Source organism: Schistocerca nitens, chromosome 6, assembly GCF_023898315.1.
Source record: "Schistocerca nitens isolate TAMUIC-IGC-003100 chromosome 6, iqSchNite1.1, whole genome shotgun sequence".
Lineage (NCBI taxonomy): Eukaryota > Metazoa > Arthropoda > Insecta > Orthoptera > Acrididae > Schistocerca > Schistocerca nitens.
Genome location: NC_064619.1, coordinates 74449 through 218627, shown reverse-complemented (window position 1 = coordinate 218627; position 144179 = coordinate 74449). Strand labels below are relative to the sequence as shown.

The 144179-nt window shown below is 42.8% G+C and overlaps 1 protein-coding gene and 1 pseudogene across 1 annotated transcript; both read left to right on the top strand.

Annotated features, from left to right (window-relative positions):
- Positions 1 to 29506: 29506 nt before the first annotated feature.
- LOC126262636 (uncharacterized) lies at positions 29507 to 118580 on the top strand. Its single transcript, XM_049959397.1, has 3 exons — positions 29507 to 29622; positions 58544 to 58757; positions 117700 to 118580. Exons 1-3 carry the CDS (start codon positions 29507 to 29509, stop codon positions 117892 to 117894), a joined length of 525 nt encoding a protein of 174 aa, XP_049815354.1. The 3' UTR covers positions 117895 to 118580.
- A 7879-nt stretch (positions 118581 to 126459) lies between these two features.
- On the top strand, positions 126460 to 127182 carry LOC126263745 (protein DEK-like; annotated as a pseudogene).
- Positions 127183 to 144179: the final 16997 nt, after the last annotated feature.

Sequence of the window (144179 nt, the reverse complement as noted above, 5' to 3'; positions counted from 1 at the left end):
TTACCGGCCCAAATTAAGTAAATCATACCAGCTAAGGCAAAGTGAATTTAAGACATAAGCAAACGGTAGAGCTGGATCACAAGGCGGTGCGCCCAGAACAACAGGTGTGGGCATGAATGAGTCACATACGAGAGATTATGTTGCACGTGACAGCATGTGAACTAAGCTACAGCGTGCATTGAACAAGGTGGAGCAATCAGCTGTCCATCTTGCGGCTGCAGTAGCGGCAATAGGAAGAGATGACGTCGTAAGGGAATTCAGTGGACCTGTTTCGGTGGGAATTATCACCGAAATCAAAAAGGAATCGGACACGTTATTAAGTAAAAGCGAAAAGACAGATAATTTGTTTGAAAAGAAGTCTTCAGGGATCGCAGAATGGCGTGACGATTTGTTTCCCACTACAAGTGGCCAGAGAATTAATAAAAGGGGGAAGCGAAAGGACAAACGTTGAAAAGAGGGCGTTATCCGAAAATGAAAAGGAGATGAAAGTAGCTAGTGCTGCGCAAGGTGCGCGAGCAGCGATTTCAGAGGAAGTGGTGCTAAGGGAGAGAAAGGCGCCGCTCAAAGCATGCGAGCTGCCTATGTTAGAGAAATTGGTGCTAGAAACAGAAAAACTGTCAGTATAAATAGGAATCTGGAGGAGGATGAAATACTCGATAGTGTGGATGAGGCGATCCTGGCTGACGAAAGACTCATACAATTAAATATTGTTGATGGTCATGAGAATGTAGATTCAGATGAATATATGCGAACCACTGAAATACAAGACGATTATACTAAATATGAAGTTAAAGTTGACATCACCAAAAGTAATATTGAAGAAACGCCGGTGACTGAAGATGAAATAGAAATTTTCGGAAAAAATCGAAATTTTGAAAATACGAAAACTGATGAAAGGTCAAAAAAGGAGTGTGCTCGTTGTCTAAGAGTAACGTTCATGTTAGAATCAGACAGTGAACATGAAATAAATGATAGTTCCGATGAATAATATGTAGAAATAGAGGAAAGGGAACAAAGTATAATGGAACATGTATCTGAAAAGCAAAATGAATTTTTGTCCAAGAAAAATCCGGCAGTAAATACCGAACCAAGAAAGAAAGAACCACCAGATGATACGATACAGTGGCAAGAGTTGACAAGACTTGTGAAAGACGCAGAAATTGGGAAACCAAAGAAGCCACCAGACATAGGTGATTGGCAGTAAACAACATATCTGGGAGCCCTATATGCGTGAACTAGGTAGATTGTGTCGAACTTACTGCCACCACAGTAATAAGGCATGGGGCAGGTTTATTGCAGACTTTGAAATGTAATGAATACCCTCCACCATGAAAGTACAGGATTTACACCCAAGGAAATTCTACTTAATCATAAGAGCAAAAGTACAGTTGAAGAAACCTAACAATTTCCACCCTATGTAAAGCTAGACCTGAGGGGAAAAAAGACTTAGTAAGAAAAAGAATGAAAGAAAAAGCGGAAGCCAGATCTAAAAGTTACAATAAGGGCCTTAAAGTAGCCAAATTCAAAATTGGTGATTTTGTTCTAGTAAACAATCACGAAAAGCTAGTGACAGAAACCAGGAAATTTCTAAGTTCAAATATATTTATAAGTGTTCCTTTGAAGTGCAAAGAACTGTGCACAATAACGCCTATTATTTTGTTTATCCTAAGCCAACGAAGCCATTAGGTGTTTATAATATTGTAGATTTAAAACCTTACATCTATAGAAATGAGTAATATGAGGTAAAATGTAAAAGTGTATATGGAATTAATCAAATAGTATTTTACTCTGTGTGTTCTACTGTTATGAAGTGTCATTACAGTGACTCCAACAATGGCCTTCTTGAAAGCTACCTGGTAATCCCTATCTTAGTTACATATTTCGGTGTAAATATGGAGAACTGTATCCTAGCACACAACTTTGAAATTAATTTCTGAATTCATGAGAATTGTATTCTCATGCTGTCAGATGGGTGTAATACAACCAAATATATAATTTTTTACAAGCTGGACTCATGTGTAGAATAGTATAAATATATTGTAACACCCCACCCGTCACTTATCTGGTTTTGGCGTGTGTTCACCCCAGCTAATTGACTAACAGATCAACAGAGAGTGCAAAACTGCCGCAATATCGGACAACACAAAGCAAGTAATAAAGCCCTGTGACCCCTGATTGAACTGTGGTGGCAGTGTTGACATTAATTGATTCAGAATTATCACTTTTAATTAAAAAGGGGTGCACATTGATGTTATATGCAGCTATTGAACACCAAACGCAAATGTTGAACATAAAATTAATTAAGAAAGTGACTTGGGATTTCAACTACTTGATTGAAAACAGATGCAGTCGATTATCACAAATTTATTTTAACTCACGACCTTCAATCATCACATTACATGACTCTCCTACCAGGCAGTGGTAATAAATTGCGTTTGCGTGGAGTAAAGCTCGATAACTCAAAAGTAATTCCTATCGACTGACCCAGGAGTAACGCGAAGTGTGAGAAGAATTCTACAGTACACGGCCCATGAAACCCTCGTGGAAACTTTGCCAACGTGATCCAACAAATTAATCAGTGGCCGGAGCGGGCGCAATATCGCCGAATACAGCGTGGCGGAGCGGCGTCGTTGTGTGGACGTTGGCTGACATCGTGGTGCTGCAAGGCTGCGCTCGTCTATTCACTCCTAGCTATCTTCCTCGGTACATAGCTGAACCAAAACTTTCTATCTCCAAGCTCAATCGTTCCATTTGCTAAGTCCTAAACTGCAGAGATGCTCACTCTTTCTCAGGCAAGCTGAGTAAAGAACGCCACGTCAGCACTCTACGCAAGCTGGGAACGGAAGACATCTACTGAGACTTCTGCCAGTCCGCTCTTTGCCTCGGTTTCCCCTCCAGCAAAATCTCTTACGCCAATTGCAGTGCAAGTCACGTTAATTATGCGTCGCTTCCCAGCACCGACCAATGCATGCTCTGGGAAGTGAACAGATTCCCACAAAATTTCCCTTCCTCTCAACTTCTTCTATTTAGCTCCCCCCAGGCCACCCATCAAGGTTAGCGTCTGCACAAACACCAAGTTTTCCGGAATTCTGACTCCCAGGAGAGTACTTCAAATTCCTTGGTCCTACGTTCCCATCGGAGGCTGGCGTATTTCAAGCTGTCGCTCTTCACCTGATTTACTTCAGGCTCTGCAGACCGTGAATTCAGCGTGAAGTTGCTATAGTCACCAACACGCATATTTTGACCTCTGTTGACCGCTCCTCCGTAGCTTTGCGCGGCTTTCTCGCATGTTTCACAGAAAACGAGACGACGGACATTTATCAACAGTCATACAAGTTCTCTGTCTGTTTCCTGGTATACCAGCATGGAGTCGGGATCAAGCACCCACTCACTGTCACTCATCTTAAGGCAGCTAGAGGCCGCGTACCGTTACTGCTTTCTCAGAGCTTGAGCCACGCTAAGCTGCCTATTGTCGCTTCCCTTAGCCACTCCCCCGGCTGGCCACGCTCAACTCTAAATGCTTCCCTGGGGTCAACTAGCGTCCAGTAAATCGACTCGTTGCCACAAAGTTTTCATGTCATGTGACTTACTTTAAAACCAGTCACTTTGTTCAGCCCTACTGCTCACCCAACATGAGTTAGGTGATCTTTAATGACTTCATGTAAGGGGCATAGTTCTTGCCGTCTTACAATATATATATATATATATATATATATATATATATATATATATATATATATATAAGATGAGTGACAGTGAGTGGGTGCTTGATCCCAACTCCATGCTGGTATACCAGGAAACAGACAGAGAACTTGTATGACTGTTGATAAATGTCCGTCGTCCCGTTTTCTGTGAAACATGCGAGAAAGCCGCGCAAAGCTACGGAGGAGCGGTCAACAGAGGTCAAAATATGCGTGTTGGTGACTATAGTATTAAACAGAAAAAAAATCATGAATTACTGTTGCATTCAGAATATATATATATATATATATATATATATATATATATATATATATATATATATATATATATATATATATATATTCTGAATGCAACAGTAATTCATGATTTTTTTTCTTTTTAATACTTGATGAAACAGTTTTTACATAAACAGTTGTGTGAAATGTTTGTTGTGTAATGTATTTGCAAAAAAATTTTTTTTCACGCCACACTATTTTGAACTGTTCTGGATATTTCATTGATGAATCTCTGTTGGGAAACCTCAATGAGACATGAGGCATCTGTAACACTTATACCAATCAACTGTGTATCTGCAATTATGGAGTGTGTGTTTTGTGTTAGTTAAAGTCAATGATTTTGCGACAGGAAATTTAGAGTTTTGTAATGTATATATGAAAAAAGCTAAATAATTTGTTAAAATAATAAATTTTTATAATATGTGTATGTTTATAGGAAAGACAATGTTTATTGGAAGCTGGTTCACGCTTAGGGCACTTGTATTTGTAACATATATAAAAGGCATAGGGAAGTCCCTCTGCAACAGAAGCATGGCGCGATGTAGAAGGTGGCTTTGGCCGTCGAACTGGACGGATCCATGGTGTGAAAGGTACGCAGTATGTGGCTATCCATAGCACGGTACACTTTGATGGTGTTAATAGAGGTAATTGGAAGCTGCTTTGCAAAGGATTTTTGCCTTGGATGTGGATCTGACTATTATTTGATATTCTTGGCAAAAAAGAAATGCCTCTAATATGTTGAAAATCAGATACCAAGAATAAATTTTATAGAACATTCGAACATCAGGAGTCGTGAGTACAGTTATCTGCCATGTCGCTTGCCACCAAAACTTTGCCACTGCTTTACTAACTTAATACATGCAGCTATGTCTATGGGCATGTTATAAATCTGTGACCGGAACTATTTCTTCTATACTGATCACGAACCTATGCAGGGTCCTCTCCTAAGTGCTACTAAAACTGAGCATCCTGTTTGTGAAGAATTCTTGCATTCAAGTGTTTCAAAGTTTTTTTTGTCAAATGTAAAAGGAGTAGCGAAAGTTGAAGTTAAACCCATGAAAGTGAAGTTAGATAGAATTTTGCTAAAGTACTCTTAGTTTGTTGCAAAGTATAATTTTGCAGGAATATAGTGCCAGATTGTGTAAATGTTACTGTCGAAAATACCTGCTTTACAGGTGGAAAAAAGACGAGTATGTTAAGCTCATTTTAAAAATAGTATTGTTTTGATTTCTGTCATGATTGGTTCCTTTTTCGAAGTTAATTGAGCTCAGTATTGAATTTTTTGTCTTGCAAAGTAAATTTTGAACTACTCCAAGTGAAGTGAAGGATTGGCTTTTCTTGAATTAGTCCTTTCTATTGAAATAATCATACAGCATTACTAGTGACACTATACTAGTTTATGGGTCCCCAGCATGTTCTCCACATAATAGAAAGATAATTGGACTTATATTGCTGCTAAGGAAAACTGATTATGTACTGGATTATAGACAGAGTATTTATGATATTATTTATCTTTATTTGTGTTTTTTGTGTTAGCTAAGATAGAAGCCCCTCATGCCCAAATTTAGTTCTACACTTCATGCAGTAACATCTCAGTATTGGTTTAAGTAATGATCTTAAGTGTAGTTGTTATTAGTATGAGCTTGGCGCAAATTTGCTTTCGGTAATTACTGGTGTGTGCGCTATTGATAACTACTGCTACACATAGCTCAGAGTGGCCTGTGTCAGTTTGTATCCTGTACGATTCTCAAAGGGAAATAGCAACGAAAGTAACTTTAATACCAGTGTTCAATTTCTTAAACATATATTTCCAAATTAATGTGCCTAATCGCGCTGGCGACCATTCATTTTTTTCATTCACGTATGATTTTTACCACTTTCATTAACTCCCAGGGTTAAAGTCCATTTAGTTTTTCTGTTAATTTCACCATATTCAAAATTATAGTCTGATACCTTTGTCCATTAGACACATGGGTGGTCAAAAATACAAATCCTCTCACAGAATAACATTAGCTTGTTTCACGGTACACTTGTGCAACATACGTAGCAAGTTAGTGTTATACGTGGCTTTTCCCGTGACAGGACTAAAGGTTAGATTCTTAGGGCAGAGTGATGTATAACAAGATGCTAGTGTCATAAGGAGTTAACAACCTAAAGCCAATACATTTTCTGCATATTTATGACACTTTCATTGTGTAGCTCCATAGAAAGGCCAGATTAATGAATTTTTTGCAGAATCCCAGCTTCTTTGTAAGAACATCCAGCTTAACATAGAAATAGAAATTTATGTTTTTTTTCCATTGCTGGACGTTGTGCTTAGACCAAAGAATGCTGATTGCTGGGTCATTCTGTTTATCGTAAGCCCACTCACATGGTTTTGTATTTACGATCTTCAAGTTTTTCTCACCTGCCGCAATCTATTCGTGTACTTATGACATTTGTACTTAGAGTATACAGTGTTCCCGACTCTGAGAACTCGCCCAAGGAAGTCTTTCATCTAACAGCAATGTTCAAGAAAAATGGTTAGCCTATGTCACACGCAGATTATCGAAGTGCTGTCAATTAACACAAAAAATATGTTTTGTGAAGATGATGCCCCACAGCTCGTGTATTTATAAAATGTTTTACGTGATTGCCAAGAGCTGATAGTAAATACTTCTTTATTACAACCAGATTGAGGCCTCAAACCAGCATCAGATATCTTGAGACATTTATAACAGCTTACATGGCTGTATAAAGGCAATGGCTTCAATTGGCATAAAATCTATCAGAATCCAGTGGTGACAAGTAGTAAAATATATTGCACTATTAGTAATAAAATGTACCAAACACTATTAAACTTGAGGGTGACAAAATTTAACCTCCTTTGACATAAATTTTATTTGTTTTATGGATTTGCAGCTCTCGAATTTTTCCATATTTGCAGTTAAAATTATTAGTATTCCTCTACTTAGATCAGTTACAAGCTAAAATATGTTTACTTTTTACTGTTTTTCAATAAACAAAACCAACTTGTGATGGAACAGAGGAGCCGAAACATGTTTGAGTAACAAGATAAAATAGTGTTTTTCACAAAACAGCGGAATGTATATCCAATGTATTTGCTTTATTCTCGGCTATCCAGCCAAGTGCAGTCGTCCATGAAAGACCATATATCGAGAGCTTACAATGCCGCCATCGTCAAGTAATATCTACAGAATCAGCGTTTTTCCCACATCATGATGTAATTAATTTTGATAGTCATTCATATACACTCCTGGAAATTGAAATAAGAACACCGTGAATTCATTGTCCCAGGAAGGGGAAACTTTATTGACACATTCCTGGGGTCAGATACATCACATGATCACACTGACAGAACCACAGGCACATAGACACAGGCAACAGAGCATGCACAATGTCGGCACTAGTACAGTGTATATCCACCTTTCGCAGCAATGCAGGCTGCTATTCTCCCATGGAGACGATCGTAGAGATGCTGGATGTAGTCCTGTGGAACGGCTTGCCATGCCATTTCCACCTGGCGCCTCAGTTGGACCAGCGTTCGTGCTGGACGTGCAGACCGCGTGAGACGACGCTTCATCCAGTCCCAAACATGCTCAATGGGCGACAGATCCGGAGATCTTGCTGGCCAGGGTAGTTGACTTACACCTTCTAGAGCACGTTGGGTGGCACGGGATACATGCGGACGTGCATTGTCCTGTTGGAACAGCAAGTTCCCTTGCCGGTCTAGGAATGGTAGAACGATGGGTTCGATGACGGTTTGGATGTACCGTGCACTATTCAGTGTCCCCTCGACGATCACCAGTGGTGTACGGCCAGTGTAGGAGATCGCTCCACACATCATGATGCCGGGTGTTGGCCCTGTGTGCCTCGGTCATATGCAGTCCTGATTGTGGCGCTCACCTGCACGGCGCCAAACACGCATACGACCATCATTGGCACCAAGGCAGAAGCGACTCTCATCGCTGAAGACGACACGTTTCCATTCGCCCCTCCATTCACGCCTGTCGCGACACCACTGGAGGCGGGCTGCACGATGTTGGGGCGTGAGCGGAAGACGGCCTAACGGTGTGCGGGACCGTAGCCCAGCTTCATGGAGACGGTTGCGAATGGTCCTCGCCGATACCCCAGGAGCAACAGTGTCCCTAATTTGCTGGGAAGTGGCGGTGCGGTCCCCTACGGCACTGCGTAGGATCCTACGGTCTTGGCGTGCATCCGTGCGTCGCTGCGGTCCGGTCCCAGGTCGACGGGCACGTGCACCTTCCGCCGACCACTGGCGACAACATCGATGTACTGTGGAGACCTCACGCACCACGTGTTGAGCAATTCGGCGGTACGTCCACCCGGCCTCCCGCATGCCCACTATACGCCCTCGCTCAAAGTCCGTCAACTGCACATACGGTTCACGTCCACGCTGTCGCGGCATGCTACCAGTGTTAAAGACTGCGATGGAGCTCCGTATGCCACGGCAAACTGGCTGACACTGACGGCGGCGGTGCACAAATGCTGCGCAGCTAGCGCCATTCGACGGCCAACACCGCGGTTCCTGGTGTGTCAATGTGTTCTTTTTTCCATTTCCAGGAGTGTATTTCATTACATAATTTTACAAGCGTACAGCGCTGGTATATTTTGACATAAAATTTTTTGTCCAAAATTATCAAATGTGTTGCAGTACAGTTGAAGGTTACAAAGATGGATGCTTTCGTATATTTTGCGTAGCAGAAGAAGAGGCAGTTAGTAGTAGTAGAATGGGGTTAAGTTCGCTATAATTACAGAAAAAGTTTTAGCTTGATTGCTTTTAAACTTCGCCAGCTACAATTTTTAGAATGGAATCAACAGTGGAACATGACCTCTGGACCATATATTTAAGAGACCTTACATTGATTGTTATTTATATTAAATTCTAGGAACTTGCTGTATCTACAGTATTTAATGCATGTAATCAAGTGCTAGTTGGCATATAAACTTGTACTACTGTAGTAGGCATGGGCTTTGTGTCTATCTTGGCCACAATAATGCGTTCACTATGCTGTTTGTAGTAGCTAACCCGCACTCCTATTTTTTTATTCATTATTAAACCTACTCCTGCATTACCCCTATTTGATTTTGTATTTATAACCCTGTATTCACCTGACCAAAAGTCTTGTTCCTCCTGCCACCGAACTTCACTAATTCCCACTATATCTAACTTTAACCTATCCATTTCCCTTTTTAAATTTTCTAACCTACCTGCCCGATTAAGGGATCTGACATTCCACGCTCAGATCCGTAGAATGCCAGTTTTCTTTCTCCTGATAACGACGTCCTCTTGAGTAGTCCCCGCCCGGAGATCCGAATGGGGGACTATTTTACCTCCGGAATATTTTACCCAAGAGGACGCCATCATCATTTAATCATACAGTAAAGCTGCATGTCCTCGGGAAAAAGAAATTATTCAGGTAGTGAAGGGAGACGAAAATTTAATAGTCATGGGTGACTGGAATTCGTCAGTAGGAAAAGGGAGAGAAGGAAACATAGTAGGTGAATATGGAGTGGGGGGAAGAAATGAAAGAGGAAGCCGCCTTGTAGAATTTTGCACAGAGCATAACTTAATCATAGCTAACACTTGGTTCAAGAATCATAAAAGAAGGTTGTACACCTGGAAGAATCCTGGAGAGGTATCAGATAGATTATATAATGGTAAGACAGAGATTTAGGAACCAGGTTTTAAATTGTAAGACATTTCCAGGGGCAGATGTGGATTCTGACCACAATCTATTGGTTATGAACTGCAGATTGAAACTGAAGAAACTGCAAAAAGGTGGGAATTTAAGGAGATGGGACCTGGATAAACTGAAAGAACCAGAGGTTGTAGAGAGTTTCAGGGAGAGCATAAGGGAACAATTGACAGGAATGGGGGAAAGAAATACAGTAGAAGAAGAATGGGTAGCTCTGAGGGATGAAGTAGTGAAGGCAGCAGAGGATCAAGTAGGTAAAAAGACGAGGGCTAATAGAAATCCTTGGGTAACAGAAGAAATATTGAATTTAATTGATGAAAGGAGAAAATATAAAAATGCAGTTAATGAAGCAGGCAAAAGGGAATACAAACTTCTCAAAAATGAGATCGACAGGAAGTGCAAAATGGCTAAGCAGGGATGGCTAGAGGACAAATGTAAGGATGTAGAGGCTTGTCTCACTAGGGGTAAGATAGATACTGCCTACAGGAAAATTAAAGAGACCTTTGGAGAGAAGAGAACCATTTGTATGAATATCAAGAGCTCAGATGGCAACCCAGTTCTAAGCAAAGAAGGGAAGGCAGAAAGGTGGAAGGAGTATATAGAGGGTTTATACAAGGGCGATGTACTTGAGGACAGTATTATGGAAATGGAAGAGGATGTAGATGAAGATGAAATGGGAGATAAGATACTGCGTGAAGAGTTTGACAGAGCACTGAAAGACCTGAGTCGAAACAAGGCCCCAGGAGTAGACAACATTCCATTAGAACTACTGATGGCCTTGGGAGAGCCAGTCATGACAAAACTCTACCATCTGGTGAGCAAGATGTATGAGACAGGCGAAATACCCACAGACTTCAAGAAGAATATAATAATTCCAATACCAAAGAAAGCAGGTGTTGACAGATGTGAAAATTACCGAACTATCAGTTTAATAAGTCACAGCTGCAAAATACTAACGCGAATTCTTTACAGACGAATGGAAAAACTGGTAGAAGCGGACCTCGGGGAAGATCAGTTTGGATTCCGTAGAAATGTTGGAACACGTGAGGCAATACTAACCTTACGACTTATCTTAGAAGAAAGATTAAGAAAAGGCAAACCTACGTTTCTAGCATTTGTAGACTTAGAGAAAGCTTTTGACAACGTTAACTGGAATACTCTCTTTCAAATTCTGAAGGTGGCAGGGGTAAAATACAGGGAGCGAAAGGCTATTTACAATTTGTACAGAAACCAGATGGCAGTTATAAGAGTCGAGGGGCATGAAAGGAAAGCAGTGGTTGGGAAAGGAGTGAGACAGGGTTGTAGCCTCTCCCCGATGTTATTCAATCTGTATATTGAGCAAGCAGTAAAGGAAACAAAAGAAAAATTCGGAGTAGGTATTAAAATTCATGGAAAGGAAGTAAAAACTTTGAGGTTCACCGATGACATTGTAATTCTGTCAGAGACAGCAAAGGACTTGGAAGAGCAGTTGAACGGAATGGACAGTGTCTTGAAAGGAGGATATAAGATGAACATCAACAAAAGCAAAACGAGGATAATGGAATGTAGTCAGATTAAATCGGGTGATGCTGAGGGGATTAGATTAGGAAATGAGACACTTAAAGTAGTAAAGGAGTTTTGCTACTTAGGGAGTAAAATAACTGATGATGGTCGAAGTAGAGAGGATATAAAATGTAGACTGGCAATGGCAAGGAAAGCGTTTCTGAAGAAGAGAAATTTGTTAACATCGAGTATAGATTTAAGTGTCATTAAGTCGTTTCTGAAAGTATTTGTATGGAGTGTAGCCATGTATGGAAGTGAAACATGTACGATAACCAGTTTGGACAAGAAGAGAATAGAAGCTTTCGAAATGTGGTGCTACAGAAGAATGCTGAAGATAAGGTGGGTAGATCACGTAACTAATGAGGAGGTATTGAATAGGATTGGGGAGAAGAGAAGTTTGTGGCACAACTTGACTAGAAGAAGGGATCGGTTGGTAGGACATGTTTTGAGGCATCAAGGGATCACAAATTTAGCATTGGAGGGCAGCGTGGAGGGTAAAAATCGTAGAGGGAGACCAAGAGATCAATACACTAAGCAGATTCAGAAGGATGTAGGTTGCAGTAGGTACTGGGAGATGAAGAAGCTTGCACAGGATAGAGTAGCATGGAGAGCTGCATCAAACCAGACTGAAGACTACAACAACAACAACAATATAATTAGAATAATCAGAGCACAAACAGAAAGATTTACACGTTTGTTGTTCCTGTGAGTTTTTTAACAATGGAAAGTTAGAGAAATAGCTTGAAGGTGGTTCGATGAAACCTCCGACAGGCACATAATTGTAAACTGCAGAGTAATCATATAGATGTAGCTGTAACTGCTTTGTAATTTAACAATACACACACTGCCAGCTGATGTCAGGACCACAGCAATGAGGTTTGGTTTCCATTTGTGTGTCATAAGTTCCAACTGCTAACCTGAGTCAGCATCCCTCTGTAACGAGAAGATGTAGAGCTGAGAAAGAGAAAATGGTGTTTGTGTTAGATATCAGCAAAGCTTTGAGTGCAGGGTTTTTCAGAAAAGAAAACTAAAAACTCCTCCCGAACAGCCCATGAAGGCCCAACCACCGACCGGCCGCCACGTCATCCTCACCCCACAGGCGTCACTGGATGTGGATACGAAGGAGCATGTGGTCAGCACATTGCTTTTCTGGCTGTATGTCAATTTACAAGACCTGAGCTGCTACTTCTCAATCAAGTAGCTCCTCAGTTTACCTCACTAGGGCTGAGTGCACCCCGCTTGCCAACAGCGCTTGGCAGCTCAGATGGTCACCCATCCAAGTGCTAGCCCAGCCTGACATCTCTTAACGTCGGTGATCTGACAGGAAATGGTGTTACCACTGTGGCAAGGCTGTTGGCTTCAGAAAAGAAAGAAAGAAAGGAGGAAAACAGTGTGAAATTGTTATGTAAAATTATATATGCTTTACGAGGGTTGCCGAGAAAGTAAGTTCTGATCAGTCACGAAATGGACACCACAGTGAAAACTCGATGAAGCTTTGCACAGATGTGTTGGGTAGTATCTTTAGTATGACCGGAGGTCGCATCAAGACGCTCTTTTCAGTTGTGAGCCCACTGTGAGCGAGTGAAGGTGTCTAGAACAACGATGTCTTCCGCCAAGTTGGAGGGCCCACTGGGAGGCTTCGCCTTAATGAATGCAGCCCGCCTAACACAACTGCTACACACTTCCTTCTTCATGGCAATTCTCAGCCGCTCTCTGCAGGGACAGTGAAGATTTTCCTGCAGCCTTTTCAGTGGGACGTGTTGGATCACCCACAACACAGCCCTAATTGTCTCGTCCTATCATCTCTGTTCACATGAAACACTGTATACAAAGACAACACTGCGGCGCAGGCTGCGCGCTATAGACCAGTGTAGAGAATTATCGGAAAGCACAGGCGGCTGCCTTCTATGAAGATAGTGTCGGAAATTTGGTATAACACTTCGACAAATGTATAAGTCGGAGCGGCGACTATGTAGAAAAGTATCTGGAAAGTGTGGCTAACTCCTGCAAATAAAATGTTTCTGATTTTCACTGTGGTTTCCGTTTAGCGACCGATCGGAACTTATTTTATGGACAACCGTCGTATTATGGTTATGTTTATTTGTATGTGTTACATGTTTTACCAAACCACTAGTCTGTATTATCTAAGTAATCCTTGAATGTGTAGAATATAAATGGCTGAGCGTCACTAAGATCGTTGGCGGAAAACCTGAGAGAAATTCAAACAAAAACATTTTATAATATTTATGGAATATCCCATCAGTTCTTCATGGAATACAGACATATTAAACACTTAAGTACACGGTGTTAATGTTCCACAATAATATTTATTTAATAGTTCGTTATGGAGTGGCTTTCGGCCCTTAGACCTAAGAAGCTGAATGCCGATTCATAACGAACTATTAAAAATATATTATTGTGGAATATCAATACAGCCTATTTAGGTTTTTAATAAGAAATATTTTTATATTATTATATAAACTCTGAATTGTTATAGTCCATTAAATTTCGGGCATGCAGCTGCGCAAATAAAATTTCCTCCACTGATATTTCGGCCGCGTATCGTCCGGCCATCTTCAGAGTGAGTCACAAGGCTGACGACAAGATGCCAAGCGTGGCCTTATATGCTCCACCGCGGCGGTACTGCGCATGCGTGTCACAGATGCTGGTCGGCGGCAAAGAAATAAGCTTACACATGAGCCGCCTGTGGCGAAGGCGTACAGACATTCGATTCACTTATCGATGTATGATCGTCGGTGGTGACACCATGCCGACTTCTATGCTGTTTAATTACCCCAAGAGCCGGATTCCATGCTTTGTCCAAATTGAAACCATTGTCTCTATTTATTAAACTATTAGCTAATCTAATTTCTACTGCTTCCTTGAAGACAGATTTCCAAAAGGAAGAGGTGGATGTTAAAATCTTCTCATGACTGTTTTTCGCGGAATGCCCTGTATCAATACAATGTTCGGCCACAGCTGACTTATCTGGCTGTAATAAGCGAGTGTATCTTCGATTCTCCACATATCTCTAATTAACGGTGCGTATTGTTTGACGTATGTACGACTTCTCAAAATTTCCGCAAGGAATCTGATACACATCCGCTTTACGAAGCTGTAAATCGTCCTTCACAGAACCGAATAAAGCTGCAATCTTCGTAGGGGAGGAGGGGGGGGGGGGGGCGGAAGATAACCTTAACACAGTGTTTCTCAAGAATACGGCCTATCTTCGAACTATTGTATTTATAAATAAATAAGATTACTTTAGACCAAAAAAACTACCATTTTTTGTAATATTTTTCTAAATTATTAACATAGAGAAGTAGGGTGAAGGACAACGAATGAGCCGAGTGATGCAAAAGATACAGGGACGGGTCCTTTATGACAGAAGCAGGCAGGAGTTTGCCAGACACGGAGGCTCACCGCTGTGTGTGGGAGAGATACGGGACTTCAGTAACAGCCAGTAGGGCAGTCTTGAAAGCGGGTCGGTGCAGTAGGCCAATGCATTTTATGCTTTTTTGGAGACCTCATCCACAATTACGAGCTAATTCAGCTCGTGGCACGTAGACTGCATGGATTACATTGGTACTCTTCTCTAGACGAAAGACTGCCATTTTCTGCGCGACGTCAAGGAAGGAAAAGCCGTCATTTTGCAAAACTAGCCCCGTAGCTTTGAAGACATACTGGAGAGACAACTTGTTAACTGATTTTAAAGTAGTAGCGATGATTCAGAATAACTGTAGTCAAATAAGGTACCATATTTGCAGCAAATAGATCGTTCTCAAAAGCCATTTGAACTAGTGATTAATTATTTATTATGTGTTTGATATACTGATTGCCCCCACTGCAAACCTTCTTCCAGAATATTTAGCGGGGAATGATATCAAAGCATGTAGGGACCTATCTGGCATCATCTCGCCGAAATCACTGCTGTAAAGACATCATAAGTAAGTGAAATTTCCGACTGCGTATGACAACGACCAGTACAGTTATAAACAATAAACTTAACTGTCTCAACTACCTTTATTTGTCACCGTTGTAGCTTGCTGCTGGGATGTTAATTCTCAGTTTCATTTAGTACTATCTCATTACCAGAATTATACTAAATTTTATTTTTCATCCCATTCATATATATGTGAACTCGCCTTTTCCCACGAAGTCGAGAGTTGCATTTTAGCATTGTTGGCCAAAGCACTGCGTTCAGTTCTCAGTTTAGTGTGACGTGGTGGCACGATCGTGTCAAGCTTTACTCCCCAACGAGTCCGTTTCATCCGCTATGACCGAATGTGAGGGAGAGCGGAGAGCGCTGTAGACAGCGAAAATGTTGGTGGTTGCCACTCGCCCTGTATCCAGGGACAGATAATAATAATTGCTGGAGCTCATCCGAGATCATCCTGCAGACACTTATTTAAAGAGCTAGAGATCTTCACTGTAGCCTCACAATATATATATTCACTTATGAAATTTGTTATTAACAATCCGAACGAATTCAGAAGTAATAGCAGTGTACATGGCTACAACACTAGGAGAAAGGATGATCTTCACTACTCAAGGTTAAATCTAACTTTGGCTCAGAAGGGGGTAAATTATGCTGCCACAAAAGTCTTTGGTCACTTACCTAATAGCATCAAAAGTCTGACAGATAGCCATATAGCATTTAAAAGGAAAATCAAGTAATTTCTTAATGGCAACTCCTTCTACCCATTAGATGAATTTTTGGGTATAGTAAGTGGGTAATTTCCCCAACCCCACCAAAAATTAAATTAAAAATATTAAGTGTCATGTAATATTTTGTGTATTGTAATATCTTGTATAGACAACTTTTATTAACCTCACACGTCCCACATCATTACGAAGTGTCGTATTCATGATCTATGGAACAAGTACTAATCTAATCTAATCTAATGTAATCTAATCTAAATGCTTTTTATCCCGTTTACGATCTCGATAAAGCGGGAACAGAGAGAGCCAGGTCTACAGAAAATGAGTATTTCTGCCGTCAGTCACTTTTGCCTTGACCATGCAGATGTCGTAATATTGCATTTCACTCAATACCATAACTAAAAAGAAGTGCTATTGCCGAAAAATTATTGCAGCCTGAAGGAACCTGCAGTTTTTGAACTAGCACTTGGTGCGGACAGGGTTGTAATTTAAATATCTCAAGTGTTAGCGGACATTACAGATTGAACGGTTTTTGCAGATTAACATAATAAAAAACATGTATCACAATTTACAATCTAAATGTTGTATATTAACTGCTGTCAAGTTAAATAGCATTCCAAGAATACTTCTTCTGATGAACCAATATTATGTGCACATGAATCGCCTTTGTGACTAACAAAGCGAAAAATAAAAATGGCACAAAGAAATATTTAGAATATGACTGACACGGGATTGGTCCATGTTGGCGAACACACAGAAGATGCAAATCACCCCGCTGACCTCGATGCAGTACTGTGTTTATCGAATTGCGGAACACGCACCGCATATCTGCCTGAGGGGTAGCAACAGTACCGTTTCCAGAGTTGTGCTGTAGCTATTCCAATGTGTGAGAATTGAATTTATCTGACCCTTCAATTTACCCTACAGCTAAAAACCACTGGAAGAGAAATCAAGTGGTCGAAGTAGACAAAAGACTGCAACTGCCTCCGCTGATTGCCGTTTCCTCACAGAACCTCATGCACTCGTGACAAGGTTGTCAGGGCAGTGAGAGCAGCTGCTCCGTCTTGCTGAAAATATCTCTACAGTCATTCTTTCCCTGTGGTTTGATCCACATATGGATTAAACAGTTCCTAGACGTTAGCAGTAAAAGTCATCTTCAGATGCTGCGAATACTGCTGTTACGTGTACTCACTGCATGCACTCCAACAATCTGCTTGGAGTCCAGGCAGCGAGTACACATAACTACAGAACTGTTTGGTTCAATACAAGGCAGCCAGTACACAAAACAGCAAAACTGTCTGGTTGAAGTCGAGGCAGCGACTACACATAACAGCAAAACTCGCAGCACCTGAAGAAGAAGGCAGGGTCGGTGGTCGAAATATTGTGCATAAACGGTAACAACAACTCGGCAGAATAGCCGGGAGGAAACCATTCATCAGTCGTGCCGAGAAAACCTGAGAGATCAAAAAAGGTATTGAGGTTTCGTCGGAATTTTTTCCAGGGTTTCCTCCGCTCGAGCAGTGTTTTCTGGCGTTTGAACTATTTCTGATTTTTGCTACAGACCCGTTTTGTGCTATTATATACTAAATTTTGCATCATAGATTTTGCGGGAACTTTTAATAAAACACTACCAATTTTATCTTTTTAATTTACTGACATTGTGCCCATATCAGCACTGAAAATATGATTCTGCAGCTTGTTTTGGCAATGTACAATATACATTAGTTTAAGTTGTACCCTAGCACAGCGTTACTTAGGCTTAACAACAAATTCCGACATAAAGCAAACGTTACATCCACAGTACACTAAAACGAGTAAAGTTACGTTGTGCAAGACGCGACAGTTGGCTGCGACTGCGACGCTGCCCCCTCCTCTTTTCCCAGCCTGGCAGACGGCGACAAGGCCGCAACACGACAGGAGTCGTCGCTGTTTCCCAAGCTCCGGTCGGCGGCGGCGGATTCAAATACATAAGAAAAATAAGAATTCCGATTTTCCTGCTGTCAAAAATACTGTATGTTAATGCAACAAATTTACATTGGCTCCCAGAGTTAGTTTTTCGATACAGATTCTCCTTTTACTTTAAAAAATTGAAAAGTATCTCTTCCGATTTTGTGTGTTTTTTTCTCTGTATATTACTTCTCTATCGATTGTGAGGAAAGTAAAAGGCACAAAAAATTGATGTTTGCGTATCTTACAGTTTCACATCACAGCTTGATAATGAGGTGTCTATTTTTCCGATATTCGTCACAGTTATTCCGATACTTAATTTACAAGTAACCTACTACATAAAATTTAAATTGTGTACAGTGAAAAATGTGGTCGCTGGCTACTTTGCGTATGGTTCACGTTAGGTCATACATCGTTGCCGATGAAAAGAAGCTAACATATCGAAATTATTTTTAAAGTTGAGATCAGAATGATATCGATCTCCGAGATTTGCGCTCATGTATCTCCGGGAGCGTCGCGACTAGCCGCCAGTTCTGTCGACGCGCAACGAGAATCGTGTGGTTATCATACGATTGAGAATGCATTTGTTTTGTTTCGCTGACACATTTGGACTTAATGAAACCATTTTATGTCATATATTTCTCCGGTATGAGTTATTAATATTTCTCCATATGCTCTTGACAATTTCATTTAAAATGCCACGAAATGTAGGTTTCTTAAAGCCAAGTGATCAAGCAGAACCCATTTTCTTGGTTTTGCTGAGGCATCTGAACCTGTTCCAAGCTTTCTTTCTCGTTTATTTCTCTGATACGAGTCCCGAATATTCCTCCATCTGTTTTTGCTCATTTCACCTAAAATTCTAATGAAAGATAAGTTTATTAACAATAAGCGCACGCTAGCGTCATTGCATTGTTTCAAGGTCTTGACAACAAGATAGGGTTACACCTTAAACATCTCTAGAATTTTCATTCTGAACGTCTACAGTATACACTGGCAGAAATGTGGAAGAAATAATGTCTGTGCTTGTTCACAAAATTTCCCCAAATTATACTTGTCAGTTTCTCCCATGCAGAAACATTTGGAACAAGCTAAGGCAACTTTCATAGCCGACTGACTCTTTATTCCCATCCAAATGAACTTCCATATTCTTACATTCTGACAGCATACATCGTTATGGATGACATGAACATTTAATCTTACCAAGCTGCACTCAAAAGATGACTCCAGGATTTACAAAAGACGAATTTCAATTGTGAACTGCGTCAGACCAGAAGGGCCTCGTAAAATAGTTGTGCACTTTTGGCACAAGTTTTTTGAACACCATCTTCTACTAATGAATTGAAGTGAATGTGACAAATTACTTATTGCAGCATACTGTTTGCGCAATCTGTTGAGAAACGCCTTCCTCAAAAACGAATATCTATTGATTACAGAAAGCTGTACAACAATCTGGTGGTGGTTTTTCACAACTAGAAGGTATAATCAAGACACGAATCTACCGTTTACTTTCAAAGTGAAGGTATTGTAAAACGTAACTTTCTCGTTGTTCATTTTATAATGTACTTGCCGTTTTCAATTTTTATCGTCACAAAAAAGAGTAATGCGAATATTGACCTGCAAGTTCATTTCCATCATTCTAATTCTACATCTGCATGGATTATACTGATTTTCATAACAGGCCTGAAAAATTTGCATTAATGGGAAAATATTATATATTTCAGTCACCTGCCAGTTTCAACTGTGCACCAATTTCTTCCTAAATTCTGTCTCTGAACATAGTGTCTCTATATTTAGGGTTCTTCAAATCGTAAAGGCAAGGATGTTGCGAGACCAGCTCACAGAGCATCACATCCTGTGAGTGGCTCATTTCAGTTTTCCTTGACTGACTCGACATCTTTCTGGCCGCCGTACGTCTTTGTGTCGTCCGACTTCCGTCGCAACACTGCTCACTAGTGCAGTGCTGCGGCAGCTGCCGCAACAGTCGCGCGTCGCATCCCAAACTCGAACTGCGCATGCGCCAGCAGGCAACTTCTGACGTCACGTGGCGACCCGTCGCAGTCGCTAGTGTGCGTCGCGTCTTGGACAACGTACCTTAAACAAGGCGAAAATGTAGTTCTAGTTTTAAACTCTTGCGCTAACAGATTCGCACATGTTTTCCACGAATTGTGCTTCACATAACACTCGACAATGAACCAGCCATGGTAGGCGAGAGCCCTATCGCGCTGCTTCCTGGACTCGGGCAGGCGCGCCGGTCCCGGATCGAATCCGCCCGGCGGATTAACGAGGAGCGCCGATGTGCCAGCCAGCCTGGATGTGGTTTTTAGGCGGTTTTCCACATCCCGTTAGGTGAATACCGGGCTGATCCCCATGTTCCGCCTCAGTTACACGGCTCGCAGACATCTGAACACTTTCGCACTATTCCATGGATTACACTCGACGCAGACATTTGGGGTACACTAATTCCGTCCCAGGGGGTACGGGGTGGCGGCAGGAAGGGCACCCGGCCACCCCTTTAAACATTAACATGCCAAATCCGATTAGCGATGGCTGACCCTGCGTAACTGTGGGACAAGGCTCAAGCGATAGATACATACATAACACTCGACAATGAACATGCACTGTTCTATCGTGAGCACTTACCCAGCCAAGTGCATCTACATCATAGTTTCCAGACTTTTCTGTGACAGGCAGTTCTCCTGTTCCTTATGCTCCTCTTTCTGGCCCCAGACGGGCCAATCGAACCCGACCAGTCACCGTGTCATCCTCTGCCGATGCGGTGTGGAGGGTCACATGGTCATCACACCGCTCTCCCGGTCGTTGTCGATTTTCTTGACCTTGGAAGAGCTTCTACTCGGTCAAGTAACTGCTCATTTGCCCTCAAGAGGAGTGTAACGCCGGAAATGCATATCCTCCTATTTCCATCTATTGTTGCCGCGCTTTCGGGGTTTGGCAGCATGTAATTGCCCTCGACTTGCAATGATAGTTTCTGACACGGTGTCGCGGACGGGAAGCATTAGCTGGCGCACATCAAGAGCCCGTTTCACCTGGTGACCGTGTCGAGAAGAAGGCGCGCCAACATCCAGCTTCTGCAACAGCGACGGCCGACAATGAGTGACTGTCGCCGTCTCCCCGATCGACGACTGCAAACCTTCAATCAACCAACAAGGAAGACTGGAAGCACGTAAAGTTTTAGAACTGTAAGGCAGACCTCAGCTTTTCAAACTGTTGCATCACAAAAATACAGCAACTTAGCATGAACCTTTGTTGCTCATTGTCCCAATTGCATTACCAAGCAGGATCCCTTCCTTTTCTGGAATGAACCCAAGTGTCGTTGAAATTCAAACTCCAGCATTAAAGTAATATCATTCCATTTCACTGCTTTAATTTCAAAGTTCAGTTAAAGTATTCATAGCCGGCTACAATATTTAGATTACACAAGCAGAAATTAAGAGTGCGAGTTTTGTTACCATATTTTAGCTTACCTGTCACTGCAGCTCAGCTTGGTACATACTAAATTTTACTATTGTTTATTGTCCAGAATCATTTAATTCAAGTTCAAAGTTAAATCTCTTATATCTAAATTGCGTAAATTCAAGTAGCTTTTGGAATGATTGTTGAGGTAGCCCAAGACTAACCTTATTTTATTGAATTTCGTAGTGCTTCAGAAACAAACTTCACTATTAACTTCAGTCACTAAATTTTAACTTTCCATTTTCCAGTTTTATTAATTCTTTTGCTAAATTAAGTCAGAGTGTACAGAAATTTATTACTTCTGACAAACATTCAGTTTTCACACAGCATGTGTCATCCTTCAGTTGCCACGCTTTTAGTGCTAATTATATGTGCATTAATCTTTCATTTTCAGTTATTATAGTAGTTGTCCATAGGACTGGCGACCGTAATTTTCCCCAAATCTCAAATATCTAATTAACGCCAATTAATTGTTAACGTAACGACCGCACATTCACTTTCTTTATTAATTTTACCCTTTACTCAAAATTAATTTCCACCAATTTCATTTGCATTTTTCCTTTCATTAAGATGTAACCCTTTCCTCCCTCTTTACCGACAAATTAACTTCGGTGACGATTGCTTTTCCCAAATTTCCATTAGGTGCACGCGGTTTAATTTTTCACTGTCATTTAGGTCGATAAGTGAGGGGGAGGTTACAGCATGAGTGTATCTCGTTCCAGTCCTCCTACCACGGAAAAAGTCCCTGATAGTACCGGTAATCGAACGTAGCTCTCCTGCATGGCATTCAGGTATGCTGAACACACAGTGGACACCTGCTCTTTCCAAGTATGATGTCCACGTCAGTCTTATACTTTCCAATTTGATTTTGTTTAACCTGGGTATGGATAGAGCCATTGTACGAAAAATTGTCAAGCTAGTTTCTACAGTTTGCATATTTATTCATTCGTTCCTGCCTTGTATGAGCTCAGATCATTCACTTTTCTGCGAACTTCTAACACTTTTAGTGGATCATAACAACTGAAACATGACATTACACTCTATAGGCACTCCTCACGTTCACCGGAACCATAATACTACAGTTAAACATCCAAGTCATTATATAGCCACGCCGCCGATATGGCATCCTATTGAAAAGCGTGAACCAGAAAGAGATTCACATGGAAGGTAAGAACGTGGTTTCTTCACACCAAAATTGTACTCCCCATTATTCTGCTTTTTACGTACACATTCACAAATAACAGACATTAAAATAAGCACGCCTGCTACTGGGAGACAGTAGTGAGAGGGAGCAAGTAACTGAAAACGCTGCGGGAATGGCCTCTTTACTAACTCAAATTTATCGAAAATCTCTTGTGCTCTCCTTCGAGGCTAGGAAACAGCACAGATCACTCCTATTTAGAAAACGGGTCAAAGTAAGCTTGCACATAATTACGTACTATCTTCGCTGAAGTCTGTCTACTGCAGAATCCCAGCGCATATTAAAAGCTCGAACGCTATGACATTCCCGGAGGAAAAGAATTCATCTTAAAGAATCAGCATGATTTCAAGATCAGCCACTTGTATGAAGAGCAGTTCCTTTTATTCACACATGATATCTTGCAAATAGTTCCCTCGTACCGAAATTTGAATAGGTTCAACACTGTATCACATTCTCGACTGATAACCAGGAAACGACCTTACTGAGTATCCTGAAAAATACGTGATTATGATGAAAATTTATTTTACTAATAGAACATAGTAAGTTATATTAAACGCTGAAAGTTGAACAGTAACAAAGGTGACATCCAATGTTTCCTAAAGAAAGGAAAAGAAATTACTGAAGTTCTGAAGTGAAAAATATATTCGTTGGATAACTATAAGAAAAAGCAGGACGCATTGCACAATATTCTCCTTTGGTATAATGAAAGACAACTCTCCCTAATTATGGGTAAATGCAGGTAAATGTCTTTGAGGAAAATAACGCGCTATTATGCGATTACAGTGTTAGGGTAAACTTCTGTAGACAAAGACATCGTTTCAACATTTAAGAGTTACACTACGAAACGATTTGAAATCGGATGTACAGTTAAAATCAGTAGTAAGAAATGCGAAGGCAGAGACTTGTATTTGTGAGACGGATTCTGGCAAAGTCACACGCCACACGCTATGAAGCCACACGCAACACGCTACTGCTGGCAGTTCTAGAGGACAGCTTCAGCGTTTGTAGTCCTCATCGAGTAGGCACGACAATGGGCTAAATCACGGGCATGTGTTAGGACCCCGAGAGGTCGATATAGCAAAAACCAAACAGTCACAGTGACAGTTCTGCCATCCTGTTCCTCACGAAGAGATCGTCAGAATAAGACGAGAGATTGGGTCGCACAAGAGGTAGACAGACAATCCATTTTTATTTTCCTTTGCTCCGTAGTTGAAATGAATAGGACAGAAATACTCATACGAAGAATCATCTACCATAAGCAATATCAAATAGTTCTTCAGTGTTTTTTAGTCATTTATCTGCTACGATATCTGCATTTAACAGTGGTTTCTTATCTGCACTTCTTAGCTGACACTTCTTTATAAATTTGATCGTCCCTTTTCGGTGCTTAACTGGCAGCAGCTATTTTTCACCTTTTTGACGGCGCAGTGGCAACCATATAATAGATTTTTTTTAAAATCTGGAACAGTGGAAACAAAGTAAACTGAGTAACTAAAAAATTGAAACACGATATAATTTTTATAAACTTCAGAAACTCTTTCTCATTAAATAACGAGCTTGACGATGTTTGTGTGGAGCATGATTACGGATGTGTCAAAAATTTGAATGTGGATGTTGCGACTCATGATAGTGGTGGCAGTGGTAGTGTTTTGTGGTGGTTGTGGCCGTCTACAAGTTGTTTGTGCAGACGGCCTTGCTGAAAATCAAGTACTGAAGGTTGCGGATAGATGAAATAGGGACAAAAGATGGTATGTTGGTATTGAGGTTTAGGAGAAAGCTCCGCGTCGCCGTGTTGTGTGGACAGGAGGTGTTATAGGCTGCCTTGATGGTTACAATATCGGTGAGTGAGATGAGTGTGGGATGATATGGATGTGAGTGTGTGAATTTTATTAACAGCTGCGGGATAAGATTTTGAACGGTGATATCGCCAAGGACATAGACTTCTACCTGTTTTTCCATTCTTCTCTAAACTGTTCATGTCAGTATTTTGCAGTCGTGACTGATAAAACTGATATTTTGGTAATACATCTGCCAGCACCTGCCCTCTTTCTTCTTCTTCTTTAACTTTTCCTGGCCATATCCCGTATCTTCATGGGATCAATGAGTTAATCTGGTTTTGACAATGTTAGTGGTATAGGGTGGCCGGATGGACTTCCTGTAGCCACTCCCTCCTCCTCTCGTCCCCCCTTCCACCCATGACCGATGCACGCCGTCTGACTATGTCTACGTTATATGCCATGTGCAACTGTCAGAACGTGTTCGAACAACATCTGACATGGGACTTGGGTACCAGCCCGGTATTCACCTATTGGGATGTGGGAAACCCACTGAAAACCACATCCAGGCTGGCCAACATACTGGCCCTCGTCACCAGTCTGGCGGGCGGATTCGAACCGGGACCAGAGAGTGTAACAACAACAACTGTACATATAATAATTTTTTTCTTCTGATTTTCGTTAAATTAGTGTAATCTATGTTCTGATTTCATTTCTTTTTCTTTTCATGCCATGATGTTAAAGGAACTGTAACCAATTTTCGATGTGAATATTAATGTTTATGTCAAATTGCAAGCAATATTATAACAAAATGGAAATGTAAGGAATGTTGAAACCGTTGTAAGATGTTAAGTTGTATTTATGCGCCTGGTCCATACGTAGGCAATGTATTAGGATATGTGGAATGCAAAACCTTTGGTGAATACCCTGTCTGTAGGGCAGCGGTAAAAGGTGGATGGCAGGCGAGCGCGGGAAAATGCACACGGGCGCGGCACGGCATAACGGGCTCAGCAGTAGTAGTCGGAGTTGGGCATCGGTCTGAGAAACACGCTCTGGATCGAAGAGGCTCTCCTGGAAAACGTGATTTCATTGAGCCTCGGATGTGCCGTTTCCGACGACTATACAGCATGGCTATATTCCATAGGCACTAAAGGGAAAAGTATTGCGACGCTAAGAAGAAGCAAAGTGCCGATACATCAAGAGCCATAGCTGTGATTGTATGTGTGCTTTGCGCCTCGCCATCTCGCCGCCCGCCAACCGCCGCATCGACACGAACAGGTTGAAAAACTTTTAGTACTGTATTCGTGTGGACCAGTGTTACTTTTGTTCCTGACTGTTCAATAGCAACTTAACTTTTACCAGAACTGTCCTATCATTTAATTATCCTCATCACTAACCTAGACAGGGTCCTTTCCACATGTTGTGCAATCCGAGTGTCCCGAAATGAATATTTAAAGTTTATGTTAATAATACCTACCTGCAGACCTATCTATGTTAGAATGATGCTTAAAGAACTTTGTTGTTAATGAATATATAGGTCTGGCAAAGTTGGAAGATAATGTTGAAATTGGTTTAGTAATGAAGTTTAATTAATTTGAGACAAAAATAATGGTAGTTAAATAAGCAAGAAATAAGACAAAAAGAGTAGTAACTCATGTATTGGAAATCTTGAGTGCTTAACGATTTCGATAAACTAAAATCTCAGTACAGTGATCATAACAGTTTCAGCCCTCCCCCCCCCCCCCCCCCCCGCTTTTTCTTTTCTATTCATTTAAATTCTGAAGTGTACTGAACTGATTTGACTAGCAAAGTAAAAGTCAATATAAAACCAAAATTTATTAGTGTTTTACCTTTTTCAAAATTGACATTGTATGTATGTTTCGAAAAACCTATGCCCGATTTTAATCAGATCAATAGACAGTACGAAGTTTGTAGTAAACATTATAGTGCATTGTTGTGTATTTATGGCTTATTCACATTAGTACAGAAAGTGAAATCATTAGTTCAGTAGATTTTCTGGTTCTAAAATTTACCACATTATGCAGTGCTATTAGGTGTTGTTTTGTATGAACATACATCAACTTGTACTGGGAAGAAACTCAGTTAATGCCTAATTAGGCTGGCGACCGTATTATTAACAATTTGGTAGCATCTGCTGTGTCGTTTCTTGTCTGTCCTAACGTGTAGTTGCACTTCAGACTTGCTTGACGTATCATTGTTGTTACTGAGTGGGTGAAAGTCTAATTTTGCCTCCATTCGGGTACACGCGGTCAATATCTACCCCAAAATCATTTCTTATAAGGTGAAGCCCGTCAACTTACCATAGTACAGGCTTTAATAAGTATCGTGCACAGTAGCGTAGTGTTACAAGAGCCTCCCCAAATAACCGTAGCTGCATACTAACGAGAGTGGCTATCCAGGCGTTTGGCACCTGCCTTCTTTGGAGTTGGCATTATTACAACCTTAGTTATGAATTTTCGCCACAAAATTCTTTCCTGCTGTTTTCTTTGGTGTTGAAGCTCTGTTGCGTTCTCTTTTTATGACACTTACATACCTTTTATCAGGAATTCCCCGCTCTCTCTGCGTCCCCCCTCCATCGGTGCTAATTTATGTCTGTTTCTGCTGTTTTTCCGTTACTTAAGTAGATCTTGCCATGTGCAGTGCATAAGGGTTGTGCTTAAAAAAATTCAAATAGGTATTGAAATGTAAAGACTCAATGTCGAATAACTTGGAAAATGGTTGCACTTCAACTTTGCATTCATCAGCAGAAATTAAAAGATATGAACATATCCATATCATTGGACATTTTTATTAACATATAGGTAAAATCTGTAAATAAATATCAGGTATACGAAGTTAATTCTTTATAGAAAACTTCAGTCAAAACTATTTCCTTAAAAAATTCACATTGATGTTAAAAATGAAAACGGGAAAAGAGTAATGTGATTCTTTCATGAAAATATGCATTTACGAGATATTGAAACAATATCTTAATAGACAAACAATGCGAGTTATGAAATTTACAAACCAAAACTGAAAAATGTTCCCTAAACGCGACAACTCACGAATGCAATTTTAACACACGCAGATATCTGGTTGGAAATTACCTTATTTACCGAATTCCAACTATTTCAACAGCATTTCGAAATTCGGCCTTCACACAAGTGAATATCTGCTTTCTACCACACATGGTACCCGAGCCTCTCTCTCACCCGGACAGATTACTTCACAACAATGTAAACTGTGGAATCCAGAGAGTCTCCTTTGTACACATACTCAGGAAAAGTTTTTATCGAGGCAGATACAACAATGTAAACTGTGGAATCCAGAGAGTCTCCTTTGTACACATACTCAGGAAAAGTTTTTATCGAGGCAGATACAACAATGTAAACTGTGGAATCCAGAGAGTCTCCTTTATACACGTACTCAGGATAAGTGTTTATCGTGGAAGATATCACAAACAAACTGTCAGCCCTCACAGTGCGACAACTTCTCGACTTTTGCCCACATTTTCACATGCCATACATTTTGACACTTGTTTGCTTTTATCTGATCATTTGTTTACCATCATCTTTTCCGTATCAGTCTGCGTAGCGATCTCCAGTCCTGATACAGATGGTATTCGACTGTTGCTCTGGCCAGCACATTCTTCAGGTCTAACACACACCGACAGCATGTATCTGGTCGCCGGTTGTTGAGAGACTGGTATATCACCACTTGCCAGCCACTACGATTGGTTTACTCTAGCACAAAGCTGAAGCGCATGGAGTGGCGTAACCGTATTTGTCAGACCAAGCTCAGTTCGAATCGATGGCTAGTTGGGTTAGAAGGGCTGTTGGTGCCAAAGATGGCAGCTAAACTTTGCTCCATGCATAACCCCTAATTACATGAAGTATTCTTCACAGTATACTGTGTATGTACAATAAGTAGCCCGCCGGGGTGGCCGAGCGGTTCTAGGCGCTACAGTCTGGAACCGCCCGACCGCTACGGTCGCAGGTTCGAAAACCTGCGTCGGGCATGGATGTGTGTGATGTCCTTAGGTTACTTAGGTTTAAGTATTTCTAAAAAATGGTTCAAATGGCTCTGAGCACTATGGGACTCAACTGCTGAGGTCATTAGTCCCCTAGAACTTAGAACTAGTTAAACCTAACTAACCTAAGGACATCACACACATCCAGGCCCGAGGCAGGATTCGAACCTGCGACCGTAGCGGTCTCGCGGTTCCAGACTGCAGCGCCAGAACCGCGCGGCCACTTCGGCCGGCTAAGTATTTCTAAGTTCTAGGGGACTGATGACTTCAGAAGTTAAGTCCCATAGTGCTCAGAGCCATTTGAACCATTTGACTCTGAGCTAGAGGCTGTGCTAACTACGACTGCAACTCCCATTTGACTGCGACTGGTGACTTTACACTCACTAGATGACTGACTGGGCCCAGTGGGTCGCAGCGGCGATCTAAATACTTCTAAATACTTGTGGCCGAGAGGGCGTTGGGGCACGTTTCTTGCGAGTCTGTCTTTGGCCTCTCTGCTGATTGGCTCACTTGCTCTGGTGTCTATTATCGATCTTCTCACAACCTCTTTGCCGCCTGGAGTTCCGGCATCAGCTTACACCAGCATACCTGCAGCAGTCATTTACATTTTACTTTATTACGGACCAACCAGGTGCGGTCTGCAGGCATCACCTGCCAACTGACTGGAGTGAGTTTGTAGCTGATGGTTGCAGATAAAGCATCGCTGTTACAGTATTCTACGAAAACCAGGTGGCAGATGTTGGCCGCTAATGGTATCGTATATACGATCGGATTTCACCCCCTCAGCATCAGGTAAGGCGTGAGGATGGTGCACTGAGTCATGTGAATTGGTCGCCATATGATAAAATTACATCTAATGACTGCTGCAGTCATTAACTTAAATAAGTTAAATGACGTTACTTGATTTGGTTCCTGGTGCTGCAGTATTAATGGCAAGAGGTTTAGTTCGCAGAAAAGCAAATAAAGTATTTTAGATCCAGAAAACAAGTGTTGGCCGGCAGTGTATACACAGGGAGATTCGCGGTGATAGCGCGAGCTGTTGCCGCCAAAGCGGCGAGGTGCCGTGCTGTGCTGTGTGGTGTGGTGTGGAGATTACGCAAGCAGGAAGCCGTACGCCACATTCGGCAGTCGGCAGTCGGCAGTCGGCAGGCGGAGACCGGCGCGTCGCCAGTCGTCGCGCTATGTTGTCCGGGGGCGGCGGCGGCGGCGTCCTCAGCGCGGGCGGAGCTTTCGGCTGGCCATTGCCAGAGCTGCGCGATGACGTCACGCTGCCCTCGCGGGACCGACGCCTGCACAAGTAGGCGCCCCCGAGCTCCGTGCTTGCCGACTCTCGTGATCTTGTTTGACAAACTTCTCTCAACGAAGCAGCACAGATTCATAAAAAAAAAAAACACTCGTGTGAAACACAGCTTGCTACATCCATACAAGGCACCTTCCAGGCAATACACCTTGGTGACAGGAGTCATGGGATAGCGACATGCACGTATACAGATGACAGTAGCATCGCGTACACTAGGTATAAAAGGGCAGTGCAACAGCAGAGCAGATATATGTACTCAGGTGATTCACGTGAAAAGGTTTCCGATGCGATTATGGCGGCACGAAGGGGATCAACAGACTTTCAACGCGAAATTGTAATTGGAGCTACCCGCATGTGACGTTCCATTTCGGAAATCATTAGGGAATTCGATATTCCGAGATCCACGGTGTCAATAAAGTGTCGAGAATATCAAATTTCGGGCATTTCCTATTACCAGGGATAATTCACTTAACGACCGAGAGCAGCGGCGTTTGCGTAAAGATGTCTGGTTGCAAGAACATTATGGACAATTCGAGCGAATGATTTGGCTATCCAGATCGCTCAACAGGAATCCCATCGATCATTTATGAGACTTAATCGAGAGGTTAGTTCGCGCACAAAATCCTGCACCGGCGACGCTTTCGAAATTATGGACGAGTATAGAAGCGCCAGCGCTCAGTACTTCAGCAGGGGACTTGCAACGACGCGTTCAGTCCTTGCCACATCGAACTGTTGCAGCACACCGCGCAAAAGGTGGTCCGACACGATATTACGAGGATTCCATGACTTTTGTCACCTCCGTGCGTAGGCTGGTGTACATGTACATTCTGCCTTCCTAGTCTGAGAAAGGCTTTCGAGTCTGTACCATATCGTCGACTAATAACGAAGATACCATCAGACGGAGTATCTTCACTAATATGTGATTCACTGAAGGATTATTTGATTAATACGACCTAGTACGTTATAGTGGACAGCGAATGCTCCTCAGAAACTAAAGTAACATCGAGAGTGAAGCAGGCTTAACTGGACTCGTCATATTTTGAATATACATAATCCTTTAATAGCATTAGGAGCACCCTAAAATAGTTCACTTACAATGCTGTTGTTGCAGGAAAATATAGTCGTCGGACGACCGTAAGAAAACGTTGAAAGGCTTCCATGTAGTGTAATGAATGGCAGCTTTCTTTAAATCTGGATGAATACAATGAAGTAACCCGATAGTATCTGATTATAGAGTCAGTTGTGAGTATCTTCAGTACGTCGCATTTGAGGTGATACTTAGAAGCGATATCGCTAGTGACGATCACGTAAAATTAGTGTCAGAGATACTTAGATTTGTTAGTTAGTTAGTTATTTTCATGTCCATGGGTTATTTATGTGACTAATCGTAATGATGTGGAACGAGTCTCATTACATGCATGTGCAAAGATGGCTACATCCAGAACATTTACAAGTTTTTGTCGCATAACCAAATTAGTAAGTAATACTCACAACTTTTTATATACTACATAAATATAAACTCTTTCGCGGAATAGCATTTGTCAAGCAGAACTTCTTCAGTTTGTTTCCAAATTAAATTTTGCCTTCATTGTGTAGGTGATCCAAAGTTGACTGATAAAGTGTGCACCCCTATTTGGCCTAAAGTCAATCATAACGTAAAATAATGAATGTTATCTTTTTCATCTACTACTGTAATTATATATATCATTGCTTAAAGGGTTCTGGGAAAATGAAATGCATCTGTAATGGACATTACATACACGACGCCAGTGCGAGTATCTTAGAGTATTGATCTCCTGTTTGGAGTCCTTCTCAAGCACGCTTGTCAGCAGACGTCGAAAGAATTCAGAGGTGTAAAGCTAGGATCTGAACAGCTAGGTATAGTCGATACGAAAGTATAACAGCAGTGTTTGGGCAATGCAAAAGTCAATATTTGGAAAAAAGAAGATATAGCTCTCGCGAAAGCCGTTTGGGTAAATTGGGAGAAGCTGTAATCGATAACTGTGTGGTCATTATGCTGCCATCTACTTACATCTCGCCTAGGAATAATGAGAGCAGGTAACAGGGATTACGGTGCGTACAGAGACATAGAGCCAGTCAATTTCCCTCGCTCAGAACTCGAAATAAATAAGAAAGAAAATCTATAACACTAATCCGATGTACACTCCCCCATGCACTGTACAATACCTTGCGAAACACCTATGTACTAATTGTACCTTTGAGAAGGACGCGCCGGCCGAAGTGGCCGTGCGGTTAAAGGCGCTGCAGTCTGGAACCACAAGACCGCTACGGTCGCAGGTTCGAATCCTGCCTCGGGCATGGATGTTTGTGATGTCCTTAGGTTAGTTAGGTTTAACTAGTTCTAAGTTCTAGGGGACTAATGACCACAGCAGTTGAGTCCCATAGTGCTCAGAGCCATTTGAACCATTTTGAGAAGGACGCGTAATGAGACATATGGAACATTTCTACTGCCTAGCTATTTGTTCGAAACTTTGTTTCTGTGTCCAGTTTTCCAGTTGTTAGTACGATACGCTGGCCTATTATATTTGTAAGTAGCCTGCTTATGTGAAACTTCCTGACAGATTAAAACTGTGTGCCGGACCGAGACTCGAACTCGGGACCTTTGCGTTTCGCGGGCGACTTCTCTACCAGAGAGCAGAAGAGCTTCTGTGAAGTTTGGAAGGTAGGAGACGAGGTACTGGCAGAACTGAAGCTGTGAGCACGGGTCGTCAGTCGTGTTTGGGTAGCTCAGATGGTAGAGCACTTGCCTGCGAAAGGCAATGGTCCCGACTTCGAGCCCCGGTCCGGCACATAGTTTTAATCTGTCAGGAAGTTTTATATCAGCGCACACTCCGCTGCAGAGTGAAAATCTCATTCCAGCCTGCTTATGTGTTTGTATGTTGGTGGCGCTGTAGACTGCATTAATATCACTGACAGTGCTGTGCGACCTCTGTAAGAGACTCTGTGGCTAGATGGACTTTCAGTTACAAGATAATGGTTAGCTGTCCTAGCGCTGAGGAGTATTAGCGCGAGCGGACGGTTTCGACGTTTATCCTTCATGGAGATTTAGTGTTGGTTGGAAATGTATTCTAAAATGATGACTGATGTATCTTCTAATGTTTGGGAATGGGATTTATTGACGATTATATAATTTTTGGAACTGGGTGTCACATGATTAAGGTAAAATCTGCTAAATACATTGTTTGCTTTTCAACAAAATCTTTCTTTCGCTAACCATATGCCTATTAGTAGTTAGAGACTTTAGTAGTTAGAATATATTTATTTAGCTGGCTGTAGTTGCTGATTGCTGTATTTGGTGTAGCTCGTGTCATGAAGATTTTCTGTGACTTACGAAATGTATAGGTAATTGTTAGGATTTCTCCTCATTAAGGGCCATTCTTTTGTGTTAATCATTTCTGTAGTTCAGTAGTTCTGTGAAATGAAAAAAATAAGCAAAGATACAGAAGGTTCAGTCTCTCCCAGCAGTTTCAGTAGGTTCTGTTGCATTCAGCAGTTTAAGTAAATACGTAGAAGTTTCACCTGTCGCCCTTAGCCGAGGATACTTCCCTGGAATCTTCTGCTTTTCTTGTAGTTTGAATATTAGTACACAATTAGAAATTAGTTATCGTCTACTGCTAGCGCGTAATTGTATATAGGGAATTCCCTTTGTAGTTGTAGTTTGTCATTGTTGTACTGTATTGTAATGAGCAAAGCAGTTGTGGCATGCGTGTGGATTTGCACTAAGTATTTCGCAGTAGCGTTTGCAACTAATCAGATATTGATTATTTTCAGTGCTATTTTAGTGTGTCTTCCTATGTTTGCTTTTCAAATTGTGTTTTTGGGTGTTATCCTAAGAAAAACTGTGATAATCTTGGCGTGTGAAAAGCGTAACACTAGGCTGCAAAGCAAAATGAGAAATGACAGTGAAGACGAGCGTAGAATGTTAGAATCACCTAGTACCGACATGACAAATATTCAAGACAATAATTTGATAACTGTGCACAGGGACATGGTCCAGGCAGTAAATAACGGGGCAAAAATGGAAACATCAGTGAAGAGGGAACTATTGTCGATGGATCGGTCGGTAACAGTTCGCCTCAGGAATGCGAAATAACAGAACAAAGTCTTGCAGATACCGTAGATTCAGGTTTTGCGTCATTACACTTTTCTCAATTACGTCAAGACACATTTTCAGCTTTCCAAAATACGAATATTGCCGGTGCAAACGCACGGCTGAAGAGCACAGAGGAACATGTTCAGCCACTAATGCATTGTTATTGCAATTAATTCAAAATGAGAAACAATTGGAACAAAATCAGAAACAAACACTGCAACAAATGGAACAAAATCAGAAACAAACCAGTAACAGCTTCAAACGTTAGACATAATTGACGAAATTAGAGAACACTCTAACAAACACGTGAAGATTTAACTGCTAAGCTACTTAAAATCGAATCGAAGTATCAAAAGATCCATGAAGATGTAAAAACACAAATTTGAGATCATTTTCAGCCTATTTCTTCGTGACATGAAAACGCATTACAGAATCATGCAACAGCCATAAAAGAACTGCAGATCAATGATCACGAAATTCACAATACCTTGCAGGCTGAAATTGACTCAATTGCATCTACCGATACGGTCACGAAACTTGTAAAAAATCAGGAAAACTTAAAGGACACAGTAGATACGCCGAAGGCACAAATGGACACTCTAAAATTTGGTTCATGAAAACACACGGAGGAAATCAGCACATTATCGGAAAAAGTACCCGAAATTTCGGATCAGTTAACAAATTTATCTACGAAGATAGAGGATGATTTGAATGATACAAGACCGGTAGCCATTACTGACACAGAGGAGTACAGGGAAATCAGTAGACTTAAACAAAATCAGAATCAAATTAATACACAACACAAAAGAGAAATTCGGGAAGTAAAAGATCAATTGGCACAGCTAAAACTTCTACGTTTTTACTTAAATTGCTGAATGCAACAGAACCTACTGAAACTGCTGGGTGAGACTGAACCTTCTGTCCCTTTGCTTACTTTTATCATTTCACAGAACTACAGAATTTTCCCTGATAAATACAACTCAAACTTATCCTATTCATTTATGACCCACAGTATCTGACTGCAAACAAAAGCATGACCCTGAATTAGAAGAAATCCTAACAATAACCTATACATTTAATAAGTCACAGAAAATCTTCATGACACGAACTACACCAAATACAGCAATCAGCAACTACAGCCAGCTAAATAAAAATAATCTAACTACTAAAGTCTCTAACTACTAATAGGCATATGGTTAGCGAATAGGCATATGGGAATCGAACCCGGGCCCGCTTGCGTGGGAGGCAAGCACGTTACCACCCAGCTAAGCAGGCGGACAACATATTGGGCTTATGCAGGAATTAAGTTTCTCTGGCCACAAAAAGAAAGGGAGCATAGTGAGATGGATACATGTGCTGAAACATGTAAAGGAGTTGCTGAACGACTGGAATGTAAATAAATATCGTTCTGTTGTATTTTTTTTTTTTTTAATTTCTGCCTCACAGAGGTTGCCGTGTGAACTGAACGGTCTGCTTATCTTTGCCACAGTTAAAATATTGACGCGACTCGATTATTTTTCAGTTGTAATAATGGTTGGAAATTGGTTGTAGCAAGAGAAAACTATAGATACATATCTGGACAAAAGTATCCGGACAACTCTATGCACTGCATAACTGACCACTAGATGTCACGATAAAAGGAGACGGGGAATGATCTCATTTGAGAAGCAGTAGCATCACAATCGTGCAGTCACAAGAGCGCAGTTACTTCGAGACTGGAGTAGTTATCGCATGTCACATTAGTGGCAAATCTATCAAGGACAGTGAAATCTGTCTAAAGCGGACCAAGACGATTGATAGAGATGCGATTATGAAATGCAAACGCGAAGGAATGACCACAGCTAAACCAATATGGACAGCGTCCGTCGAGCACTGCGGGGGTAGTTGTAAAAAATCTCATAAAATCAGCAGAACGAATCTTTCGTATGTTCCACATTGCTACCAGCTGTCCAGGTACCAGGATGGTTACGCGTAAGGATTTAAAAAGAAGGGGGTACCGTGGTCGAGCAACTGTTCCTAAAACACATAATTCTGTAGTTTAAGTGGTAATCGACGCTTGAGGTGCTGTGAAGAGCAACGCCACTGGACGGTGGGTGACTGGAAATGAGTGATCTGGAGCGATGCATCACGCTATACCCTGTGGCAATCCAATGGAATTGTTTGGTTTGCCGAATGCCTGGAGAATGTTAGCTACCATAATGTGTAGCGCCGACAGTGAGGTACGTACAGGCGGTGATGCGGTCTAGGGATGTTTTCCCAGGTAGGGTGTGGTCCCCTTATTGTATTTAAAAAACACTAAATACGGAAGGATATGAGCACATTTAACAGCATCGTGCACAGATTGAAGTAGCGGAAAAGTTCAGCATTACAATGCAACCTGTCATAAAGCACTACCTGTGAGGCAGTGGTTTGTGAACAATAACGTTCGTTAAATGGACTGGGCTGTCCAGAGGCCCGACTAGAAACCGGCGGAACACCTTTGATACAAGTTAGAACGTCGACTTCGCTCCAGCCCCTTGCGTCCAAAACCATTCTCTTGTCTGGTTTCAGCTCTTCAGGAGGAATGGGCTGCCACTCCTTCGTAGACATTCATACACTTTGTTACCAGGTTGAAGCCTCCGTAAGAGTGAAGGGTTGATATAACCCGTATTAATGTGCACCGATAGGTGTCCACATACTTTGATCAGACAGTCTAGTGCCGTATTTTCAAATAACGTTGTCACGACTTCTTCATAACACGAGTAGTGCACTGAGCCGATGGGAGATGATCAGAAGTCGAGAACTGAACCGATCACTACTCGCTAGTTGTCTGAAAGATTCGCCACTATGACAGAGTTTCGCAGATTGCCGTTTCTTACACACCAATCCGTTGTTTCTGGGATAAGGAGTAGTGTGATTAACTAACAATTCATTATGTCCAAGTACTTCTCGTCGCCATCTCACTGTTTCTGCAGTAATAATGATGCTATTCGCATGCGTTTTGTTTTGTGTCAGGTTCTGTAGCATGTGACTCAATTTTCGGAACAACAAGCACTTTATGACAGTTTCCTGGGGTGTATACCACAGGTGAGAGCCGAGTACCGTAGTCGTAGGCGAGCGACTGTTCTCTACATTGCACAGCTACACATGTTCCATAAGATAGTCACTGAAGGGGAACAACCATATACTGCACTCTTTATCGCGAACACGCTAATCGCCTTCCCAAAATGAACTGTGCCGATAACGCATCATCTACTTCCATATAAATTCTAAGCTATCAAATAAACAAGTAAACTGATTTCACTATGAATTTGTTTTGTCGCGCCTTTCCGTGATTTCAAAGCCCATGAAAGGACGAAATTGGTAAAGAAGAAATCGGAGCTCCGGCTTTCAGTCGTTACAGCAACGATACTGGGAGCGACAGAAGGTGCTGTCCGTTACGTGAGAGATACATGCCTCGAAACCCTCACATACGACCACTCACCTATAGCAGTGCTTGGTTTGCTATCTTCCGATACTATGAGAAACTTACGCTCTACGTAATCCCAGTGCAATATTCGGAAATATTCTTTCGCACTGAAGCGGAGTGTGCGCTGTTTTCAGACTTTCTGGCAGATTAAAACCGTGTGCTGAACCGAGGCTCGAAGAGGAAAGGAACCTTGCCTTTCTCAGGGAATGCTCTCATTGGCCGAGCTATCGAAGCATAGTCTTCAAGCCGGAAAACATTACTGCCAGAAGTGAGACTGTGGAAGCGTGTCATGAGTTGCGTTTGAATAGCTATAAAAGAAACCGAGTCGTTTAGAGCACCGCCCGTGAAAGCCCAGGGTCCTGCTGCATGTTCTGGTCCGAAGCATGTTTTTAAACTAGAAGAATATGTCAGAGAAAAATTTGCGTGAATCGTGTTCATAAACGGGTCAAGATATGACGCAAAAACACTACAAGAAAAGAAAAAAAAACATCCAACACCAATTAAGACTCACTTGTTCAACCAAATTATATTTGGTAGCAGTCGCCTATCCTTTGGTAATATGTTTCTCTGATAATTGCATTTGTAGCGATTCAAATAGCATACTCTGTCATTTTCTCCGTACTTGCGCTACTTTCCTACTCAATTGAGATGACTTTCCTAAAATCCGTAGTCGTGTCAGTAAATTGCCAGAGCCATTCGTAATGTTGCTCGATTCAGATTAATATTGGGATAATATTTCTAATCATTTTTAGTTGACAAGTAGAATAGGAGTGATTAAAACATCTCAGGTTCTTACTGGCCAGTACGAGAATAAAAGAAGTTCTGTAAACTTGCGTCCGGGAGTAAATACTTTTTGAGATGTGAATCGTTTTATTTGCGTCAAGAACCGTAAGTAGTCGGTGTTGGCAGGCTGTCTTCCTGCAGACAATAACTGCTAATTTTTTTATTGTTTTGTCTGTCTGCTTATCCCTAAAACAGTAACCCTGTCGTCACATATAGCACCTACAGCTGTCTCCTACGGCAGGCCACCACTCCAGTTCCTATGCTTAGGCTACCTACCACAGACTTTTTCAATGAACATCGGAATGGTGTAGGAGCCATGTGCCACGGCTTTCCCTTTTATCTGATCTTAATCTCCTAGATTCGTGGCGACTGAATCATTTAAAAACATTTGTGTGTTCCCACACACATCGACAATGTGTACCCGTTACTGAAGCGTGAGTCCTATGCATGTGAACAAATCAGAGAGCGGCCAGTTGTGTTCCCATGAGTTCGTGAGGTTGAAGGACTTGTACGAATGAGATGGTGCCCACAGTGAGAATCTCATGTAGCTGTAACAGAACAGAATGGTTCACATTTCAACAAGCATTTGTTTGTGTGCAAATGTTTATAGGACTTTTTTCTGATTTGCCAAGTACCATGTTTTGTAAGAATGGAGCACACTGCAAATAGGATCATGATAAAAGGTAATTAATATTCGTGTGCTACCCAAGGACCACACTACTTACCCATTTAGCTGTTCTCCTTGATTGAACAATGATCCCTCTGACAACAAAGACTTCGGCTCAGTACAGTGACCAACTTTATTACGTTGGCGCCTATTGCTTCACACCGACAATGATTACGTAAGCGTTACATCACGTTCCACACATACTACCCATCACGATCTGGCAACGAATGGTATACTCTCAGAGCTCGATGAAATCGGAACGAAAATTGTATCTACAGACGTAACGAAAGATTTAAAAGCTTTGCTCCTATCTAAGGTCATTAAACAGACGTTCTTGTATCAGCTGACTCGGTAATCATAGTGGCACTGAAACGGAGGATGATTCAGAGATGATCGAAATACTGAAGTGTGTCTTCTGCAAGATTACTGTACTAGGATCCTAATTTCAATCGACGCACGATATCCGACACCACAGATACTGAGTTTAAATCGGTCAACAGAGGAAAAGCGTCTGGACGTTATGGCCAGAGTTTATTCCACTCTACGCCGACAGCGTCATAGAACGTGGTCCTCTTCTAGCAGCCGTTACCGTAGTTCTCTGTAGAAAGGAAGCTGGTACAAGCGATTGGAAAAAAGGCGCAGTTCTTTTACAAGAAAGATAGTCGGACAGATGAGAATAATGAGACGTCTATGTCGTCTATATCGTTGCAGAATTATGGAACTTGTTTAATATTCAGGCATCGTCGTCCCTTCGGAAAGAGAAAATCGCTTCAATGGGAACTGACACGTATTTCGCAAACATTGATCTTGCGATATTCAGCTCTCTGTTCGTCCATGAGATCGGCGGGCCAATTTACAGCTATGTCCCTTGACTGCCGGATACAGTTCGCTAAAAGTGGGCACTCCTGTTTTGCGTACGAAACACAAGATTAAGAGTGATTAAATTCAAGTCTTCAAAATGCACAGAGTTAAATTCGAGCGCCCACTATAGTTCGATTACATGATTGGCGCCCAATCACTGAAAATAGTAAAAACTGTAAAACTGTTAGGAGTGTGCTTTCAGATTTAACTGAAATGTCACGACCACATAAATGAGTTTCAGGAAAACCAGACATCGGATTCAAATTCTTTGGAGGAATCCTATTAGAAAGTAATTTACCCATGACAGATTACGAAACTCTCATTGACCGATTTTTGAGTATGCTCGTCATGCTGAATCTCTTGCTACGTATCTCTGAGGAATAGAAAGACGATTCAAAGAAGAGCGGCGCGTTTGGAAGCGGGGTCAGTTTTTAAGCGCGAGGATCCGACGTGTCCAGCCCCTGTTTCAGACGTTACAAGACAGGTGGCGTACACCACGGAGAGGCTCCCAGAGAACCCGTTCGGGAAAGAGATAGCAACGTATTATCTCATCTCACGAATACCTCGCGAAATGACCGTGGCGGGAAAATCAGAGAAATTGGTCCTCGTGCGGAGGCAGTCGCAAGAAAAGAAAATTAAGTACAACAATCGCAAAAAGAGTCTATGTAGTGCTCAAGAATATGGACAGAAACAGAATTAAACGCTTGAAGAACACGTTTGAGAGTGGCAGATACTGTATTTCGTAGTAGTCTTTCCTTTCAGTTGATTGAAGCGCGAAAGAAGCTAGTCAGGTGAGACTATGAAAAAATTTTAACACCAGAAGTCAACCTACCTGAAGCCGAATTTGCAAAAGTTACACTGAACAATTCAACAGGAAACAAGAAAAGTTAAAATACACAGAAGGTCTTCCTCTGCATAATGATACGTAAAAAAATATTTATGCACCTGGAGATGAACGTAGAAGGTTTCAGTAGAGGAAATTTTAAGAAAGTGCGCCGCGTAGCTACACCATAGGGCGTTTATGGAAAATTAAATGGTAGGACTGGGAGGGGAGTGGCAAGGTGCCAAGCCACGTTACAAACGTACCTTAAAAACAGATTTATTGTCAACTTTTCAAAACTTTTAAACGCTTGAACGCAGATGGTCAGTTCAAAAAACTTTAAACAAACTCTGAAAACCAGCAATGAAAAAGATTATTAACATCACAACTCTGATTGCTGACAGTAAAATAATATTGACAATATGCATTACGTACAAAGACTTTCAAGAACCTTCAAGTATGATTTTCTCTCCTTAAGACAATCTCCCCTCCCCCCCCCCCCCCCCATGAACCATGGACCTTGCAGTTGGTGGGGAGGCTTACGTGCCTCAGCGATACAGATAACTGTACCGTAGGTGCAACCACAACGGAGGGGTATCTGTTGAGAGGCCAGACAAACGTGTGGTTCCTGAAGAGGGGCAGCAGCCTTTTCAATAGTTGCAAGGGCAACAGTCTGGATGACTGACTGATCTGGCCTTGTAACACTAACCAAAACGGCCTTGCTGTGCAGGTACTGCGAACGGCTGAAAGCAAGGGGAAACTACATTTTTTCTCGAGGGCATGCAGGTTTACTGTATGATTAAATGATGATGGCGTCCTCTTGGGTGAAATATTCTGGAGGTAAAACAGTCCCCCATTCGGATCTCCGGGCGGGGACTACTCAGGAGGACATCGTTATCAGGAGAAAGAAAACTGGCGTTCTACGGATCGGAGGGTGGAATGTCAGATCCCTTAATCGGGCAGGTAGGTTAGAAAATGTAAAAAGGGAAATGGATAGGTTAAACTTAGATATAGTGGGAATAAGTGAAGTTCTGAGGTAGGAGGACAAGACTACTGGTCAGGTGACTACAGGGTTATAAATACAAAATCAAATAGGAGTAATGCAGGAGTAGGTTTAATAATGAATTAAAAAATAGGAGTGCGGGTAAGCTACTACATACAGCATAATGAATGCATTATTGTGCGCAAGATAGACACGAAGCCCACGCCTACCACTGTAGTACAAGTTTATATGCCAACTAGCTCTGCAGATGATGCAGAGATTGATGAAATTTATGATGTGAGAAAAGAAATTATTCAGATAGTGAAGGGAGACGAAAATTTAATAGTCATGAGTGACTTAAATTAGATAGTAGGAAAAGGAAGAGAAGGTGAATACGAAATGGGGGATAAGAACTGGAAGAGGAAGCTGCCTGGTAGAATTTTGCACAGAGCACAACTTAATCACAGCTAACACTTGGTTCAAGAATCCTGAAAGAAGGTTGTATGCATGGAAGAGGCCTGGAGATACTGGAAGTTTCAGATAGATTATATAATGGTAAGACAGAGATTTAGGGACCAGGTTTTAAATTTTAAGACATTTCCAGGGGCAGATGTGGACTCTGATCAAAATCTATTCGTCAAGAATTGTAGATTAAAACTGAAGAATCGGCAAAAAGGTGGGAATTTAAGGAGATGACACCTGGATAAACTGACAGAACCAGAGGTTGTAGAGAGTTTCAGGGAGCGCATTAGAGAATGACTGACATAAATGTGGGATATAAATAGAGTAGAAAAAGAATGGGTAGCTTTGAAGGATGAAATAGTGTAGACAGCAGAGGATCAAGTAGGTAAAAAGACAAGGGCTAGTAGAAACCCTTCGGTTACAGAAGATATATTGAATTTAATCGATGAAAGGAGAAAATATAAAAATGCAGTAAATGAAGCAGGCAAAAAGGAATACAAACGTCTAAAAATGAGATCGACAGGAAGTGCAAAATGGCTAAGCAGGGATGGCTAGAGAACAAATGTAAGGATGTAGTGGCATATCTCACTAGGGGTAAGATAGATACTGCCTACAGGAAAATTAAAGAGACCTTTGGAGACAAAAGAACCACTTGTATGAATATCAAGAGCTCAGATGGAAACCCAGTTCTAAGCAAACAAAGAAGGAAAAGCAGAAAGGTGGATGGAGTATATAGAGGGTCTGTACAAGGGCGATGTACTTGAGGACAATATTATGGAAATGAATGTAGATGAAGATGAAATGGGAGATATGATACTGCGTGGAGAGTGTGGCAGAGCACTGAAAGACCAACGTCGAAACAAGGCCCCAGTAGTAGACAACATTCCATTAGAACTACTAACAGCCTTGGGAGAGCCAGCCCTGACAGAAATCTACCATCTGGTGAACAAGATGTATGAGACAGGCGAAATACAATCAGACTTCAAGAAGAATATAACAATTCCAATCCCAACGAAAGCAGGTGTTGACAGATGTGAAAATTACCGAACTATCACTTTAATACGTCACGGGTGCAAAATACTTACGCGAATCCTTTATAAACGAATGGGAAAACTGGTCGGAGAAGATCAGTTTGGATTCCATAGAAATGCAGGAACACGTGAGCCAATACTGACTCTACGACTTATCTCAGAAAATAGATTAAGGAAAGGCAAACCTACGTTCCTGGAAAGCTTTTGACAATGTTGACTGGAATACTCTCTTTCAAATTCTGAAAGTGACAGGGGTAAAATACAGGGAACGAAAGGCTATTTACAGTTTGTACAGAAACCAGATGGCAGTTCTAAGAGTCAAGGAGCATGAAAGGGAAACAGTGGTTGGGAAGGCAATGAGACAGGTTTGTAGCCTATCCCTGATGTTATTCAATCTATATATTGAGCAAGCAGTAAAGGAAACAAAAGAAAAATTTGGAGTAGGAATTAAAATCCATGGAGAAGAAATAAAAACTTTGAGGTTCGCCGATGGCATTGTAATTCTGTCAGAGACAGCAAAGGACTTGGAAGAGCAGTTGAACAGAATCGACAGTATCTTGAAAGGAGGACATAAGATGAACGTCAATAAAAGCAAAACGAGGATAATGGAAAGTAGTCGAATTAAGTCGGGTGATGATGAGGGAATTAGATTAGGAAATGAGACACTGAAAGTAGTAGATGAGTTTTACTATTTGGGGAGCAAATAACTGATGATGGTCGCTGTACAGAGTATATAAAATGTAGACTGGCAATGGCAAGGAAAGCGTTTCCGAAGAAAAGAAATTTGTTAACATCGAATATAGATTTAAGTGTCAGAAAGTCGTTTCTGAAAAGATTTGTATGGAGTATAGCCATGTATGGAAGTGAAACATGGACAAGAAGAGAATAGAAGCCTTTGAAATGTGGTGCTACAGAAGAATGCCGAAGATTAGATGGGTAGATCACATAACTAATGAGGAGGTATTGAATAGAATTGGGGAGAAGATAAATTTGTGGCACAACTTGAGTAGAAGAAGGGATCGTTTGGTAGGACACGTTCTGAGGCATCAAGTTATCACCAATTTAGTATTGGATGGCAGTGTGGAGAGTAAAAATCGTAAAGGGAGACCAAGAGATGAATACACTAAGCAGATTCGGAAGGATGTAGGTTGCAATAGGTACTGGGAGATGAAGAAGCTTGCACAGGATAGAGTAGCATGGAGAGCTGCATCAAACCAGTCTCTGGACTGAAGACCACCACCACAACAACAACAACAACAAAACAAATAATTACAACTCACAATTTGAATAACGGCTTGTTCGAGAAATTACTCAACACAGTCTATTAATTCCCTCTCCCCTTGCCCCCCCCCCCCCAACACACACACACACACACACACACATAAAAATTTGCAATGAAAAGCATTTACAAGTATTAGAATTATCCCTTTGTATCAAAGGCGACTAACTCGTTTAATTTTAACCTTTTAATTTTGCCGTCGTAAATTAAGCCAATAGATGATTGGTCCCTCTGATACCAACTCCACAAACCAACAGTATGAAACACTTCAAGTTAGAAGTAACAATTTGACCAATGCAAACAAGAGCTCTTGACTTTATGAAACAATATCGGATCAACAGCAGTGCAAACAGTTTCCTAGTTGCCCATTCTCGCACACTCATTCAGCCCAAATCATTGTCATTATCTCTTTTTGTCACTCTAACCGTCACTATTTCCTGTCTCAAAGCCGTAGTCTCCTTCGTTCTGCCCTACTAATTCTGTCTCTTTTCACTGTCACCGTCTCCCTCTTGCTCTCTCTCACTGTTACTTTCTCATTCATCCATTCCTTCCCATCTCTGATGTCTCTTCTCACTGTCCCCCCCCCCTCCCTCTCTCTCTCTCTCTCTGAAAACTAATTTTAAACCTCAGTGTTGAAGTACTATAACATGGGGTTCCAAGAACCCTTCTGATGTTAATTGAGACACTTTACAGCAAAGTTCTCCGTGCTACGTCAGATAACAAACTTATGTTTTCGCTTCACGCTGGATTTTACGTGCGTATAAGTGAGGTAACTTCGATCCTCTGTAATTCGAAACGAAGAAAATTTGAAGGGTTGATCGAGATCGTGATCTTAGGTATGTATCGTAGAAACCACGGCACCTTACTGTGTATAGGCGTCTTGGAATCCACGACTCGGTTTCTCCCGAATCGAATAAAGATTTTTGAAAACGGAAAGATGGCAGTTCTAGATAAATGCCTACAGAATACGCAGCAATTCGCTGTTATCTAGGCGTAGACGCCAGTTGCTGACGGCGAAAAATGGTGAAAAACGCTTTCTTCTGTTTTGCTCCGGAACTCCCATGAATTAAACGGTGCCTCTATAAGCCTCTTATGGCGCACTGTTAACAACATCTAATGCAAAAAGAACCGAACCATTTTCTCCATTTACCTAAACTGCAGGAAGTATGTAATATTCAAACTTTGGATCTGTAAGATATTTACCGTAAGGCGATCCTTCTGTTGGATATACAAATGTCCATAGCCCAAGGGCTACCCAAAACACTTCACTCTACCATTATGTCACCATTAATACCCGAGGTATGAGCCACAGGAAACGCATGCGGACGGCGAGAGGGGGTTTGAAGATTTGGCGGGATGGAGACTGGCCCTTAGTCAAGTCGACTGCTGCCGCCTTGGTCGGCTACGATAGTCTTCTCTGCGGAGGTCCGTGGAGCTGTGAAATGGTGCTCTCGTGTCTATTGATACCACTGTCTACGCTGCCTGATGGGACCAATTCCGGCGAGTGAAGATGCTGAGCCCTCCTGCGCTTCGAACAAATCTGAGTGTAACCAATGTTCGTAAAGTGGCGAGTTGGATCACAAGCTGGTTGTGAATGTCTCTCGTGAATGAGCTTCATTGCTTGGAACTTTGTACTCTGGTTAAAGGTCACACAAGTGTAGTGGGATCAAGCATACAGTTGCATCTGGTCTGGTGGTATAGCTTGGCCAGATGAATTACATGACCTAGTCTGTTAAGATTCACAACTGTAAACGCATCTTTGTCGTGTCGTGCATGCTGTAATTACATACATTGAACCTTATTAGTGCAGACTGGCAGTAACTTGGTACATTCAGGTGTCATTCTTGTCAGATAACGGAGTTTACACTTGTATCAATGCTCATACGCCAAGCGCCCATTTAAGCAATATAAGCTTTCGCTGGGGCCAGCTATTGCTCCTTGGCAATGTTGTAATCTCTAGTCCCGTAATTGGTCTCCTTTCCCTCCATGTTGTTGGACAAGCAATTCCAGTTGTTCATGGTGGTCCAAGTGATTTGGGCCGATCACCTGATGGAGGAAGGAAAATGCCCAATACAGTAACCGTATATGTACTATTGCTGAGACAAAGGAGAAAAGGGTAACGCCCTGTCCTTGGATAGTGGACTAAGTTACGTACACAACAGTTGCGTTATCATTTTTATAGGTTTCTGTTAAAGCGTCGCTCTTAATTTGCTGGCCACTTGGCAGCTGAAGTGTATATAAGTGTGTGGCTACCAATACTTTCTTACATTCTGTGCGAGTGCATGAAATTCATTTAATCTCTGTAAATTATTACTACACAATTACTGATTTTTTTTTCTTTTTTTTTTTTACAATTGCAGCCAGTGGTATGTCTTGAGAAGTGATTGTTTCTGAAATGAAGTGAGTAACGGGTTGGTATTCTTGATGTTATAAATTTAGTCTGTCATTGTCGTAACGTCAGTATTTGTTAGCCTTAAGTTTTAGCACGAATTTAGGAAATTGCTAGACGTTCAGTATGTTGATTGCCTTAACAATTGCTAAAGTCGTAAAGCCAACATCGTACTTAAAATACCATTATTCTGAATGTTGTCTTGGATTTTGTTAAAGCTGTTAATAATACAGAGTTTTTAAGGAAATTTTTATCTTCTTTAAGGTGATCATTAATTTTTTATTTTTTAGGGGATTATTTTTAAATATATCTGAGATTGTTCAAGCTGAGTGAGACCTAAAAAAAATTCTCCTTAAGATGTCATTATTATAAAAACATGAAATTAACAAAGGTTGCTATATCAAATTAAGCTTGCCAATTGTTAAATAAATTTTCTGTTAGAATTTTTTAACTGTGAATGGTGTTGCGATTGTGTTATCTTTGCGTTCCCCTTACACACCGCAGCCCACGTGCTGGTCTTTACATTTCCCCTGGTAAAACCCTTTGGGTGCTTCGTATTACTTTCGTCTCTCTTCGATTTATTCTCAGTCCAAATTCTATTTAACAAATCCCATAATTCCTCGTCACTTTCACTGCGGATAGCAATGCTATCAGCAAATCTTATCGTTGGTGTACTTTCATCCTGAATTTTAATCCCACTCTCGAACCCTTCTTTTAAATCCTACATTGCTTCTTGAATAGTAGGCGCGAAACAATATATCCCTGTCTTATATCTCTTCTAATCCAAGCACATCGTTCTTGGTCTCTCACTTTTACTGTATTCTCTTGGTTCTTGTACATATTGTAAATTACCCGTCTTTCTCTATAGTTTACACTCATCATTCTCCGAATTTAGAACATCTTGCACTGTTTTGCATCGTCGAACTCTTTTTCTAGATCGACAAATCCTATGAGCGCGCCTTAATTTTTCTTCATTCTCGCTTCTGTTGTCGTGTGCAAAATCAGAACTGCCTCTCTGGTGCCTTTATCTTTCCTGAGGTCCGCCTGCTTAGCTGGGTCGTAACGTCGCGCAATGTGGCGCCGACTGAAATAACACTCGCACTTGGCGGCCGAACCTCCCCGGATGGGGCCTCCCGGTCAACAATGGCGTACGCTCATTTCATTTTTTTGTCTTTCCTCCAGCCAAACCGTTCATCTAACAGTTACTCAATTTTCTTTTCCATTCTGCTGTATATTACTCTTGTCAGCACCTTGGATGCTTGAGGTGTTAAACTGTTGGTGCGATAGTTTTCGCCCCTGTCTGCTTTAGCTATATTCGGAATTGTGTGGATGATGTTTTTCCGAAAGTCCAATGGTACGTCGTCAGTCTCATAGGTTCTAAACACCAATAGTCGTTTGGCTGTCATTTCCCCTAATTATTTTAGAAATTCCGAACTTTTGTTCTCTGTCCCTTCAACTTTATTTACTCTCAAGTCCTCCAGAGCTCTTTGAATTTCTTGTATCAGGTAATCAGGAAAGTCCTCCCACCTCAGAGGCGTTCTATGTACTCTTCCCACCTATCCGCCCTCTTCTCTGCGTTTAACAGTGGAATCCCTATTGCATTCTCAATGTCACCACCCTTGCTTTTTTCACCAAATATTGTTTTTGCTTTTCTATATGCGTAATCAGTCCTTCAGACAGTAATATCTTCCTCTTTTTCCTCAAATTTTTCCTGCTTCTCTGGACTTCATATTTATTTTATTTCTAAGTGGCATATTCCTGTATTCCTGTCTTTCCCCGAACATTTTGTACTTTTTTCGTTGATCAATTTAAGTAGGCCTCCTTCGTCTGTTACCCAAACTTTTTTGCAGTTAATGGTCTCATAAATACAGAGGGGTCCAAAAAATGTATCCACTGTTTAAAAGTCCATAACTCGTAAAGTAATTGACGGAGTTGTCTCATTTTTGGTGAAAGTGTAGCTTATAGTCCAACTTAAAGATATCACTGTAGGTGTTCGAAATGGCCACCATTAACATCCACAAACAAACGATGCCGCCGAACTGCAGCACGAACTACTGACTGCAACGTGTTCAGTTCGATATTTGCACATGACTGTACGATGGACTCTCGAAGTTCATCCAATGTGCGTGGCTTTTGTCGATAAACGACGTCCTTTAGTGTTTCCCACAGGTAAAATTCCAGAGGAGTTAGATCTAGGAAACGTGGTGGATACTCCACAGCACCTCTACGGCCTATCCATCTTCCTGGTAGATTTTCGTCGAGATACGCCCTAACACGATTTTGGTAGTGGGCTGTGGTTCCATATTGTTGAAAGTAAACTCTTCTGTCTCCATATAAGTCTCGGATGGCAGGTAAAATGGATGCCTGAAGCTTCTGAAGGCACACCTCACCGCTAACTGTGCCGTCAAAGAAGAATGGCCCAATCAAGCCCAGGAAAGACAACCCACACCAGACATTTACTCCTGGCAAATTCACGGCTTTGTCTACACGGACGTTCGGATTTTCGGCGGTCCAGTAGATGCAATTGTGGCGATTTGCTGTACCATTGGGTTTGAACTGTGCCTCATCAGACCACACAATCATCTCTGCAAACTCTTCATCGTTGCGCACCATGTTCGTAAACCACTCGCAGTACTCCATTCTACGATCTGGGTCGTCCTCGTTCATTGCGTGTAGCAATCGTGGGATGTAGCACTTCCACTTTGCTGTCTTCAAAATTCGCCGAACACTTGAGCGGCTCACTCCAGTTTCACGGGCACACTGTCTTACAGACTTCTGTGGTGAGCGAGTCAATTGTTGTAACACACGACGGGATTTATCTGGGCTTGTTACTGTTACAGGCCGTCCAGATCGTTGTTTGTGTACGTCTTTAACACAGCCTCCGGCTTCAAATTTGTCACTAATGCGACTAATCGTAGAACGTGTCGGTGGCTCTGTTTGATACTCATTTCGCCATTGCCGTTGAACCTCATTAATGTTTTCGTACTTAAAATACCACTTCAAAACTGACTTCCTTTCATCGAATGTAAACCTTGCGCCAGCCATGTTCACTCGAGTAACTAGGTACAACTAAGAACAAAACACTGACTATCTGGCGACTGTCATCTGACAAAACAAAACAACGCAATACAACGCTTGTGTGACGATTGCCGGAACTACAAACTATTACACTACCAAAGATGACACAACTCCGTCAATTAGTTTGCAGTTATGGACTTTTAAACATAGGACACATTTTTTTGGACCCCTCTGTATGTCTTTCCAACAGCTGTGATTGCTTTTTTTAGAGGTTCACACTCCGCTTCAACTGGACTGCCTATTGTGTTATTCCTGTTAGCATAACTCATGTTCGCACTGTTGTTGCAAGACACGTGAGGGCGCGCCATTTTTCAGTAGAACACGGATGGGGTCAGGATATATCACCAGGCGGCTCCGCACTTACGGTAAAATAAGCATTGTGCTTGTGCGTACTAAATAAATAATGTTTCCGAAAACCAAATCCCGTAGGAAGTGAGTTCTTTGGCGATTATATATGTTTTGGCTTAGTAACATACTCAAACGACGCCACACAGAGCGCAGAGCTTCTGTCATTCGCAACGCCATTGTTACAATGCAAGTAAGTGAGTTGGTTGCCTTTACTGTTCCACCGTGTGCTGTCTCAATTTTATGTAATTAGTGTCGCTGCTGACCATTTGTTTGTGGCAGGAAAATATTTTAGTCATTTTGGGTTCATTATGAAAGTGATGCATTTCCAAAACTGTCCCGGCGATGTGCCGTATCAAGACCCGCGTCACAGGTACAGTTCCAGATGCAGTAGAACGGCGGGATATTATTATTGTGCCTCCGGTGCAAGTAGCTTATCTTGTGTAAAGTAGTTTCGGGTTGAGAGGCAGAAATACGAGGGCCGTTCAGAAAGTAACCTCCGGTTGATTTAAAAAAATACACCAAGTTAAATAAAAATATTTTAATATATACATCTTACAACTACATCTTTGCACTATTTTTCTACATAGTCTCCATAGCGATTGAGGCACTTATCGTATCTCTTCACAAGCTTTGAAATTCCTTCTGCATAAAAATCACCCGCTTGTGCCTGGAGCCAGCCTGTGACCGCATCTTTGAGCTCTTCGTCGTCATCAAACCGCTGTGACCCGAGCCATTTCTTCAAATGCATGAAGAGGTGATAATCACTTGGCGGCAGGTCTGGGCTGTAAGGTGGAAGGACTCAAGAAGGACTCAAGAAGGGCCGTTGTTCTGCGAGCAGAGTGAGGACGGGCGTTATCGTGCAAAAAAACGATACCGGAAGTCAGCATACCACGGCGTTTGTTCTGTATAGCCCGTCATAACTTTTTTATTGTTTCACAGTACACGTCTTGATTAATGGTCGTACCAGGTTCCATGAATTCAACCAACAACACCCCTTTGGCATCCCAAAACACCGTTGCCATCAGTTTTCTGGCAGAAAAATCTTGCGAGGCTTTTCTCGGTTTGGTAGGCGAATTTGAATGTGCCCACATCTTTGATTGTTCTTTTGTCTCAGGGTTCACGTACTTAATCCAGGTTTCGTCACCGGTCACGATTCTGTTTAACAATGGTTCTCCTTCGTCCTCATAACGTGACAGAAAGTCTAATGCAGAGGCCATTCTTTGAGTTTTGTGGTGGTCGGTAAGAATTTTGGGCACCCATCGTGCACAGAACTTACGGTAACCCAATCTTGCTGTCACTATCTCGTACAAGAGTGTCTTAGAAATCTGTGGAAAACCAGTAGACAACTCCGACATTGAGAAACGTCGATTTTCACGAACTTTTGCATCAACTGTCTGAACGAGTTCGTCAGTCACCAATGATGGTCTACCACTCCTCTCTTCATCATGAACGTTTTCTCGTCCACTTTTAAATAAACGTACCCATTCACGGACAACTCCTTCACTCATAACTCTTGGTCCGTACACGGCACAAAGCTCACGATGAATAGCTGCTGCAGAATATCCTTTGGCTGTAAAAAACCTTATGACAGCACGCACATTTGGCGGGGTTTTCTATTGCAGCACACATTTCAAACTGCCACAAAAACTAAACTAGCGCAGGTACGACGTTCACTCGACCACGGCTTGATGCCGACTGACCTGTTGAGTGCGTGAACGCACAGATGGCGTCGCTACTCCCCCCACAACCCGCACTGTGACCAATCTGAGGCTACTTTCTGAACCGCCCTCGTACATTCCGAATGCGCTGTGAATTCTGATCGAAGGAGATGGTGCTTTATGCCAGTGCTGTAACAAATGTACACATACGAAACTGGAGGACACTCGACTTTGACAATATATCAAAATTTCACTCGCTTTGTATGTAGTTAATTTACCATGGGTTAACCACTCCCCAGAGTATTAAAAAAATCAAATCGCTCTGAGCACTATGGGACTTAACATCTATGGTCAACAGTCCCCTAGAACTTAGAACCACTTAAACCTAACTAACCTAAGGACAACACACAACACCCAGTCATCACGAGGCAGAGAAAATCCCTCACCCCGCCGGGAATCGAACCCGGGAACCCGGGCGTGGGAAGCGAGAACCCCAGAGTATTGTTCTCGCAGTAATTTCGTACTCAGAATCACCGACCGAGTGCAACGTGCGGTTAGCTATCCTGTGGGTGATTCACGTGAGTTTGACACGTGTGGATGGTGCCTTTGGAATACAGATTTGCAGAAACTGAAAGGCAGATCTGGTAGGCAATAGACCCACGCAGCCCTGTCAGACCATACCGTCCTGATACAGGACTAGTTAGAGTTTGTACCGTTAATATTGCCTCTCGTCACATACCGATGTGTTTTAATTTGGTAGAGATGAGAAAGGTAACGAGAGAAATTCACCTAAAATACGAGAGGGAAAACCAACTGGCTTACGTGCGAACAAGATAGTTGGCTAACTCAAAAAAGAGTGTAGACAGTAATTCAGTTAATATGCTGTTACACGACAAAATTAGTAAGGAAACGTGAGGAGAAATTTTTATCAAAGTTCGAGCTGCCGGCGTTAGCCACTCGAAAGCGTTGCCATCTGTCAGTCGAGAAGTGTAAGAATTTCAACACCGTTACTGGGTCAGGAAGAAAGCCATCTGGACACTTAACAGAGACTGCGAGTATCCTAGCAGAAAATGGTTAGACTAGTGCAGACGAACTGCCTTCGTTTCTGTCGTAATATTTCGTAAGTACAACAGGCAGGAAGCAACAACTCCAGCAAGAGTTTGACTAAGCAGTAAAGACTCTTAAATTCGTTAATGCCCTAAACTCCAGCGTTGGGCGGGTTGAAGCCCTATCGGCGGTCCAGATTCGGCATTCAGCACGGCATCCGACACCGTGTTCCATCTGAGTGGACAACGTGGGCAGTGAAACGGGAGGGATTGAGTACTCCCAGAAATGGCGTGAGAATCCAACACACACGTCGTAGTCACCGCTATATTCAAGTCGAGCTACCGACAAAGCGGGTCTACCTCACCAGCGGGGGGATAAACCACCGCAGCAGGGTGTCATCGACTTCCTCTCTGGATTACGTAGACACTAGCTGTCGCCGAAGACATAGCAATAACTTGTATTTTCGGTAATAAATGGAATAAGTTTGAATACAGGTCATCGGCCGGCATCCTGACGAATTACCAGGGGTTTGGAGCCCGACAGAAGGCGACCCTTCAAATTGGAGCGCAAAAGTACTCCAACCCAGTGCCAATAAGCACTGAATGCCCTCCAATGTCAGTCACAGAGCGTGAGTCAAAGGAGGACACTGTTATTAGCTGTCAAAAGAAAAAATTATATTCTTTGCTATGTCCAAGTTAGGACTGACAGGCTTTGAAGTGAAATTTTTTAGACCGAGAGAACCGGCAGATTTATCGCAGTTCAAGGTAAATAGTCGGCAAGAGTATCTTGTTTCGACACTTTGCCAAATATGTAATTTAACAGGTCCTAGTACACGGTGTGACACATTTGTACCACCTTTAGAAAATACGGCCACGCGACAGACGATTGTTCAGAGTCTCGTTGGTTAATAATCAGGCGTGGGAACTAAATGTACTGTTTCCTTTTTGAAACTATGGCTGTTAAATTACCGTCAGTAGTAATACTAGTTGATTCGTGTAAAAGAGGGATAGATACATTGTACAAATGTGGCACAGACACGGGCAGCTAATACCAACGAGGCGATAGACATTCTTACGAAGCAAGTTTGTTGCAGAATAATACACAGCAGAAAACTCTTAACGAAAAGCTAATACAACGAGTACAATCTTTATTGCCACACCAAAAACCTCAGTCGGATTTGTGTGAGACTAAAACAGTAGTAAATGCTCCTTCGTCATTTACTGACTTCCAGAGGATGTTTTTGTATTTACAGACGACGTAATAGTGACAGTCGCATTAAGCAACTGGTCAGATGAAACATGCTCACGGACGGCCAACTGATAAATCACGGATGAACTGAAAACTTACATCTCGTAACATGAAGCGCGTAATAAATTATCAACATTCACTGAGTACGCAGAGGTTTGTGTCAGAGTTATAGAAAACAGAACAATACACGATCTTTTAGGGAGAAACTCAATTGTTTAACACAGAAGTCGTCAAATTAAACAGTTGAATCATTTTCTGACTGAAAACGCGAAATTAATGTACGGACTTTGAGCTGACCCAAAAGTCACATGCGGACAGACTCGTCCTCAAAGAAGGAGAAAATAGACGACTGGACGTTTCTCAGAAGTATCCACCAGATTTTTCACGGCGGATGTGAATGGAAAATCCCGAGAGCTGTATGTGATAGTGAGAAAGGCAGTCAGCAGCAGCGCTATCTTACTTAAAAAATGTTGGCAAATGTGATCATTATGTTATGACTTCACGGAATACCTGGAAATTGGTAGGATACGCTGGAAAATTGGTAAATTGATGGGGTAGGCCGTAAACTGGCAAACTGACGAGACTGTCCGAAAATCTGACAGGAAATTTGTAGGATAGACCATAAAATTAGCAAATTGGTGGGACAGACCATGAAATTGGCAAACTGGTAGGATGTGTGAACTGGTGCAATCCCCATCACCACTCACTTGTGATTTGCGTGTTGCTTGTTGGTCCTGTGTGCCATGCGATGGGTCCACGGTGGGAACGGTTCACTTCTGGGCTGCCACACACATATGAGCCGGCGTTATCTTGCTCAGTTGCAGTCCACAACCTGGCTGTCTGTCCACCAGATAACATAACGTATGTCTCAGTAGGACTCTTGGTGGCTACAGTCATGTTCTTCTTCACGCCGGCCGGTGTAGCCGAGCAGTTCTAGGCGCTTCAGTCTGGAACCGCGCAACCGCTACGGTCGCAAGTTGGAATCCTGCCTCGGGCATGGATGTGTGTGATGTCCTTAGGTTAGTTAGGTTTAAGTAGTTCTAAGTTCTAGGGGACTGATGATGTCAGATGTTAAGTCCCATAGTGCTTAGAGCCGTTTTTATTGCGGCGTGCGGACAGCCAGGTTGCTCTGGCTCACAGAGTAACCTGATTACCATCCCATCTTGTCTTTTAATGTGGGTTAAGAGTTTACGACCGATGAGCCAGTCCATAAAAGATTTTGTGGCAGTCAGTGAAGCACAAATGGTTTGTCACTTTTTACGCAGCTGAATAGGTAATAAATGTTTTGGATACTTTTGAGCACAGTCCAGTTGGAGATATACTACAATAGTAATAATGGGCTATGATTCGAAGAGAGAGGAGAGAGGTGTGCGATGTAGTTTTTTGATAAATAATTCAAGTAGTTGATATACTTTTGACCACAGCCCAGGCAAGAGTAGTGGGACCCCACAGAAATTGGCAGAGAAAATGATGACATCGACATACACCTGGCAAAGAGCAAATTGGGGGAGGGTAGGGGACAGGAAGGAGGGGTATGGAGGGGATGTGCAAGGAGGGGAGGGAGGGACTGACCTTGAAGACAACAATGAGAACTGCCTCAGTTGCAATCTAATACTGGTAGCCTGATTCTTAACGTTAAGGTTGGCCAGAACGTACATTGCCACCTTTCCTGTGTAATCCTGTGTGCAAATCTTATCCACTGGAGAAAATTTTTCGAAAGGTGTACGCATGCAAATGATAAATTGGGAGCACTCTATGACATTACCGAATTCATCCAGCACTTGCCTTATAAATATACGATGGTCGTTCAATAAGTAATGCAACAAATATTTTCTAAAAGTTGGTTGGTTTTATTCAGTACTCCAATGCACCATATTATTCCCCACTTCTTTGGAGACGGTCTTACACCACGTTACTGGGACGGTCTGTATGCCCACATGGTACCACCTTAGTAGTCGACCTCGGAGCCAAGGTCTTGCTGCATCAGTAACCTTCCGCTCGTTCACGTACTGCTTCCCGTGGAATGCGTCAGCCATTGGACCAGACCATTGGAAGTCGGAAGTTGCGACATCGGGGCTCTAGGGTGGATCATGAAAAACACTCCAATGAAGTTTTTGGAGCTCCTCTCAGGTGTGCGGATTTGTGTAAGGTCTTTTGATGGAGAAGGAGAAGATAGCGTTTTAGTGGCGATGAACACACTGAAGTCCTTCAGTTTCTTGAGGACAGCAGAATATACTTCAGAGTTCATCGTCGCACCATGAAGGAGGACAACAAATAGGACAACCCCTTCATAGCCCCAGAAGAGCGCCGCCATGACTCCGCCGGCTGAGGATGTGGCTTTGAAATTTTTCTTCGGGGAAAAGGTGGTATGGCGCCATTCCATGGATTGTCGTTTTGTTTCCGGTTCGAAGTCTTGAACGCACGTTTCATCGTCTGTGACAACGTTCGATAAAAAACTGTCACGATCAGCATCACAAAGATCAAGTATTTGCTTACAGATGGTACTTCATTGCTGTTTATGGCGTTTGTTCGGCAGTGAGAAACCCAGAGAGCATACATCTTTGAGTACCTCGAGTGGTGGACGATTGTTTCAGCACTACAAACAGGGACGTTCAGTTGTGCAGCGAAGTGTTTGACTTTGTTCCGTCGATCGCCTCGAATGGGAATGTTCGCCCGTACCAACATCGAGGGGGAAAAGCTGTGTTCGGTCTTGGCGCCTCTTTGTGAAACTGATCGTGACAGACAGACGTGGGAGATTCGACGGGTTCGCACGGCCTTGTTGCGATGATGACAGACTCCTTACCGAACGACTCACCGTGAGTTTGTTAACTGTCAGGTCTCGATAGACATTGTGCAGGCACCTATGAATATCTGGTTATCTACACAAGAAACTCAATGACAGCTCTCTGCTTGGAAAGACGCCATTTTGAAGTCGTCTTATAGCACGCCACCTAGCGAAACTTTATGAAACTATAGAGGCCGAAGCGGAAATATTCAACAATGTCCCACAAAAAATTGCGCAATCTTTTCAACCGAAATTGGCCGAGAAGAAAAGTGTTGTGTTATTGAACGCCCCTGGTATGAGTATGACATACAGTCACATAAATTATCTGTACAACACTAACTCTTTATTACGCTGTATCTCGATATTTTCAACATATAACGCACCTCTTACTGCTAACTACACTAATAAGCCGAAACATTATGACCAGCGGCCACCGCGGCGTTGGATGCCGCCCGGTGGCAGTGCGGGCTCGTGACGCAGTAACAAAAGCACTATGTGGAGCAGACGCGGACGGAGATCACCCTAGCAAAAATATGTGGTGTAAATGGGGAAATACATTGACTAATCTCCTTTGCTATTTATACATTTCTCCTACCTCTCCGGCAGGCTATCAATGTCACGCCAAAACAAGTTCTTGTTTTGAAGTGAACCAGTCGGCGAGCCATTTTCGTACATTTTCATACGAACTGAAGCGTTGTTCAGCGAGAGGGTGTCCCATTGAGGCAATCGGCGGACGGAGCACAGTCTGGAGAATAAGCCGCATGTCCTACTATTTCCCAACTGAAAGCCTCGATCGTTTCTCTGACCCGTTCTGCTGTTTGTGATAGGGCGTTATCAAGGAGCAATGTGTCTCTGTGTTATCTTTTTCCATATTCTGGTCGTTTTTCACTTACTCCTCGATTTAAATCGATCATTTACTGTTGGTAGCGATTAGTGTTAACGGTTTCATCAGGTTTTAGCGGCACGTAATAAATGACAGCCTTCTGATTGCACCAAACGCAGAGTAGTGTCTTCTTTCCGAATCAATTTTGTCTTGGAGTGGATTTCAATGGTTTTCCTGAATTCATCCATGACTTCGACGCTAATGATTCTCAAAATATATCCATTTTTCATCACTTGTCACTATTAGATGGAGAAACGACTTTCTTTTGTATCTGGCAAGCAGCATTTCACAAGTGGTCTTTCTATTTGCTTGATGTCTGTCATTCAGTTCATGTGGAACTCATTTTCCCACTTTCTGCACCTTTGCTATAGCTTTCAACCGACGAGAAACGTATTTCTGCGTCACATTCAATTGTTCCGCAAGTTCATGTTGAGTTTGATTACCATCTTCATCCAATAAAGCCTGCAATTCATTGTCTTCGAATATTTTCGGTGGTTTCTCACGCTCGTCGTTTCTCACGTCAAAATCACCACTTTTAAATTTTTTGAACCACTAGAAACACTGTGTTTTCCCCCAGAACATGTTCGCCGAAAGCTTCGACAAGCATTCGATGCGATTCTGATACAGTTTTCTTCAAATGATAACAGAAAAGCAATGGTGTCCGCAAATCGTAGTTCGTAGGCAGAAAACTCGACACGTTTACGGGTTTGAAACAGATACCGATGTATGGAACGTGGGTTACTGTGTGTTGAATTCTTCGTCAGCCGTTACAGGAACCAGATGGTGCCGCAGACGCGGTGTCACGGGCCCTACACTAACGGCTAGCACCATCTATAAGGAAATTCCGGTTTCATGCTTCTACTCTTGGTAACTGTGATAAAATAGGGGACGGAAGTTTATATTAAAGTGTCGCCCTTAGCGCAGAATTTAAATATATACAGCATTATACTGAAGTGACAGACGCCGGTGACATGCACGATGTGCTATGCTCAGTCCACATGTATTCCTGCTCTACGAGTGATGGCGCTGTTGCAGTGATGACGCCGGGGTACGGCAGGCAGCTGTGGCCCCTGCGGCAGCGCCCGCGGCCAGCCCGCCGTGCAGCAGCGCCCCTCGCAGCGAGGAAGCGTCGCCAGGGACAGGGCAGGACGGCCGCAGAGAGCAGCGGCTGCGGCGCGCCGTGGACCTCCTTTGGAGGCAGACGCGCCGCCTGCGCGCCGACATCCGCCGCCTGCACTGCGATCTCAAGGTAGCCGCGTAACTCCTAACACTCCTGATCGCAAAAAGTTCAACACCGAGCTCGCGTATTTTTAATTGCAAATCTCACTATCAGTTTATGCTTTTGAATGCAGGAAATTGGTACCTGCAGCCATCTGTGAAATGGAGTTAACAGCAAAGACGCATTCTCATTATATTCACTAGAGCTCGCTGTGTTTCCGGTCGAGAGGAGCAATTTCTGTACACACTTTTTAGTCTGCCAGCACGCTTCTAAAAGTGATACAGAGGCTTCGGCCAAACAGGAATACGCTGCCCAGTCAGCGGTGGCAGCCTGCTGTAAATTATTGTTCTGCAAGAAACGGCGTTGTCCTGATCAAACAGGAGACGGGCAGGTTGTGACTTTTAACAACTGGCAGCTGTAAGAGATGTAGGAGGAAATAGAAAAATAAAATGCATTTTATAATTTATCGTTTATCTTGCCGTCTCTGGAGCACGTTCACTTTTAAGCTATGACGGTTTTAATCACGGTTCCCTGTTGTCATACGCTCCAAACCGCTCATTACCCATCGGAGTCCCGTCGGCATGACGAACAGCCTCCATTCCCGTTGTCACTTCTTCTGACTATTAAAAATTCCTAGGACGTTCGCAAAAGGTAATTTTAGAAAGATCACTGGGATGCATCCGTTCCAAGATACTGCCCACAATCTCCTGCTCTTGGAACCCTACATATATGCTCCTCACCCAGTCCTTTATTCTGTTCGCATAGTTTTCCAACAAATTGTTCCACTGAGCATTAAAGTAATCCTTCTAGATCAAGTAGTAGCACGGCCATGAAGATGGGTAGTTCATACCGACCGACCACGTATATTCTAGAAAGGAGAACCTGTCAAGCATGGCCTCCCTCTTGATTTTTTTAACCTACCAGTGGCCGTCGGACTTAAAATCTGATAATACTGCTCATCCCTAAAACCTAGCAGTTCGCCAAAATCTTGTGAATCGGTTCAACGTCCTCAATAGATTTCACTGACAATCCTCTCCCTTCCCGCAATAGTCCTGGCAGCAGGACCTTAATTTCATAAACATTCTCAACAACCATATACTCCATGTTTGGATCGCATTCGCACTACCTCTTGCTTCCATAGGTAAGACCACCAAATTTATCCTACTTTGCCGATACCGATGTTTAAGTTTTGCACACTGTTGCTTAATTCATCTACATGTTCTTGTAGCTGTATAAGATGTATCACGGACATATCCTGAACCCAATTAGCATAATGGGTCACTCGTGCGGGGATCCTACTCATTTGAGAGAAACATGGCTCAGCAACTTAAAAAAAAAAGAAAAGAAAAAAAAGCAAACGGCACAAGCCACTTATTGCGCTTTGAATGCTGGGGCCGGCGTTACTCACCTCGGCCATGTTGAGATTCGGGTGGGCCATGACGAGGTGGTCCGTTGTTTCCCCAGTCGGAGCAGCGCTCCAGCTCTCCCGCACTGCCGGAAACCCCCCACCCTCTCAACGACAGCTCGTACGCCAACTCGTTCTCTCCCAACTTTTCAATGCCTTCCACACTGATTCTTCCGGACGATTCTCTTAAACTACTCGTCACTACTAAAATTTGATCTGAGTCTATATCTGTTCTTGGGTATGCCTTGCAGTTCAGTATCTGATTTCGAAATCTGTCTGACCATGATTTAATCCAGCCAGAATCTTCCCATGTTCCAGGTCCTTTCCAAAATTACCTCCTTCTCTTGTAATTCTTGAACAGAGAATTTGCTATTAACATCTGAACTTCACCGCAGAGCTCAGTCTTTCTCCTCTTTCATTCCTACTGTCAGACGCATATCCTCCGAATACTTCAAAATGGCTCTGAGCACTATGGGACTCAACTGCTGAGGTCATTAGTCCCCTAGAACTTAGAACTAGTTAAACCTAACTAACCTAAGGACATCACAAACATCCATGCCCGAGGCAGGATTCGAACCTGCAACCGTAGCGGTCTTGCGGTTCCAGACTGCAGCGCCTTTAACCGCACGGCCACTTCGGCCGGCCTCCGAATACTTCATTGTATTAACATTCACAAACTCTTTTGTCTCACATTCATAAAAGAAATCATTTACCCCTATATCGTCGTCATCGCCTTTATAGTTATCTTTCATTACCTTAGGATTACGCCTTTTACCTGCGATCTTATGTGAACATTTACCTATTTGTTTCTCATCTCTTACTAATTTCATTTCAATATTCTGACGCCTTTCTGCCGTTTTATTTACACCTATCACATTTCCGTTTACTAGCGTCCTATTCATCGCCGGTTTATTTTGCCATTTCCGGACCTGAGATGCGGCGAACTTAGTTTCCCCCATCTCCCATTACGCTGGTTCATTTCGCCAGGTGCCGGTCCCTCAAATCTACGTTCTTGGTGTCGGTTCCTGTCACGAAAGTATCCGTTACCATTACTCCTTTGAAATTTATTATTGGATGTGTCCCTGTTATCGTTTCCCTTATCAAAACTGCTGTTTGCTTTCCGTTGATAACTTCCCGGACGTCTTTCATAGTAATCACTCGGGGTGTAGTTATAATTTCCACTCTGAAAACTATTTGAAGCTTACTTGGCGGTTTAAATTTCAATGCACGTTCTAATTTTTCTACAAAGGACAAAAATTCGTATATTTAGTTGCTAGGACTGTGCACCAGATCCCACTGCAAATTTTCCGGTAACCACCTTTTCAACGTCGTAACTTCAGTAAGCACTCCCAATGGACGTTTCACATGTATTAATCTCGCAAGCTCACGTTTACAAAATTCTCGCATCGACCGGTTCCCATATTTAAATGTTGACCCGTTCAGAAACTCATTCTGCAGTCGTGTTTGCTTCGCTTCACTCCAGAGCTTGCTGAGGAAACTGCTTTCATATATTTCGTATGTAGTGAACGTATCACTGTGTATATTTGCCCACGATTGCGGCTCACCTTCCAAATGTCTTTTCAGGAATTTTATCTTCGCCTCGTCGGACATTCCCCTTATAAAACCATCCCTACATGTTGCTAGAAAATTTACTGGGTGATATTTCCCGTCGTCTGCAAAACATTTGACCGATTCCGAGTTCATCCACGGAACACTTATCACTGTAGAGGTTTGATGTGCAGCTAAAGAATTCAGTTCGCTTTTTATTTCATTGATTTGCTTTTTAACTTCACTATTTTCAATTTTAATGCCAGATTCTACCTGTTCCTTTATTTTATCTATTTCTTTCTCCCCTTTACCTATTCGAACGGATAAGCCGCTAATAGCCTCTGTCGTCTCAGCAATTACAGCATCTTACCTACTCATACAATTTCTTACGTTGTCCATCTAGATCTGCCTGCAACTTCTCCACCTTATCACTGAAATTTTTCTCCGCTTGTCCTACCTTAGAGTCAAGTAACCCAACTTCATCAGAAATTTTGCCCATTTCATCCCGAATGCGCTGCGGTCGCAGGTTCGAATCCTGCCTCGGGAATGGATGTGTGTGATGTCCTTAGGTTAGTTAGGTTTAATTAGTTCTAAGTTCTAGGCGACTGATGACCTCAGAAGTTAAGTCGCATAGTGCTCAGAGCCATATGAACCAGCCATCCCGAATGGTTTTTAATCTTCCGTCTATCAATTCCTCGATTCCACTAGCCACTTTACCTACTTCGTCTTTCACAACCGAAGCTATTTCGAATTGAACCGAATCAATTTTTAAATTTCCTTGTGCCATGGTATTGCTGCCGATGTTGCAGTTGACGCCGATGCTGAAGATCTCGTAACGTCTGCTGGGGTACTGCAATCGCCGTTGATGATGCCGCTGCTGGTTGGAACCACGTGCTTTCGATGTGGCCTCTTCCTCTGCGTTACTTGTTTATCACTCCTAGCCACTGCTAAAACTCGGTGCAGACAACTGTTGTTAAATTCGTAGTTCAGAGCCCCCACGCAAACTGCCTAAACTGCCACAGATTTGGGACCTAGGTCACAGAATGTCCTTAACTGTGAGAATTACAACTGCAATTTCACAACTATTAAAGAAACCTAATATTCAGTCCTGAACCGATCTCACATTTAACTTTTGCGAGAGGTCCTGCCTATCGAAGTTCAGATAATACCTTCGGAAACACTTTGCAGAATTCAAATCCAATTCTAAACTTTACAGAGTTCATATTCCACAACTTACACTTTCCAAAGTCCAGTCCTGTTCCAACACTTTGCAAGATTCTTATCCCTCAACTAACACTTTTCATGTTCCTATCCCGGACGAGCCCCCAGTTGCCAGCTAACATCCCAAAGATGTTCGGACTCACATGCGGTTCCCCTTCATCGAAATGTCTTGGCTCAAACTCGTCGAGGGGTTGAACCGCATGTGTCGCACTACACGCCGTAAATTAGACACTTGTGACCCTTTGGTTAACTTGTCTGGCTGAAGGAAAGTTTGCGAAATGCAAAGTTAACATAACATATAATAACAGAAATAACAAAATCGAGAACTAAATTAACGACCCATAAATGATGTAGGCCACACAATTGCGATTTAGTTAGAATAATGTTTATTCAGAAAGCAAAATAATAACGAAAGTGGTCGTATTTATAATTACTGTTACACTCGAGCGCATATCCATTCGACACAGTTCGATCATTTACAATGTCATCGCGAAATATAAGTTATAAGTTATCTACGCGAAAATTTAGCTGCTCACCGCTCAGAGACAAAGTTCCGCGATACCAAACAAAGCGTAACTTTCTATGTCGTTTCACTGCCTAGCTGCCTAGAGACCGACTGTCCGCTTTCGTGTCTCAATCCGAACTGTACCCTTTGGTGTCTCCATCCGAGCTGTCCGCTTTCGCGTCTGCACCAGCACTCCCTCTGCCCGTCACCGTCCGCCAAATATCCTTTCTCTGCTGACTGGGGCAGTTCCCTTTCCCCAGGCCATCCATCTGATTGACTACAGCTTATTCTACATTATTTTACATTTTAACATATTTAAATAATCAAAGTTTGACCACTTTCACGTTCTAAATAAAGAAACAATAATATCCATTACATAAAAAACGTTAAATTCTTTTACATAAAACCAATACAACTTCCTTCTTAACTTTGAATGTCACGGCCATTATCCTTGCACCAATGTGCTTTCTGATAAATAAATAAAGAACAAAAGTAAATACTATGCACTAAACTTTGCAACAAATATTCTATTACCTAATGACTCAATAAGGTGTCATGCTGTCATCGTTCAATATGTTTTGTGTTGAGGAAATGATGATCTGATGTTTAACTGAAAATACTGATAATTTAAATATACTATATCTTTTAAACACATAAAGTCACAGAGTTGATATTGACAACGTTTGTCATTTTAATGATACGCTTCTATATGAAATGTCGATCGTTAATATCAACGTTCAGATTTTATCATTCAGGTCTTTGTTACAAAACTTGTTAATTTCACTTTAACAGTAAATCCTAAACTATTATAGATATGATCAACATTCAAGTTTTATTGGGATCACCACGAAATTTTATGAAGGATTGTAGATTAATGCTAGTGTGGCTTCATTCCGTGCACTACTACAAAATTAAATAGTTTCCATAAATGTTTCCCTTTACAGTCGATCTTAGGTCCGCCATATTTAACACTGCTACGTCTCCTCGACCACAAACAGCTTCGATTGGGTTTCCCTGTGATGTAGGTTCTCATCTGTCTCTCTCGCACACTACAGCGCTTAGGCCTCAATAGACAATAGACGCCTGTGAACTTCCCCATCTCGTGGTGAATCTGCGCCCTTTGTGGCACGCGGGCCTCGACGGTGGGGTTCGTTTCAAAATTCCTGTTGGCTGACTCTTTCGGCCATATATTTAAATGAGAGCACAGTGCTCGTTAAGTCACACACCTGAGCACCGTTATTAAAGTAATACAACTGCTACACTGTACCGCGCCCAAAATCAAATTATTACAAAGGCGCCAAGATGGAACAGTACCACGAAATTACTCAAACCACCCAAAAGCAGATTAGAGCACGTATTTCAAAAGCACTAATAATACAAAATAGTTCAGAGGCCCCAATAGAAGAGAATATCAAGGACTCTTAAAATGCGCCAAAAAACAGGTCATTTAATAGAAGTTAGTTTAAAATTATCAGTAATGCAAAATACAAAAAAATTATAACCCGGAATTTTCGCACAAAGAAAGCCAAGGACTCGCCCTGAAAACTTTGTTCAGAAGCCGCTGGTACATTCAGCATGGGAAGCAAGAAGCCATACCACTAATTTTACAGGTGCAGAATACAATTATGATTTAGAGGTGTAAAACAGAAAAACAACGTTAACATACATAAAATAGCATCTTCAACTAAGTTCAAAAGGTACCAATTCTACCCCATTTATCCTTTATATTTTAAAAATACTAATAAATTTACTAGATGAATCATCATTTACTACCTCATATTTAACGGAGTGCCAGCTCAGACGACTAAGCACCAAAACAGCCTAACGTAAGACGCCGCCCAGACAGTGCATAGATGTACCCCAGGCGCACGGAAGTTACCACTGGCGCTCGCTTTGGAAATCTCAAACAAAAGGACCACTCCAGTTCTGAGGCAGCCGAACTCCCGCGAGCGCCGTCAACACTGAATCCACCAAAAATAACTTTAATCACTTTGTGGCTCACTAAGCTGTAATACCGCAGTTGGGAGCTCACCATTAACTTCCGGTGTAAGCCGATAACCGCCATAATGTTCAAATGTTCGTGAAATCTTATGGGACTTAACTGCTAAGGTCATCAGTCCCTAAGCTTACACACTACTTAACCTGAATTATCCTGAGGGCAAACACACACACCGACGCCCGAGGGAGGACTCGAACCTCCGCCGGGACCAGCCGCGCAGTCCATGACTGCAGCCCCTAAGACCGCTCGGCTAGTCCCGCGCGGCCCGCCACAATGGCCTCGCAGTAAGTACGCCTCAGTGAAGTACTTTCGCGGTCTAATTGGAAGCAGCATTTCCCATGGAAATACTCCACACCAGCAAGGCAAAGACCACTGAGGAACTGACGAGACGATATGTGGATACCCATCACATAGCTACCTCCAAAGAGGGAAAACTTGCCGCTCTTCTCGACACCCGGGCAGTCCTCATATAGTTGTGGTCGCTAGCAGACTATCACCAATGTACATCTCAAGCCCCGGTCTTGGTCTTCTCTGGTGCGACTGCACAGCGCCCCTCCACCCGCGCGCGGAAGAGCAGTGCTCTCGCGGCATCCGAAGAAACTCAAGGCCAAGAACTGCCTCTAGCCTACCCGTACTACATAGACATAAATGTATCCAATTACCTGTTCAATGTCTCAGTGTCCTCATATACATTCTCCATATGTTTGCGCTGTCGGCACTATCGTTGTCGGCTTTGGTTTGCTGTCGAATCTGACGAGATCAAATCCATCACTCAACTGTTCACACTAACTCACTTCGTGTCCTGCTTTCCTATTCACAGCGAATCCTACTCCCTTTGTACCATATTCTGCTGCTGTTGATATTACCCTATACTCATATGACCAGAAATCCTCGTCTTCTTTGCAATTCAGTTTACAGACGGCTATTATATCTGGACTGAGCCGTTGCATTTCCCTTTTCAGATTTTATAACTTTCCTTCTACGTTCTAATTTCTGATATTGCGTGCTCCAACTCGTAGAACATTATCCTTTCGTTGGATATCCAGTCTTTTTCTCATGGTGGCCTCCTCTTTGGAGATCCGAATGGGGGACTATTCCGGAATTTTTGCCGGTGGAGAGATCATCGTGACGCTTCTTGAGTTATAGACCACATGAACTGTGGACAGACGTTATGCGTCTTTAATGCAATGATTTTCATTGTCTTATGCATCATCATGCCGTTGTTGTTTCTTCTGTCTTTTAAGGACAGTCTCGAACCCCAAAGACAAGAGAGTACCTTCGCTGTCCGCTACTTCGTCCTATTTGACAAGGTCTTTGGAAGAACTAAGGTGACTTATTATGCCGGAAGTCTTCGGCCACCATTTCTAATGATTTTTGTTTAAAATTTAAACAATGGTTGGGCTCTAACTCGGGATCCAGGACGGTTTGATTATGAATAAAAGATACAATCCCCTTTTTTCCAAAGGAAAGTGGCAGCGGTCGTTATCCGAGGAATGTCGCCAAACTCGATGAGACTGTCGATACACAGTTTTTTGGAGAGCAACATGCCAATAACCGATACTAAGAGTGCAGTAACACCTCATCTCCAGGTTGGGTTAAGAAAGACACTAAAAATAAAACTGGAGAAAACTTGTCAGTACTTGGAACTGTGGGTAACTGCACAATGTCGTCCATTGAGGAAGTACCAAAAATCAAGAACTTTTTCTCACCGTCAGCAAACAAGTTATGAAATGCTTGTCCACAAATCCACTTCATGGAGTTCGTCTTCGTTTGCGAGAAGTAGCCCGAGTCCTGAAAGAGGAGCAGGTGAGGAGGTATATACGAGGAGTCGCAGGGGTAATGAGGACGGGCATCTGTCGCTTCAGGAACCAGACACCTATCGCCGATCTACGCACCAGGCGATGCTCTTCCGTATCCAGAACGTCACAGGCGACACACAGTGGGGTGAATGCAAGGTGAATCCGTGAAGACGTGACCGGCACACTTGCTTCCCATTAAGCGTAAAATACCATGCAGACTGGACGTGGAGCGCACACCGATCGCCAGACGCGGGGACGCTCGTCCTAAACCACATTCGGTGACCTGTTCTGCTGAAGCAAGCCTTAGACCGCCTTCGTGAGTGTCAGAGGCGTGCATCGAGCCTACGCGGCCCGCTCTGAACATTAGCCATGACTGCCGGGCGAGCCTCGACCTGTGCTGGCCGGTCAGCCGGTGGAGATCCGAGTCCGCCCGGGCGCCCGTGTGGACTCGGCTGCTCGTCGACTCCTGCGTCCTCCAGGCGCCACCCAATTGATGGCACCGAACGAGATCTCTGTGACCCCGTCTGCAAGCAGTTTTTTACTTCGCACGGTGTTTACAGACAATAATTCACCTCCTCTGCCACATTAAAATAGCTGATGGCTGTAACATCATGAACAACATGGTTACTTAAGTCTTCACTGTTACTTGTAACTGTAGAATCAATTTATAGTTACGTGTATCTAAAAAAACTCTGTACCATATAACGCAGTGAAAACAGTTAATTTTATTGAAGGTCGCCCTATTGAGTATCGAAGTTTTGTAATACTGTATGAGGAAAAGATTTTATTGAAACGTACAAATGTTAGCTGGTTATATCACGGTAGAATTATTCTCACATCGCATAAAGTTTTTTTCTCTCATGAGCTACATCTGTTCCAATGCAAAGCTTTGCTTCAGACTGGCTTATTTGGCAGACATTTTGTTAAAAACCGACACGTTAAATTTGTTACTAAGAGACCAAGCAGAAACCTGTGCAATGTGCAAGACTATATCGAATCTTTCATCAAAAACGTTACAGTTTCGGAAATCTGTTTCAGTTCCAATCAAATCGAGTGCTTAGATACCCTTCACGATTTCCTAGTAGAATTTCATTTTACGTCCGACGCAAACGTCAAGAACGTAAGTAAGGAACATTTGAAGGGATTTGGAAAAAAATTTCGAAGATTGGTTCCTTGTTCTGTCTACTGATAACAACTGGATTCGCAGTCGCTCGGAACAGACAATAATTTTGCAATTCCACATGATGTCTAAATTAAAACTACAGAAAATAAATCTTTGACACCGATAACTTGTTGGATGAGCGTAACGGCGCAGTCTTCAATGCTGTCAGATAAATTGTTAATAAATTTATTCCCCGTCTCGTCCACATATTCGTGCGAAGAGGCTTCTTTTCTTACACTTATATAAAACAAGAAACATAGAAATAAACTTCCCAGTGAAAGTAATTTGAGACTGTCTTTAACCTCCGTGATTCCTGAGTTCAAAGTTATGCGACATGCAAAGCCGGTAGATCCTTCTCACTCCATTCCAAGGAAGGACTAAGCCAGTTAATTCCATAATGAAAACTTGCAGCTTAACAGAAAAATGTAAAATACTTTCATATACATACTAGGCCTAACCTGTGTGCAAAAGCCTTCATCAGCCCTTGTACTGTACTACAACTTAAATGTAAAGCATTACAAAGGCATTAAGGCTATTAAACCATATGCTTGGAATTCACTTCCTCCCATGTTACAATAAGTACCTTTTTCTTTCACAAGGCGGAGGTTCGCACATATCAAACTTTTGTGGTAGGAGACGAGGTACTGGCAGAAGTAAAGCTGTGAGTACCGGGCGTGAGTCGTGCTTCGGTAGCTCAGTTGGTAGAGCACTTGCCCGCGAAAGGCAAAGGTCCCGAGTTCGAGTCTCGGTCGGGCACACAGTTTTAATCTGCCAGGAAGTTTCATATCAGCGCACACTCCGCTGCAGAGTGAAAATCTCATTCTGGAAACATCCCCCAGGCTGTGGCTAAGCCATGTCTCCGCAATATCCTTTCTTTCAGGAGTGCTAGTTCTGCAAGTTTCGCAGGAGAGCTTCTGTAAAGTTTGGAAGGTAGGAGACGAGGTACTGGCAGAAGTAAAGCTGTGAGTACCGGGCGTGAGTCGTGCTTCGGTAGCTCAGTTGGTAGAGCACTTGCCCGCGAAAGGCAAAGGTCCCGAGTTCGAGTCTCGGTCGGGCACACAGTTTTAATCTGCCAGGAAGTTTCATATCAGCGCACACTCCGCTGCAGAGTGAAAATCTCATTCTGGAAACATCCCCCAGGCTGTGGCTAAGCCATGTCTCCGCAATATCCTTTCTTTCAGGAGTGCTAGTTCTGCAAGTTTCGCAGGAGAGCTTCTGTAAAGTTTGGAAGGTAGGAGACGAGGTACTGGCAGAAGTAAAGCTGTGAGTACCGGGCGTGAGTCGTGCTTCGGTAGCTCAGTTGGTAGAGCACTTGCCCGCGAAAGGCAAAGGTCCCGAGTTCGAGTCTCGGTCGGGCACACAGTTTTAATCTGCCAGGAAGTTTCATATCAGCGCACACTCCGCTGCAGAGTGAAAATCTCATTCTGGAAACATCCCCCAGGCTGTGGCTAAGCCATGTCTCCGCAATATCCTTTCTTTCAGGAGTGCTAGTTCTGCAAGTTTCGCAGGAGAGCTTCTGTAAAGTTTGGAAGGTAGGAGACGAGGTACTGGCAGAAGTAAAGCTGTGAGTACCGGGCGTGAGTCGTGCTTCGGTAGCTCAGTTGGTAGAGCACTTGCCCGCGAAAGGCAAAGGTCCCGAGTTCGAGTCTCGGTCGGGCACACAGTTTTAATCTGCCAGGAAGTTTCATATCAGCGCACACTCCGCTGCAGAGTGAAAATCTCATTCTACGTTTCAGGTATGTTGTTTTTATTTCAAAAATCGTGTACAGTCGCAGTCGCAGTCTCTGTCGTGTTGTGCTCTGATTGTCGCCCTGTTAATGCACAGTATGGAAATGACTCAGGCTGCTTTCTGCTCTGTAGTGAAACACGTGTGTGGAAAACTATTAAAAAGTACCGAGAAATAGGTTGTTCTTTATTTTTTTAATAAATTTATAGAAAAACGTCTATTTTGAAGTTTTGCAAGAGACTGTATTTGACACAGTTGAGTTAAAATCATACTGGATGTATAGCGCAATTGTAGCGTATTACATTTGATAATATATCAGTTCAAAGATCCTTGGTTAAAGTCTCCCCTTGGCCATCTTTTTTTTTTTTTTTTTGTCATTCAATTGAAAAAACCTACAACTCATAGATGTAAAATTCATCATCATTTTTTATGAATTATGCATATCTTATTGTTTCTAATTACTTACTTAACGCAGAATTCCTGTTTTAATTTCAAATTTAAATTCTTAATTATCTATATTTTATAAAATATTGTTATAAACGTTGCTTAAATTAAGAAAACATAACACTTTAATTTTTAGAACAAAAATGAAAAACCAAATACTTATTTTTAACTACGCCAGTTGTTCTATACCATAGACCTAATCTCTCACGAATCAGACTGATAGGTGTCGTAAAAACACGAAAAAAAAATCATTTTCACGGCATCGAGCACACCATACAAATGCTTCATTTTTGCATTCGCCACTGTACCATTACAATATGAACACAACACAACTGATCTGGAGCCAAGTTAAGCGATCTGTCGCGAGAAATAACAAGACTGTTAAGCTGCCAGGCGTACTGGAACTAACTCACGCAGATTTTTCACTTGTCACTGACGAACGGCACGTCATGAAAGAACAGGAGAAAATGAGTTGCGTGGGTGGCTTCGAGGACTCTGTTGTTGATCGACTCGTTATCAACGTAGCAGATGACAGCACCAGAACTGCTATTTATTTCTAGGATTCGGATAAGGAAGGAGCGAAGAGATAACCAGACACCTTACTGTAATTAATACCTTCAGTCGCTTCAGTATTCAACTATACGGTCAAATCCCCGCAGTAAGCATCACACATAGCGCGCTCAGAAAAATTTCTCTGTGCTTAAATTGGAATTTTCATCACTCTTATTTGTAATTAAAATACTGTGTTAGGTGACAACGAGAGTTTATTATACGTCCCTTCTGGTGAACTAAGAAGCGTACGGTAGTGGTCGAGTTTTGCCGAATATTATTACATTATCTTTAAAAATTAAATTACATTCGAAGCAATTTGTTTCTCTGCTCGTCTCTTTTTTACGTCTGGACTGCAAATGTTCACATCGTTGCAGGTTAGTTGGGCCAGCTGGCTGGCCAGTGCTATCCAAATTAAATGCACCAATAGAACTGTTGTCCCACATTATCGCTCAGTCTATGTGCATGTAACACAGGATAAAACGTACCGTTATGATCGTACTTGACTGTGCTGGACACAGATTGACCTCCGCTCCACGTGAAACGAAATCAAATGAGATTCAAGCAAACGGGAAAGAATACATCATGTAATGTTTACATCAGGTTTATCATTGTGATGAACACAGTAAAGAAATAATGCAAGCGCATGCACTGACTTTATTTTTATTTTTTCAGTTAAGAGATTTCGAGATCTTGTTTCCAGCACTGCTGTTTCTCACAAATGTTTGACTATGCTGAGGTACACCAGCCTTTTTAAATACGATCTCTTATCCAGTTCTGTTTGCTAAAATATGGAACTAAAATAGCTTCAAGCGAAATCTCTCACCAGATCCACATACTTGGCGGGAGACACTGTTGTTGTAGGCATTTCTACATGATCATTTTGTGCTCTGAACTGAAAATAGCGAGTGAAGTGATAGATAGTCACACTAAATACACTGCCCAACACATCTGTGCAAAGTTCCATCGGCTTTTCACAGTGGTTTCCATTTCGCGCCTAATCGGACCTTACTTTCCGAATGCGCCTGGTAATAAAAAGTTACGATAATCCAAAACAGGTTGGTCACATTGTCTTGCGGTGAACTGTCTGATTAGGGTTATATTAGCTAGCCACACACGAGCGGGTGTCAGGGAAGGACCATGGATACTGCCGACAGATTCTGGAACACCTGTAGTCTTCGCCTGTGCATTAGTGGAGAGCCGCCCTTGAGGCTGTCAGCCGCAATTCTGGGGACAGCCGATCCGTCCTCGTCAGCTGGACTGACACGGGTGGATTTCTGCAGCAGTGGGCCAAGCCACGTTAAGAAAGTCCGTGAGCTTTCCTGCGGTTTTCATGACGCAGCAGGTTCTTGCTGCTTCCAGTATGACGAAGGAGTAGGCTTGTGATCACATCGAAATGAAACTGTATCACAAACGACCTTGTTTGTGGAAAATGACCCAGAAACATTTCACGAAGAAGAATTTTTAAAATTAGGGTTTACGAAGAGATTGTTGAAACATTTATAGACGGTGTTCCGGCATCGGACCAAAATACTACATTGAAATCTTAACTACAAAATTTGATATCAAGTTTCACAAGAGGGCAGGAAGGCTGAGGCTTTAGAAAGAAGTGGAAATTAAAAAGGCTGAATTGTATAATCCTTTACAAAGTTGCTTGTACTGTATTCAATACTGTATTACGCATTACTAAGTACATACGCTATTTTACTTTACGACTTATTTTTCTATATGAAATGTCAAGAACAGCCTGTTCCTGGTATATCAAACCGTCACGATTCCCAAAGGAGTGTTAACGATTCAGAAAGCAGATCTGCTGGTGAGTGGCCAGCCACACCCACGTTCCCAGTTCTGTCTGTTTTCCTGATGCACTGAGACCTGTTGACACCCGGACTTGGCCGTGTACCAGAAATCCTCGAGCTTCGATGGCTCATCGCGGCTAGCGCGTTCTTTCCCGGAACTGATTGAGCTCGACTATCCGCGATCGGGCAATAGAAAGGAGCGGTCGGCCACAGGTGGTCTCGGTCGGGTAAGAATAGCGCGATGTACGTCTCTGGCGGACATCAAGCGTGTTGGTAATACAGCAGCACGCACATATCTGAACTCAGGTAAAAAATGGCAGAAGTAAGGAATGGCTGTGTGACAACCGAAAGCTGGATAGAGCCTGAAAGAGAGCATGGTGAAAGGGGCGGGGAGGGGGGGAGGAGGAGATTAATGTTTACCGTCCCATCGACAACGAGGTCATTATAGACGGAGAACAAGTTCGATTCAGGGAAGGACGGGGAAGAAATTGGCCGTGCCCTTTCAAAGGAACTATCCCGGTATTTGCCTGAAGCGCTTTAGGGAAATCATGAAAAACCTAAATCAGGATTGCTGGTCGCAGATTTGTACCGATGTCCTCCCGAATGCGAGTCCAGCGTGCTAAACACTGCGCCACATCGCTCGGTGCAGTGCAAGGGCCTCCAGCAACAGCCAGGTAAGGCACGTGGGTCAACGGTGCCACATCACCTTTTGAGAGCTGTCATGGGCATGATACGGGCCTAGACGACCCGGGCACTTGCGAAATCAAATCATCGGATAGAGGCAGCTACAGCCAATGGAGCAGAACTGTCCACAGGAAGCCTCACACCTGTCCCCATAGTACTTGACTTTCATACGCTAAGGTAGCTAATAGTCAGCTCTTGCTGCCGAAGACTCCTGGCATAAGGCGTCACCTTCACTCTGCCAATGGCCTTGTCAAAGAGGGCGGAGGACCGGACAGAGGTTCAAGGCACTCTCTTCTCTTTGGGGTGGAGGAACTGTCCCAAAGGCGGAAGAATCAGCAATGATCAACGGCATGAGGATGCAGAAGGCAATCCAAATTACTGCGTTAAAGGCACACAGTGTATATCTACAGGACATGTGGCCTGTAATTAAGAAAGTATCACGATGATCTCTCCAAGATCCCGGGATAGTTCCCCATTCCGATGTCCAGGAAGATACTGCCAAAGGATAACGTTGTACAAGTCTGGGCGTGGAATGTCAGAAGCTTGAATGTGGTAAGGGAGCTAGCAAATCTGAAATGGGAAATGCAAAGGCTCAATCTAGATATAGCAGTGGTCAATAAAGTGAAATGGAAATAAGACAAGGATTTCTGGTCAGTTGAGTATACGGTAATATCAACAGCAGCAAAAAATGGTATAAAAGCAGTGAGATTCTTTATGAATAGGAAGGTAGGGCAGAGAGTGTGTTACTGTGAACAGTTCAGTGATAGGGTTATTCTTGTCAGAATCGACAGGAAACCAACACCGACAACGATAGTTTAGGTATACATGCCAACATCTCAAGCTGAAGATGAAGAAACTGACAAAGTGTATGTGGATATTGATTGGGTATAAAGGGAGATAGGGGACTGGAATGCAGTTGTAGGGGAAGCAGTAGAACAAAAGGTTACAGGAGAATATGGGCTTGGGACAAGGAATGAGGGAGGAGGAGGACTAATTGAGTTCTGTAATAAATTTCAGGTGGTAATAGCGAATACTCTGTTCAACAATCACAAGAAGAGGAGGTATATTTGAAAAAGACCGGGTGATACGGGAAGATTTCAGTTACATTTCATCATGGTCAGATAGTGATTGCGAAATCAGATACATGGTGGTAAGGCGTGCCCAGGAGCAGATATAGACTCAGATCACAATATATTAGTGATGAAAAGTATACTGAAGTTTAAGAGATTAGTCAGGAAGAATAAATACAAAAAGAAGTGGGATACGGAAGTACTAAGGAATGATGAGATACGCTTGAAGTTCTCTAAGGGTATAGGTACAGCAATAACGAATAGCTCATTAGGCAGTGCAGTTGAAGAGGTATGGACTTCACTGAAAAGGACATTCGCAGAAGTTGGAAAGAAAAACATAGGTGCAACTGCGAAGATACCGTGGCCAACAGAAGAAGTATTTCACTTGATCGATGAAAGAAGGAAGTACAAAAACATTCAGGGTAATTCTGGAATACAGAAATACAAGTCGCTGAGGAATGAAATAAAAAGAAAGTGCAGGGAAGTTAAGACGAAATGGTTGCATGAAAAATGCGAAGAAATCGAAAATGAAATGATTGTAGGAAGGACTGACTCAACTTATAGAAAAGACAAAACAACCTTCGATGATATTAACAGCAAGGGTGGTAACATTAAGAGTGTAATGGGAATTCCTCTGTTAAATACAGAGGAAAGAGCGGATAAGTGGAAAGAATAGATTGAAGGCCTCTATGAGGGGTAAGATTTGTCTGATGTGACAGAAGAAGAAACAAGAGTCGATTTAGAAGAGATGGGGGATCTAGTATTAGAATCAGAATTTAGGAGAGGACTTAAGATCAAATAAGGCAGAAGGGATAGATAATATTCCATCAGAAATTCTAAAATCATTGGAAGAAATGACAACAAAACGACTCTTCAAGTTAGTGTTCAGAATGTATGAGTCTGGCGACATACCATCTAACTTTCAGAAAAATATCGTCCATAGAGTTCCAAAGACTGCAAGAGTTGACAACTGCGAGAATTAGTCCACAATCAGCTTCACAGCTCATGCATACAGGTTTCTGGCAAGAATAATATACCGAAGAATGGAAAGGAAAATTGAGGATGTTTTGGATGACGATCAGTCGGCTTCAGGAAAGGTAAAGGCACCAGAGAGGCATTTCTAACGTTGCCGTTGATAATGAAAGTAGAATTAAAGAAAAATCAAGACGCAGTCAAGGATTTGTTGTCCTGGAAAAGGCGTTCGACAGTGTAAAATGGTACAAGATGTTCGGATTTCTGAGAAGAATTGGGATAAGCTATAGGTAGAGACGGGTAATATACAATATGTACAGGAGCCAAGAGGGAATCACAAGAGTGGACGGCCAAAAACGAAGCGCTCAGATTAAAAACTGTGTAAGCCAGGAATGTAGTCTTTCCCCCCTACTGTTCAATCTGTACCTCGAAGAAGCAATGACGGAAATAAAAGAAGGGTTTAGGAGTGGGATTAAAATTCATGGAGAAAGGATATCAATGATATGATTCGCTGATGACATTGCTATCCTGGGTGAAAGTGGAGAAGAATTACTTACATGATCTGCTGAACGGAATTAACAATCTAATGAGTACAGAATATGAATTGAGAGGAAATCGAAGAAAGGCGAAAACAATTAGAAGTAGCAGAAGTGAGAATAGCGAGAAACTTAACATAAGAACTGATGGTCACGAAGTATATGAAGTCAAAGAATTCTGCTACATATGCAGCAAAATAACCAGCGACGGATGGAGCAAGAAGAACATCAAAAGCAGACTAGCACTGTCAAAAAGGGCATTCCTGGCCGAGAGAAGTCTACTAGTATCAAGCAAAGGCTTTAATTTGAGGAATAAATTTCTGAGAAAGTATGTTTGGAACACAACATTGTATGGTAGTTAAACATGGACTGTGGGAAAACTGGAACGAAGCAGAATCGAAGCGTTGTGGTGCTACAGGCGAATCTTGAAAACTAGGTGGACTGATGAGGTAAAGAAGAGGATGTTCTGTGCTGTATCGGAGAGGAAAGGAATTTGTGTGACAAGGAGAAAAGACAGGATGATAGGACATATGGTAAGACATCAGGGACTGAATTCCATGGTACTAGAGAGAGCTGCAGACGGCAAAAACTCTAAATGAAGAGAGAAATTGGAATACTCCAGCAAATAATTGAGGATGTTGGTTGCAGGCGTTACTCTAAGGTGAAGAGGTTGGCACAGGAGAGGAATTCATGGCAGGCCACATGAAACCAGCCAGAAGACTGATGACCCAAAAAGAAAGTAGCTACCAGAAATTTTGTCATAGTTCATAACCCATGCCAATGACTCCCTGACTTCAGCACTGCTACGAAGAACGATGACGAGATTGCTCGCATAAGCAGTGCAACTGAAAACAAGGCTACCGAGAGACATCCCAGACTGGCGTTGATGGAGGCCGCAGAGCAACAGCTCCGTTGCAAAATCATACTATAGTGCAACAGCGCAGAGAGCGGGCAACCTTGACTCACTGAACGATGGATCAAGATTGGAGGGATGAGACAGTCACTGTAGAGAACATGGAACGTCACTCCACGAGAGAGACGCATTATGACATCGACAGTAGTATGAGGGTATTCCGTATTGCAGGGTTCCCCTTCCAGGTAGTCATGATCGACCTGACCGAATGCCTGGCTGAACTCAAGAGCGGCTAAAAGTCCAAGAACACAACGCGCTTGAGCAAGAGCAATTACGTCTCGATAGAGGGCAGTGTGGTCGTTACTGGCATCTCCCTTGTAGGTTTGATCAGGGGAAACCACGTACCAGGCTGCCCGTTTAAGCTGTTAGCCAACAGCTTGTAACACTACGCTACTGCGTACGATACTTATTAAAGCCTGTACTATGGTAAGTTGACGGGCTTCACCTTATAAGAAAGGATTTTGGGGTAGATATTGACCGCGTGTACCTGAATGGAGGCAAAATCAGACTTTCACCCACTCAGTAACAACAATGATGCGTCAAGCAAGTCTGAAGTGCAACTACACGTTAGGACGGACAAGAAACGACGCAGCAGATGCTATCAAATTGTTAATAATACGGTCGCCAGCCTAATTAGGCATTAACTGAGTTTCTTCCCAGTACAAGGTGAAGTACGTTCATACAAGACAACACGTAACTACACTGCATATATGGTAAATTTTAGAACCAGAAAATCTACTGAACTAGTGATTTCACTTTCTGTACTAATGTGAACAAGCCATAAATACACAACAATACACTATAATGTTTACTACAAACTTCGTACTGTCTATTGATCTGATTAAACTCGGGCATAGGTTACCCTAGAAATAGCACTTTCGAAACATACATACAATGTCAATTTTGAAAAAGGTAAAACACTAATAAAGATTGGTTTTATATTGACTTTAACTTTGCTAGTCAAATCAGTTCAGTACACTTCAGAATTTAAATGAATAGAAAAGAAAAAGCGGGGGGGGTGGGGGGGGCTGAAACTGTTATGATCACTGTACTGAGATTTTAGTTTATCGAAATCGTTAAACACTCAAGATTTCCAATACATGAGTTACTACTCTTTTTGTCTTATTTCTTGCTTATTTAACTACCATTATTTTTGTCTCAAATTAATTAAACTTCATTACTAAACCAATTTCAACATTATCTTCCAACTTTGCCAGACCTATATATTCATTAACAACAAAGTTCTTTAAGCATCATTCTAACATAGATAGGTCTGCAGGTAAGTATTATTAACATAAACTTTAAATCTTCATTTTGGGACACTCGGATTGCACAACATGTGGAAAGGACCCTGTCTAGGTTAGTGATGAGGATAATTAAATGATAGGACAGTTCTGGTAAAAGTTAAGTTGTTATTGAACAGTCAGGAACAAAAGTAACACTGGTCCACACGAATACAGTACTAAAAGTTTCAACCTGTTCGTGTCGATGCGGCGGTTGGCGGGCGGCGAGATGGCGAGGCGCAAAGCACACATACAATCACAGCTATGGCTCTTGATGTATCGGCACTTTGCTTCTTCTTAGCGTCGCAATACTTTTCCCTTTAGTGCCTATGGAATATAGCCATGCTGTATAGTCGTCGGAAACGGCACATCCGAGGCTCAATGAAATCACGTTTTCCAGGAGAGCCTCTTCGATCCAGAGCGTGTTTCTCAGACCGATGCCCAACTCCGACTACTACTGCTGAGCCCTTTATGCCGTGCCGCGCCCGTGTGCATTTTCCTGCGCTCGCCTGCCATCCACCTTTTACCGTTCCCTTACAGACAGGGTATTCACCAAAGGTTTTGCATTCCACATATCCTAATACATTGCCTACGTATGGACCAGGCGCATAAATACAACTTTAACATCTTACAACAGTTTCAACATTCCTTACATTTCCATTTTGTTATAATATTGCTTGCAGTTTGACATAAACATTAAAATTCACATCGAAAATTGGTTACAGTTCCTTTAACATCATGGCATGAAAAGAAAAAGAAATGAAATCAGAACATCGATTACACTAATTTAACGAAAATCAGAAGAAAAAAATTATTATATGTACAGTTGTTGTTGTTACAACCTGAGTAATGATCTTTGTGTCGCAACGTCAAGAGGTGGTAATCATATAACCGTGATGCACCCCAAGGCTTGTGAATGGGAATGAGGAGACATTCAAGGAAGCCGTCTAGGTTCTTCACTATAGGCGACATAAGTTCCCGATAAATTGCCGATCACACAGACGAAATGTCCAATAAAACTCTAGCGATTGGCCGTCAGGGCCGGGCAACGTTTGTAGAACCCACGTGTATAGCATTACGGACTTCGTCCTCCGTGACGTCGGAAAGCAGATCCATTGTGGCATCCCCACGAACCGATCCACAGAAAAGCCGGGAAGTCGCCGCAATGCTGGGCTGGTGACATTGTGCAGAGTACAGATTGTTATTATGTTCATGGACGACACACCCTATATTGTGTAGGCTATTTAAGTTCCGCCCATCATCAGTCCTAAGAACGGTAATCATAGGCTTCCAGCAGTGGCGCCATTCTGCTATCACGTGGTACATAGACCAACGCTCCTGTACTAACTTGTCGTGTGTGCATGCCCTGACCATAGCTCCTTCAAGGCAATGTCGAGAGGGAGTAGTTACTGTGCGTTGGCATGATTTACCATCGCCTGACGCTCTGAAGAATACAGCGTCATAGTACATTCACGGAGACTGCCGAAGTAGAAATCCTGGGTTCGTCGCCACCATGCTGTGACCTCCCTTCCATAACCGATCAAGGCCTTGTACAGGGTACGCTTTTCACAGAGGACCCAGCATGATAGGGCAGACTTATAAACATCATGAAGTCAACGACAAGCGTCACGTAAGAGAATCGCCACCCCACTACCAATGGAGAGAGCGTGGAAGACGTGTGGTGTAAAGCCATGGAGAGCGCAAAATATTGCAACATGCACCTCCTGAAGGAAGGAAACGTCAACGTCCGCAGCGTACAGCATTTCATGAAGTAATGCGAATTTATGACACGTCCGTATGGTATTGACGTTGACCGTGGTTATGCGGTAAGTTAGAAAATCTGCTATCGCCATGAGGATGGGCGACACAAAAGTGGAGGAAGTATAGGAAGCTCCCCGTTAAGCCAAAATTGTGACCGGGAACGAGCCGACCCCACCAACAAGCTTCCACCTCTGTGTACACCTCCAGAACGTCCATCCTCAGCAGCGACGTCGCCCGCCCAGGTAACAGATGTCTCATTCGGCCAGTTGAGTGAAATCGCCCACAGATAGCGTCAGACAGAAACGGGAGCAACCGCACCAGACGCAGGTGGGAAAGGGTGGGTGTCCACAGGTCAATGCTGACTGGAGACGGCGGCGGTGAGAGAGGTTGCGTCGTCCAGTGCCAGGGCGTCGGCGGAGGGCACATCATCAGTAGGAGTGTAATCATCCTGTGCACATATGTAATGGAAGCTGTCATCAGAATGTCATGTCGTCAGACGGCAACCAAGCGCACGTCGGTACAGCTCCATAGGGTCGGGACAGTCGTCGTACTTCTGACGGCCATCGTCCGTTGTTACTGCCTCCGGCGGCAGTGTACAACAGACAGGTAAAACGTCCATCGCTTCCTCGGGAGGAGTCGATGCCGGTGTCGACTGATTCAGAGTGGGCGCAGCAGGCAGCCCCGCCTTGGACGCGTACGGGAGAGGTAACATAGTGGTCGCTGCGGCGAGAGCGACGTTTCCGAGCGGCGTTCCCAACCACTCCGTGTCAGAGACATTCATAACGGACATGGCCTTCTTTGCCACAACTTGAATAAGTGCGCGGCTGGCCATCGTACATGACGACAGCCCTGCAGCCAGCAATAACCGAGGAAGAAGGCTCTTGTTGCTGCAGTTCAATTTTTATCTAACTTAAGACTGATGATACAGCAGGTTTCGAACGTCTTCTACGTTTCAGCAACGTGACTGGCGATGTTGTCGAAAGGTTTAAACTCGGCTAAAACAACATCTGACGGCTCCTCAAACGGCAGTTCGAAAACAACGTTCGGAGGTCAAAAACAGCGTGATCAACCACGACAGCGCCTATGTGGTCGTCAGAAAATCGAAACTTGAAACTGGTAAAATGGCGCCGCACAACGCCGACGCTCAGCTCTTCATTCGCCAGCATTATTTACACAATGGTACTAAGGATCGAAGAATGAATACCGAGAACATCTTGCAGCGGGAAACGCATTTCGTCGCGTATAAACCGTTCATATACCTTCGTTCGTTCATAATGCAAAGGAAAACTTACTTTAATTGTAGCTTGGCGATAGAAAAACTCCATGATGGTCGATTAATTTGTACATGAAGACAAACAAGTACACAAGCACGCGATTGCTCGCAAGCAGTTAAACAGGCAAGGCAGAAACAGTGTACTGTCGCCTCACCAGTGCCGGAGGCAAACTGACCCTTGACCACGTGTAACGGCTTTGTATCCCGGAATTCGTACTTGAACTTAATATGAGACAACGAGTGACCTTTGTTAGAGGAAATTAAGCTTATTCTGACAGCATCACCATAAACTTGAAACTTGTGATGAACGTTATGTTGAAACACGATCGTCTGAGGTTCACTAGGCGACTGTCCTGGGTGCTTGAGAAATACACACAGATTGAGACGGAGGAGACCTCGCCGGCCCCTTTCATGCTTCTGGCACCGACCGAAAATACAACAAAAACGGAAGAGAGTCTAATTTATGGGTAGTTTGCCAGCACTGTAGAGAAAAGAAAATCTATTTATTAGCTACGCCGTTTCAGGAAACGTAAGTGAACGTTAAGTAGCTGCTGCTTTTCTCTCCCAACGACATAAAAAATTTAATCCACTTGTAGAGAGCAATGGAATAAACGAAGGACACATAAAATGGTTTGCCGCTATTTTAATCTAAAAGAATGCCTCTCACAACTGGAATGGTGTTATGGGACAAAACATTTGTGATGTTAGTTCTTCATTTAGGAAATGACATGTTGTTGTTGTGGTCTTCAGTCTAGAGATTGGTTTGATGCAGCTCTCCATGTCACTCTATCCTGTGCAAGCCTCTTCATCTCCCAGCACGTACTGCAGCCTACATCCTTCTGAATCTGCTTGTGTATTCATCTCTTGGCCTCCCTCTACGATTTTTACCCTCCACGCTGCCCTCCAATACTAAATTGGTGATCCCTTGATGCCTCAGAATATGACCTACCAACCGATCCCTTCTTCTAGTCAAGTTGTCCCACAAACTCCTCTTCTCCCCAATCCTATTCAATATCTCCTCATTAGTTATGTGATCTAACCATCTAATCTTCAACATTCTTCTGTAGCACCACATTTCGAAAGCTTCTATTCTCTTCTTGTCCAAACTATTTATCGTCCATGTTTCACTTCCATACATGGGTACACTCCATACAACTACTTTCAGAAACGACTTCCTGACACTTAAATCTATACTCGATGTTAAAAAATTTGTTTCCTTTACTGCTTGCTCAATATACAGATTGAATAACATCGGGGAGAGGCTGCAACCCTGCTTCCCTTTCTTATCCCTCAACTCTTATAACTGCCGTCTGGCTTCTGTACAAATTGTAAATAGCCTATCGCTCCCTGTATTTTACCCCTGCCACCTTCAGAATTTGAAAGAGAGCATTCCAGTCAACATAGTCAAAAGTTTTCTCCAAGTCTACAAGTGCTAGAAACGTAGGTTTGCCTTCTCTTAATCTAGCTTCTAAGATAAGTCGTAGGGTCAGTATTGCCTCACGTGTTCCATATTTTTACGGAATCCAAACTGATCTTCCCCGAAGTCAGCTTCTACCAGTTTTTCCATTCGTCTGTAAAGAATTCGCGTTAGTATTTCACAGCCGTGACTTATTAAACTGATAGTTCGGTAATTTTCACATCTGTCAACACCTGCTTTCTTTGGGATTGGAATTAGTATATTCTTCTTGAAGTCTGAGGGTATTTCACTTGACTCATACATTTTGCTCACCAGATGGCAGAGTTTTGTCAGGACTGGCTCTCCCAAGGCTGTCAGTAGTTCTAATGGAATGTTGTCTACTCCCGGAGCCATGTTTCTGCTTAGGTCTTTCAGTGCTCTATCAAACTCTTCACGCAGTATCATATCTCCCATTTCATCTTCATCTACATCCTCTTCCCTTTGTATAACATTGCCCTCAAGTACATCGCCCTTGTATAGTCCCTTCCAGCTTTCTGCTTTCCCTTCTTTGCTTAGAACTGGGTTTCCATCTGAACTCTTGATATTCATACAAGTGGTTCTCTTTTCTCCAAAAGTTTCTTTAATTTTCCTGTAGGTGGTATCTATCTTACCCCTAGTGAGATAAGCCTCTACATCCTTACATTTGTCCTCTAGCCATGCCTGCTTCGCCATTTTGCACTTCCTGTCGATCAAGTAGTGCCACAAATTTCTCTTCTCTCCATTTCGAAAGCTTCTATTCTCTTCTTATCTAAATTACACTCCTGGAAATTGAAATAAGAACACCGTGAATTCATTGTCCCAGGAAGGGGAAACTTTATTGACACATTCCTGGGGTCAGATACATCACATGATCACACCGACAGAACCACAGGCACATAGACACAGGCAACAGAGCATGCACAATGTCGGCACTAGTACAGTGTATATCCACCTTTCGCAGCAATGCAGGCTGCTATTCTCCCATGGAGACGATCGTAGAGATGCTGGATGTAGTCCTGAAAACGGCTTGCCATGCCATTTCCACCTGGCGCCTCAGTTGGACCAGCGTTCGTGCTGGACGTGCAGACCGCGTGAGACGACGCTTCATCCAGTCCCAAACATGCTCAATGGGTGACAGATCCGGAGATCTTGCTGGCCAGGGTAGTTGACTTACACCTTCTAGAGCACGTTGGGTGGCACGGGATACATGCGGACGTGCATTGTCCTGTTGGAACAGCAAGTTCCCTTGCCGGTCTAGGAATGGCAGAACGATGGGTTCGATGACGGTTTGGATGTACCGTGCACTATTCAGTGTCCCCTCCACGATCACCAGTGGTGTACGGCCAGTGTAGGAGATCGCTCCCCACACCATGATGCCGGGTGTTGGCCCTGTGTGCCTCGGTCGTATGCAGTCCTGATTGTGGCGCTCACCTGCACGGCGCCAAACACGCATACGACCATCATTGGCACCAAGGCAGAAGCGACTCTCATCGCTGAAGACGACACGTCTCCATTCGTCCCTCCATTCACGCCTGTCGCGACACCACTGGAGGCGGGCTGCACGATGTTGGGGCGTGAGCGGAAGACGGCCTAACGGTGTGCGGGACCGTAGCCCAGCTTCATGGAGACGGTTGCGAATGGTCCTCGCCGATACCCCAGGAGCAACAGTGTCCCTAATTTGCTGGCAAGTGGCGGTGCGGTCCCCTACGGCACTGCGTAGGATCCTACGGTCTTGGCGTGCATCCGTGCGTCGCTGCGGTCCGGTCTCAGGTCGACGGGCACGTGCACCTTCCGCCGACCACTGGCGACAACATCGATGTACTGTGGAGACCTCACGCCCCACGTGTTGAGCAATTCGGCGGTACGTCCACCCGGCCTCCCGCATGCCCACTATACGCCCTCGCTCAAAGTACGTCAACTGCACATACGGTTCACGTCCACGCTGTCGCGGCATGCTACCAGTGTTAAAGACTGCGATGGAGCTCCGTATGCCACGGCAAACTGGCTGACACTGACGGCGGCGGTGCACAAATGCTGCGCAGCTAGCGCCATTCGACGGCCAACACCGCGGTTCCTGGTGTGTCCGCTGTGCCGTGCGTGTGATCATTGCTTGTACAGCCCTCTCGCAGTGTCCGGAGCAAGTATGGTGGGTCTGACACACCGGTGTCAATGTGTTCTTTTTTCCATTTCCAGGAGTGTATTTATTGTCCACGTTTCGCTTCCATACATGGCTACATTCCATACAAATACTGTCAGAAACGACTTCCTGACAGTTAAATCTATACTCGATGTTAACAAATTTCTCTTCTTCAGAAACGCTTTCCTTGCCATTGCGAGTCGACATTTTATATCCTCTCTACTTCGACCATCATCAGTTATTTTGCTCCCCAAATAGAAAAACTTTACTACGTTAAGCGTCACATTTTCTAATCTAATTACCGCAGCTTCACCTGATTTAATTCGACTACATTCCATTATCATCATTTGGCTTTTGTTGATGTTCATCTTATATCCTCCTTTAAAAATACTGTTCATTCCGTTCAGCTGCTCTTCCAGGGCCTTTGCTGTCTCTGACAGAATTACAATGTCATCGGCGAATCTCTAAGTTTTTATTTCTTATCCATGGATTTTAATTCCTACTCAAAATTTTTCCTTTGTATTAAAACATAATTTTATTGATACACTCTAAGACAAAGAAAAAACGACTCATCAGGAAAGAATTATCCGAATGGGACGAAAGTCGGTAGATCGATATACATGGATAGACAAAGAAATGATTACAATTTCAGAAAAATTCAAGAGAAAGAACTTACAAATTCAGTAAGTAAATAATTTCATCCACCTCTGGCTCGTAAGCAAGGCTTGGCATTGACAGGGTTGCTGGATGTCCTTCTGAGAGGTATCACGCCAAATTCTGTCCAACTGGCGCGTTAGACCATGAAGATCCAGAGGTGGTCCGGCCCATAATGCTCCAAACATTCGACGTTGGGGAGAAATCTGGCGAGCTTGCTCGTCGAGATGGTCAAGAAGACGATTAGCGGTAGAAACTTTCGTAGTGTGCAGGTGGGCATTATCTTGCTGTAATGTGAGCCCAGGATGGCTTACCATGAAGGATAACAAAACGGGCAGTGGAATATCGTAAATGTAGGGCGGGCGACAGGCAAGTTGGTATCCCTCTGTTGTCCGTGGTGTCCCCACATGTGTCTTCGACCTGGAGTAGTATTTTCATTGATGAGTCCCGCTTCAAACTGAGCCCCGATGAACAGCGAAGGTTTGTCTGGAGACGCCCCAGACAGCGGTAAGATACCAATCTGACTGTCGACCACCATACGGCCTGACAACACAGTCGTTTAATGAACAAAGTAAGAGCATATGGACTATCAGACCAATTGTGTGATTGGATTGAAGAGTTCCTAGACAACAGAACGCAGCATGTCATTCTCAATGGAGAGAAGTCTTCCGAAGTAAGAGTGATTTCAGGTATACCGCAGGGGAGTGTCGTAGGAGCGTTGCTATTCACAATATACTTAAATGACCTTGTGGATGACATCGGAAGTTCACTGAGGCTTTTTGCGGATGATGCTGTGGTATATCGAGAGGTTGTAACAATGGAAAATTGTACTGAAATGCAGGAGGATCTGCAGCGAATTGAAGCATGGTGCAGGGAATGGCAATTGAATCTCAATGTAGACAAGTGTAATGTGCTGCGAATACATAGAAAGAAAGATCCCTTATTATTTAGCTACAATATAGCAGGTCAGAAACTGGAAGCAGTGAATTCCATAAATTATCTGGAAGTACGCATTAGGAGTGATTTAAAATGGAATGATCATATAAAGTTGATCGTCGGTAAAGCAGATGCCAGACTGATATTCATTGGAAGAATCCTAAGGAAATGCAATCCGAAATCAAAGGAAGTAGGTTACAGTACGCTTGTTCGCTCACTGCTTGAATACTGCTCAGCAGCGTGGGACCCGTACCAGATAGGGTTGATAGAAGAGATAGAGAAGATCCAACGGAGAGCAGCACGCTTCGTTACAGGATCATTTAGTAATCGCGAAAGCGTTGCGGAGATGATAGATAAACTCCAGTGGAAGACTCTGCAGGAGAGACGCTCAGTAGCTCAGTACGGGCTTTTGTTGAAGTTTCGAGAATATACCTTCACCGAGGAGTCAAGCAGTACATTGCTCCCTCCTACGTATATCTGGCGAAGAGACCATGAGGATAAAATCAGAGAGATTAGAGCCCACACAGAGGCATACCGACAATCCTTCTTTCCACGAACAATACGAGACTGGAATAGAAGGGAGAACCGATAGAGGTACTCAAGGTACCCTCCGCCACACACCGTCATGTGGCTTGCGGAGTGTGGATGTAGATGTAGATGTAGAGTGATGGTCTGAGGTGCCATTTCATTTGATGCCAGGACCCCTTTGGTTGTCGTCTGTGACACCCATAAAGCATAGCTGTACGTCAACGACATTCTAGGTCCGGTATTGTTGCCCTCCACACAGCAAGGGTTTCTGCTGCTTGACATCGTGCTTGCCAAACCCTAGCTTGGCCAGCAAGGTCACCAGATCCCTCCCCCAGTTGAGAACGTTAAGAGCATCATGAGCAGCACCCTGCATCAAGCTCGGGATTTTGACGTCTAAAGTGCCAGTAGGGCACGATATTCCTCGGTAGCACGTCCAACAACTTAAGGTTTTAAAAGATTATATGTGATATATGATATTAAATATCCCTAATTATTTAAGTAATGGTCCATAAGACCTTCTTTTAAACTCGTAGTACACTTCAAGCGGGATTCTAAAACTACAATTAAAAAAAAATTTATTTAAAATACAGCAGACCACAATTTTCAACTAAAATTTGTTTCAGCTTAAAAATCGTAGGTACTTGCTGAATGGTAAACTTCAGCTTAAGATAAGCCTCTTCGTTGGTTTATAGCACAAGTAATTACTATAACCATAAAAACGGACCGCTGGTTATTGCAATCTACGGCGCGTATGACGAATGCAGGTACTCCGGTGTTGCAACTGAGACAGGATGCGGCCTACAGACTGCCGCAGAGCGCCCACGTTCCGCCTTTGGTCGATCGCTGCGTAGCCAACGGATGAGTGTGGAGTGACCTGTGAACTAGACATGTATAATTTTGTCATCTCCAGATTTTACTTTTTACTGACGGCATCTTATTTTCAATACACCTGTTGTTCAGTGAACCATCACATGTTGCATACTTATCGTCAGAGTGACACTTTTGTTCAAACACTTTAAAATGAACGTAATCAGATATCAAGTTAGATGGGAAACGTCTGTACAAAATTTTTTTTATCTCACGTTTTGTAGCCACTGTTCCCATACAACGTCTTTTATAGTTTTAAGACAGAAGTATTTGTCGACTTTCGGCATATCACGTAAATTAACTGAAACCTAGAATAAAGCCACAACTAAAAGTTTACATATTGCGTTTCAGTTACATTTTGCTATTGTACTATGTAACTTACTGTCACATTACACCATGATTTACAAGTAATTGTATTGAATGTGTAGTCATTTTACAGACAATCATTTTAAAGAAAACAATATAGTATTCAGTTGATCATTCCATTTATTATTCCATTTATTATTGTCACTGTTTGTACACCTCTTTTGCTCATAATTATGATAGTTACATTATCAGCGGAGGGAAATGTTTCAAAATTAAACGGCATGTCAAGTTATTTATGACTATAATGAGCAAACACTCTATCTACCCAAGTAGCACAACAGTTGTAAAAATTGAAGAAACTGTCATAAACTGCTCTTTGTTTCCAGTTAATTAAATATTAAACTTTCTGCAGAAACTCATAGGGACCTAAATAACGTTATTTTCCAAATAAATGTCGTAGGTAGATATTTTAAAGGGTGAAATACAATGAAATCAGACCCTTAGCTGTTGATAAATATCAACGGGGACAGTTGAAAAATGTGTGTCCCGCCTGGGACTCGAACCTCGGATCTCCTGCTTACATGGTAGACGCTCTATCTTTTTTTTACTGTTTAATAACATGAGGAATAAAATAAAATGAAAAAGAATGTTGGTAGGAGTTGTCAATCGAACAGTTCCCCAGCTGGTCACCTTGACCACTTTTTATTTATTCCTTTTTTTTTACACAAATTGATAAAGGAATGCCGTTCCTCTATGGCGACTTAACCAGAATAACAAAGGTCGTCCAGTTACGACGTAAGGACGTTCCATGCTACATACCGCTGCGGATTTTCCGATGACTGTCGTCTCGTCGCTGTGTTGTTTCCACTGTTTGTTCAATCTCATTAATAAAAGGAACTGGAAAGAGGTTCGCAGGTTATCTTCACATGTCATGGATAATCCAGCTGCGAGGCGGGTTATGGAATGTGCATCAAAGAAAATTAGAAAAATATTGTTTTGTACTTAGGGTTCTTGACGATCGCACAATGTCGTTCGTTGAAATAATACCAAAAATAGGGTACTGTCTTTTCGCCATTGCCGAATAGGTATTGAACAGCGTGGTTGCTAATCCACGTCACAGAGTTCGTTTTTGCCCTTGGAAAATAGACCCCATCTGAGAAAAGGAGTGATCGTGTAGTTCTCCTGTCGGAAGTCGTGCGTGTGAGAAAAGCCAATATCTGGCGCACCAAATACCAAACGTCCTTTGTCGACCCGTATTCGAAACGATGTTCATCCGTGTCAATCACTTGGCATGTGCCACACAAGGGTGAGTCGGCGAGGTGGATGTGATGTAGGCTGGACTGGCACAACTGTTTCCCATTAAAGTTATATACCATGTAGATTGCACGTCAGTTTCAAGGGTGGTGGCATGCACTGCCTGCCACACAGCACGCCACTTTGTAGTGGGGTGTTTGCTTTCAATCACATACGGCGTCCTGTTCAGTTGCATGGCAGTATATATCGCCCACGTCGTCATCAATCGTGTGGGTAGTAATGCTATGTGGTTGTAGCTTAATTCAAGGAAGAATTGACTAATGTAGAAGAAAGGTGCTGGGATGTCCCATATCATCACAGGCGGTGTGAGTGAGGTGGGTTGTAAGGCCTCCAGTAATAGACTTGTGAGGCACGATGGGCTTCAGGTGACAGCTGACGAACAGGGCCTTCGTTCTGTTCTGAACGTGAAAAAGGCCTAAGCCCCCACTGCTCCTCAGGTGGGTTAGAGACTCGTACTAACAAAGGATCCCAAAACCGTCAACATTTTGTGAGCCCGAGTAGGTGGTATCGGGAGTATCTGTGCAAATTGAGAAATGCGTGACACCAAATAGACGTTAGAATATCGCGTCCGTTGCAGGAGGTCTAGATTTCTAAGACGGTGGTCACTTATTCCTGCTCTCATCTGATTCAATAAACGCCTGTAGTTAAGGGTTGTCGAGCGCTTCATGTCAGATGTGAAATCAATGCCAAGACTGCGGATTGTGTCACTGATTCGTAGGGGTGCGACGCTTTCGTCAGATAGACCTCTGCCTATAAACAGGGCGTGCGATTTGTGGACATTGAGATCGCTCCCCGGAGTCGCGCCGTAGGTCGTCACCCACGCCAGCATTGCACGAGCATCGTCCTTACTGCGAAGAAGGAGTACCAGATCATCAGCATAGGCAGTGCAGCAAAAAATGTGTCCACCAAGTGACATCCCCGTCAGGGGTTGTCGGAGGCCACAGAGTAGTGGTTATAGGACAAGGGCGTACAATATCACCGAAAGAGGGCAGCCTTGTCGCAACCGAGCGCTGGATCTGTATCGGCGGCGTGAGACGACCATTATATAACACCTTGGACGTCGCGCCACGTAGGAAACGCATCACTACCGCAACTATGATGTCCGGATACCCCATGTATCGCGCCGAGCGGTTCTAAGCGCTTTAGTCCGGAACCGCGAGACCGCTACGGTCGCAGGTTCGAATCCTGCCTCGGACATGGATGTGTGTGATGTCCGTAGGTTGGTTAGGTTTAAGTAGTTCTAAGTTCTAGGGGACTGGTGACCTTAGATGTTAAGTCCCATTGTACTCAGAGCCATTTTTGAACCCATGTGTCACAGTACCTCCATCAAAAATGTGTGGTCGACTCTGTCAAAGACCTGGCTAAAGTCGAGTGAGGCCAAAACTCCTGGCATTTGGAGAGCGTAGGCTAGCGCGATCATATCTCGATATCGGCATAGTGCAGTGCGAATATTGTGTTCATCTCCTAACGATGCCTGGTCCGTCGAAACAACACAATGGACCGATCGCTTTAGGCGTGTTGCCAGAAGTTGGGTGAAAACCTTCATGTCACTGTTGAGTCAGGTCAAGGGGCGATAATCACTGATCCTGGATCCGCCTCGTGGTTTCTGTATATGCACAATCAGTCCTTCTAGGAACGCGCCGGATCTGCGTCGTGGGAGACATAAGAACGCGGCAAATATCAGTCCATGCTGATGCCAGCAATTTCTGATATGTCCGATAAAATTCCAGAGGAAGGCCATCAGGTCCAGAGAACTTATGAGAAGCCCCTGCCTGTATTGCTTCAATGATTTCCTCCTCCGTTACATCTGCAGTCAAATCCGCTGCCGCTGTCGGAGACATCGTGCCATAAGTGAGTTGAGAGACTGCGACGATCACCTCTGGAGGGTGTCGATGTTCCGAGTACAGCCTAGTGTAGTGAGCATGAAGGGCGTTTCCTATATCGCGCTGGGTATCAAGGCGTCTTCCGCCTTCCGCCGTGATTGCTTGGATCAGTGTCCTGCGTCGGCGCCGTCGTTTTGCAGTGATGTGGTACATGGACGGTTCCTCCTGGGCCACTCTGTCTTGAGTGCGCGCTCTTAAGATCGCACTCTGAGGGTGGTAACGTGTAAATCTGAGGATCTGTGCCTTGGCACGGTTCACCGTCACCTGCCTGGCAGGTGAGTACGACAATGTTGTACATTTCCTTAAGATGCTGTAATAAAAGTCCATGGTATGTCTCTTACATGCTGCTACATCTCGACCGTAGCCTATCAAGGTCTTCCGGAGGGCTGGTTTGGCGGGCGCAGAGTAACCGGCACGACAGAGTAGACCGGTAGGTGCCACGCCGGCGACTACAAGAATGCCACGTGTTCTGAGAGGCTAGGTGGGTGACGTTCAACTTCCAGGAACCACGCCTGTGCCATACCTTCGGCGGCCGATGGCAACAGCGCAGATGTAGGGCTCGTGGTACAGAAAACGCTGTGGGCCAAACTTCGGCAGCTCTCGTCCCCGCAGCTATGGAGCGTGAGATGTAAACCCGATCGATGCGCCTGGAGAAATGGCTGGTGTAGTGCGTAAATCCAGGCCGATCGCCCACGAGTCCACCATTTGATTATTATTTATAATTGTCGCAAGTTCTGTGAAGGAAAAATGGTGTGGTAATTGATCCTTAGGTGCTTGGCTACAATTGAAGTCCCCTCCTAATATCAAGGCGTCCTGACGGCCCAGAAAGAGGGGCGTGATTGTATGAGCGAAAAAGATGGAACGTTCGCGACACCGACCAGAACCCGAGGGCGCATAGATGTTAATAAGCTTGACTCCTTGGATAGTAAGAGCCATGGCTCTGGCGTCAGGGTGATACTCGACGTCTTCTGCGGATATGCCTATGTGGAGGAGGATACCCACACCACTGCCATTGGCCGACGCATGTGAGACCCAAGTCTTGTGGCCATAGGGTTCCTTGAAGTCTTCGACATACACCTCTTGAAGGAGCGCAATGTCGATGTCTGCTGCATTGAGCAGATCCTGTAGCATGGTTAAGTTATGTCGGGCACGTATGTTATTGATGTTAATCGTTGCTAGACGGTATGTTTGGTCAGCCAGGTCGGCAACTGCGTTGTTTAGCAAGCCAGGTGTGGGAGGCAGGGGCGGCCCCACAGAGGCTGACGATACAGCCGAAGTCACTGTGGCTGGTCGGAGATGAGTACAGCCGAGGGAGCATCTCTGCCCTCGGCATCCTCCTGGCGCTGTGGCTCATCCTCGACATCATCCGCCCAAGAATCAGATGATGCGTAGGTAGGAAGGCAGAATTCGGGACAATTTCTGTTTCGACTTCCATCGTGTCTTCAGGCTCGTCTTGGTGGCACAATTGATCACCGTCTTGAGGCAAGTCAGCCGATGACGTCATGGAGGGAGATATGGTGTCCGCCACACTGTCATCGACCATTGACTAGAGATGGGGGATCCGCTCTTGAACTAATACGTAGAGTCCAATCTTTCAAAGGAGTGAACAATCAGTGATTCAGAAAAAAAAGAACGGTAGCTCCAAACGTTTCCCACACGGCAGAGAGAGAGAGAGAGAGAGAGACGGAGCATATCAGCGGCGCCTCTGCTGGTCAGAGCACAGTGCACGCCACACAACGCAGCCAGCGCCGGCCTCTGCCCTGCTTCTACCTTGGCTGCCTGCATTGTGCAGTGCCCCATTGGATTTTGTGTTTCACATATGCCGTGCCGTCTCTGTGCGTCGTCTGCCGCGCGCAGTGTCTGGCGCAGCTTAACTTCGCATCGCACTCCATCGGCGATCGTTTCAGTCGCACGTCCTGCCCTCTGGGCAGTTGATGCGAGCAACAGGACAGAGAGCCACCTAGCGGATAACATAGGAACTACTTGCAACAACCCGCTCGCAAGGGAACGGACTATTTGGCTCGGAGCGGGTGAGTTCACCGCTACCCCCACCCTCGGAACTCGCCCGCTCAACGCTCGCCCCACCGTCTCGACTCTAGCCAGAGCGTCGAGCAAAGCGACTCAGGTGTCACTGTGGTCTCTGCGGTCTCAGCTCACGCAGTAATACAGCTCGCGGCTCGACCTGCTCGACTCAGCGCCTCTGCATCGGGGTTCGTCTCTACTGGATATTGTTCTTCGTAGTAATACCGCTATGTATATTACATTATTGTGTTATGTATACATCAATTGTTTTTATTTTATTTTTATTTGTTTAAACTGATTAGATTAGGTTCCTGATGACTCCTCTTACTATAGGATTTTTATTATGGACACTCGAATTTACGCTTTAATTACGAGCGAACCGATAAACGTATCGCAAAATGTGATACACCAATATTTTTCTTGTTTTATTCTGCGTAAGGCTACATGCAGCACTTTCGTTTTACAGTCAAATTTATATTTTTTTTTCTTATTCTGGTACGGATTTTGCGATTTTAGGCGTCTTCGGAAGGAAACGTTCACTTTAAAAATATATGGCTTGCAATGTATTTGTATGAGGTTAGTGAAATTTTAATACATTATAGCCAAATATATTGTTAATGTAAATCTCAAGTTACAACATTTTCCGATCACCCAAAAATCCACGATAGTGCAAAATAAATCAATAATCAAAAACTTTGTCATATCGTGGAAATTTCAATAAACAATACAAAATTCTTACTCATTATCTGTGTTACTTCAAAATAGGATCAAATAAGATCAAAATACAGGTATAGTACTGGAATAAACCAAGTTTAAAGGGCAATGTGCCTTCCATTTATTTTCTATTGTAAATGAGTGGTGAGTCACGAAAAAGAGCTAATTCATTTCAGGGAGTGAACAGTTCTGATCCAATCTCTGAAAAGAACAGTTTTGCCCATCTCTACCATTGACTGCAATATGGTGTTTCAATCCTGGGCAGGAACAGCTGTTGCGGTTGCGGCCGTTGCATACGTAATGGGAAATGAAGTAGGTGCCGATGGGGATGGAACTTTACCAGTCGGTGTCTGAGTCAGTCGGCGTTGAACACAGGCCAATCGGACATGTCCTTCCTGGCCACAGCCGGCCCAAGTATGCGGTTGTCCTTCGTACATGAAATGGCTCTGCAGCCTCCAATTACTAGATAGGATGGCACGTGCTTCGTCAGTGCAATCTTAATTCGTCGCACTCCGTTTAAGACTGGGTCTGTCTCAAATGTTTTCCATTTTTCAGCCACGTGGCTTAGCACGTTACCGTACTGTTTGAAAGCTGTCATCACAACATCTGGCGGGACTTCTAATGGCAGCTCGAAGACCCTCATAGTGCGAAGGCCTAATCCGGCGTGGTCGATCCTTACTGCTCCTATGTGGCCATCAGAATGCTTAAATTTAAGTCCATGAGTGTGTCTGCACTCATCAGTGCACGCCTCTTCATTCATCAGTTTTATGTATACGACACTGTTTGTTATAGATTAGTGGATCCCAATGACGTTTTGAGGTGCAATATGAAGTTCTTCTTGGATGAAACGTTCAATTTCAAGTGCTCGAGGTCTTGCGTAGTCCGCTTGAAATGTGATCTTAATTGTGGACTTGCGGTACGACTGTGCCATGGCACTACCGGGAGACGCACGCGTTACATTTGTCGCAGCGGAAGGTAAACAGGAAAACACTCGCGCGGCCCGTACGCTATCAGGCGGGACACAGGCACGACGACCTTGCACCACCGCTGCTAACAACGGACTGAATGTTTTGCTGGATACGCAGTAGATCAGAGTTAAAATGGCTCTAAGCACTATGGAACTTAACACACAGCCATGCCCGAGGCAGGATTCGAACTTGCGAACGTAGCAGCAGCGCGGTTCCGGACTGAAGCGCCTAGAACCGCTCGGCCACGGCGGCCGGCATCTATCCGACTGAGCCACAGAGGACACAGAGAATAGTATGACTGCAGGGACTTATCTCTCGCACGCTCCCCGTGAGACCCACACTTTCCAACTTTCTGTCCACACATTACATTTGTAGTGCACCTGTGCACCATACTCATTACTCGCGGCAGTCAATCTACCGCTTCCCGTAAGAGTTAGGGCAATCTGAGTGCATCAGCACTGAAGAAAGATCGTTGGCCGGTAAGCCTTATCTATCTGAAGTTGGTACCTCTACTGATACCATTGGTGATCTCGCAGCTCTCGAAGAATGAACTTACAATGAAATCAGACCGTTAGCTGCTTACAGGCGTTGATAAATATCAAGGGGGACAGTTCAAAATGTGCGCTCCGACCGGAACGTTTCTTTTTTATCTCAGTTTGTTCATTAATGTTCGTTGCCTTTGTTCAGGGCGAAAGTCCAGTGACACCCGTTGAACTTCGTTGTTGATCCATTCACTCAGTTTCTTTTATTACAGAGGGCTACTAACCCTCCGACTGAATACGCTGAGCTACCGTGCTGGCTGAACTCCACCCGGGATCTCCGGCTTACATGGCAAATGCCATATCCGACTGAGCCAACGAGGACACAAAAGATAGTGCGATTGCACGGAGTTATCTCTGGCACGCTCCCCGTGAGACTCACACTTCCAACTTACCGTCCACTTACTGCCCACTATACTCATTATTCGCGGCAGTCAATCTACCGATTCCCATAAGAGTTTGAGCAATGTGTGTCCATCTATACTGAAGAAGATCATTGGCCGGCAAGCCTTATCTATATTCACACGGTATCTGTTCTTTCAGACATGTCTGCCATGTAAGCAGGAGATCCCGGGTTCGAGTCCCGGTCGGGGCACACATTTTCATCTGTCCCCGTTGATATTTAGCAACGCCTGTAAGCTGCTAAAGATCTGATTACATTGTAATTTCATTCTTCGAGAACTGCAAGATCACCAATAGTATCTGTACAGATACCAGCTTCATATTCATATTTTTTAAAGTGTGGTTGGTAAAATGTTAGATGCCAAGCATCTAAGAATTCACCTTACCAAGTTTTGTAACAGTGTTGTTTTAATTGTATGGCTACATCTAATGTGAAACTGATCTATTTCTCGTATGGTTAAGCACTTGAAATTATCGTCCTTTCAAAATTCCGTGGAAGACTACTCTTGCAGTTTTGCATTCAAGTCATGTATTTTTCTAGCATCACAAACTGCTAACCTAGTCTATTTTTAGAGTTCATGGAAAAAGAAATAACTTACTAAAAAGTCGATGAATAATAATATAAGGAAAGATCTATTCATCTTTTTGTTTTTCCTTAATACATTAGCCATCATTGAATTAGGAAATGGTGTCAGGCCTCGTGTTTTTTACTGACAAACTGAACATACTTTTTCATGATATCACAACACATGTTCTATTTCACCTTTTAACTTGTGACATCAGTAAAAATATACTATTCAGCCTTTTAGCACTAAAGAGGGTTTTTCCACTCATGCTTTTTTGAGCCAAAAGACATGCTGTAGGCCACCAACTACTGACATTATTTAATACAATTAAATTCTATGTATATTAAAGCATGAACTTCTAGTATGTTCTGGAAGATGTATTGTTGAAATTAATTATTACAATGACATCCAGTTTTTGTACTATTAACAGTTTTATGTAAACTTTTCTTTTTTTACTCTTGGAAGTTTCAGACACATAAAATAATGGTAAACTTATTTTATTAAATTTTGGAATCCCAAAATATACCACATGTAAAGAAGAGCATCTATTTCACAAAATATTGAATTATGTACTAATAAGGTAGGTGTATTTTAGAATATATTAGTACTTTTATGTTTAGTAAACAACAATTTGTGTAACATATTACGTAAACTACATTTCAAAAAATGTTTGAACTGTATCACATTTGTTATAATTCACATAAAGTGAAATCTACATTATAACTATATTTTATGACCAAAACATTTTACATTGAAAGATACAAATAATGTTTCGATATGTTGCGAAATTCAGAATGTTATAGAATTTTTGTAAATACTTAAGTATAACGTTTTAGTCTAATAGACATTAGTCCTGTAGTTAATAACAGCAATTAGAAATAACATTGCCAAAAGAAGAAATAGGATCACAGTTTTTGGTACACTGAGGATTATATCACAAATTATATTTGACAGATGAATCCCATAATCTTGGTTTATGATATATTGCAATGACTATATCAACAGAAAAAACAAACAATCTAATTTTTGCTGGTAATATTATCACTATTATGAGATATTTTGATTTTGATGAACTTGATTACTACCTCAAGCTCTTTAAAGTATGATACACTAGGATCAAATTGATCATAGGATAGTAATACTTCTTCTGGAATATGCTGCAAGTCTGTTTCCTCTGAAATGATCTTATCAGCTTTCTCCAGTGTATTCATGAATTAAACACGAAAAATGTTTACAGCTTCTAGATTGTCTTTTATCAGTTGATCGCTTAAGTAACTCACCTCCTTAGCTAATTCCGGTGAGTTCTTTTGGACTGTCTCCTACATCTGTCAAACTTTATTCCTAGAATTCTGGGTTTTAAAATAAACAAAGGGGAAGCTGTAGCATAAGAGTAGGACATCCCTGCTTGTTACAACCGTTTTGTAACGACTTTTTTTTGTTTTGAAATAATGTTTTAATTCCATTTGTCATCCACAGTTTTTTCAATGCCAGATAGTGCCACATTTTAAAGTTTTCATTCAGAAACAACTATTAATATTTTAGAGGGCTGTAGTGAGTAATCTACAAATATACCATACTTGTAAACGACCTCTGATATCCTACCATTTTGCGTGTCCTGTTCCTGTCTTTTGTGAAATTGTGAACAACCGTTTTCCATATAAATGTTTGATTGTTAGTTATCGTGTACATTTTAAGTAAGCAAGTATACTGCTCTGAAAACCTGTTTACAACAGGATAAAAGATATTTGATTTGTTCCCAGTTCAAAAATATTGTCTGTTGATATGCTGCTGTGCCCTGCAGATCTGATAGTAAATTTTACAACTGATGTCAATTTATAAGTATTAATTAATATTGCATCATCATCACCATCGTCGTCGTCATCATCATCTCCCTTTCAAGGATTAGGCTGTTGCCTGCTCCAAACTCGCAAATAAAACCATTCCAATCTTTTTTGAAGACTTCCTATATCTCCTTTCCCTTTTGGCTTGTAGTTCAGGATCTGATAGGGAATTCTGTGACCCGGCATTCTCATGAGGTGTTGTCTCCAATCTTCACAATGTTTGTAATTTTTTCGTTCATGCTGAAAATATTTCTTTTCTAGTGCCTTCATTTCTAATCACATCTCTTCCTGTACAGCCCTTTGTCTTTCTTAGGAATCCCATCTCTGCTGTTTGAATGTTATTTCCTAGCTTTTCTTTCATGGTAACCCATCTCTCTCTTCAACAGGATAACGAAGGACTCACCATAACTTTACAGAATTTCATGATGGTCTCATTTTGTACATTATGGCCCAATGTTCTGCTGATGGTACCCCAGGCAATTGGAATTTGTGTATTTTATTTTCTGTAACCCATCTCTCTCTTCAACAGGATAACGAAGGACTCACCATAACTTTACAGAATTTCATGATGGTCTCATTTTGTACATTATGGCCCAATGTTCTGCTGATGGTACCCCAGGCAACTGGAATTTGTGTATTTTATTTTCAGTATCAGAGTCAAATTAAAACTTAGAGCACAGCCTAAATAAGAGATTTGAGACACTTGTTCTAAAACTGAATTATCCAAAACAATTTTTTCTCTTACTCGATATTTTCCTCAAAATGCCATTATTATCATTTTGCTGCTAGAAATTTTTGGAAGTCGTACTTCTTGCAAATTTTTGGAAGTTGTACTTCATTCTTTGGTTAATAATGATATCATCAACAAACGTAAGTATATTGAAGTTTTCCACATTTGTTAACTCCTTTGTTTACTTTACATTTCCATTTGTGAAGAATGAAGTCAGTGTAAATACTGAAAAGGGTAGGTGATAGTCCACACCCTTGCCTAACACCATGGCTAATAATTATTTTTTTCTAATCGATTCCTACCTGTGTTTATTATAATGTGTGTAGTTTCGTAAAGACTTTTCACTACCTCCATTAGATGTAAAGGATATCCACATGCAGACGGTTCACATGGGCAAAAGCTTCCTCAAAGTCGATAAATTCCATATTAATTTCTATATTAAATTTTCTTTGTTTTCCTATCATGTATTTAATTACAGACACATTGTCTGTGCATGAACGACCCGATCTAAATCCATTTTGTTCTTCAGAAATAATAGCCTCTGCGGTATTCTTCATCTTGTTATTGATTATCTTTGAGTATAGTTTGTTGCCAGTGTTAAGAAGATTGATGCCAAGATAAATGTTTCAGTCATTACGTCTCCCTTTTGTGAAAATAGAGATTACATCTGCTGTGTACCAAGGGTGTCGGCTCTTGCAGTTCGTCCAACATTAATTTATTAATTGTAAAAGTATTTTATGTAGTGGTAGCCCTCCATTTTAATTATTTCTGCATTTATTCCGTCTATTCCAGTAGTTTCTCTGTTCTTCATGCTTTTCAAAGCCCCTTGTAGTTTCTCCGTAGTAACTGGATCTACTCTTCCATTGCACATGCTTTCTTCAGTGTCATCTTCAACCTTTTGTGCACACCACAAGTCTGTCTGATGATTTATCCGTTGTTGATTGGATATATTGTAATGATCATATTACAGTATTCTTCAAGCTCCCTATCTTAGATCTGTCTTTGCTTAGTCATGAAATACTTTCAGACTATGAACTAAGCACTTTAATCTGACTCCTAAGACACAACAGAAACACGACGTTTTTTTCTGTTCTTTTTTAAACACATGCTCGTATCTGGAAATTACTCACCAGCAGTACATAAAATATACTTATTATAGACTTGTAACAGGGAGTAGCAATTCCTAGAGATGTACTTCTGGTACTGATCTACACAGAAATTACTTTTCTTCTTTTCAGTTTATTTATTTTAGTCACACAGAGCTTCTGCAGTAGCAGGCAGCTAACTTACAACCCTACAGTTTCAACTGTTACATTCTTGTGCTCAGTCTGTGATCCTGGAGACGCAGTACAAAGTTGACTGTGGACTACCTATCTTCTTTAGTGTACAGGAAGATTATTTAACGTCTTTCTAAAGCAATTAATGTTAAAATATTTCCTCTACATTAGTTCAATTCGAGAACCAGTTTTTATTCATACTGTAGAAATTTTAGCTATACCACCTCTTCCATTATCACCACATCTTCTATTATCACCCACCTGAACCGGAAATTTAATCCAAAACAAGGTGCCCCTGAGACAGCACTTTTTTCGTGCGTGATTATGACCCCCGTCATATTTTTCTTAAATAATCTGTACAGCAATCACTATACATATGCAAATTTCCTCATTTTCAGCCGTTTTCATATGCAACAACGTCCCTAAATACAATTCGGTACAGTTTCAATGAAGGTGTGATGTATAAAGCGTCTGTTGAAGTGCTACATGAGAGTTGTGTTCTATGAAAGGAGAGTGTGACTCATTCATACTGTTCTTCTTCAGTATCACACATTGTATATCAATTGCTGGATAACTATCTTCTAGGCACCTCGACATCCGGCCCCAGTAGCTGAGTGGTCAGCGCGACGGAATATCAATCCAAGGGGCCCGGTTTCGATTCCCGGCTGGGTCGGAGATTTTATCCGCTCAGGGGCTGGGTGTTGTGTTGTCCTAATCATCATCATTTCATCCCTATCGACGTGCAAGTCGCCGAAGTGGCGTCAATTCGAAAGGCTTCTACCCGGCGAACGGTCTACCCGACGGGAGGTCCTAGTCACACGACATTTACGTTTATTTAGGCATCTCCATACGTTATGCTCTTTGGCGGCAGAGAACTATGTAGTTCCTACACATTTCACACAGGCCATCTACTCATCCTCCATTCGGAATTTGTTTCTTCTTGTCTCTTGGACTCCATCGGAGAACTTCCTAGGTCCATTCGCGTCGCAAAACATCCTGTCCATTTACATTTCATTTTTTCCAATCACAATTTAGTCTTCGATCCCAGCCCGTTCCTTGATCCACTTGTCAGCTTTTTTACCTCTCCTAACAGTTCATAACAAGCGTTTCTCTGTCACTCGCTGATAAACCCTCGCATTTTCAATAGGTTTCGCGTAGAAAGTTCATTTCTCACTGAAATAATTAAAAAGTGGTAATGATGATGACGTCCCATACCTCGAGGAGCGTAGGGGCGATGCGGGAGACCCGCACCTCTGTACTAGGCAAGGTCCTAGTGTAGGTGGTTAGCCATTGCCTCCTTCCGACCGTAATGGGGATGAATGATGATGATGAAGACGACACAACAACACCCAGTCATCCCGAGGTAGGAAAAGTCCCTGGCCCCGCCGGGAATCGAACCCGGGACCCCATGCGCGGGAAGCGAGAACGCTACCGCAAGACCACGAGCTGCGGACAAAAGTGGTAATAGACAATGATTTAAAATTTTGCGATTCACATACACAGTAAGCTTATATTTCAAATCTCTTTCATTTACCAAAAGCATTCCGACTCATATTTACTGTTGTGTTCAATTTTTTGCTGTCCAGAAAGTAATTTTCGTCAATTGCCGTAAATAAAAAAATCATCATCTACTTCTGTGAGTTTATTGTTAATTTTTGTAATTTACATACCCATTTGTTTGTCACATATATTACACAAGTTTGAATGACGGCCTGAAAAGAATAAAGCACATTTGACGAAATTGAAATTACTTCTTCCTTCACTCAGGCATGTGATTCCTAATATTTTGGAGGTAACGAATAAGTCATCATTTGTGCGAAGGTAATGTCCGCAGTGGGTATCGTGGGTGGCTTAAGCGAGAGCCTCCCTAATTGGAAACTAAATGGGTTTCTTTCAGAGGCAAGGCTCCCCGGTTAACAGGACCGGCCGACCCTGTGGCCGCTAACCCCCGCAGTTGAGCAGTGGGCCGGCCTTAACGACCTCGGCCGCACCTTCGCGCCTAATCCCTCCGATAACGGAATCAGCGCACACGCGGCCGTGGCCGGCGATAATCTTCAGCGACCGCAGAACGATGCGCTGCACAGGACGCCGGCCGCAGAGCACACACCGGCCGCCGCGCGGTCCGCTGTAAGCTCCTGCAGGCCTCGCAGCAAGCGCCTGGCCTGCTGGAAACACGCTCTGCAGCAGACGCGAACTATCAGCCCGGCGGCTCACAGCACAAAGTCGTGACCGGAGTCTACTCTGTCGAGTCACCTCATTACAATAGCCCGTCAGTAGCCAGAATAATGGTAGGTGGGGCTTGGCAGTATTGTCGTTGCACGATCGTATGGAATTACAGAAAGACTTGCACAAAACTTCCAAACGTCAGCTGTCCGTAAATATGGGTAAATGTAAAAAAAAAACACAGTAACAAAGAGGGAGAATCCGAGAGTATCTGATTACTAGACTAATGGTGAACGTATTGTGCTCTTGCAGGAGGAATGGTCCGTATTTAGGGATAAAACAGGAATGTTCTACATCTGCACGGATGCTCTGCAAATCACATTTAAGTACCTGGCAGAGGGTTCATCGAACCACCTTCACAATTCTCTATTATTCCAATCTCGTATAGCGCGGAAAGAATGAACACCTATATTTTTCAGCACGAGCTCTGATTTCCATTATTTTATCTTTGTGATCGTTCCTCCCTATGTAAGTCGGTGTCAACAAAATATTGTCGCATTCTGAGGAGAAAGCTGGTGATAGGAATTTCGTGAGAAGATTTCGTAGCAACGAAAAATGCCTTATTTTAATTATGTCCAGCCCAAATCCTGTATCATTTCTGTGACGCTCTCTCCATATTTCGTGATAATACAAAACGTGTTGCCCTTCTTTGAACTTTTCCGATGTACTCCTTCAGTGCTATCTAGTAAGGATCCCACACCACGCAGCAGTATTCTTAAAGAGGACGGATAAGCGTAGTGTAGGCAGTCTCCTTAGTAGGTCTGTTACATTTTCTAAGTGTCCTGACAATAAAACGCCACCTTTCTGTGTTCCTTACAATTTAAGTTCTTCGTAATTGTGATTCCTAAGTATTTTGTTGAATTTACGCCCTTTACACCTTACTGATTTGTAATGTAACCGAAGTTTAACGAATTCCTTTTGGCACTCATGTGGATGACCTCATGCTTTTCGTTATTTAGCGTCAACTGCTAATTTTCACACCATTCAGATATCTTTTCTAAATCGTTTTGCAATTTGTTTTGATCTTCTGAATAACTGTATGAGTCGATAAAAGATGGCGTCATCTGCAAAAAACCTAGGCCGGCTGCTCAGATCGTCTCCCAAATCGTTCATATAGATAAGGAACAGCAAAGGGCCTATAACACTACCTTGGAGAACGCCAGAAATCACTTCTGGTTTACTCGATGACTTTCTGTCTATTACTACGAACTGTGACCTCTCTAACAGGAAATCACAAATCCAGTCACATAACTGAGACGATAATCCATAAGCACACAATTTCGCTACAAGCCGCTTGTGTGGTACGGTGTCAAAAGCCTTCCAGAAATCCAGAAATACGGAATCGATCTGAAGTCCCTTGTCAATAGCACTCAGCACTTCATGTGAATAAAGAGCTAGTTGTGTTTCACAAGAACGATGTTTTCTAAACCCATGTTGACTGTGTGTCAGTAGATACTTTTGTTTGAGGTAATTTATAATGTCCGAACACAATATATGTTCTAAAATCCTGCTGTATATCGACGTTAATGATATGGGCCTGTAATTAAGTGGATTACTTCTGGTCCTTTCTTGAATATTGGTGTGACCTGAGCAACTTTCCAGCCTGTGGGTACGGATCTTTCGTCGAGCGAACGGTTGTATATGATTGTTAAGTATGTAGCTAATGTATCAACATACTCTGAAAGGAACCTAATTGGTATACAGTCTGCAGTCTGGAACAGAATACTTGCTTTAATTAAGTGACCTAAGTTGCTACACCACACCGAGGAGATTTTCTTCTATGTTACCCATGTTGGCAGCTGTTCTTGATTCGAATTCTGGAATATTTGCTTCGTCTTCTTTTGTGAAGGCATTTCGGAAGGCTGTGTATAGCAACTGTGCTTTGGCAGCACTGTCTTCGATTGTATCTCCGTTGCTCAGAATCTCTTTGGATTTTCTGCCAGGTTCCGAGACAAATTTTCGTTGTGGAAACTGCAATAAGCATCTCGCATTGAAGTCCGCGCTAAATTTCGATGTTCTGTAAAAGATCGCCAATCTTGGGCATTTTGGTCTGTTGAAATGTGGCATGTTTGTTTCGTTGTTTCTGCAACAGTGTTCTGACTCGTTTTGTGTACCAAGGACGATAAGCTCCGTCGTTTGTTAGTTTATTTGGTATAAATCTCTCAATAACTGCCGATACTATTTCTTTGAATTCAAGCCATATCTGGTCTACACTTATATTTTTAATTTGGAATGTGTGGAGATTGTCTCTCGGGAAGGAGTCAAGCGAATTTTTATCTGCTTTTTTGAATAGGTATATTTTTCGTTTGTTTTTGGAGCATTTGGCGGTTACAATTTTCAGTCTAGCTACGGCAACCCCGTGTTCACTAATTCCTGTATCGGTTTTGATGCTCGTTATTAACTCAGGATTATTTGTTGCTAAGAGATCAAGTGTGTTTTCACGACCGTTTACTATTCCCGTGGTCTCACGAACTAATTGCTCGAAATAATTTTCAGAGAATGCGTTTAGCACAATTTCGGATGATATGTTATGCTTTCCCCCGGAATTAAACATGTATTTTCGCCAACATATCGAAGGTAAATTAAAGTTACCATCAACTATAATCGTATGGGTCGGGTACGTGTTTGGAATCAAACTCAACTTTTCTTTGAACCTTTCAGCAACTGTATCATCTGAATTGAGAGGTCGATAAAGAGATTCAATTATTATTTTATTCCGGTTGTCAACGATAACCTCTGACCATACTAACTCACAGGAACTATCTACTTCAATTTCGCGACAAGATAAACTACTTCTAACAGCAACAAACAAGCCACCGCCGACCGTGTTTAGCCTATCCTTTCGGAACACCGTTAGGTTCTCCGCAAAAATTTCGGCTGAACTTATCTCCGGCTTTAGCCAGCTTTCAGTACCTAGAACGATTTGAGCATCACTGCTTTCTATTAGCACTTGGAGCTCTGGTACTTTCCCAACAGTGCTACGACAATTTACCACTGTTATACCGATGGTTCCTGTATCTACGTTCTTCCTCTGTTCGGCCTGCGTCCTTTGTGACTGAAGCCCTTCTTGTGTTTTCCTGAAACCCTCTAACCTAAAAAACCGCCCAGTCCACGCCACACAGCCCCTGCTACCCTTGTGTTCGCCTCCCGCGTATATTGGACACCTGACCTACTCAGCGGAACCCGAAACCTAACCACCCTTTGGCGCAGGTCGAGGAATCTGCAGCCTACACAGTCGCAGAACCGTCTGAGCCTCTGATTCAGACCCTCCACTCGACTCTATTCCAGAGATACGTAATCGGTCCTGTTGACTATGCTGCAAATGGTCAGCTCCGCTTTCATCTTGCAAGCAAGACTCGCAGCCTTTACCACTTCTGTTAGCCACTCGAAACCAAGGAGAATCTCTTCTGATCCAAAGTGACACACATCATTGGTACCGACGTGAGCAACCACCTGCAGTTGGCTGCACCCTGTGCTCTTCATGGCATCCGAGAGGACCCGTTCCACATCTGGAATGACTCCATGCGGTATGCGCGCGGAGTGCACATTAGTTTTCTTTCCCTTCTTGGCAGCCATGCACCTAAGGGTGTAAGGTGTCAGGCAAATCCAACACCTTCCATGAAAACCTTGACATGATAAGCAAATCCAGTAGTATGTCACATAGCTCCGAATAAATCATGACATTAAATTAACCAAAGTAATACAAGTAACGAGTGAGCAAATGGAATACCACAGACTAAAACAAGAATGCCTAAATGCATGTCATACCTTCCCACCGTGAGACAGACGCAGTTCCAAGGGGAGAAACGAGAAGAGAAGCCAAGAGCAGAACCGTGTTAAGCTAGAGGCCCTACGATAAGGGACGGACACCCACGTCGCCAGCTAACCGCTAGGACCACCCCCCAGCCCATGTTAAAAGATAGAGCCCTCCAGAAGAACAGTATAGATCTTACGATAACACTAAAAGGACCACACCAGCCGCAAGTTTTAGCGTGAGACTTTTTTGCGTCTCTGTTACGTTGCAAACTTTAAAAACATTGCCCCACCACGGAAAGTATAAGGTTTCTCATTGGAGAGACAGAATTTTTGTAGGCGGAGCTTAAGGTTAACATTGAGACCCTGATTGGTCAGATGAAAACACAGCCAGATAGTTTTTTTAAACCAACTTCGGTAAACTGTAGTAAGAAGAAGTTAGGGGAGAGTTGCTTTCGAGATGGCGAGGTGAGCGGAGCTGTGCTGTCCGCCGCCCCCTGACGAACACCGACAGGGTAATGAACGCACGCGATGCCGCATAACAGTGCATAAAGCTTCACTCAGAACTGCAGAAGTCTAATCTGTTACACCCCCTTTTTGCGTAATACTAGTGTCGATCGTCAATTAAAGCTCATGGTGTTCACATTTGCCACTTGAAGTAAAAATCTGAAACGCGATGATTTTTCTGTTATATAGTTATTGAGAAGCCACATCAGCCACTGTAATTTACGACAAGTTAGATAAGTAATTAAAGATAATTGAGGCTCACTGTAGACCATTTTGATAGTTTTCTCTTTTGCGAAACTTAATTTAAACGTAGATTATAGATGTGATATGGCATAGGTCATCCTTCGATCCATTGTAGAACTTTGAAACCCACTCAGGGAATATTCGTTCACATTTTTGTTGAACGCAGTTGGTTTTTACCATCCTGTATTAAAACATTTCCTTTTATCAATAGTGCAATTTATAAACAATGTTTTGTGAGTAGAATAAAATTTCCAATGGTAAACTTAACTGCTTTTTCGATGTTATTTTACCAGCTAACTAAAAATAGGAAAGCCTTGAACCCCTTCCACTACATTTAGTTAGTATTAAGATTCTTTTACAGGGAATGCAGTGGAGCTGACGCTGAAATCATTAAGTATTTGGTTATATCATCGCTAGTCTCACTGAACTCTTCTGAACTCTACATGTCATGTGTGGTCTGGCGTCTCCTTACCAGCAACAGGTCCCAGGTTCAAACTAGTCAATTCCCTAAAAACACGCTCAGAGCGTCGTTGCGCGAAAGTGGTAGGGAGACACGATATAGAACAAACAGACACCACGCAGAATGTTAAAAGGGGCCCCATAACGCACCTAACGTTGGAGCTCCCATCTAGCAATAATCCCACCCTCTGTGATTGTCCGGATCTTGCAAGCTGAGAGGTTTCCTCTGAAACAGGAGAGGCTACCGCATCTGGCTCTTCGAAAGTGTCAGCCACAGACAGCACCTGGAACCTCTTTGTCAGACAAACCGCGGAGGCCGTACAGGCGGCTGCCTGGGAAGTCTCGCCACCTGCTACGCCCTGGGGCGACCTCCCACTCGACCACAGGTGAGGGGTCAGCCTCAGTGCGAGAAGTTATTGGATTGGCCACTGGTGAAGACCTATCGGAGGACTCGGACGTGCTGGACGTCCGTTGGATCCCCAAGGCCGGCCCACAGCTCTGGTGCCCATCCACTGCAGCCTCCAGCTGTGTAACCATTTATCATGTTGTTCATAGTTCACGCATTTCTGTTTTCTTATTCATAATTAGACCAGCTGCTGCATTGCACCTATTTCATTTTGCACTGATAATCCTCTGTACTGACCTGACCAGAAGTCCTGTTCTTCTTGCGACCGCGCGTCCTAATTCCCACCATATCTAACGTACCTATGCGATTAAAGGATCTAACTTTCGACGCTTCGACCCGTAGGAAGCCGGTTTTGTTTCACCTGATGACAATAAAGTTCTGAGTAGTTCCCACCGGGAGATCCAAATAGGGGACTATTTTAACTCCGAAATATTTCACGCAAGAATATCTTCAGAAAAAATAACAGCTGTAGTTTCCCCTTGCTTTCAGCCGTTTCTAGTACCAGCAAAACAAGGACATGCTGGCTGATGTTACTCTGCCATATCAGTCAATCATCCAGATTGTTGTCCCTGCAACTATTAAGAAGGCTGCTGCCCCTTTTCACGAGCCATGTGGTTTGTCTGGCCTCACCACAGATATCTCTGATATGATTGTACCTACGGTATAGCTATCTCTATTGTAAATACACGCAAGCCACCCCACCCAAGGCATGGTCCATGGTTTTGTGGGGGAGGGTGGGGGTGTTATATTCAATAATAGAAACGGAAAGTGTTACGCCATGAACACTGTGACCGTACGATACCAAACTAATACTCGAGTACCTATTGGATATGTTGATTAAAATTTCATCCTTGCGCTTTCTTATTTCCATTACAGGAAGAAAGCAATTTCTGCAGACGAATGATGTTGTGAGTACGTGACGGCGATTCCATGTGAAATCGTAACGTAGCCTTCCCAGTACCACTACACAACGAGAAGATAGTGGGACCGTTTAACGGGCTCTGGCGATCAGAGGAATATAAGATGAAAACGTTATTTCATGTCTTCCAAAGTACCAACTGCATATTCTGACACGATAACACAAGACCACACAACTGTAGAATATGTCTCGGATTCGAAAGGAAGACGTGAACTCTCGTACGACCTTCCAGTAAGCAATCTTCATGAACTGACGCAGTATGTGTTTCAGGTATGTCAAGAAATTTGTCAAGATGAAATCCGGAGGCTGTTTGCTTCCGTGTCCCAACGAATACAAGAGTGTATTCTTGTCCGTGGGGTCACACCTCATACTGAAGTTGATGGTGGACATCAGTTGCACATGCAATGAAGATTTGATCATTTAACACCCGTCACGTGATGAACATCTTCATAATTGATAAATATCGACTGGTGTTTCGTGGTGTAACAGTTTCCATTACTGTCGGTGCAGATTCTATATTTGTTGGCTTTCAGACTACTTCACCTCTAAGCTTTTTCGTTTGTTATTAAATTTATGACATGCAACGTTCTTTTTAAGCCAGAAGGCTTAACACAAGATAAGTGTCCTTTCTGGGGAATGTTACACCAGTCGCAACCGTTCTCACAAAGTGCGAGGCGCTTTATTTATCAGTCTCTCCCTCAACATTACTCTAAACTGGTAATAAAATAGCTGTACTGTCTTTTGTTTGGCTTTTCAGTCCTCGGAAATGAAATACAGTTTATCCTCGCAATCGAAACACAGTTTACACTTGAAAAGCTCGCCAGTTCATTCCCAGCACCATTTCAGGGTATTTCTATCGCTCATTAGCTCATTAGCGCTTAATTCCCACAGCTCCGCTACCGAACCCATTTCCTCGCAAAACTGGTAATTAGCGACATGAATGCGGCCAACACACAAGAACATCTGTTTCGGCACACTTATCAGTGTAATTGTTGTCTGTCTTCTGTCGCACGAAACGCTACAGTACTCCACTGAATGTGTTTCGTTAATATGTTTTGCTAATTTACCTCGCTCCAAACGACAATGGCTCCAATGGCTGTCGAGAGTACTTATTCGTCTTACAGCCTGTTTCTTCCTACCATTAACTGCGTTTCTCAGAACAGATTTCGTAAACGAGATCCAGTGAAGTCGCTGATTGTGCTACATTTCACATTCGTGTGATATCTGATTTATCACGAACAGAAATATTTTTACTGTGAACGGACTTCACATCGTCGACCTTGTGCTGCTGACCAGACACTTCCTTCACAACTGACCATATGATTTTAATTTTATCCTGTGAATTAGCTATTCTATTTGGATACCACATACTCTTGGCCTTCCTAATAACATTTTAAGCGCCTTACAATACTGTTTGTAATGGGATACTTTAGCTTCATTGTGTCTACTTCTAACATTTTGATATAATTCCTGCATTGTTCTACATGATATCCTTATGCCACTATTCAGATACCTGGGCTGCCTATTACTGCTAGTACCACGTTTAGAACGTTCTAATGGGAAGTAATTCTCAAAGAGCATGAGAAATGTGTTAAGGAAAGCATTATATTTATCATCTATGCTATCAGCACTATAAACATCCTGCCCCTCTTGTTCCTTGACAAGGCTTAAAAAAGACTCTCTATTGCTTTTGCATTAACTTTCCTACATAGTTTGTAAGTAAATGTGACATTTGTTTGAGTACTAAAGCCTTTTAGTGTTAAAATTTGTGCATCATGGTCGGAAGGGCCTATCACCTTTTTACTAACACAATGCCCCTCTACTAATGAAGAATGAATAAAAATATTGTCTATGGCTGTGCTACTGCTCCCTTGCACCCTAGCTGGAAAAAACACTGACTGCATCTGATCATAGGAATTTATTAGATCTGCCATCATCCTTTTTCTTGCTCCATCATATACAAAATTTATATTGAAGTCACCACATATAACTGATTACTGGTACTTCCTACAAAGTGGATCAAGAACCCTCTCTAGCTTGAACAGAAATGCTCTGAAGTTAGGGTTAGGGGACTTACAAACAACAACAATTAGAACTTTATTTTCACTAAATTCAACTGCCCCTGTACAACATTCACATATCTGTTCAGTGCAGTGCCATGATTCGTCTATGGATTCAAACAGAACACTGTTTTTTACGTACATAGCCACTCCCCCACCCCACAAGAACTCCTCGAAAAACAGCTAGCTAATCTGTATCCCTGTAAAGGAAGCCTCTGAACTGTCAAATTATTCAGGTAGTGTTCTGATATACCAATAATTTCAGAGTCAACACCTATAAGCAGTTCACTAACTTTACCTCTAATACCTCTTATATTCTGATGAAATACGCTAATTCCTTCTCTGCTTGGAAACATTACATCCTCTGAAGGTGAGCCGTTAGTTAGAGGGGCTTCCTTTAAGCAGGTATACCTATCAGCTGACTTTAATGTAAAAAAGATGCAGCTCTAACAGCAACTACTACACGAATTTTTGCATGAGTGCTCCCACCACCACCACCACCACCACCCACTACATTGTCACCCATGAGCTTTGCCACCCTCTCCTTCCCATACCTGTTGAAGTGCAGGAATCTGTATCATCCAAAAGAGAAAAATTACGAGCTATTAAAGCTCCACTAACTTCATCCGACAGAGATATCGATAAGATTTCTACCACATCTCTCTCCTCCCATACATAAAAAACAAATAGCATCTGCATGCCGGCATCAAGCACATGTGACGATCTGATTAAACATACAGCTATTGATCCATTGCATGGACCAGTGTAAAGCTGCTTCGCCTGCACTGTATGAGGATGGCTGTATCCTACAAACTATACTATAAGTCGAAGAGACCCTCCCTCTGACCCTGTGTTGTTGTTGTTTTCTGCTGTAACACGCTTATACCTGGTGTGAAGTTGGGGTCTGGATCCACATTGCCGGCCGAAGTGGCCGTGCGGTTAAAGGCGCTGCAGTCTGGAACCGCAAGACCGCTACGGTTGCAGGTTCGAATCCTGCCTCGGGCATAGATGTTTGTGATGTCCTTAGGTTAGTTAGGTTTACCTAGTTCTAAGTTCTAGGGGACTAATGACCTCAGCAGTTGAGTCCCATAGTGCTCAGAGCCATTTGAACCATTTTTGATCCACATTATGCCATGTTCAGGATAGAGTTTGAAGGTGGATCTGCACCCCAACTTCGCTCCGAGTATAATGTATGGCAGATCCACAACCGAGCGCTCACTCTGGTCTACTGTGGCTCCTGGGAGCTATCTGCGACACATGCATATACGTAGACATACAGAAAACAGTGCAAACGCAATGAAAATGTGGAATATGTGAGGTGAAGGCGACTGGATGAAATTGAGTACAGCGATATACTACGCCTCCCAATCCGTGCATTTGCGCTAAGTGTTGGCAGCTGTATTACATTTGCAAGCAATTTTGGAACACGGTGAGAGACGTCATGTCATGACTGCATGGGTAGAAGCGATATAAAAAACTGATAGAATTGCAGTAAATATGTATAAATTGAGAGAAAATTGGTGCGAAAGAATTCTTTTACTTGGGAACGAGTATGCAACAGCAAGAGGAATACGGGAAAACGTTGACATAAAAGCATCGGTAACCAAGGAAACCATCTTTTTTTTTCGTCGAGGCAGCATTGTACTTTATGTCTGGAAAAACAGAGAACCACCTGCCTCTACACTTACTTGCAGCCTTTGTACATCAGTTCTGAGAGTGACTTCTGTCCGCTGACTGCGCTCTGGTCAACCTCAGCGGTGTATGGCCACCCAACCTTGCGGGAAATATCTAGTGCAGCGAGGAGTGTACCTATGGTGCATGTGCTTATGCTGTCCGTCTTCACGGTATATGTACGAGTGTCTGGCGATCAGTAGCTGTATGCATGATGCAAAACGTGCCACTTTTTATTGCGCAGGATACGAACTGTATGTTTACTACATCGACACAGTACACGGTGATATATTGTTGGATTGAAGATCCCGTTTCATGCTGTAATATTCAAGCTTACATCCTCAGTGGCAGAGCAGTGTAATTGAGTGAGAGTCTTGGTTCAAATGGCTCTGAGCACTATGTTACTTAACTTCTGAGGTCATCAGTCCCCTAGAACTTAGAAGTACTTAAACCTAACTAACCTAAGGAGATCACACACGATCATGCCCGAGGCAGGAATCGAACCTGCGACCATAGCGGTTGCGCGGTTCCAGACTGTAACGCCTAGAACCGCTCGGCGATCCTGGCCGGCAGTAAGAGTCTTTCTGTATTTGACAAATTGTAGGCCCATTTGCAGGGTTTAATTGTCAGTGCAATACAGTGATCTGTACAAATAGTTTTGCCACTGAAAGTCTCGTCTGCAGAATTGAAAAAAAGAGGCAGACAGTGATCCCTTACTGGCAGAATCTGTGATTTGGAGGGTAAATTCAGCAAGATCCAATCACAATGTTCCATTCATTCACAAGACGTCGTTTGTGCTGGAGCATAGGAGTCTCTACAAACTGATTTGAAAAAGATGGAGGCTAGGTCTCTACAGAAAGTTCTTAGAAAGCAAGCGTTCAAAGACAAGCTGAAGCAGACCATCCATCTCTGGCAGGGATGTCGTCACTCACCCGGCACTGTGGCATTAGGATATCTCCAGACCTGTAGCTGTAGGATACCGAAAATTCCATCCATTTTTCTCTTGTGTAGGACAGTGCTTCGAATTCTGTTTGCGCAATTGTTCTTACTTCCCCCCCCCCCCCCATCTGTGCTTAGATAATGCTCTCTTTCCAAGCAACAAGAATTCTTTTATGATGAACGGTGTTCTTGCGAGCGTGCACAGATATAATGAAGGCTTTTAGCGGCGAGAACGTTTAACGTTTCTGAGGTGTATGTTGAAAGCATGACGTCAAGATTTCCAAGAGGGAAACTCGTGATGTCTCTTTAGGACCATCGGTAAGAATGCAGTCGTTGTTATTCTGGGTACTTTCGAAACAGGTCCTGGTCACTTCGCAAACCTTTGTGGCGATGTGTCGGTCATGCTGGGCAGGTAAGCACAGGTGCATGGCTAGCTGCAGCTCGATGTCCCGTTAGGATTGCTAGGAATAATGCGCCCTGTGGTATTCTGGGAAATACTGGAACAGATTTCTATATTGCTGATCCCACAGTTCTGCGTCATCGCGGCAGCAACGGTGCCTAGCTGAACACGTATTTCGACAGGAATATCTCGGGTGTCAAGTATGGAAGAGATGCTGCCACCTCGTGCTTGCGGGACCTCAGCTGACACATGTGCGTGGTTTGGCAGCTGTTGGCTGCGTATTCACTCCGCGGGGGCTGCCAGTACATCCCAACTCCTGGGAGCGTGTGCGGTGGCGTCCTGTGTGGGGATGTGTTTTTTACAAGCGATCCTTTCTTTAAACTATATTCCATCGATTTCACCAACCAGTAGGACGCTGCGAATTAAAAAAGCTATCCCACACATGTAAAGAATATCGATTAATTAATTTGCATAAATTTTTTATATCAACATGGTGTTAGGGGTACAATAGTTAAGAGGAGTGTGTGCGTGAGTGGGTGACATGGAGCAGAACAGCATGATAAGTGCAGAACACTAGGTTCATTTGCATAATTTTTATGTAAAATGCAGTGCAATAGTTTAAGCGAATGGGTGACAAAGAAGAATGCGCCAAAAATGGCGTCCAAAAGCATGTGAAATTATAAAAGTGTACCAGAAAAATGGTGGGAGGACATAACTAATTACTTAATTTGGTATCGAAGGCAGTACAATGGTTTAAGGAAACGGGGTTGACATGGAAAATCACTTAACAGAACAATAGTCTAAGTGCCGACAAATGGCTGTACATTAGGTTAAGACACCCAGAGTTGAGTGTTGAATATCAGGTCCTGCAACCTGTTTGTCCCATGTAATTACTTCTTACAAGACCTACGTATTTCCAAACAGCAGAGAATGATGATCAAGAGAAATCCAACCCCACAAACTGAATTTTGTATAAATAAACAATATACCCTTCAATTTCCTATTATGAGATCCTTCCTCTCCACCAAAGGGCCACCAATTTCCATATATTCCATACATTGACTTGAATCCTCTAAATGGTTTAAATTAACAATATTCTACACAATGTCTGGATTGTTTAAACAATGTTCCATACACAACAATCAATATCTGGACAAATTCTTTAACTAAATAAATAAACTATATTCCATACACTGCCATAAATAATTAAATAATATTCTTTACATTTCCTAAAGTGTTTAAACAACATTCCACACACTGCAACTGAATTCCCTCCAAATGACCGATCATCTGAGTCTTTCTCCTGTCAATTTGGGGGTGGGGGTCTACCTAAGGGGGAAAGTTTAATTAATTGTAGTCAATTTAATTAAGTAGTCAATCAATTTGATAAGAGTGGGAGGGGCTATTCCAATAACTCAGACCTCAAAGTGTACCTGTAGCAGCGAGCAAGGGAGGTTTCCTGAGGGGGCGAGAGGGGTGAAACAACAGGTTAAGTTCCTGTCAATCAAAGAACAATTGGTTAAGTACCTGTCAATCAAAGGAGACCAATAAGTTTTCCCCTGAGTGGATACCTGCCCCTGATTAATCGAGGCTTCATGCATCACACAAAAGTTTACTGTTGAAATTCCGATAGCGTAAGTTCCTAGTGGAATAACGTATTACTTCCTCCCACCTACGTCACATGAAATGAACATGATAAACAAATAGGAGAAATTATTGTTCATACAGAGTTCTATCGGCAGTCGTTCTTTCCACACATTTTTGCGAATGGAACAGAGAAGCTTGAACGCGATGGTTGTAACAGAAGTACTCTTCGCCACACACCGTCATGCGGCTTGTAGAGCATTGCCATAGATGAAGACTCGTTAGCGCTGGTCTCTGAGACGCATGTTGGAATTCTATAACGGTGGTCTTTTCTTACACTTTATCCTGTCACTACAGTTTTCCTTTCGATATTGTATTTGGTAGGCCAATTTTTCCATCCATATTTAATTACAGTAGTTCTAGGTGATAATCTAAGTATTTGCGCATTCTGTCAGGAACCTAAAAACTAAGCACGCACCTATTATTTGTCTTTGTTGTATGTCTCCAAGATGTGACACATCGGCATCAGTGTAGCGGTTACAGACTAGACGCGAACTCAGAATACTTGCACTTAAGTTACAGTACAAGGTGAAAGAAAGCAACGTCCGTGTTGTCTAGGCAAGGCAGAACGTCCCTGTATATCAGGGGGTTCAAATTATTCTGTCTTCTTCCAGAATGAAGTTTCACTCTGTAGCTGAGTGTGCACTGATATGAAACTACCTGGCAGACTAAAACTGAAGGGTCAGAACTCGAACTTGGGACCTATGCTATTGTTGAGCATATGCTCTACCGGCTGAGATACCTGTCCTCACAGCCTTACTTCCTCTAGTACCTTGTCTCATTTCCTATCTTCCATACCAGCGCACACTCCGCTGTAGAATAAATGTGTGGAATCTTATGGGACTTAACTGCTAAGGTCATCAGTCCCTAAGCTTACACACTACTTAACCTAAATTATCCTAAGGACAAACACACACACACCTATGCCCGAGGGAGGACTCGAACCTCCTCCGGGACCAGACGCACAGTCCATGATTGCAGCGCCATAGACTGCTCGGCTATTCCCGCGCGGTGCTGAAGAATAAAAATTCATTCTGTAAACATTTGGTTAAGCCATATCTCCGCAATATACTTTCTTCCACAAGAGCTAATCTTGCAAGTTAAAGAGGAGGACTTCTGTGAAATTTGGAAGTTAGGTGATGACTTGGGCAATCCTATCATGATATTCCATGGGCTCCTTGATTATTCTGTAAGATCACAGTACTGCCATGGATTATATGACTATTTCGGCTTGTCAGGGCCATCCCACTGTACAACGTTTGTTCCGCACTGTTGAATCTGTGTTTCGAGACGACAGGGTCCATTTTTAATAGAGTTCGCATCATCCATGACCGATTTTACGAGCACGAGGATGAACTGTCTCAACTTCCCTGGCCTCTAATCACCAGATCTCAATATTACTGAGCCTTTGTGGTCTACTTCGGAAAGAAGGGTGCAAGATCGTTGTCTACCCTCAACACCAATACCTGAATTTGCCACTATTTTTCAGGCAGAGTGGTGCAATATTCCCTTGAAAAGAAAATCATGCAGGATCTGTATTTATCCATTCCGAGACGACTGGAAACTGTTTTGAATGTCAACGGGTTTCCTTCACCACATTAGGTATGAGAATGTGTGGTTTTTGTGATGTGTCCGTATTTTTATCCACCCAGTGTATTTACATTCTAATGACTGATAAGTGACGCCGGTTTTTTTTTTTTTAGTGTCCCTATCGCGCCAATTGCTTGAGGCACCACTCCCTAAGTCTCGATTTTCTGCCAACAGGATCTGGCAACCGTACTTACGAACCACATGCAATTTTAACACTTTTTTAAGTTTTCAAATTACTTTGACACATTTTAAATCGTTCTGACTTTACCTCAGCCCACCCCCGACGTATGTGACGTGAGAGGGATGAAAATACAGTCAAGACGACAAAATTTCATCTATGTGGCAGACTTTCGCGCTTTGGAGGAGTTCAGGGAAAGCACGCTGTTGCAGACGGAGGAGCAGCGAGTTGCCGGCCTGCTGGAGGAAGCTCGGCGGGTCCGGGAGGAGCTGCTGGACGCGCGGTTCCTGGACGACCTGGTCCTGCTGCTCGACGGCCGCCTCGACTGCATGCCGCTGCGCCACTGGCCCTTCGCGGTGGCAAACGCGGCGCGCTCTGTCGCCGCAGACGCCAACCTCGTCATATGACCGCCACACAGTGCCGCCATCTGTTAGCGAAAGCGACTACTGTCTCTGAGACAATGGTGAAAAGAAATTCGGCTCGGTTGTATCATCGGATACTGCTTCGGCCTCAGTTATTACTGTGGAATTATTCGTTGAATTCCGGGTCATTTTCAACAGTGGAGGTGGCAAAAGAAGTCGCAGAACTTCACAGAACTGTTTCCACGAGTAAATTTTGTATTCAGATTAGACATAACATCGTGAGCTTATGCAGAGACAAAGCTAGTCCGTTGCAGAAATATCAGAGTCGCCTTGAAGCTTCTGCAGCTTTCATACCAGGATTTCTGAGAACAATACTTACGTTTAAAGTTCAGAGCTGTCATCAGTACAAGGAAAGAATGACTGCAAAACTGAAAACGCGTGGTTTTGAATCACACCATAATACTGTTTGCTTTCACAGACATAAAATATTGAGGCTTGCTCTCTACTTCCGACAGAGCAATTATGTGAGGGTCTCCCTCGACTTTATTAGTTCCACCACGGTCTCATACTGGCACAGCCATGACACACGTAACGTTCTAGAAATTTTGGGCTTTCGAAGAGGAGCGAACTCTGCTGCTAAGGTATCTACATATAATAGAAGAAAACTCCGTGGCGCCATTTACTACCAGATATTCACTTCTCATTTTATGGCTGCTTCATTCTTCTGCGAAACACAGTATTACAAATATTAGAGGACTTTGCTCGTCCGATCGTTTCCTTTTTTTTTTTTTTTGTGCTACTAACGATCTGGGCTGTTTTGGACAATGAACATGAGTCTTCCGTCTGCGAAAACTGCTTAGCAACAGAGACGCCTACCACGCATGGTGTTCCGAAACAGAACTTACTTGGACACATGTAGTCGTTGTATAGCAACTGTTATGCATAGATGACAAATGGGAGTTTAAATAATTCATCGAATAATTCATATGCAGCCTCTCATTCGTGAAAATAATTTGTTACTGTGCGAATGGCACAAGTGAAATGTTCTCAAGTAACCTTCACAGCTTAAGAGAGTCCCTTCCTTTTATTTCAACATACTCCATTACAATATTTGTAATAGTACATCTATTGCGTGGGTGTGGGGTGTGGTATAATGTTTGTGTTGTAGGTGGCCGCCAAGGTTAAAATCCCTGCCCAGTGGACGGATCACCATGAGAAAACGTGGTTTCGAACCAGCGTCTTCCCAGGTCGAGAGCCACGCGACCTCGGCCACGGAGGTGGCTCAGAGTCCCCTGCTGTGGCAGCATTTTTATCTAGCTACCCTATACCACTTTGCTTAGGCAGTATACGCGAGCTCCTGCTTCATAACGTGTTCGTTCACCTTAAGAACGCTGTAGAGAAGCAATTCTGCTTGGCATGAATTCGACTCACATCGCGATGATACTGTGTCGACTTTAATCGAAACGAGACATGTCCTTGAGTAATCGTGGGAACACGCAGAGGTCGTCGATGTGGAGCGCCATGTTCAACATCGTGCGCTCAACAGTGTGCTCTAAAACACTTGTTCCTGCCACAAATAACTACGTATCCTGCTTCACACACTGGACAAGCCTCTCTCCTCCACATTCTGTGCTTAGGCGTGGACGTCTCTAATCTCGTCGTCTACGTGTTGTTTCACCGTCCTCCAGATGCTCACGACAGTGGCACTCGAGCAGACGACCAGCTTCGCCGTTTCCGGACTGGTCGGAGAACACAAGGCCACAACAATATGCCGTTCGTCACAGTACCTTATGTCAGTGGACGTCCCCATTTGCGGCTCCTATTGTCGCTAGAATGGTTCCCAATTCTTCTCTGCTCGGTTTTTATACTTTCCTGACCGCATCATGTGCCCACATGACCACAAGCAGTATTCATTCTGGCGTTGGTCACAATGTTTTGCATTGTCAATGTACACTGAAGGGCCAAAGAAACTGTTACACCTGCCTATTACCGTGCAGGGGCCCACCACGAGCACGCAGAAGAGTCGCAACACGACGTGGCATGGACTCGACCAATGTCTGAAGTAGTGCTGGAGGGAAATGACACCATGAATCCTGCAGCGCTGTCCATAAATCCATAAGAATACGATGGGGTGGAGATCTCTACGTTGCAAGGCATCCCAGATATATTCCTTAACGTTTATGGAGTTTGTTGGCCAGCGGAACTGTTTAAACTCCTATTCCTGAAGCCACTCTGTAGCAATTCTGGACGTGTGGAGTGTCGCATTGTCCTGCTGGAATTGACCAAGTCCGTCGGAATGCACAATGGACACGAATGGATGCACATGATGAGACAGGATGCTTACGTATGTATCACGTTTCAGACTTGTATCTAGACATATCAGGGGTCCTATACCACTCCACCTGCACACGCCCCACACCATCACAGAACCTCCACCATCTTGAACGTTCGCCTGCTGACATGCAGGCTCCATGGATTAATGAGGTTGTCTGCCTACCCGTAAACATCCATCCCCTCGATACAATTTGAAACGAGATTCGTCCGACGAGGCAATCTGTTTCCAGTCATCAACAGTCCAATATCGGTGTTGACGGGCCCAGGCGAGGCGTAAAGCTTTGTGCCTTGCTGTCATCGAGGGTACATGAGTGGGTCTTCAGCTCCGAAAGTCCGTATTGACGAGGTTTCGTTGACTGGTTCGCACGCTGTTACTTGTTGATGGCCCAGCATTGAAATCTGCGGCAGTTTGCAGAAGGGTTGGACTTCTGTCACGTTGAACGACTATCTCCAGTCGTCGTTTGTCCCGTTCTTGCTGGATCTTTTTCCGGCTACAGTGATGTTGGAGATATGATATTTTACCAGATTCCTGATATTCACGGTACACTCGTGAAATGGTCTTACGGGAAAATCCCCACTTCATCACTGCCTCGCAGATGCTGTGTCCCATCCCTCTTGCGCCGACTATAACACCGCGTTCCAAGTTTCTTAAATCTGGATAACCTGCCTTGGTAGCAGCAGTAACTGATCTAACAACTGTGCCAGGCACCTTTTGTCTTATATAGGCATTGCCGACTGCAGCGCCGTCTTCTGCTTGTTTACATATCTCCGTATTGGAATATGCATCCCTATGCCAGTTTCGTTGGTGCTTCAGTGTAGCTCTGTCGTGTTGAAGACAACATTCCGTTCAAGTCGCAAGTGAATACTACAAAATTTAGACAATGCTCAGAGTTTCTAGATTAGATAGTAATATGCTCTTCATGGTATAATTTGTTTTTATTGTTGTTATTTCACTTTGTACCATGTAGGATATTTCAAATTTGCATCCCTATTACTACTTGTAGGTAAGCTGTGTAAAAAGAAGTAGAAGCCACCATAAATTATGTTTGATTGCCATGTCTTGTTTTCAACTTATCTTTTAATAACACATAAAATACTTGACCCTCCCTCTCTCTCCCTCCCTCCTTCTCTCTCTCTCTCTCTATCTTTTTCCGGCTACAGTGATGTTGGAGATATGATATTTTACCAGATTCCTGATATTCACGGTACACTCGTGAAATGGTCTTACGGGAAAATCCCCACTTCATCACTGCCTCGCAGATGCTGTGTCCCATCCCTCTTGCGCCGACTATAACACCGCGTTCCAAGTTTCTTAAATCTGGATAACCTGCCTTGGTAGCAGCAGTAACTGATCTAACAACTGTGCCAGGCACCTTTTGTCTTATATAGGCATTGCCGACTGCAGCGCCGTCTTCTGCTTGTTTACATATCTCCGTATTGGAATATGCATCCCTATGCCAGTTTCGTTGGTGCTTCAGTGTAGCTCTGTCGTGTTGAAGACAACATTCCGTTCAAGTCGCAAGTGAATACTACAAAATTTAGACAATGCTCAGAGTTTCTAGATTAGATAGTAATATGCTCTTCATGGTATAATTTGTTTTTATTGTTGTTATTTCACTTTGTACCATGTAGGATATTTCAAATTTGCATCCCTATTACTACTTGTAGGTAAGCTGTGTAAAAAGAAGTAGAAGCCACCATAAATTATGTTTGATTGCCATGTCTTGTTTTCAACTTATCTTTTAATAACACATAAAATACTTGACCCTCCCTCTCTCTCCCTCCCTCCTTCTCTCTCTCTCTCTCTATCTATCTATCTCCCCCCCCCCCTCGTTCAGATTTTCAGACTTAAAATATCTTTAGCAGTGAAATGAGACTGGGCATAAAACACAAGTTTTAGCCCAATAAGTTTTAGTTCAAACCTAGTCAAAGCGACATTTTTTAGCATATATTTATATCCAAAATACATTGCTTCGATAATCGGGTTGACGACACCCCACACAAGAGGTAACATCTTATGTCACAGGGCTTGTTGGTGCCAATCAGGAGGCGTTTTACTGTCGCTGGTGCCATGTCAATTAAACTACTATTTAGTATCATCTACAAACGTGTTTTCTACCTGAAAATTGGTCATTCATGGTGTATCAAAGAAATAATGCCTCCTCAATGGTTTCCTTGTGTATTTCAACTTAAGATAAATTTTTATAATTCCTTGTACATTTCATAATGTGAGTTAATCATTAGTTACGTGAATTTTCATTGTTTTCGTCGTTAACAATTTGATTACATGATTTATTAAATTTTATGAAATACTTTAACCATCAGAATAAAGCAATTATATTAATAATAAAACAGACAGCTCATTTTGTCATTTAGCTTTGTAGGAATACAGTATTTGTAAATCAGAATGGGAATTGTATGTATGAGGGCTATTCGGAAAGTAAGGTCTCATCGTCGATCGTATCACGCCGTTCTTTTCAGTTCTGAACGCACAGTGAGCACATAAAGGTATCTAGAAAATAGTGTCTCCCGCCAAGTTGGACGGCCCGGTTAGGGATTTCGTCTGACGTCGTGCACCCCACGTAACTGTCGTCGTTTCCTTCTTCGTGACAAGTCTCCGCCGCACTCTGCAAGGGCCATGAAGACACTCCTGCAGCGTTTTCGATGGGAAGTGTTTTATTATGCACAATACAGTCCGCAGTTGGCTTACCCTGAGTTTCATCTCTGCTCACATGAACAGTTGGCTGTGAAGACAAGATTTGTCACAGAGAACGAGCTGTAGACAAGGGTAGAGAATTAGCGGAAAGGATAGGTGGCTGCCTCCTGCGACGAGGGTACTGGAAATTTGGTACAGCGCTATGACAAATGTCTAAGTCGAGGTGGTAATTACGCAGAGAAATAGCTTGAAAGTATAGCTAACTGTTGATTCTCACAGTGGTTTCCATTTCGTGACCAATCGGACATTACTTTCCGAATAGCCTTCATGTTACAAAAAATTGAAAAACATCCATTGCAATACTGGGTACTGTTCCAGACTCAAGTAATGTTTAAAAAACCTGAGAAGCACTTTGGCACAGCGGTTTCGTCAGTCAAGGAAACGTCTCTGGTATTCTATCACAGCAACACGGGCACTACCATTACAGTATCTGCACATAAACATCATCTCTGCATCTTCCGCATGGGTGAACTTACGCGGCATTTTAGTATTCACGCACACAGTGCACTTACTCAATTAAATAACGCTCACTTACGACACCCCCACGGCCTCACAGCTACTCACTTATACAACCCACGATTGTGCACTGGGTTCACTTGCAGTTGGTGCCTCGTCACAGTGCTGCCATCTGTCGGAGAACGCATATACCTCCTGTAGGATGGATCTGCCCCACCATTATTCTGTCCACCACAAGTAATATTCACGCTTATATCCATTCATGGATGTGTGTGGCCTTCAACTTGCTCCATTTCCGTACCGACTGAAAATCGGACACATGTTCATAGGACGTTATAGGTTCAGTTTCAAGTATAGAGTAACCTCACAAATTATGTGACATTGATCCTGAATCACTCTGTTTGTATCATGCTATGGCGAAGCAACTCCAAATAACTTCAAATAAAAGTCGGATACATACTGTATTCGAAAGTGATGTGCCCAATGGTATTGCATGATCGTGAAAACTGTACATTTTGAAACTTTGAAAGTATTGGCATGTTTTAGCTTTAAAAGGAGGTATTGATACTTAATCGAAATTTTAAACTGATGCTTTACCAACGAAAAGCTGAATTTTAAAATAATTGCAGTGGATGCTGTGTGTAAGGTGAGTGTTCTGTATTGGTGCAGCGTGCCACAAGGGCACATCTGCGACTGGACACTCGCTGCAGGTAAGAATTTTTTCTGCACGCCCGTCCACACAATGCAAGGCCGAGCTGGCCTGGACAGGGGAGACGGGCCGTGAGCGCCAAGCAGCGCGCACGCACCTGTAACTGTGTCCCGCAATGTAATGTCCAAATACAGACCATCTTTATCAGTCTTGTACTTTCATTTTCAACCGCCTTTCCTTTGCAAAGAGTGATATACATTCATTTGGACTGTGGAAGGAGTGAGGCAGCGCAGAATTTACCTCGCGTTTTGCAGCTGCCTACATTTTGTCCTCCGGGCTGGATATAACTATGTTCCAGCACAAAAGTTACGTGCTTTGATTTGCACGTAGCGCGAATTATCGTGTCTTTCTGTGTGATTCTTCGAGATTGGCATACGCTCTGCATTTCTCTCAAGCGTCAGCAGTGACCGACGTCCGCACTAGAGCTCTCGAAGGTAGAAACGCTGCGAGGATCGTGCTGTGAAGTGCACCTCCAGCCAGCAGACGTCGTGACACAGCCAAGCAGTCCCCACAACGCGACACCGGTGCACCAGTGACCGCCGACCGTCGCCGCCTCCGCCGGCAGCTGCAGCCCAGTCAGCGCTCTACAGGTACCGTCGTCCTGCCCTGTGAGCAGGCTGGCTCGATTTCCTTAATCTATTATCCTTTGCGCTAATCTCGTGAAACATGGATCCTGTCGAGAAACGAAATTTAACTAAGAAAAGAGCAGTAATCAAGTCGCGAGTGACTAGACTCTCAACGTTTATTAATAGCCTTCATGGAGGATCCAACCTCAACGACATTAAAGTAAGGCAGTCACTGCTAAATACAAGCAAGGAAGAATGAAACGACACCCAAAATCAGTTATGGATTAACGATGTAGAAGAATCTCATGATGCAGACAGGGAGTCATTTGAAGACTTGTGCTTGGATTTAGAACCAAAGATAGCGACACTGCTCCAGTCAGATGTTGTGTTACTACCCAAGTCTGCAAGTTCATGCAGTGCACGTGAAATAAAGCTCCCAGCAATTTCACTACCAAACTTCAATGGTAACATAGCAGAAATCACGCATTTCTTCGATACCTTTAAGGCACTAGTTATTAGCAATGAACCCTTAACTGATGTCCAGCACTATTATTATTTATTGTCATGTGTGTCTGCTGAACCTCGTAAGCTGGTTGAAAACTTACCGGTCACAGAAAGTAACTTCAAGATTGCATGGGATTTGATTGTTCAAAGGTATAACAATCCCAAGTTAATTGTTGAATTGCATTATAAGGACTTCTGAATCTGTCCAACGTCATAATTGAATCTGCTAAGGACTTAACGAATGGTAATTAATCTTCTAACGGGTAATCTGAACGCTATTGAGGTAATGCAGGTCGTCATTCAATTGCACGAAATATTGCCCTCGTACATTTTGTTGGATTACATTAGTGTGACTCTGAGGAAACAGTGGGAATGTAAACCAGCTGACACCACATTTCCTCGTCTGAAAGATCTGGTGGCATTTCTACAAACCAGATGTCAGACGTTAGAGCTCATTCATCCAGACAAAATGCTGCCCTAGTCCCAGCAGCGGGCCGCGAAGCATACTAAGGCAGAAGGGTACAGTTCTCGACGTGCATTTCTCGCGACTGCCCCCGTCTGTGCGTTCTGCAACTCAACGCATATGCTAAGTAGGTGTCCTAAGTTCAAAGAGGGCGACACTACTAGTAGAACAGACTTCGTGAACAGACAAAAACTTTGTTTCAACTGTCAATCATAGGCAGAAGGAATGCCGTGCTGGCAACTGCCGTATTTGTAACAACCACCACCACACATTTTTGCACAAGGAACAAGCCAGTAATAGTGACTAGAAACGGAGAAATGAATGTACAACAGCAAGCTTACTGCACAATGAAAGGAGACCACCAGCGTGCAGAAGTATTGTTATCTACTGTATCTGTGAACATCGCCGACAAAAATGGAAATGTATACAAATGCAGGGCACTTCTTGACACCGCCTCACAAGTAAACTTCATGTCTAGAAGCTTAGCAGATCGGATGGGACTACAGCTCAGTAGGCATCCGACACCAATGAGTGGCATCAGCGATGTTCAAAAGGTAGAGTCGTCGCACGTTTGCACTGTGTAAATTTCCTCAAGAGTTGCTGATTATGGCACGCATGCTGTCTGTGCGTTACTACCGTGTATAACATGGCCACTCTCAACAGCAGCCTTTGAAAGCTCCACCTGGCAGCTTCTTAAGCGCGTAAGGTTAGCTGACCCATCATTTAACAGACCTGGGAAGATTGATCTTCTGCTTCGAGCATCGATATTTTTTTATGTATTGCAGCCTGGTCAGCTGAAAAGGGATAACCATCCAACCTTACAGGAAACATCTTTTGGCTGGGTTGTGTTCCTCATTCAGTTATGTACAATGCTCGAAAAGTACAGTCATGCCTTGCATGCAATACCAACCTTAACATTCAGATCGAAAGATTCTGGCAGAAAGAAGGAAGTGAAGAAGAGGATGATGGTGAGGATGACGAGGATGTTGACGGAATTAACGACAAGTCGAGGGATGAAAAAGATCCATTGCTGGAGCAATCCCCAGAAATATCAGATGCAAGAGAGAGAAAGAAAGTGGAAGGATTCAAAGAAGAATTCAATGAGCCTAAAGAAGCGAAGGCAATTGAAATACCAAAAGGCAAAGGAACTCCCCTGGGTGAAATAGCAAGAATGAGCCTTTTGTCAAGAAATTCAAGGCTGATGCTCTAAAGCCATTTCAAACAGTTCTGTTGAAGAGAGTTGGGAAGGTCACTCTTGTGAGAAACAATACAGAAATTCTGTGGGTTTGACTTTGACAAAGGGTCAGATCAGTAAGGAAAGAAGAAACACATTCTGAGGAAGATGGAAGGTGATGAACTTGTAGAGAGAATTTTAAGATTTCTGTTAGAACCCAAAAGCTCTTGTGCGCCTGTTCCTGGCACCAGACCAAAGCCCTCTACAGCTCAAACATCCAACGACCAGGACCTTTCGAAATCAGAAGATAAAGCAACAGACAAACAAGATGAAACTGATGAAGAAGCTAGCAGTGAAGATTCAGAGTCAGAGTCCAAATCAAAGAATGATCGCAGAAGCCAATCTAAATAAACCAAGAAAGCTAACGCTAAAAGATTCCAAACAAAATGTCTGAGAAGGAGTCTTCAGCTAAAAAACGGAAATCCTCTAGTAAGAGTGATGACAAGTCTTCATCTGAAGATGAACCCCTCTCGAAAAAGGCAAAAACACTACCTACAGATGAAGAAATAAAGGCGTAAGTCAAAGAAATTTTGGAAGGAGCTAACCTCGAAGAAATAACAATGAATACTGTTTGTAAACAAGTATATGCTCATTATCCACATTTTGACCTAGCACACGAGAAGGGTTTCATTAAAGTAACAGTAAAATCATGTATATCTACATGAAAAATATGCTGCTGCAAGATTTAGTGATTCTCGTATATGCACTTCATGCGCATCTTGCAGAATACTACGCAATTTTAAATAAAAATGACCATATCAAGAGAATGTTATTTGACTTAAAATTTGGTTTATAAAATAACAAGAAATAATCTCTTGCAGTTGTAAGAACCAAAACACTTTAATAGAAATACCATGGGAAAGAGTCCAGATGTCTACTGAAGTGCATGTTTGTTTCAATATTCTACATTAAGAGAACTGTATACTTTTAAGAGCAGTTTTAGGTTACCTTTATTAGTGAAAGCTTTTTCATTTTATTGATAAATTTTAGAAGCTTATTATTAACATAATATTCCAGAGAATTTACAACTTGTCAATTTCTTCAGACCTTGATGTTCCATACCTAATGTGAGCTACACAAACAATCTTAGGTGGCAACCCACTGATAGGAATAGTGGAAACTAACAGCAGGAGAACTTCACACAGCATCGAAGGCAGTCATTCGTATGGTGCAACAGCAAGATTATTACAAGGAAATTAAAGAATTATAACATGGCCGACCAAACCCCAAGAAAAGCAAACGGAACTCACTTCATCCCTTTCTGGACAAGGAACAGTTGTCAAGGGTGGATGACAGATAGGAACAATCAAAAGTTTCTTACAGTCAGAAGCACCCCACGATTCTTCATCCTGAGCGTCTAAATTAATAGTCATGACCGAGCATCTTCGTTTGTTGCATGTAGGATCTCAGCTGCTGTTAGCACGCCTCAGACGAAGGTACAGGATACCCAAAGGAAGATTTGTAATCAGACAAACAATCCTCAAGTGCCTTCCTTGCTACCGCTTGAAGGCAACCACTGCAACACAGCTAATGGGACAACTTCCTTCAGTGCGTGTTGAGCAAAGCAGACCTTTCTTAGTTATGTGGTTGACTATGGAAGGCCACTACACGTAAGCAATGGAGGAAAGAAGAGCAAAACTAGGACAAAGGTCTACATTGCCTTGTTCGTTTGCATGGTAACAAAGGCAGTACAAATCGAGCTTGTCACTGATTTATCCTCCCAAGGTTTCATTGGTGCTCTTCGAAAACTCATTTCACGACGAGGCGTTTGCGCATACGTGTACAGTGACAATGGGACGACGTTTGTGAGTGCAAGGAATGAGCTGAATGAACTGCATAAACTGTTAAGCTGTCAGTTTCACACAACCAAAATCCACAATTATGCATCACAAAATGGTATACACTGGCATTTTATCCCACCTCATGTCCAACATTTTGGTGGTGTTAGGGAAGCAGACACAAAATCTGTCAAGACACATTTGAAGAGAGTCGTGGGAAACCAAGTGCTGATGTTCGAAGACATACACACTACTGACACAGATTGATGCATGTTTGAATTCCCGACCCATTACACAACTGCCTAACAACCCAGACGAATTCTCGTACCTTACTCCAGGCCATTTTCTTATTGGTAAACCATTAACAACTATCCTAAGTGTAGCTATGCGCCATCATTATGAAATCACAGCTGTCGCCGAGCACCAAGTGAAACGTTTTCTAATGCATCACGCAAAGTATTATACAGAAAAGTACAATACAGGGCCGCATTGAACTTGTCCGGCAATAGCTAAGGCCCCAAAGCACCCCTCCCACGATTTCTGCCCACAGGTATCGTAATTCAGAAAACCGGATTCGTCGAGAGCGATCTTCTGGGCGCTAGCGTTGGATTGACGTGTAATGTTACGATGCAGTTCTTCGTCGTGAAACACTACAACAAGAATGGTTTCAAGGATCGCGTCCTGTGATTTTAGAGTCATCTAGTCCTTGGACGACCTCTCTCCATTATTTGTGTACGAAGATTACCGGATTCCCAAAGGCGTTGCCCCAGGAGACAAAAAATATTCTTATCGATATGGCGCCTTTGAGCGTACCCTGCAGCTTACGCGGGAGCAGCAGTAATTTTGGTTGTCTGATACACCCAGCACCAAAAGCATATCGATGTATCCATCACTTGTGTACCCCATCGAGAGGCCACCCTACGTGAACTTGGCAGAACAAGCTATGGTTGTGGACTGCGAGGTTGCTAGACAAATGCATCCAGTTTAATGGATCCCACTGTCATGTGCTTGGCTATTGTTATGTAACAAAATGACGTCTTACTTATAAACGGCGAGGACTAGGGAAAGGACGTCTAAAAAATAAAAAAAGGAACCTTACGAGGATTCGCACCATAGTTCCACGGTTGATGTGGCATTGATGTTCCAACGAGCTACTCAATTTTTTTAACATTTATTTAAGGAACAACGTTGTACATTCCAAATACATACTAAGTACATGTGCTAACCATGCACACATGTTATACATGAAATGATTTAAACAAAAACAGTTTGATCATCGCAATTATGATGACGTTAAGGAAATATGACAGAAGATTGTGTTACAGACTAAATTACCAGAAAGAATTAATTTGAACATCAAGAAAGTTTTTTAAAGACCTTCAAACTTGTTCAAACATGAATAAATAAAAAACTACACTTCGAATTACATGTGCTCCAATCTTTACAGAAGCATAGATAGCACTTTATGAAGGATATCAGCAAGTTTTTGGGATAATTTTTAATATATTAATGTACACAAGGAAATCGTCTCCGTGAGAGACAGATTAAGGGAAGAAACTGATCTTTAACCTTCTCAGCTCAGTCAGACTAGCTACGAGCATTTCACACAATTGTGCGGAATTCACCAAAACTTATACCGATTATGGAAGTCGCACAAAAAAAACTATTTAATAATCATAGTAGACAATCTCTTAAATACTCGAGAATGGCGGAAAAGAGATGTTATAAAGTTGACTAGCCTTCAAGCTACACTTTCTGGACGTTAATGGAATGTCAATCATCTGAAGAGATCAGACCTATATAATAGATCTTTCACTGGAAAACCGACTTACACGTCACAGTGCAAAAATGAACAGGGCAATTTGCCAGCCATTGAAGATTACATTTAATCAGATACAATCTTACGGTTTTAACCAATCAATAAATACATTTCCATAAAACTGACAGTTTTCATATTTATACTATAAACCAGTAATACAGCTTTAATGTTTTGTGTTCTGTACATTAGCTTATAAAATTTCGAAAACTACTTTCTGAAGTAGAAAAAGCACACACCAAAAATTTAGAGTAAAAATATAAATAATATAAAAATATAAATAATATCCTTAAGGTAAGTACAATACATCCCTGTCAACACAGTCTTGTTTTTTATATATTAACCAATACCCATTCTTTCAAATATTATGTTTAACATATTTCCGAACTTTCTCTTGTGATTCGAATACCTTCTAATTTTGTGGTATTCACACAGCATGTGTACCTTGATCTCTATAATGCTGTCGGATCCTAGTTTGTTAATGACATAATTAACAAAATTTCCCAGCAACCATTACACAGGGTTATTTTTTGCCTCTGGGAAATAGCGTCCTACAGACCTGTGTATCAATGACAGCGAAATACTCTCTGGGGATGTCCTTGTAATCAGAGGTATTTGCTCTAGAATCCACTCCCAACTATTCGTGTGACCGCTGCAAGTGTATCTATGAATTATTGTGTCAATTTGCTGACATAAATCTGTTTCACAGAGTTAGATTACGTACAGTCTTTCATTAGTGCTAACTATGTTGTTAACGGTCTTGTACCATGTCGTTTTTATATAAGACATGAGCACATTAGAACTAATGTTTTTCCAAATCTCAGTCCAATCAATGTTTGGAAACTGTCGTTCTACTTTGTTCCTTCCTTCGCTTTTCTTTCGTTCCCGCAGTGTGGTTCTTGATGTTAGGTGTCGTGACTGTCTGATTTCGGCACTTACATAACTGAACTCAACATAGAAAACCCTCACATGCTGTAAACGACTATTGATATTCTGCACGTCAATCGGAGGGAAGCAGGCTTCGAGGTTTAACCCTTTAGTGACCAAATTATTTCCAGAAGTTGTAGACTTTTTATGAGCACTTTATTGGGCTAAAAAACCATTCATAAAATGATAGTTTAAATCTTGAAAGTGAGAGTTTAGGCTACGAGTATAAAAAAATTAGGGGGAACTATTGTTCCCACCGAACTCTGGAGTAACTTCACTTGCTACTTTAAAAAAAATGTATATCCTTTATTTTTAGTACAAAAAGCATGTTAAACATTACATTTATATTTGTATTAGTTCATATTGTCCTTTGAGTTCACTAAGGTGATGTACTATGGAACTTAGAGAAGCATGGTGCTACACACAAAGGTACACGACAGTTGCTACACATTTTTGTTATCTTTTCTTTGTTCTTGGTGCTACATTGGCGGCATCTTCTATTTGTTGTACCTTTTGTAGGCAAATGAGTATCAACTTTCTCCAGATGAACATCTGGTACACCAGACACGTCTCATTTTGGTGTTTGAAAATGAACGGGCATTCCTCTTCGCTTATCTTCTACATCTTCTGGTAAAGTGTACAAAATTCTGAAAACCTCATTTGGCGTCAGTCCACACATTCTAAACAATAAGAAACAAACAATAACTACGATGCTGATTGCACAGCCATATGCATTGCACTTCACACAAGTTCAGTGGGCAAAATAGTTCCCACTATTTTACCTTATTTACATAATTTTCAGTCAAATCAAGCAAATATACACGAATACTATCTCCCTCGTAAATATAAAAGTAGATAAATACATTACAAGTCATTTCACACACAAAAGGAAAGCACACTGTACAAAAAACGCTGTAGCGTTCGAAACAGTGGCTCGTTTTCACGCGGAAACTGCGCTTCTGTATTGATTGACTAACAAGGTAGAAATACAACCGCTTTCGCACGCCCGTTGACAATCTTCATGTATTTAGCATACTCTAATAGAGATGACAGCACAAGTTAGAAGTTGGAAAACGGGTTACCACTGAACTTACAGCGAAAACAAATAAGTGGGAACTATAGTTCCCACTGGTCACTAAAGGGTTTTGATCTCGAAAAGTTGGCTGGTTATGCTTTTTCGCGAGTCTCTTATTAAATTAACTTGTCTTTTAATAAAAAGTGCAGAGGCTTTATCCATTATATCAGTTGATCATAGTCACCATTTTTAGAATTTAAAGTTGCTGCATTAGTAGGTACTCTGAATACTTCACCTTTCCACGATAAGTTTGTGATTTCGGATATTATTCTCTTCGCTGCCATTCTTGGTATTGGAAACAGCTGGACAGTATAATAAGCTTTAGCAATGATGCATGAGTTGATATACTTTGTCCTTTGAACTTGGTTCATATATCGAGTTAAATTCTCTGTAATGTCTCCTTGCACTTTATCTGCTGCAACTTCCCAATTTAAAGCCGTCATTTTCGTGGGGCATGCTTTGAGGGTGATCTCAGGTGTTTTAGGTTGTTGGACTAATTTTGCCCACTCGATGTTGATATTATCAAAACCTCTGAGATGTAACATCTTACTTTTTTTTCGGTAGCATTTGGTCCAGATGGTCTACAGTACTTATCAATCACTGTTGCTAGCTTGGTTACCTCTTCATTATTCCTTATAATGACCCCTACATGGTCAGCGTAGGCTCTTATAACTGTTTTATTTCCTGATAATGTCAAGCCTTTTATTCTAGCATAGACGTGTCGGAGAATAGGTTCCAGTGAAATGGCGAAGAGCGCAAGACCGCTACGGTCGCAGGTTCGAATCCTGCCTCGGGCATGGATGTTTGTGATGTCGTTAGGTTTAACTAGTTCTAAGTTCTAGGGGACTAATGACCTCAGAAGTTGAGTCCCATAGTGCTCAGAACCATTTGAACCATTTTGATCCTATCGTTGGAACCTATTTTCTTCAACGTCTGTAGAAGATATTCATGATTTACTACAGGGAAGGCTTCATAAAAATCTAAAAAAAAAGGATATTTTACGTTTGTTACAGAAGTAATTGCAATGATATCCCTGAACGCTGCTAGATTTTGAAAAATGTTTCTGTCTTGCGGGCAATTCTGATGTTTACTAACAATTTTATCTGTAAGGCATGAAATTATCTTGTTTACTATTCTAGTTATTAATTTATAATCAGAATTGAGCAGTGAAATTGGACGAAAATTATTTAAATCTTTGTTTCCATTACTATTGCACAAGAACAATTTTACTCTCCTTAAACTCAGCCGGAATCATAGTACCCTGAATAGCCTCATTTACAATATCCGTGATTTTCGCACCCACTATTGGCCAGTAACGGATGTAAAACTCTGCTGGCAGACCTTCCGGTCCTGGAGTGAGGTGCACAGAGTCTCAAACACCTCCTCCTAACTGACTACCTCAAGAAAATTTTCGTTGTTATCTTCTGTCAGCTGTGGGGTTAGGATGTCAAGGAAGTCTTCCAAGGATACATCATTGCTTTGACACAGCTCTCAATAGTAGCGATAAATCTCGCCCATGATATCCTGCGGGGTTCTGAGAATCCTACCGTTTTTCTTTCGAATTTCATCAATAAAAGCCTCTCTTCCATTTTTCGTATGCTTCACTAAATGATGCAGGGAAGTAGTTTCGTCTTCTGACACCGAATTTGCCTCCGATTTCATTTTCAACCCTTCCATTTGATTTCTCTTGATATTAAGTAACTTGGTTTTGACTTTTTTGATGTCTGCTATCCGAAGCGAAGAACCTGCTGGGTCCTGATCATCTAGATCTCTCAAAACGGAGTAGTAATATTCTATAGTGCACTTTATTTCTCTTGCGCTCTGGGCGCTGTATTGAATAAGAACTTTCCTCAACTTTGGCTTCGACATTTTAACCCACCAGTTGGATATCTACTACGAGCACGCACGCATATTGCCCATGCTTCTTTGATCTGTTTTCTAAATCATGATTTACTAACAAGGAAATGTTCAAATTTCACTTAGTCTCGAATCGGCCAACTGGCTGTCTTGTTAGGTTTCTGCAAGCTAAGACACTTGAATGGTCTGAAAATTACGTAGGAGTGGTTTCTACTTTTGTCACGGAAGTTTCAAGATTTTTTGAAATATATAATCCATCGATCCTGCTACGAGATGTTTCCGTGACATAAGTGAACTCAACAATGGAGGGGTATTTGATATCCTATATATCCTTTAATTATAAACCAGTATCTAGTTGTTTTAGCTCATTTGAGAAATTAAAATTAGGTAACTGATTTTTCGATTTAAAACAATTAAAACCATAACTGTCTACGATTTTTTCTTAACATGTATATCAGTTCATCTTTGAAGAAACGTGCCCTGTCAGCTCGGTGAGAACTTCCTGAAGGAGCATACAAGTTGATGATACATCATAGGTATTTAGTCCTATTCCCCTTACAGATTCCAGTCGTTCCACCTCACGTACTGGAATCCCTTCCCTCACCGAAATAGATGTTCCAAGACTTGTATTGTGAGATACATTTATGTAACTGAAATAACCAGGAATTACTAAATCCGACATTAGAACTTCTTGTAACAGAGCAATATCAGTCGCATATTCGTACAAAAATTCCTTAAGTGCCGATAATTTCAAACTGGACTTTATTTTATCTATGTTTGTAGTGGTGACAGAATAAGATTGAGCCATTGCGCTGTCACTATGCAGCTGATTTAATGAACTAATTTAGTTTCCTGTGGTTCAGGGTTCAGTTATTACTTACTTTCAGTCATCTGATGTTTCAAGGTGTACTAATTGTTTAGTTATTTTAGATTGACACTCTAACGTTATATATTTTAACTAACTCCTTAGATTATCTTAGATAATCACTTGATAAATAAATTTACTGAAGTTCTTTCAATTACAATTGGTATAAATCGGTGGTTTGCTCCACAGATTTCTGAGCATTGTCCGAAGAATAATCCACTATTAACAGTTTTCTGAAAGGCTGAACATGGAATATAACTTCAATCAGTTTATACTCAGTGAGCTGGTCACAGTAGTGCGGAGCGCTACACGTTCCTCTGTATGTTCCGATGTGCAGCACAATGTAACAGTGTTGCCAGCCCTTCGTTGTCATGTGGGTTTACAAAATTTCCCGATCTGCTACAGAAACGTTTGTCTTGAATCTGGATGAAGAATCGCATGCCGACCTCCAAGTGCGACAGTTTTCTTCACCTTGTATGTCTGACTAGCTAGTTGATGGTTGATGGTGCTAAGGAAACTGGTGTTCCGTGGTTAGATTTGGGGTGGTAGGTTCAGATACTCAAGTACTCGTTTAAAATCATTCAGCAATGACAACGTAAAATGACAGAAGGGTCGTCATCATATCTTCTTTCAATGCCACAACAATTTGTACTTCTATGATCTCAGTTTCTGTGTCATTAGCCTTTGTCCTCTTCAGTCCTAAGGACCTTAACATCGATGTCTAGTGTGATTCTTAGTTACCCCAACAACAGTGCCCTGCTGTCCTCCTTCAGTTGAATTCAAACTTCATCCGTATTATTTCTTGCAATAACGTCTACAAGAAACATAAGGTGGTTAAAGTAGATGTACATGGTTTCCCATGTATACCACCTGATGCGCTTTTCAAAACGACGACCTTCCGATAACCCTTCCGAAAAGGTATCTCTCCCATGTTTCCATTTCTTTTGCAGCGACAGGTCTAAAAAGAAATGTATTTTCTGTTTTTTCTTCTGGATGCTCGTATGCTGATATCCACTACGCCTATTGCTTAGGAAGAACTACAGTCAGTGAAATTTTGCAACAATTTTGTGAAGTGATATGGATCAATATGAAAGCAGAATGCCTTCACCAACCAACGACAGAATCTTGGTTGGATATAGCTGAAAATTTTGAATCTAGAGCACATTTGCATCATAGTATTGGAGCTACAGGTGGGAGACATGTCCAATAAAATCAGGATCGCTTTCTTATAGTCACAAACATGTTTTTCAATATTTTAATGCCACTTTTTGGTATCAATAATAAATTCACATATGTTGATATTGGAGCATATGAAAAATGTAACGATTTGTCGGTTTTTAATGGTTCGTTCTTGAGTAAATAAATCATATGTGAGAATCTAAGAATATCAAACGATGTGTAAATGCAAGATATTCAAGCCAAGAATTCTTATTTCATTACTCACTTGCCGCCAGAACTTTACTTGCCGTTTATATGTTCTGGCATTAAACACCACAGAATTCGGTACCCAAATACAGAGGGTAATATAATCTTATAGCGGGGAACAGAATGAATAGTGCGTGGGAGCCTTTACAAGATTCCGAAACTGCATTAAACACCAACACAGCAATTGTAACGTATCAACTGTGCCCTGTACCAATCACTTCCATGTAGTATCAATTAATGAATACCGTACGGAGCAGCTGCTGTGTAGTTCTAACCCACCAGAGACGCACCATCGTGGATCAGTAGAGCACAAAAGGAGGCATACCTTAGCTATTAGGCATGAAGACACTGTTACCCTACAGACGCTTTGCTTTGTGGTTGTTATTGGAGAGATTGCTATCCTTAACGAAAGTAAAGAAGAATTGCATGATCTGCTGAATGGAGTGAACAGTACAATGAATACAGAATATGGAATGAAAGTAAAGCGAAGAAAGACGAAAATAATGAGAAGTATCAGAAATTAGAACAGCAAAAAACTTAACACCAGGATTGATGGTCACGACGTAGATGGAGTTAAGGAATTCTACTACCTACACAGCAAAATAACCAGTGACGGACGCAGCAAGGAGGACGTCAAAAGCAGACTAGTACTGGCAAAAAGGGCATTCCTGACCGACAGAAATCTACCAGTATCAAAGACAGGCCTGAACTTGAGGAAGAAATTCTTGAGAATGTACGTTTGGATCATAGCAGCGTAAGATAGTGAAACATAGATTGTGAACAGAAGAGAATCGAAGCATTTGAGATGCGGTGCTACAGACGAAAGTTGTAAATTAAGAGGACTGATAAAGTAAAGAATTAAGAGGTTCCGCGTAGAAACGAAGAGTAAGGGAACATGTGGAAAACACTGACAAGAAGAAGGGACAGAGTGACGGAACATCTATTATGACATCAAGTAATAACTTCTATGGTACTAAAGGGAACTGTAGAGGGTAAAAACTGTATTGGAAGACAGAGATTGGAATACATCCAGCAGATAATGGAGGACGCAGGTTGCAAGTGCTACTCTGAGATTAAAACATTGGCACAGAAGAGGAATTCATGTCGGGCCATATCAAAACAGTCAGAAGACTGATGACTAAAATAAAACCTGGGTAATCCGATGTTGGCAACATAAAGTGCAGTGACTCCTTAGGACTCCTTAGCAACAAGCAATGAAATGTGTTAAACCCATTAAAGAATCGTTTTGCAATGATATTATGCTAGCGAAAATCTGTGATCAAGCTGAGTTTTTGTAATGTTAAAGAAGGAGGTGTGTGGAGTACTTAACTATTATTTGCGTAATAAGTTCTCCAAGATACTAAGTTCATCAACGCATAACGTGTTAGGCATTAAGCGTTAGGCATTATGCGTTAGTCGTTAGGTGTTAAGCATTATTAAGTGTTAGCCATTACACGTTCAGCGCAGCCGTTTCGTGTATTTGATGCCTCATCTTGCTTGCAAAATGTTCGAAATCTCTCTCCTATATAAATTGAAGTCGCCTCCACGTGTCCTTCTGTATCTGCAGACTAATCTCAGGAACTGCTTTAGAGGTTTTGATCCGGTTTTGGCTAATGCATGCACTGATCCATGGTGAAAGTTCTTGTATACAATTTATAAATATTTGACACAAATTGTCTGAATTATGATGAATTAAAGTTTAGTTGTGGAAGCGATGCCAATGCCACCTAGCGAGTAGCTGCCATAGCTCGAGATAGGAGCAGTTCCTTGAGAGACGGTAAAGCGTAAAACAGTTTGCATCTGATGCCGTGGTCAAATGGACATTCTGCCTTTGGCAGCGGAGTAGCTCGGACCTGCTGTTTACGAGCTGGCTGCGAAGCGCTCGAGGAAGAGGCAGTGTTTACCCCTCCGGTATTCGATTGTTCTACTTGTTGAACCGATAGCAATAGCATATACGTTTAGAAAAACCATCCTATACTTCACGTTCTCCAGTGAGTACTCAAGACAGAAAATATCCGAAATGAACGTTTCTTGAGGGATGAGGTGCGGATTAGTTACATTCAGCTCATAGGAATTCATTTATAAATCGTGAGCAGCACTTTTTATCAATATGATCGACGACGCAGCACGTGATAGGCTTATAGAAACCGTCAAACGAGAATTCCAATTTCGACACTCCGATGGTCATTTTAGCGATGTGTTATTGACCTATGTGGGCCTCGGCATGTGCGCGATTCGAATCTTCGAGCTGCCCTTCCTTGTACCTGAATCATTGATAACTGAATCACTCTAGCCATACGGCAGAGTCATTCGTCATACAGCCGAAGGTTAGGCAAATTGTAGTACGTATCCAGGACTCAACATATGCCCTCATATTTAAATATACTGTAGATAGACTGTCGTCTATGATGACCACGTCACATATGCTCTGGATGTGGTGGTGAAGGACGTCTTCGATCTCAATGTATGAAGAGGAGACTCGTGCAACTGCACAACAGCCACTTACTGACTCACGTCACCGCCACGCCACTACCGCTGACATACGCGTCGGTGATCCACAGAGAGGTCGGAGCATATACTCCAATCAACGCCGCAGGTGACGGAGTGACCACCAGGCCACACTGACGATAGATGGCTCCTACTCCACTCCGGCCCCAGATGTTGCAGATGATGGATCACGAGGCCAACCACACAACAAACACGAGCAGCTCTAAAATCAGTTGACTCCGATGTGCCCTCGACAGGGTAAACCATGATTTTTTATCGTCAGTTATGAGCCACATGGTGGTTCCACCGGTCTTCATCTCCACAGTTACGAGATTGATCCGAGGGGTGGCATCAAAGGTGATGGTAAACAGCCGGGAAGTTCACATTAACAGCTCGATCCGACAAGGGTGCCCATTTAAAATAGTGCTTTTTGCGATAGCACACGAGCCGCTGATACATGTTGTCCGACGCTCTTTCATTGGAATAACGCTGTATGAATGAGACATCATTAATTTGTCACGCCTATGCGGACGACCTGATATTCCTCGTCCGCTTAGAGCATGAAGTGCTTCAAGCTGTCGGATCTCAATATTTACGGGATGGTGGCAGTTGGTTTCGATAACGTGACGAAGTCCAGCATACTACATACTGGAAGAGGTCTGGAAGACGTGCCATGACCCTTTCAGACTGTGGAACATTCACTCGTTCTTTGAGGTGGTCAGAGGCGGCGGCTTATCGGCGGCTGCTTCAGAATGTTCGATTATCTATAAGCAACAACTCCTGTGAGCCTTCGACGTGGTCCAACGTTTAGTGTACACCAATTTTCACCTCGTGTGACGACTGCCACGTTTAGCTCAGATCCTGATACTGGAGGACATCGCGGGCCGCCTCTGGCTGCACTTGGATATTACAAGTATGCCAGCACTGGGATGTTATTTAAGATCAAATATATCACATTAACCCCACCGTTCCGGAACGGCATCCTCAACCTCACGAACTAGCTTATCAACTGCGAGCGATGCTTCGGAACTGGCAACAGTGCAAACACACCATAGCGTCGGCTCTGGTAGAACTTCTTCCGCTGTCGTTCGAACTTCCGATAGCGGAGGGCAACATCTCACCTTCTCTTGCATACAAAGCCTCACTTTTTTATTACAGTCATGTTCGTTTGGAAGGATCTGCCATGAGAATACTCACGACTCAGGAGATCTATCGCAGCTTGATGAGGCACCACGGCCGCAACGACATGGAAACCAAACATCGAAAGAGAGTTTGGCAGCGTATCTGGCGACCAACACATAAGCCACAACTGTCAATGGCAGCGTGATCGAGGTGATATATCCTCATCAACGGTAAAATTGTCACACAGAACCGATTGTACGCCATTCACGTGGTTGATTCTCCCCTTTGAATAACTGACAGATTTTTGGACATGGAAGAACATGGCTTAGAGTGTGTGGCCCACCGTGGGGCGTCTGGATGCCGACGAGTCGAACATTAATCTTTCTTCAGTGCTCCACGAGTATAGAGACCACGTCACATGGACTTTTTTTTATCGGAAACGAAGTCCTTTCCCAAACATAACACTTATCCAGTCCTAGGGGACCGAACGTTTAAAGAAAAGAATGTACTCGGTTTTTGCATGTTGGCTTATTGTACACTGAGAAAACGACTGGCACCGTCCTGTTGGCTAAAGATGTGATTAGATAAATTTTTACAAGTCCTATGAACGATTTGTTGCTTCAGCAAGTGGAGAATGGCAAAACAGAGACACGCTGGCGACCAAGTAGGCAAGCACAGATAGCCTTGCTAACAGCAGAAGTCTACCAACAGGCTGAAGCAAAGGACGCACACAGACTAAGCACCGAGTGAAGCCTGGAGAGTGCTGAGTAAGGGGAAGTAAGGCCAGCATGCTAAGTTACGTTGCAATATGCTGCGGGAGTAATAACAAAAAGCTACCACTGAGGGTAAAAAAGTCCTCCTGCCAGATATAAATAGTGGAGTGCAGGCAGCAACAGACAGAAGCCATTAGGAAGCAGTTCGGATCTGAGGACGGACATGGTCCATGTCCGAATGTTCAATCTTCGTAGGTGACGATTCCAGAAGTCTGTTCCAGCTCGCAGGAGTCATCCGTTCGCCGCCAGATGTCAACTTCACCTCTGGAGGTCAGCCCGAGCTCGCTCGGCACCATGGCTGACTAACTGCAGCGAGAACTTCCAGCACTACCGGCCGCAGCGCGGTCTTGGTCACAGGCACCGCCAGGGACTGACGCCCGGACTTCATGGCATCCCGGCCCCGCGGCGCATGCTCCGTCCATGACGGGACCTCTCGCACATCTCTACTGACGGCTTCCCAGCCGTCGGTGCAGCAGGTGTTGGCAGCTGACCTCATGGCGACACGGCTCCGTGGGCGTGCCCGTACTGGGGCGCAGAACGGCGACGAGTTCATCTCAACCACAGGGCATCCTGGCTTCAGCGGAGCACTGGTGGCCTGAGGCTCCCGAGTGCAATCAGCGGCGCGCGTTGCGTGCATTGTCGGAGAATCTACACAGCAGCAGCCAGGCGGAGGGATACGCAGGGCTGGGCAGCGACGACGAGGGAGAAATTGTAAAGAAAGTTCAATAAATAATTGTAAAACTCCACGCCATCTCAGTCTTTGGGCAGCCACTGTATCTGCTTCTAAGAAGTGGTGTCAAAGTCGTAACTGATTGTAAATGGCTACAAAGGCTCACATAATGTTCCGATAAATGGTCGGCACCAAAATAGGAATGCCTCTCCAATGGCAGGGTTGAATAAGTGTATCCAGCTCGACGCAATATTTATGATACATCCCCAGGTGCTGCTGGGAATGTGATGCGGATGACTGTCCATGGCGACGATTGTCATTTTTTTTCCTTGTATAAAAAATATTAAGGGGCATCTATTACATCCATTTGTAATGAGTCCTCCCTTGTAACAGACTGGATTTGTTCGTTGTATTATTAATAATAATAGAAAGAGGGGATAACGGAGAAAATGCTAAATGAAAAAACAAAATGGAATACTAGAAAAGAAAAAAAACAATTAAAATGCAAAAAATAAAAACGAAAGGAAAAAATAATAATGGTAAGGAAAGGTTATGCTATCGAATCCTGGATTGGTCAACTTTTTTCACTCTGCCTCTAAACCTAGCATTCTCCTCTCAAGCATGTGGAGATTCGCCACAAACGAAACGTGGCTGGGATTCCATCTTAACACTGTAGCTTCCCTTTTCCCAGTTGGGTAACCGGTGAGGGATATGCAAACCATCCAAGTGACATTTTATTGATGCAGTTGTTTTGGAACAACTGCGTTGTGAAAATAACTATAGGAGTCTGTTCCCAGACTCCTACAGTCGTGAGGAAAGAGCTGGATGGGATGCGGTGGTGAGACCTAGTTACGTCCGAGACTACCAAGAAAAATCATTAACAATAACACATTTATTACGCAGCAATACTGGAATGTCTTGTAAAGCGCCGTGAAACAGCCAGGCCGGCTGAGCTGAGCCTTGTCAGCAGCTGAAAGTCTGCGTGCTCTCGAATTGCAGTACCGCCAGCACAGCAAAGCATTGGATGGCGGCTGCTACGTGATGGGGCGGCCATCGACCTGTGGACTCTGGCGACCATCAGTTCTAGGTATCGATCTCCAAAGTTCTCTTGTTGACTTCGAAGATTTGCACTCAGGAGTCTTGACCCAGGTGTACCTGAAGTTCTCGCTGGCTCTCAGGGGTCGGCTCTCAGCCCCCATTTAGGAAGCAGGAGATGGCAGCATCGGTGTCTGCCATAGGGACAGGATGAGCAGCTGCAGTCCCTCCCCTCTCGAAGGCGGATGATGGACAGTGTCCAGGTCGTGCAGGTCAAGCCTCCAGCATACTTGCAGGACGATGGCGGCCTCTGCATCCCATCAGTGTTGCCCTCGGAAGCTGGCAATGCATTTCGCGGCAGCAGCGTCCATCCAGCTGGACTCGTGGTTTTATTGACGATCGAAGACAGCTAGCCGTCCTGACGGTCGACTGCCATAGCTTTCCCTCTCACTGGATTGCTGAGACTACACACTGGGCGATCAGCAGTTAGTACTCAACAATCAGGCATTTGTTAAGAAGGGTGGGGTATTTATTCCTGGGCTGCCAATGCGCTCTGTGACGGTGGGAATGGCTATGCAATCATTTCTCCTGGTTTTGCCTCGTTGTCAGAACTAATAATGACTTCCGACTTTCGCAGCTTTGCCTTTCAGAGCCTATTTCTTCTGTCTCGGCTACTGAATACTTGAAGTTGCGCTGTACCTAGCCTTCAGTATGAAACTCTGCTTTCTTAATACTCTCAGCTTCCGTAATGTCATTATGCTTCACATCCAAACTTGGGGGCTCGGTCGTTCCCCCGTGCTGTGATAGCTTCCATGTTTGCCGTAACTCGCAGAGCATTTACCCATAGTTGGCAGTCTGCTTGTCATTGGCACAGGCAGTTCGGCTTGTGGGAGCTGTCAAGGTAGAACTTGGACGAATTTTTTGCGTCCGCCAGAGATTCTAACGTAGGGCGTAACATAACGTGAACTCAAAACAAGTGGTTTTCAGTTCCTTATGCATAAAGTAAAACACAGCATGGGATGCAGAAAGATAGTTTTACAGCAGCACAGCACGTTTTAACCTCGCCCTCACTAATCGGTTAATGTGATAATATGACCATAATCGTGTATGCCTTATGAATTCAGAATTGGTCAAGAAAGAAAAATTGACCGGTTAGCTAAGAGAACTGTACAACAAGTTGTTCTAATGAACAATCTATTCTTCCCCGACACTTTTTACTTCTAGGATCTGGATTAACATTTAAAACAGTGCCATCACTCACATAAAATATGAAACGAAAAGGAGTACCACATGACTCACAGAATACACAACAAATCTAATTGAAATAATACAGAAATTAATTTATACGGCTGCCAGCCTGATGGGGCACTATCTGTTCAGTACCTAATCAGTAATGCGGACAGCAATGACTACGTGACCGCTTGCCTGTACTTGAGGCAACAGAAGGTTGACCTACGTTTCTGACACCACAGTACATGACTAAATAATAATAAATAAATCACTACAGTAATTTACGTA

Coding starts and splice junctions, on each gene's coding strand:
- LOC126262636 (XM_049959397.1), top strand. CDS start 29,507: ATGTTGTCCGGGGGCGGCGGCGGCGGCGTCCTCAGCGCGGGCGGAGCT. Junction 29,623..58,543: donor CGGGACCGACGCCTGCACAA/GTAGGCGCCCCC, acceptor GCGCTGTTGCAG/TGATGACGCCGGGGTACGGC. Junction 58,758..117,699: donor GCCTGCACTGCGATCTCAAG/GTAGCCGCGTAA, acceptor ACGCTGTTGCAG/ACGGAGGAGCAGCGAGTTGC.